Here is a 144,179-nt window from a genome sequence, read left to right as displayed (position 1 = left end):
AAAAAAAAACATTTATCATTTTCCTTCATCTTCACAATTATGTGCCACTTTGTGTTGGTCTATCACATGAAATCACAATAAAATACATTTACAATTTTGGTTGTAACATGACAAAATGTGGAAAAATTTCAAGGGGTGTGAATACTTTTTCAAAGCACTGTAAATATAGGTTCTACCACCAAACCGAGGTAATGAAACCACACAGAATATTCATAAGAACTAAAAAGAAAGAGTGGTCATTGGAACGAACCAGCAACTGGTTACGGTGCCTACCTATCATAAAGGTGGGTGTCACCACAGACTGAACTATTCAGAATTAGAAAGAATTTGTGGAAAAAGAAACCCACGTATATGCTACCGGATGACATATAAACAATTGCTTTATTATAGTTATACAAAATGTTAGCACCGAACACAAATTATACAAAATATAAGCACCATATGTCCCATCAAAATCCGCCCCTCACCTTCCTAAAATACCCAGCAAGTATTTCTAAAAACACCCCAACCTACAATGAAGCCAGAGACCCTAAAAGCAATAAATATACATATCAGGACAAGAAAAATAATATGCAATACAGCAATAATCATGAAAATATTGTCGTGACAATAAGAAGCCTGCAGCAAGCAAAGTCCATTACATACATGTGTTTGCATATAGCCATGTGTCACTCCAACAGCCCAATGTAGATAATGTCATGCAAAAAAATTGTGTTGATTATTGCTGTATTTGCAAACTATTTTTGCAAACTATTTTTGATATTGTGATATTTATATTTATTGCTCTTAAGGTGATCACTTGCTGGTTGGTTCCCAGAACCACTCTTTCTTTTTAGGTCTGCAGTATGTAACATACAATACAGCTAGTGATGTGGTATGGTAGTCCAGAATTTAGAATATGCAGTGCAGCATACAAACTGTAGTAGTCCTTTACATTACAGGGCATTGCATGGTGGAGCATATGCAATGTGTTGACCCAATGAATCCTACATACACTTTTGCATGAGTTTTGTGGCGTGCCTGTAATCCACAGAATGTAGTGTACAGCTCAGTGAATATAGCATGGCAGTTTTTCACAGTCAGTTAAACATAGCAGAGGAGGTCAGTGGTGTGATGATGAGGTAGAAGGGATGAAACTACAGCCCTTAGTATCAGGTGCCCATTGTTATTTTCTTATAGACTGATGCTATTAGAATCTTGAAGAAAAAGGCATCAAGGAGCTTCATCACCTTTTCTTCCACATGATGGCAGTGCAGGAGATGCAGTTTGAACATACTGTAAACAATGTTGCTGAAAAAAATATTCAAACTGTGTTCTCTGCTGCCATCTTGTGGGAGACAAAGAATTTGTCAGGCATGGTTGTTATCCTAAACACTTGTGTGAAGCAGCATTGAGAATGATGACGTTTACTGGAAGGGGGGATAGCATCTACTTTATATCTGTTACATGTTCCCATTCGCATAACATAACTTAAAAAAATATTTTAAAATTCCAGCTTACCTTTTTGAGATGCTCTTTACTAGAAACTTCAGCAAGTAAAAATCCTCCATAGTTCTTTTTGTTTGAGGAAACTAGGAAACTGTGTTTGCACTGTGCTGGCAGATCGCCATTTTCAGTTGTAAACTAAATTCAAACACTGTCTGTCCTAACAATGGTGTAAACATTTAGAATCTGGCCACCTGCATTGTATGTTAAAGCAGTATTAAACCCAAAAGAAAACATTTTATTTATTGAACCTTAACATATCTTAGATGGGGTGGCTGCATTACTTTTCTTTTTTAGTCTTTTTTTTTCTTCTATTTTCATCTAGTGATCTGGCCAGTAAGTCAGTTTTTCAAAAGAACAAGCTTTCTTGCAAATGTAGCAGTAACAGGGATGAGGCAAACCATTCAACACTGACAGGGGTGCTTACAATGTTGAGCTCTGTAGGTAAAACCTTTATTCCAAAAGGGAAAAAAACAGTTTGCTGTAACTCTTATACAGTGTGAGCTGGAGTCTGTCTTCAATTCGTTAATGTAAATAAATCTGTGAGTATTCTGCCCCTTTCACATAAATGGACCATCTATCTGTTTTTCTTCCATCCGTCAACGGACGACAATGCATTCCTATGGGCAAACAGATAACCATCCGTTACCATCCGTTAACCTCCGCTTCCATTTTTTTAAGGTACAAGGCTACGTCGAGATCCGTGAAAACGGATATTAACTGACGTTAACGAACAATGTCCGTCAACGTCCGATCAGTTAAGATCCGTTTTGAAGAAATCAGTTTTTTTTTGTTTATCTGTGAACTCAACCTATGACCCAGGCAGTAGTTGGACAATAGGAAGTACATTGGAAGGACATCCCCAAGAAGAAACATGGCCAGAGATGTCTCCCAGGAGGAACTAATAAACCTGGTGCACGAAAGGCCGGGCTTGTGGCACTCAACCTGTTGGGACCACAATGGCAGAGTAAGAATACAGCAACTATAGGATGAAATCTCTAAGATTGTGACACCAAATTGGTCCACCATGACTTCCAAACAGTGTAATCAACGTGGTAAGTGTTGCCCAACTGCAGCATGCTCTCTTGTCACTGTTTTTATGAGATTATGGAAACATGTGAGTTATGTACTGTTCAGTCTCTCGCTGCAGCAGAACCAAACCATGTGGCACTCTGCTTTGTATGTATTGTTATTTACCATTTGTAGTAATGCATGTGAATTTGAGGTCAGTGCACATCCTTTCTGGCCTCTCTGAAGTGTGCACACCTTGTCCCAGAAGGACCTAATTTTTGTATCTATTGCTGTCCTTGTTGCATGCTCAATTTGTGGTCACTTAAGCACAAAAATATTGCTGTTAATCTGAATATGTTGATAGCATTCTGTGCACATGAAGTTTAATATTGTGAATAGGTAAGGGCGTGATGACTCCTCCACAGACTATGGAGTCCTATTGGTTATAGGTTTTTTTTTTCTTAGCCACTTTACTCAAAATCTTTACTCAAATTCTTTCTCAATGTGTGTTTACAGGATTCAAAATTAACAGAAGGTGGCATTCTCTGAGAGACCGTTTTCAAAGAGATTTGAATGATGAGGCAGAGTGTGCAATCGGTTCCGGAGCTACCACAAAGAAAAAAAAGTCTTCTTTAAAATGTCGTCCTTCCTAAGGAAAGTCATGGACGTTAGACCGTAAGTGACGTTTGGATGTTCCATCTACAAAGTGAAAGAAGTAGGTCTCAATATAGTAAGGTTTTGTGACCAAATGTTCCTCCTTTTTATTGCAGTACATCATCAATCGTCTCAGAGTGTGAGGAGAACACTGAAAATAATGAGACAGAAGCAGTGCAGGGAGGTGAGCAAGCCACACAAGAGGGAGAAGGCCAGTCCCAGTCTGTGGATGAAACAGCACATCTGAGTGCGTGTCCAAGCCCTTCGCAAAGATCCGTATATGTAAGCATACTATTGATTACTAAGCTTTATCTGATGTATACCAAGGCATCATTGCATTTCTCCATTGGCATATTATTCTCTACAGGTTAGTCATGACAGGCCAACAACATCACGATCCTTGAGGCGTTGCAAAAAGCCTGAAAATCCAGAGATGGACAAAGCCATGAAGTTCTTCATGAAATAGATGGCCTCCTTTTAAAAGACAGGAGAGTAAGGATCCATTCTTTGATCCAAATAACTCAAATGCGTCCTTCCTGAGGACAATTTATCATACACTTCAAAAAGCACCAGCAGAGAGGCAGATGGAGACACATATGGGTATATTTAATTATGTGGGGGGATGTATTAGAGCTGCCGAGTCAGGAATGCCATTGCCCACTATTAGCCAGTATGAACCCCCTCAGAGGTCATACCATCAATATTCCTATGATTCCCCATGCCTTTCGGCCCAGCCATATCTACCACCCTATCCACAGACCCCTGTGTGTTCATACAGCTAAATGCACAATACCCAGAGGCCTTCTTATGTAAGTTCCTCTCCTGCTCATTACTCACAGGGACACATATCCTCTGAATATAAACACTAGCTCAAATTCTGCTGATGTTTCTAAAGCTAATAGCCAAACCAGCTCTGGTTCTTCTTTCCAAACTTCATATCTTTGATTTTCTTTTCGATTCCTTCACGTGCTGGGTTGTATGTGGTGACTAGAGGTACTCGGTTTTTTGTTTTTTTTTCTCTGTGTATTGGAGGAGATTTTCTCTTCGGGTTTTCAAGGCTGTATCAACAACAGCATAGACACAGCCTTGAAAACCCGAAGAGAAAATCTCCTCCAATACACAGAGAAAAAAACAGATAACCGAGTACCTCTAGTCACCACATACAACCCAGCACTTGAAGGGATCAAAAAGATAATAAAAGACTTACAACCCACTATTATGCCCCCTACACGCGGTCGGATTTTCCGATGGAAAATGTCCGATCGGAACGTGTTGTCGGACATTCCGACCGTGTGTGGGCTCCATCAGACATTTTCCATCTGATTTTCCGACACACAAAGTTTGAAAGCAGGCTATAAAATTTTCCGACAACAAAATCTGATCGCGTCAATTCTGACCGTGTGTGGCCAGTTCCGACGCACAATGTGCCACGCATGCTCAGAAGAAATTCGGAACAGCTCGGTCTGGTAAAATTAGCGTTCGGAATGGATACAGCACTTTCGTCACGCTGCAATGTAAAAAATGGTTTAATACAGTGCACTCTCTTCTTCTTTATAATGTGAGAAGAACAAAGTAGTTTTGCTGCTTATATTCACACAGACTTCTCACAAACTTCTTTCTTTATTATTTATTGTGATTCCCTCAATATATTTTGATTTGTCACATCTGACCAATTTTTTTTTTGTTTGTTTTTAATAGTAAAAAATTTTTTTCAAGGCTGTTTTTTTTTTTTTTTTATTTTGTTTGCTTTTTAATAAAGAATATTTTTGGGTGTGTTTTGTGTGTCAAGTTACCACAACACCATTGATATCTTGTATTATTTAATCTCAAGGAGATTGTTTGGTGTTGGTGTCTCTTGTTAATTTTACATTGTATATTTGAAATGTACCTGCCTCCTCACAAACAAACTGTCCTTTTTGAAGGAAAACACACATAGGTGAGTATAACTGAACCAAAAATGCCTTTATTAAGGGCTCATAACCAAACAAAGAGGGAGGCAACGCTGGAGAAACAGCAGAAGTTGGTAAAGCCTTTGGCCCCCAGGGCACACATCAATTATTTTACTGCAAAATTGGTGGCCTGAGGAGTCCTTATGTAAGGAAGTGCAGTCTGGTCCCGAAGTCACAGAGATCATGAAAGCAGCAGATGACATGTATGTCCCCAGGCTGTGGTCATACAAGAGCCTGCATCTTTGGCCAGACCAGACTGAACCCAGGTCATCACTCTCTGGTCTTCCTTCCACGCTTCCTTCCACGCTGTGGCTCTGGTGGTGGAGTTGTGGCAGCAGGAGGAGGAGGAGGATGGTCCAACTCAATCACGTCGGTCTTGGGTGTGATTTCGCCACTCACCCCCTTAGTTAGGACTTTATAAATAAGTTTCTCACACATGAGGCGTTGACCCTCCTGCATGCACTTCAGTTTGGTGGCAGCCATGCAGGCAAAGGCCTCTTCAGGAGTGGGTAAGGCTCTGAGGGACGCAGAAGCCTCCTGAATGAGCCTGAGCGCTGAATCCTGCATGTGAGTCGCCTTCCTCGCTCTTTTGTATGGAAAGCGGAGGGGAGGAACCTGCGATTCTGTCAGGCTGCGACTGGTCCCAGGATCCTCCTGGCTGCAACTTAGCCCCGCCTCCTCCTGGCTGCCACATTCCACAGCCTCCTCCTGGCTGAGGTCTTCCTGTGTATGAAAAAGGGACATAGTTTTAGTTTTTTATTCATCAATCACACACAATTGTCATCTCATGACTGTTGCAAATTGAATGTTAACAAATATAACTGATGATCATTCTGAGCCCACCATTTTTCATTCTTGTCCCAAATATTTTTGCCCACTACTGTCTATTGATATGTAAAACACTTTATTAAATCAGCAATTACTGATCAATAATGATCTAGTAAAGATCATTTATTTCTTGACTGGAGAACTGTAGAAGAATGCTATACCTGGCTCCATCTGGGCTCCTCCACTTCTTACTGGCTGGAAGTCCCAGGTTGGACATCGGAAGCCTCAGCTGGGGTGGAAGATAGGGTGGAAGGAAGAGTGGAAGGAAGGGTTGAGAGGGATTCCCTGACTTCAGTCTGGTCTGACAGAAATCGCAGTCTCTCATAGTACCACAGCCTGGGGACATAAACGTCATCTGTTGCAGCTCCGGATCTCTGGGAATCCGTGACCTTCTTGCGCTCCCTAAGATAAGTGCTCCTCAGGCCACCAATTTTGGCTTTTAAATAGGGGACGGTTACTGTGGGGACCACCGGCTTCACCAACTCTAGCGCTGCCTGCCTCTTTTGTTTATGATTATAATGCGGGTGTTTCACCTGTCACAGACAGGGCAGCTCCCTGTACTTGTCTATGAACAGGGGGAGGAAGTTGTGGTCATTGAAGCCATCCATTTTATCTGCAAGACACAACATAAGATAAACCCTAATGTCAGGCAAAACTCTCCTAATCTTGTTACAATATAGGCCTCAATCTAGAAGCAGTATAGGCCCAAGTTTAGATCTTACCTTCGATCGGAGCCTCCTATACTCCTTCCTCTGCTCACAGATCGTACATACTACGCACGCTTGTTACGCTTTATACACACTGCGCATGCATGTAACTCCGCCCGCCCCTGACATTCTTTCTGGTCTATTCCCCGCCCCTTTTCGTTCAGCGCAGCGGGGGAAGAGCACATGGTGGAGACACAGCAGGTGCGTGCTAATTATAGCAACGAGGAGGAGGGGGAGGAAAGCCCGGAGCCAGAAACGTCTGGATCCAGAAGGAGACGATTTAAGGCATCAAATATGTCCTTTGGGGAGATGTTGGAGATGGTCGACATCTTGAAGAGGGACGACTATGATGGAAAGTATGGACCTTACCCCAACCCCAATGTCCGAAAGGCCAAGATCATGGCGAAAGTGGTCAAAAGTCTGCACCGGAATTTCGGGGTACGACGATCGAAAGATCAGCTCAGGAAGCGGTGGTCGGACCTGAAATTAAGAGAGCATGAGCAGTACAGAAAGATCAGGAGAGTGCTGCAAAAAAGTAAGTAGTTGTGCTGTGTTCCTATTCTTTTTGTGTTTATTACGTTCGTGCTGCTCCATATGCTTTTCTTAATTGTTGTATAGTTTAAAATGGCAACTTTAATGTTCATGGGCCCATTATTCGTTCGTATCAAACATTTTTATTTCGGCCTATAAAACACCATTGTTTTGGCCATATGCATTTGACCACATTTTTTAGGGCCTACTTGTATGAAGATAATTTGGTTGTGTAGATGGGTTTGTTACTAGAATGAAATGCAAACTAGATTCTGTGTAAAGAGAGAACGCTCAGCAGGTGGTTACACATCTGGACGCTGGAGCACTAGAGTGGGACACAAGAACACCCTTTTTATTTGGGGGCCCCACACAGGTGCTCCAGTGTATACTATAGGGGGGTCTCCATCTGTGAAGCTTGTACAAGACAGGTAAATTATTGAAGTTTGACAAAGGACCCAAAAAATTCTACATCTTGGAACTCTGCCAAAATCGACAATTGTACCCCACTTCCAAGCAATGTTTCATATTTATAGTTCTGCCATCAAATATCTGTGTGCTAAGTATACCATTTTTTTTTACATAGGGGAGAAAAGACTCGGAGGACACCCCTCATCCGAGGAGACCAGTGACCCCCCACCTCTGGAAGAAGGGGAAATACCCCAAAGACAAGAAGAGCAGGAGGAGGAAGAAGACGTGGTGGAACTAGTCACCACAACAGGTGAATGTCTGCGACCACAGGCTCAGGTAAGAGATGGATGCCGGCATATTTATGATACATGTTTTTTTTTTTGGTTTCTATCTTTTTAGGTGATCGTGATGTTGTGGATCCAGGGCATTTCACCTCGGAAAGTGCACAGATCCTGATTGGGGAGATCATGGGGTGTAATGTTGCATTGGAAAACATCAAGAAAAACATCTATGATGTTATTCAAAAAAATAATAACATCATTGATGTTTTGGGGAGAGTTTAAAACCCCTCAAAATCCCTTTCTTTTATGGTGTGCTAAAATTTTAAAATTTTTTGTCGAATTGTCGATAAGCCAAATTTTGAAGAGACACACAGTGTGTCAACATGTGCTATCTGCCATCATGGTAGATTAATGTACGTGTTTTGGGGGTGCAACCCCTTCCTTTATAATAAAGTAGCTGAGAGGAAGGGGTTGCTCCCCCAAAACACGTCCCTTGATCCCCCGTGATGGCAGCTAGCACATGTTGACATTTGTAAATTGGTGTGTATCTTCAAAATTTGGCTTTTCCTGGGGTGACTTCACCGCATCTGAACGCAATATCAAACACAGTTCCTAAATACTCATGTCTGATATTGATATTACCAAATGTGTGAACTGTAAGTTCAAGATTTGTGTCTTTCTTGTTGGTTTGAAACATGCCTGTTTTATCTTAAATGGACATTTCTACTTTTTCAAATGCCACCCCAAAAATTGGTATACAACAAACATGTTGGTTTGTTTTAAAAACCTTGTCAAAATGCACATGTGATTGTGCTGGTATTAAAAAGATTGATAATAAAGATTGTGTGGATTATTGTCTCAACGCTCCAACACTTTTGTGGTGCTCTAATTGGTGTTTTCTGTGACAATGGAGTTTATTTCCTGAGGGCAAATCCACTTTGCACTACAAGTGCAGTTTCAACTGTGTCTTTGCCTTTAGTTAATTCTCTGTCTCTTTACAGGTATGTGTCAGCTCAACCACATCTTCCACCGTTAAATGAAATTGGGATTTGCTCGCTGTCTCTGTGTGTGTGTCTTGGTATGTGTCAGCTCAACCACATCTTCCAACGTTAAATGAAATTGGGATTTGCTTGCTGTCTCTGTGTGTGTGTCTTGGTATGTGTCAGCTCAACCACATCTTCCACCGTTAAATGAAATTGGGATTTGCTTGCTGTCTCTGTGTGTGTGTCTTGGTATGTGGCCTTCTCTATCTGTTGCCCTGTGTGCATAACCATGACGTTGTTATTTGTTGCTCTGGACTGTCTTACCTAAGTTTTATGTGTTGATCTTCTCTTGGCCTCTGGCCTCTTGCTATTCTGACTTCAGAAGCAAAAAGTCCACTTTGATTGTTAGGCATTCTTATAGTCACTCATGATTAATTAATGAACTTCAACCCCACCCTTATAACAGTATAAATTTGAGCATCCTTAAGGGGTAAGCACATTGCTCGGGGAGCACATTGCAATGGCTTCTATCCTTAATGCCGCGTACACACGGTCGGACTTTTCGTCTACAAAAGTCCAACGGACGCTGACGGACTAAAGCTGGCTGGTAATCCGATCGTGTGTGGGCTTCTCCGGACTTTCAACGGACTTTTTTAGCCTCAAATCCGACGGACTTTAGATTTGAAACATGCTTCAAATCTTTACGTCGTAACTACGACGGACCCCGAAATCCGCTCGTCTGTGTGCTAGTTCGACTGACAAAAACCCACGCTAGGGCAGCTATTGGCTACTGGCTATGAACTTCCTTATTTTAGTCCGGTGTACGTCATCACGTACGAATCCGTCGGACTTTTGTGTGGTCGTGTGTAGGCAAGTCCGTTCGTTAGAAAGTCTGCCGCAAGTCCGCCGAAAGTCCGCCGGAAGTCTGTCGGACAGGCTGTCGGACTTTTGTAGCTGAAAAGTCCGACCGTGTGTACGCGGCATTAAGGCTTCTATCTCTAAGTGATTCTTTCTACAAGTGATATGCACTTCAATCTCTGCACTTCATCGACTGCACAAAGCAAACAAATACAGCAATCTGCACTGGAAAGCACCTAACAGACTGCAGGTGACCCTGTCTCTCTAATAAGCTCTCCTTCCACTCTGTAACATGCACTCTCTACCACTGCTTCTGGCACTCCTGTCCTCTCTCCTCAAACTCTCTTACCTTCAGCCCCCCTCTCCACCCGCCTGCTTATACATATCACCCTGCCTCCTGTCTTCTCCCTACTACTGCTCCTACCAACTCTTGCTCATTCTACATCCATATACTGATAAAACCTCCAGTACTCTGAGCCATGCCCCTTCACATAAATCATATTCCCACATTACCTCCCTCACCCTCCTGCTTCTCCTAATCTCTGGTGACATATCCCCAAACCCTGGGCCACCATCATCTGTCTTTGCCCAACGCTCAAATCCCGCTACACCCTCTGGCAGGAGCCGCAACCCACAGAACTTGGTCTCTATTCCTCTTTCCAAAACCAGCCACCCCCTTTTCCTGTGCCCTGTGGAATGCACGTTCTGTCTGCAACAAACTCACCGCCCTTCACAACCTCTTTATCACAAATTCCTTTAACCTACTTGCCATTACTGAAACCTGGCTTCATGAATCAGATACTATTTCTCCTGCTTCCCTCTCCCATGGGGGCCTTCTCTGGACTCACTCCCCCAGACCAAGTGGACGGAAGGGAGGTGGAGTGGGAATCCTTCTAGCCCCATGCAGCACCTATCAGGTACTTCATCCACCTCCCTCTCTGACACTCTCCTCTTTTGAGGCACATTGTATTTGTCTATTCTCTCCCATTTCTCTAAGAATTGCTCTCATCTACCGGCCCCCTGGACCAGTATCAGCCTTTCTTGATGACTTCTCTGCCTGGCCACCCTACTTTCTTTCTTCTGAAATCCCCACAATTATTCTTGTGGGACTTCAACATCCCTGTTAACACTAACACTACTATTACTTCTAAACTTCTCAGTCTAACCTCATCGCTTGACCTGAAGCAATGGATACAGGCTCCTACCCACTCCAACGGCAACACCCTTGACCTTGTCTTCTCCTATCTGTGCACTCCGTGCAACCTTTCCAACAATCCACTCCCACTCTCTGATCACCACCTTATTAGTTTTGCTCTCTCCCTGTCTTCCACCTCTTCTCCCTCCAACCGCCTAACAGTTACACGTAGAAACCTTTGCCACCTCAACCCTTCTCTTCTCTACTCTGCTACTGATCACCTCTATGACAAAATCTCACCTCTGTCCTGCCCCAACCTAGCTACTTTCATCTACAACAGCTCACTGTCTTCCTCCCTAAACAAGCTTGCCCCCCTCACTACACGCAGAATTAGGCCCCGACTGCTACAACCCTGGCAAACAGATGACACCAGAAGTCTCAGAAAACGTAGCTGCGCTCTTGTGTGCCTGTAGCATAAGACTAAGACCCAGGAAGACTTCACACAATATAAATCTGCCCTCCTAAAATACTACTCCTGCCTTCACACTGCCAAACAGACCTACTTTATCACACTCATTAACACCTTCTCATCCAATCCACGTCAACTCTTCTCTACCTTCAACACTCTACTCTGTCCTCCACTGCCTCCACCCACCAACTCACTCACTGCCCAGGAGATTGCCAATCACTTCAAAACTAAGATTGATACAATTCATGAGGAGATCACCAATGCACAAAAACCTCCCCCATGCAACACCCCATGTCCACAGACACAATCATTACTTCCCTCATTCAACCCTGCTACTATTACTGAGGTTGCTAAACTTTTATCTAGCACTCATCTAACCACTTGCCCCCTGGATCCTGTTCCCTCGCAAATGCTACGCTCACCCTCTGACTCGATTCTACACTCTCTAACTCACATTTTCAACCTCTCCCTCTCTTGTGGCATCTTCCCAAACTCTCTAAAACATGCGCTAGTCACCCCCATACTAAAAAAGCCCTCACTGGATCCCACCAATCTCAACAACTTACGTCCCATCTCCTTACTCTCCTTCTCCTCCAAACTTCTTGAAAGACTGGTCTACAACCGACTAAGCGACCATCTGACCATGAATAAACTTCTTGATCCCCTTCAGTCCGGTTTTTGCCCTCAACATTTCACGGAAACTGCTCTCCTTAAACTCTCAAATGACCTACTAATGGCTAAAGCCAATGGACACTATTCTGTACTACTTCTCCTGGATCTCTCTGCTGCCTTTGACACAGTGGACCACCCCCTCCTCCTCAAAAAACTCCACTCCTTTGGTCTCCGTGACTGTACTCTTTGCTGGTTCTCATCCTACCTATCCCATCGCTCCTTCAGTGTCACTTACAACTCTACTTCCTCCTCTCCTCTTCCTTTTTCTGTTGGGGTCCCCCAAGGTTCTGTTCTTGGACCTCTCCTTTTCTCAATCTACACCACCTCCTTGGGTCAGTTGATTGCCTCCCACAGCTTTAAATATCATCTCTACGCTGATGACACCCAAATCTATCTCTCCACCCCCCAGCTCTCTCCATTTGTCTCCTCACGCATTACCAACTTACTAGCAGACATATCAGCCTGGATGTCACATCACTTCCTCAAACTCAACCTATCCAAAACCGAGCTCATGATATTTGCTCCCTCAGGTGCCACTTCCCCTGATTTCCCTGTCAATATCAACGGCTCAACTATCAACCCATCTCCCCACGCCAAGGTCCTAGGTGTAATCCTGGACTCTGAACTAACCTTTCGACCCCACATTCTATCACTATCCAAAGCTTGCCGCCTCAATCTCCGCAACATCTCCAAGATACGCCCCTTCCTAACCAATGTCACCACAAAGCTTCTAATCCACTCCCTGGTCTTCTCCCGCCTCGACTACTGCAACTCCCTCCTCATTGGTTTACCTCTAAATAGGCTATCCCCACTACAGTCCGTCATGAACGCTGCTGCCAGGCTCATCCACCTCACAAACCGCTCAGCGTCTGCCACACCCCTCTGCCAATCCCTCCATTGGCTGCCACTCAGTCACCGAATTAAATTCAAGATACTAACTATAACTTACAAAGCCATCCACAACCTGGCCCCCAGCTACATCTCTAACCTAGTCACAAAATACCAACCTAATCGTTCTCTTCGCTCCTCCCAAGACCTCCTGCTCTCAAACTCCCTTGTCACCTCATCCCATGCTCGCCTTCAGAACTTCTCCAGAGCCTCCCCCATCCTCTGCAATGCTCTACCCCAATCCGTCCGATTTTCTCCTACTTTATCCACTTTCAGACGATCCCTGAAAACTCCTCTCTTCAGAGAAGCCTATCTGGCCCCCACCTAACAACTGTACATTTATCTTCTCAATCAGCACATCACCCACAGTTATTACCTCTTGTATCTCTTGACCTTCCCTCTTAGATTGTAAGCTCTAAGGAGCAGGGCCCTCTGATTCCTACTGCATCAAAGTGTATTGTATTTGTACTGTCTACCCTCAAGTTGTAAAGCGCTACGTAAACTGTTGGTGCTATATAAATACTGTATAATAATAATAATAATAACACCCAACAGTGCTTTGTATAAGGTTACACAATCACGCCATTTTCAGGACTCACCACATTTCTGTCAGGGTCAGCTAAAACAAACACAAGCAGTAAATGTCAACAAAGATTTGCTTAATTTTTTTTATTTGATAAAGGTTTCACACATTGTCTGGCATATTGATAGCCCCCCTACCTGCAAAGAATTCAAGGTATCTTAGCCGGACATCACGGGCACTCAGGGAGGGTTGGTTCATTTTGAATTCCGGCTTCAGGCCCAACTGAGCCAGCATAGTTGGCAGAATGTTGCCGTAAAAAGTTGTGTAGAACACAGCATGCCAGGATAATATGATTTAGTTTGTACTCTGCCATGTGTATGGGTGTAAGAAATAGGCGGAACCGGCTGGCCATGATTCCAAACGTGTTCTCCACCACTCTTCTGGCTCTGGCCAGCCGGTAATTAAAAACCCTGAGTGAGGGTCCTCAGATGGTCCCCCAGCGCAAAAGCTTCATCCGCAATGAAGACAAATGGGAGTCCTTCCACATTGTCTTCTGGAGGTGGCAAGTCCAAGCTGCCATTCTGGAGACGCCTGTAGAACTCCGTCTGGACGATGACTCCACCATCGGACATCCGGCCATTCTTCCCCACATCCACATACAGGAACTCATAAGTAGCCGACACCACCGCCAACATCACAATACTATTGAACCCCTTATAATTATAATAGTACGACCCCGAGTTGGGTGATGTGGACGTGTTTCCCATCAATTGCCCCTCCGCAGTTAGGAAAGTCCCACCGATGGGCAAAGTGGGAGGCCACAGTCTGCCATTCCTGTGGCGTGGAAGGAAACTGTTGAGTAAAACAAAAAAAATGAGTCTTTTTGCACATAAACATGGAAAGCAGATTAGAATCAAACATTCTTGACCAACATCAAGATAATATTTATTAATGGGAATTTTTAAACACGTATAAGGTACACCTATCTAATTCCCCCTCCCCCCTCTCCTGGGCCATTTCTAACATTATGGGGGGGGGGGGGGGGGCTCTTGGACAGGTAACCCTCTCCACTTCATTGAGAGATGAATGCCTAAATAATGGGTATTACTTTGAACAGCCCCTCCTTAGTTACACTATTGGCAGCCCACTGGACAGGTAAGAAGTGTCATAATACAAAGATATAAACACACACTGTACACATTTGAGCACATTTGGACATTCTGCTATTACCTATCAAGATAAGAATAGTATAAAAAACTTTAAACAGTACCATGTGAAAGTATACAGACAGGCCCTTGCACTACATGCTTTGGGGAATTCATCCATACATCTGACCACAGAAGAGATGGGTATAGTGTGTATGGGTTTGGCAAAGTCAGCAGATAGATGATTGAGGATAGATAGAGAATTGGTATCAGCTGACTCAGCAGTTGGGGGGAGGGAGGGTTCCAAATGATTTGGGGAACCCTAAAAAAGCCTCTGGCACTCTGCCTGAATTTATATTACAAATCACATTTCAAAACATTTTAGGGGTGTTTGGAGTAAAGCACTACTATGGAGCTGATAAAATACATTGTTAAGTGAATACATGAGGTGAATATAGGGCCAGGAGAGCATGCTGAGGAGGTAAGTGAAGGCAAATATGTATGAAGGAAAAAAAAAATTACATAAAAATCCAGCATGAATGAGGACAAATGGGACATTCACAGCATATTACAATCATGGTAATTAGGGAATGAGGAAAGAAATACAATACATTAGCAAACATTGAATACAATAAAATGTGAGATTAAAGGATAAAAATCTTACCTTAATATACTCCTTCTGCAGGACCTGGATGATGGCAGAACAGGTCTCTGGGATAATGATCCCCAGAGCCTGGGGGGAGATGCCTGTCGAGAACTTGAGGTCCTGCAGGCTTCTCCCCGTCGCCAAGTACCGCAGGGTGGCGACGAGCCTCTGCTCCGGAGTGATGGCTTGCCTCATGCAGGTATCCTGCCTGCTGATATAGGGGGTCAGCAAAGCCAACAAACGGTGAAATACGGGGTCCGTCATCTGGAGAAAGTTCCTGAAATCATTAGGATTATTCTCACAGATCTCACGGAGCAAAGGCATATGACAAAACTGGTCACGCTGAAGCAACCAATTCTTGGTCCATGAACTCCTCCCCACCCTGTTCATGGACTGGACTTGTGTCAAGATCAGGACCCCAACACCAAGCCCCCGCACAGCACGAACTCTACGAGGAGTACGTATACGCAACATGGCTAGAAAACGGTCGGCTGCTCAGAAAGAAGTAACAGAACGCACTGAAGAACAGCAAGGCCTGTGAAGAGCGACCTGAAAAACAGTAACGAACGAACAAGAACACAATGCCTAAGTCACGCGGAGCTTGCTTGCACGCACTGAAGAGCAGATACAAACCCACAAGCACAAACTGAACAGCAGAAAACGATCTGAAAACCACGAGTCTGAAAAAAGCGCGAATCGTCTCTCACCAAACTTTTACTAACACGAGATTAGCAAAAGGAGCTCAAAGGGTGCCGCGCTTGGTTCTGAACTGGCCTTTTCTAGTCTCGTTGTACGTGGTTTACGTCACCGCATTCTTGGCGTTCTGAAATTCCGACAACTTTGTGCGACCGTGTGTGCGCAAAACAAGTTTGAGCCAACATCCGTCGGAAAAAATCCTAGGATTTTGTTGTCGGAATGTCCGATCAATGTCCGACTGTGTGTACGGGGCATTACAGAGGATGAAACTCTGAAAGGAATATGCCAACAAGCCCCATTATTGGCTTTCAGACAACCACCCAACCTCAGACACAAACTAATCAGCAGGAAACTTCACTCTGATTAGAACGTCACAAATAATGGAAGCAAACCCTGCAATAAAAAACGCTGCAAATTGTGCAACCAGATTAATCTATCCAAAAGTGTCACACACAGAAATGGGACCTTCAATATCATCGGATCTTACAACTGTAAAAAAGAAGAAAAAACTGCGCTATTCCAATATAACACTAGGGTGGACAAATCCCCAAGCTGCGATAAATGTGGGATAAACACAAACAAAATAGACAAGAAAAAAACACGCTTATTAACCACTTCCCTACCCGCATATTGTAATATGACGTCCACAGATGGAATCTCCCATCCTGGGTGGACGTCATATGATGGCCTGGGCTTCCCGGCCACCTAGGGGGCGCGCGCGCCCGCCGCGTTGCTCGGGACCCGGTGCGTGTGCCGGCGGCCGCAGTGTCCGCCGGGCACCTGCGATTGCCCGTTAACCGGGCCGGACCGTGGATCTGTGTGTGTAAACACACAGATCCACGTCCTGTCAGTTGAGAGGAGACCGATCTGTGTTCCCAGTGCAGCGGAACGCTGATCGGTCTCCTCCCCTTGTACGTCCCCGTCCCCTTCAGTTAGAATCATTCCCTAGGAAACATATTTAACCCCTTGTGTCCCCCTGGTGGTTAACCCCTTCACTGCCTGTCACATTTACACAGTAATCAATGCAAATTTATAGCATTGATCACTGTATAAATGTGAATGGCCCCAAAAATGTGTCAAAAGTGTCCAATGTGTCTGCCATAATGTCGCAGTCACGGAAAAAAATCGCGATTGCCGCTATTACTAGTAAAAAAATAAATACTTTTTTTTTTTTTTTAAATGCCATAAATCTATCCCGTATTTTGTAGACGCTATAACTTTTGCGCAAACCAATCAATATACGCTTATTGAGATTTTTTTTACCAAAAATATGTAGAAGAATACGTATCGGCCGAAACTGAGGAAAAAATTTGTTTTTTTTTTTTTTTAAATTGGGATATTTATTATAGCAAAAAGTAAAAAATATTGTGTTTTTTTAAAAATTGTCGCTCTTCTTTTGTTTATAGCGCAAAAAATAAAAACCGCAGAGGTGATCAAATACCACCAAAAGAAAGCTCTATATGTGGGGAAAAAAGGACATCAATTTTTTTTGGGTACAACATTGCACAACCGCGCAATTGTCGTTTAAAGTGCAACAGCGCTGAAAACTAAAAATTGGCCTGGGAAGGAAGGGGTGAAAATGCCCTGTATTGAACCGGTTAAAGTCCAAATTGGTAAAGACATATGTGGAAAATTACAGATGCTTCAGCAGTCGAGATGAACTAGATATTCCTCACAAAAAAATCATAAGGAATGCATGCTTACCAGAATGTAAGCCAAATAAGACAAGTGGCTAATACCCCAGCCTGGGTTAGTGGTTATACAGCATGAAGTGTAGACCTTGCGAACTCCTCAGCATGGGTTAGCATCAAATCCACAGGTATTTAATATGTGTAAAACAAAAAATTGTGTACATAGCGTGATACCGTCAAAGTTTAAAATGAAGTGTGTAAATAGATCTAGTGACACTCACATTATGAGCAACCAGATGTGAACAGAAAAAGTTAAACTAAAAGTCACCCAGTGAATAAAATGACAATAGATGTACCATCACCAGACAGAGGGCCTCCTTACCAGATTTAAATGGCAAAAGAGCATGGAGAATATAGCCAATAGAAAACAGTCATCCACCCAGTGGATAAATCGCATGGAATGGGACCGTCACCACATAGAGAGCCTCCTTACCAGACGTCCGATCAGACTGAGCAAATAACTGAACCAACAGGAAGCAGAACCATGGCTTAATCCAGGGAACGGCTTGTGTGATAGATGGATCAATCACTCAGCAGATAAGGGGAATGGTCTTACGAAGCCATAGTTGACAGTAGATGATAACCCTGCTCTCTTCTCACAGCCTGGCACAACCCTGCTCTCTTCTCACAGCCTGGCTGTGAGAAGAGAGCAGGGTTATCATCTACTGTCAACTATGGCTTCGTGAGACCATTCTCAATGTTTTAGTTCTTAAAGGGAATTTCAGAACTATCCAGGAAAGGAAAACGTTTGAACTAAGAATGATCATTCTTTTTGATATAAAAAATAATGGCCTAAATTTAGATATTGGTTTCCTTACCCGTTACACTAAAGTTTTACTACCCCCTCTGTGACTAGCAGTCCCCCCCCCCCCCTCCAGTCTATAGCTCTCCCTCTGTATGATCTCACTAACTCTGCTGCTATCTTTATTTTATTTTATGCTGATATTTTTATTTTATTTATCTTTATCCATTAATTTGTATGTGTTTGTTTTTCTTTTCTTTTTTTTAACATTCTGCTAAAAAATTTGTGAATCAGTACTGCTTGGACCTTGAAAAAGGGGACATACCCCGAAAGCTTGTCCTGAAAAATTGTATGTTAGTGCGAAAAATTTAAAAAATATCACGGACGGTACTCAATTTTCTCTGTCACAATTGCACTAATACGGCTACAATCACCTCCCATATGGCTAAGCAAGTATCATGCACTATCTCCAAAATAGTTGAAATGCCCAGTAAAAAATAATGGTTTAAAGAGGTATAGGACTGGCCAGCTGCAAGAAACCTAGAAAAAAAATGAACATCTTTAGCTTTTTAAGTAAAACAACATTCTACTGGCACATAAATTGATACAATATTTATTATCTATATATACTGTATACACACACAGTAGACCAGGGGTAGGCAACCTCGGCACTCCAGCTGTTTTGAAACTACAAATCCCATCATGCCTCTGCCTCTAGGAGTCAAGGCTGTGATTGTCAGGGTCTTGCAATGTTTCATGGGACTTGTAGTTTCACCACAGCTGGAGGGCCGAGGTTGCCAACCCCTGCAGTAGACCAACAAAAAAATGACACTTGATAAATGAATGACTTCTTACCTCAAGGTCACTAAGAGACGTTCATCTGCAGGTACACACCTTCTCATGTTGGTATGTATCCGCTGCAGCCGTGGGTGCAGCTGGTCCAGTAAGTAGTCGAATGTGGCTACAGTCATCCTGGGGAAGTTGAAAAACTTAGTGGGATACTGTCAGAGATGGGCATAGTGTAGAACCACAAAACCTTCAGAATTCCGCTTCAGTAGCATGGGGTGGGTCCAAATCGAAATCTCCTAGCCACAATATGCTTTTTCTTGCTCTCCATTCTCCTCAAATAGGCAAATATGACAAACAATGTCACTCTGTCCAAAAAATTGTTGGAATCCATCGCACAACACAGATAGCACACACAAGGGCAAGGACAAAGGAAGCACACAACAAGGACAAGTCACTCACTGAAAACTACAATGCAGTATGGGAAGAGCAATGCTTTCTGTATAATGTCATCAAAGCCACAGAAACTGCTGTAAATGGATCAAAACAGATGCAAAAACGGATGTTGGGCATTGGTAAAACTTTGACAGATAAAATCAAAAACTTCTGAAGAGCAGGTGAATATGTACTGTATTTTTGTAGAAGATATTAGACAGCCCTCAACTGTCATCCTGGGGAAATGAGGAACATAAAGCATGGATTGAGGGTAAGCCATGAAAATCCAAAATTGAGATTAAGGGTGAGATATAGGACAGAACAATGCTGGTATCACGTTACGTATATAACCTAGTAAAAGTGTAACAAGAGGCTGTAAATGTGCATCAACCCACTCCATCAATCTTTCCAATAAAGACCCTATGCCTGCCACAATCGGGGGACCCTGTATAACTGAATTGTGTATGTTAGAACCTGTTGTCCAGGCTTCTCCCTATTCATTTTCACCCTAATCCCTTATGAAGGGAGAGCATTCAACCCCTAAAACAGATTAGTTTCTTTTTTGTGACCATTGGGCAAAATAAAGATTTACTAGACTTACACAGTTTTCTACAGTGCTCTCAGTCTCTCTACATCTATTTGACTACTCTGGAGAACCCTTGGAATGCCCTGATTTACAGCAAGCTGCCTCCAGAACTCACAACTACCTTTCCAATTTCACCACGTGGGCAGGACAATCACTGCATGCAAACTATCTGTAGATGACCCTCCTTTCCTGTCAGTTAATACAGATGTAATTGCTAAATACAGAGGTGGTTTCTGTGAAGCCAAGATAAAGTCCACAAAAAGGCTAGTTAAAGTTAAGGTATCCCCGAGGGACCAACAGGATCCATCCGGGTGTTATAGTTGATGAGTGGAGACAAGCCAGAGGATTATTGGAATGCGCTTGTATTACCACCTATATTTTAGTGGTCCATATCTTGGGGTAAGAGGCCCGGTGTGCTTGTGTATTGGTGGAGGACTTTAGCTCACCTGCATTTGGCTATGCACCATGGGTGTACCCTAGGATTTATGGACTTTTACTTTTATGATTTTGCTATTGTGTGTTATGGTGTCTGTGAACACTTATGATTTTTAAGCGCTGCATTCTTCCTTTTTATATCTTGTTTATTGTTTCCAGCAATATATGCTAGCTGCTTTGTAGAGCCTAAGCACAGTGGTTTTTCTTCTTTTTATTTGTTACATTGGTTGTCAGAGTAAATTCTCTTGTTACATTGGTAGTCAGTGTTCATTTCCGTTACATTGCTAGTTAGTGCAAATTCCTCTGTTCTATTGCTAATCAGTGTAAACTCCCTTGTTTCATTGGTTGTTGGTAAAAACATTGGTTATTAGTAACACTTGTGGTCAGTGTAAATTCCCCTGTTACTTTTGTGGTCCGTGTAAATTCCCCTGTTATATTGGTGGTCAGTGAAACACTCCCAGTCAATGGATTCAGTGGGAGAAGGCCTACTGGTGATGGGTAAATATCTCCCATCCATTAGTGGTCAGGTCAGTGGTTACTTTTCCTTCAACGGTAGCTACTCTGGACATGTTGATTCCCACATCCTCCATGCAAAAACTATGAAGTACCATCAGATACTGTCCACAGATCTGGAATCCTAACAGAGTATTTTCATATACTAAAAAGCCTGGTCATCATCTGATCACTAAGATTCACGGTCCCATTATAGGCAGGGCGAACCCCAAAATGTAATGGACCCCAGGTCCTCAGAGGCCCCTACTGTGCACTACAGCTATGTCCACCACTGGGCCTAATCTATGGTTTTTGTTTTTTTTTTTACAAGAAAAGGCCTAATCTATGTTTAGTTAGGATCTGAGCAAAAACTTTGAAAATACGCAGGATATATAAACCAGAGACTAAGTAGGAGTCAGTAACAGCTAGGCTGTTGAATCTAAAAGAAATGACAGCAGGTCAGTCATTGTGTTTTATTTAGGGCCAGACTATACAGTATATCAAGAACTATCAATACATATCAGACATCAGTACATATACAGTATATGTAAAATCAGACCACTTCTACCAATATAATCATGTATAAATGATTACTTGTGTTCAGGGGAAAAGGTATCAATGTGTCTGGATGACTTTTGTGTCCTGAAGCTCTAGCTATTCCTTATTACTATCATGTGACAGCAATTACCTTTCTTACCGGTACTTGTTTTTTCCCAGCCTTCTTTAAGTTTCAAACGTAGGTTCAAGCAGTCATGGTTGACAAGAATTTTCTAAAATATTTATGATTGTGAAGATTTTTTAGTGCCTCTTTCCAAAATCTTTTTTTTTCAATGCATTTTTTTCCAATGCCTGCTATAATAATAAATGCCACAAGAGGGAAGCATAGCCCTTTGTATTTTGTATGGATACAATCTTGTAGCTCTTTTATTAAAAACTCTATAATAACAAGTAATTATATTTCATGTGTAGTCCAGATTGAAAAAAATGTGAATTCTTCTAAACAGTGTGGGAAATAAGCTTCCCGTTACTTTTGTATTCATGTAAATATAAACTTCACTCAGAAATGACAATTAAGTCCTGAAATGCAGAACCTCCCTCCCATCATCCCCTGCTGAGTGCATTTTGTTGCTTTGGTGACCTGAAACTTTGAAAAACACATTTTGTCTATTTAAACATCAAACACACTACTCAAGGTTGATCTTACCTCTCAATGCACGCCCATTCACTATGGCCGGTTTACAAGAAAAAGAACCGCTGCTCCAGGTGTATAAAGATAAGGCTGATTGGAGTATCTTGCAGAGTGCCAGGCCCGGCCCGCTTCCGTGGGAAACTTGGAAAGAAGAAAGAAATGGCTGCACATCCAGAACTTCCGATTGCCTTTTATTTTGTTTTTACAAAGATAACACCAAAGACCCCTAACTGTGGTCACGTAGACACGTTTCACACATAAATCTTGTGCTTAATCATTACCTTGATTACCTGATTAAGCACAAGATGTATGTGTGAAATGCGTCTACGTGACCACAGTTTGGTGTCTTTGGTGTTATCTTTGTGAAACAAAATAAAAGGCAATCGGAAGTTCTGGAAATGTGCAGCCATTTCTTTCTTCTTTCCACTATGGCTGGTTGCTGGTACGGTTTGTTTTACCAGCAAATAAATTCCAAAGCTATGAAGAATTGATCACACATTTAACACACTGCAATCACCTCTAACTTGCAGATCTACATATGATCTGATGAACAGCAGCACAAAATTACTAAGATATAACAGATTTATGCTATCACCCACCTACCTACCAGAAGTACTGTCACTGAGGAGATGGCAGTGGTCAGGAGTATGTAAATTCATTGTTTAATACATACTCCTGAATGCCATATTTTGTATTCAGTGCTTTATGTAACATACCCCTGACTGTAATGCCCCGTACACACGGTCGGACTTTGTTCGGACATTCCGACAACAAAATCCTAGGATTTTTTCCGACGGATGTTGGCTCAAACTTGTTTTGCCTACACACGGTCGCACAAAGTTGTCGGAATTTCCGATCGACAACCACGCGGTCACGTACACCACGTATGACGAGACTAGAAAAGGCCGGTTCAGAACCAAGCGCGGCACCCTTTGGGCTCCTTTTGCTAATCTCGTGTTAGTAAAAGTTTGGTGAGAGACGATTTGCGCTTTTTCAGACTCGTGGCTTTCAGATCGTTTTCTGCCGTTCAGTTTGTGCTTGTGGGTTTGTATCTGCTCTTCAGTGCGTGCAGTCAGTTCGTATCGGAGTTTTCTGTGTGATCTTGCCTGCTCGTTGCTGTTTTTCAGGTCGCTCTTCACAGGCCTTGCTGTTCTTCAGTGCGTTCTGTTACTTCGTTCTGAGCAGCCGACCGTTTTCTAGCCATGTTTCGTATGCGTACTCCTCGTACAGTTCGTGCTGTGCGGGGGCTTGGTGTTGGGGTCCTGACCTTGACACAAGTCCAGTCCATGAACAGGGTGGGGAGGAGTTCATGGACCAAGAATTGGTTGCTTCAGCGTGACCAGTTCTGTCATATGCCTTTGCTCCGTGAGATCCGTAAGAATAATCCTGATGATTTCAGGAACTTTCTCCGGATGACGGACCCCGTGTTTCACCGTTTGTTGGCTTTGCTGACCCCTTATATTAGCAGGCAGGATACCTGCATGAGGCAAGCCATCACTGCGGAGCAGAGGTTGGTCGCTACCCTGCGGTATTTGGCCACAGGGAGAAGCCTGCAGGACCTCAAGTTCTCGACAGGCATCTCCCCCCAGGCTCTTCTTTGTGGACATTTACTGCTTGTGTTTGTTTGAGCTGACCCTGACAGAAATGTGTGGAGTGCAGAAAATGTCGTGATTGTGTAACCTTATACAAAGCACTGTTGGCTGTTATTTACTAAATGCAAAGACACTTTTCACTACAAGTGCACTTGCAACTGCACTGAAACTGCACTTGTAGTGCAAAGTGGATTTGCCCTTAGGAAATTACCCCCATTTTCTCATAAAACAACAATTACATCACCCCAAAAGTGTTGTAGTGTTGAGACACTAATCCACACATTCTTCATGAACAATCTTTTTAATACCTGCACAATCACATGTGCATTTACCAAAGGTTTTTCTGACAAACCAACATGTTTGTTGTATAACAATTTTTGTGGTGTCATTATCCAAAATCAAAATGTGCATTTTATAGAAAACAGGCCTGTGTAAAACCCACAAGAAAGACACAAATCTTGATCTTACAAAGTTCGCATTTGGTAGAACTTGAAGGCAATATCAGACATGAGTATTTAGGAACTGTGTTTGATATTGCGTTCAGATGGGGGAAATCACCCCTGGAAAAGCCAAATTTGGAAGATGCACACAAATTTCACAATGTCAACATGTGCTATCTGCCATCAGGGGGGATCAAGGGACGTGTTTTGGGGGAGAAAGCCCTTCCTCACCGCTACTTTATTATTGAGGAAGGGGTTGCACCCCCAAAACGTGTCCATTGATCTCCTGTGATGGCAGATAGCACATGTTGGCACACTGTGTGCATCCTCCAAATTTGGCTTTGGGAAAAATCACAAAAACATTTCGCACATTGTAGCACACAAAAGAAGAAAGTGATTTGGAGGGGTTTTAAACTCGCCCCAAAACATCAATGATGTTTTTATATTTTGGAATAACATCATTGATGTTTTGCTTGATGTTTTCCAGTTGTAAATTACACCCCATGATCTCCCCGATCAGGATCTGGGCACTTTCGGATGTGAAAGGATCTTCATCCACAACCTCACGATCACCTAAAAAGAGAGGAACCCAAAAATAAATTAGGTCTAAAAAATATGCCGCCATCCATCTCTTATCTGAGCCTGTGGTTGCAGACACTCACCTGTTGTGGTGACTAGTTCCACCATGTCTTCTTCCTCCTGCTCTTCTTGTGTTGGGGGCATAGGCGTGCGCAGAGGGTGTGCCAGGTGTGCCTGGGCACACTCTAATCACCCCAAGCGCATTAGCATTATCACTCTGTGTGTCGGCGGGGAGATGGGAAATATCTCCCTCTCACAGTTCTGCCATTAATAAAGTGCTACCATACCTCTTTCACTGCATTGGCTCTGCCATAAGTGTGTGTGTGTGTGTGTGTGTGTGTAATATACATATACACATACATACATACACGCACATGTGTGTTTGAGCTTTGGTGTGCACACCCTAATGCAACAGGCTGCGCACACCTATGGTTGGGGGGATTTCCCCTTCTTCCAGAGGGGGGGGGGCTCTGGTCTCCTCGGATGAGGGGTGTCCTCCGAGTCTTTTCTCCCCTATGTAAAACAAAAATGGTATAATTAGCACACAGATATTTGATGGCAGAACTATAAAGATGAAACATTGCTTGGAAGTGGGGTACAATTGTCTATTTTAGCCGAGTTCCAAGATGTAGCTTTTTTAGTGTCCTTTGTCAAGCTGCAATACTTTACCTGTTTTGTACAAGCTTCACAGATGGAGACCCCCCTATAGTATACACTGGAGCACCTGTGTGGCCCCCTAATAAAAATGGTGTTCTGGGGTCCCACACTAGTGCTCCAGTGTCCAGATGTGAAAACAGCTGCTGAGTGTCCTCTCCTTGCACAGAATCTAGTTTGCATTTCATTCTAGTAACAAAGCCATCTACACAACCCAATTCTTTGAAGACAAGTATAGGGCCTCAAAATGGTGGCCAAATGCATATGGCCTAAACAATGGTATTTTATCGTCCGAAATAAAAATGTGTGATCCGAACGAATAATGTGCCCATGAATATGAAAGTTGCCATTTTAAACTGTACAACAGTTCCTAAAAGCACATGGAGCAGCACGAACGTAATAAACACAAGAACAATAGGAACACAGCACAACTACTTACTTTTTTGCAGCACTCTCCGGATCTTTCTGTACTGCTCATGTCCTCGTAATTTCAGGTCCGACCACCGCTTCCTGAGCTGATCTTTCGATCGTCGTACCCCGAATTTCCGGTGCAGACTCCTGACCACTTTCGCCATGATCTTGGCCTTTCGGACATTGGGGTTGGGGTAAGGCCCATACTTTCCATCATAGTCGGCCTTCTTCAGGATGTCCACCATCTCCAACATCTCCCCAAAGGACATATTTGAGTCCTTTAATCTCCTTCTGGATCGGGACATTTCAGGCTCCGGCCTTTCCTCCTCCTCCTCGTTGCTGTAATTAGCACGATCCTGCTGTCTATCCGCCATGTGCTCTTCCTCCACTGCGCCGAACGAAAAGGGGCGGGGAATAGAATAGAAAGAACGTCAGGGGCGGGCGGAGTTATACGCATGCGCAGTGTGTATAAATCGTAACGCGCGCGTCTTACGTACGATCTGTGAGCGGAGGAAGGAGCATCGGAGACGCCGATCGTGCTAACGAAGGTAGGATCTAAACTTGGGCCTATACTGCTTCGAAATGGAAATATATATTGTAACAAGATTAGGGGAGTTTGGCCTGAGATTAGGGTTTGTCTTGTGTTGTGTCTTGCAGAGAAAATGGATGGGTTCAACGACCACAATTTCCTGCCCCTGTTTATTGACAAGTACAGGGAGCTGCCCTGTCTGTGGCAAGTGAGAAACCTGCACTATAACCATAAACAGAAGAGGCAGGCAGCGCTGGAGAAACTGCTGGAGTTGGTGAAGCCGGTGGTCCCCACAGCAACCATCCCTTATTTAAAAGCTAAAATTGGTGGCCTGAGGAGCACTTATCTGAGGGAGCGCAAGAAGGTCACAGATTCCCAAAGATCAGGAGCTGCAGCAGATGACGTTTATGTCCCCAGGCTGTGGTACTATGAGAGACTGCGATTTCTGTCAGACCACACTGAAGTCAGGGAATCCCTCTCTACTCTTCCTTCCATCCCAGCTGAGGCTTCCGATGTCCAACCTGGGCCTTCCAGCCAGGAAGAAGTGGAGGAGCCCAGCTGGAGTCAGGTATAGCATTCTTCTACAGATTTCTGGGCAATAAATAAATGATGTTTACTAGATGTTATTATTGATCATTAATTGCTGATTAAAAAAAGTGTTTTACATATCAATAGACAGTAGTGGGCACCCAAATTTGGGACAAGAATGCAAAATGCTGGGCTCAGAAGGATAGTCTGTTATATTTGTTAACATTCAATTTGCAGCAGTCAGGAGGTGAAAATTGTGTGTGATTGATGTAAAAAATACTAAAACTATGTCCCTTTTTCATACACAGGAAGACCTAAGCCAGGAGGAGGCTGTTGGAATGTGGCAGTCAGGAGGAGGCGGGGATTAGTGTCAGCCAGGAGGAGGCGGGGATTAGTGGCAGCCAGGAGGAGGCGGGGCTAAGTGTCAGCCAAGAGAAGCCTGGGACAAGTCGCAGCCTGACTGAGTCTCAGGTTCCTCCCCTCCGCCTGCCACATAAACGAGCCAGGAAGATGACTCCCAGTCCTGTGCAGGATTCAGCATACAGGCTGATCCAGGAGGCTTCGGCGTCCCTGAGAGCCTTCCCCAGTCCTGAAGAGGCCTTTGCCTGCATGGCTGCCACCAAATTGCTGGGCATGCAGGAGGGCCAACGCAAGATCTCTGAGGACCTGATTTATAAAGTCCTACGTAAGGGGGAGAGTGGGGAACTGACACACAAGACGGATGTCATTGAGATCGACGATCCTCCTCCTCCTCCTCCTCCTGCTGTCACAACTCCACCACCACAGCCAAAGGCTGGAAGGAAGCGTGGAAGGAAGACCAAAGAGTGATGACCCTGGGTTCAGTCTGGTCTGACAGAAGATGCAGTCTCTCGTATGACCACAGCCTGGGGACATAGATGTCATCTGCTGCTTTCCGGATCTCTGGGACTTCTGGACCAGACTGCCCTCCCTTAGATAAGGACTCCTCAGGCCACCAATTTTGCTTTTAAATAATTGATGTCTGCCCTGGGGGTCCCAGGCTTCGCCCACTTCTGCAGTTTCTCCAGCGTTGCCTCCCTCTTTGTTTATAGTTGTGACCCCTTAATAAATTTTTTTAGGTAAATTCTACTCTCCTGTGTGTGTTTTCATCCAAAAAGGACCGTTTGTTGGTGACGATTCAGGTACATTTCTAACATAAAATGTGAAATTAACAAGGGACAACAACACCAAACAATCTCCTACAGATTAAATAGAACAACATATCAATGGTGTTGTGGGAACTTGTCACAAAAAACACACAAACATTTTCGGGAGTACAAATCAAAATCACCAAAAAAAAAAAAATTAAAAAAGAGAAACACAAAAAAAGATTCTACATTAAAATAAAAAAAAATAAAAAAAAATATGTTGTCAGATGTGAGAAATCAAAATATATTGAGGGAATCCCGATAAATAGTAACGAAAGAAGTTTGTGAGAAGTGTGTGTTAATATGAGCAGCAAAACTACTTAATTCTTGTCACATTATAAAGAAGAAGAGAGTGCGCTGTATTAAACCATTTTGAACATTGCAGCGTGACGAAAGTGCTGTATCCATTGCGAACGCTAAGTTTACCAGAACGAGCTGTCCCGTGTCGGAATTTCTTCTGAGCATGCGTGGCACTTTGTGCGTCGGAACAGGCCACACACGGTCGGAATTGACGCGATCGGATTTTGTTGTCAGAAAATTTTATCTCCTGCTGTCCAACTTTGTATGTCGGAAAATCCGATGGAAAATGTCCGATGGAGCCCACACACGGTCGGAATTTCCGACAACACGCTCCGATCGGACATTGTCCATCGGAAAATCCGACCGTGTGTACGGGGCATAATACTCCATACTAGGGATGAGCTTCGAGTTCGAGTCGAACTCATGTTCGACTCGAACATTGGCTGTTCACAAGTTCCCTGAACAGCGAACAATTTGGGGTGTTCGCGGCAAATTTGAATGGCGCAGAACACCCTTTAAAAGTCTATGGGAGAAATCAAAAGTGCTAATTTTAAAGGCTTATATGCAAGTTATTGTCATAAAAAGTGTTTGGGGACCTGGGTCCTGCCCCAGGGGACATGGATCAATGCAAAAAAAAATTTTAAAAACGGTCGTTTTTTCAGGAGCAGTGATTTTAATAATGCTTTAAAGTCAAACAATAAAAGTGTAATATCCCTTTAAACTTCGTAGCTGGGGGGTGTCTATAGTATGCCTGTAAAGGGGCGCATGTTTCCCATGTTTAGAACAGTCTGACAGCAAAATGACATTTCGAAGGAAAAAAGCCATCTAAAACTACTCGCTGCTATTCCATTGCCGGTCCGACAATACACATAAAAGTTCATTGATAAAAACGGCATTGGGAATTCCCCACAGGGGAACCCCGAACCAAAATTTAAAAAAAAAATGACGTGGGGGGTCCCCCTAAATCCTAAATTCCATACCAGGCCCTTCAGGTCTGGTATGGATATTAAGGGGAACCCCGAACCAAAATTTAAAAAAAAATGACGTGGGGGGTCCCCCTAAATCCTAAATTCCATACCAGGCCCTTCAGGTCTGGTACGGCTTTTAAGGGGAACCCCGCGCCAAAAAAAAAAACGGCATGGGGTCCCCCCAAAAATCCATACCAGACCCTTATCTGAGCACACAACCTGGCAGGCCGCAGGAAAAGAGGGGGGGACGAGAGAGCGCCCCCCCTCCTGAACCGTACCAGGCCACATGCCCTCAACATTAGGAGGGTGCTTTGGGGTAGCCCCCCAAAACACCTTGTCCCCATGTTGATGAGGACAAGGGCCTCATCCCCACAACCCTGGCCGGTGGTTGTGGGGGTCTGCGGGCGGGGGGCTTATCGGAATCTGGAAGCCCCCTTTAACAAGGGGACCCCCAGATCCCGCCCCCCCGTGTGAAATGGTAAGGGGGTACGAAAGTACCCCTACCATTTCACAAAAAAACTGTCAAAAATGTTAAAAATGACAAGAGACAGTCTTTATTTAAATGCTTCTTCTTTCTTCTATCTTCTATCTTCCTTCATCTTCTTCTTCTTCTTCTGGTTCTTCTGGCTCTTCTGGTTCTTCCTCCGGCGTTCTCGTCCAGCATCTTCTCTGCGGCGTCTTCTATCTTCTTGTCCTCGGCCCGCTCCGCACCCATGGCATGGGGGGAGGCTCCCGCTCTTCTCTTCATCTTCTTCTCTTCTTCATCTTCTTCTTCATCTTCTTCTTTTCTTCTCTTCTTCTCTTCTTCTCTTCTTCATTTTCTTCTCCGGGCCACTCCGCATCCATGCTGGCATGGAGGGAGGCTCCCGCTGTGTGACGGCGTCTCCTCGGCTGACGGTTCTTAAATAACGGGGGGCGGGGTCACCCCCCTCTGACGCACGGGACATGACGGGACTTCCCTGTGGCATTCCCGTGACGTCACAGGGAAGTCCCGTCAAGTAACCGTGCGTCAGAGGGGGCGGGGTCACCGGTTGGCCCCGCCCCCGTTATGTAAGAACCGTCAGCCGAGGAGACGCCGTCACACAGCGGGAGCCTCCCTCCATGCCAGCATGGATGCGGAGCGGCCCGGAGAAGAAAATGAAGAAGAGAAGAAAAGAAGAAGATGAAGAAGAAGAGCGGGAGCCTCCTCCAATGCCATGGGTGCGGAGCGGCCCCAGGAGAAGAAGATAGAAGACGCCACGGAGGAGATGCTGGACGAGAACCCCGGAGGAAGAACCAGAGGAGCCAGAAGAACCAGAAGAAGAAGATGAAGGAAGATAGAAGAAAGAAAAAAGAAGGAGCATTTAAATAAAGGAATTGTTTTAACATTTCTAACAGTTTTTTAGTGAAATGGTAGGGGTACTTTTGTACCCCCTTACCATTTCACACAGGGGGGGCCGGGATCTGGGGGTCCCCTTGTTAAAGGGGGCTTCCAGATTCCGATAAGCCCCCCACCCGCAGACCCCCACGACCACCGGCCAGGGTTGTGGGGATGAGGCCCTTGTCCTCATCAACATGGGGACAAGGTGTTTTGGGGGGCTACCCCAAAGCACCCTCCCAATGTTGAGGGCATGTGGCCTGGTACAGTTCAGGAGGGGGGGCGCTCTCTCGTCCCCCCCTCTTTTCCTGCGGCCTGCCAGGTTATGTGCTCGGATAAGGGTCTGGTATGGATTTTTGGGGGGACCCCACGCCGTTTTTTTTTTAAATTTTGGTTCGGGGTTCCCCTGTGGGGAATTCCCATGCCATTTTTATCAATGAACTTTTATGTGTATTGTCGGACCGGCAATGCAATAGTCGCGAGTAGTTTTAAATGGCTTTTTTCCTTCGAAATGTCATTTTGCTGTCAGACTGTTCTAAACACGGGAAACATGCGCCCCTTTACATGCATACTATAGACACCCCCCAGCTACGAAATTTAAAGGGATATTACACTTTTAGTGTTTGACTTTAAGCATTATTAAAATCACTGCTCCTGAAAAAACGGCCGTTTTTAAACTTTTTTTTTGCATTGATCCATGTCCTCTGGGGTAGGACCCAGGTCCCCAAACACTTTTTATGACAATAACTTGCATATAAGCCTTTAAAATTAGCACTTTTTGATTATTCATGTTCGTGTCCCATAGACTTTAACGGTGTTCGTGTGTTCGAACGAACTTTTTTCCTGTTCGCATGTTCTGGTGCGAACCGAACAGGGGGGTGTTCGGGTCATACCTACTCCGTACACTCTGCTGCATGATACACATTTCTGCTGCACTCTGCACATTACATACTCCTGACTCCTGCACAACTGTTCCTAACCCATGCACTCCTATATGGTACTTGACATACTCCTGATTATGTGTTTATTGTCTTACCAGGTACTAGTTGCTAAATTGTCACTAACTATTTAAAGCGGCTCTTCAGTAATTTTTTCAACTTTCCATCTATTAAATTTTCTGCCCTTGTTGTTTTAACTTTGGATAGTAAAACATTTTTTTTCTGCCAATAAATACCTTATACAGCCCACTTCCTGTTTCTTGTCTGGTAAAAAGCCTAGGCTTGTGACATCATGCACAGCTCTCCATCTCTCATTCTCCTAAGAGTTTGCCAGGAAGGGAGGGGGGATGAGTCATAAGAGGGCCAATGAGAGCTGCACAGCTGGAGGTGTGCCTCTGTGTGTCTGTGTAAATCCAGGAAGTGAACAGGCAGCAGCTTCAGCTGCCCACAGTTAAAATGGATGCAGCCAGACTTAGTGGAGGGAGATTTCTACAGCATATTGGGCAAGTACAGAATCACAGTATATATAAAATAATATGCAAAATGGTTGGAGGGAAGCTTCAGAATAGCAAATGTAGCAATAACTCACGGTGGAGCTGCTAATTTACTATCGGGCCTGTTCTCTGATCTCTTCACCCCTCTTATCTTGTTCAATCCCCTTGACACAGCTGTAGTGCAGTGTTGTAGTGACACTAATACCAATTATAGCTCACAATATATACATATATATATATATATCTCTGACACTTATATATATATATCTATCTCTACCTGGGTGCTTGTGACTCCACCTGCAGGAGAAAAACAACACTGCACACAAACTTCTGTAATAACCAAAATAATTTATTTTTTTACTTAAATGATGTGTATATATAAAAGTTATCACAGTGACTACACTATCACACCAACGTAGTGTGACAGTGCAGTAAATATTTACAACAGTCTTTGTACACAACACAGATATACATAGATTTATCCACACACACAGAACCTTCCTGAAAAATCCCCTGATTGGTGCGTCTCCAGGTGGGACCAGTGTTCAAAGTGAAATCGTATTAGCTCTAGACACCTTCCCACCTCCAGCACACTGTAGCAAGCGCAAAGGCACAGGAATGTGAATATACCACAATATAGATATCAGGGAGCTCCCCCTGCTTTAAACAGTAAAGTCACTATCCCTTTATGAATAGATGCAGGGCCCTGCAATAGGAGAGATAGTCCTGACGACTTCAATCTTCGCTAGCTATCAATCAGTATTTGTAATCCACAAGAGAGTTCTTCTGGAGTGTTGCACAGTGCAAGATGATACACAAAGGTAGTTATAATCAAGCGAATTGATTGATTGTTCTTACTTGAAGGAGACAGACACCTAGTATCAGTCCCTGGATATTGAAGTCTGTGTAAATGTAATGCTTCCCAACTAAATTGTTCCGTGGGACTATCAGTCTCAGCAACACTCTGTAACAGCTATAAATGTGTGTAATGTTGAACAAATTTCTGGGCGTTAGCCCTCTCACCGCACCGGACCCGGACAGATGGATGTCTCCATTTCAGCAGTTCTCAGTCCATATGGAGCCACAACCACGCTGTCACGCCGCTCCGTTCACTAACGACCCGTAGTCCTCGGTTATCTCCTCCATGGGTCTCCGGAACGATCACTCCTGCTGCTCCAGCACACTGTGATCAATAGCATAATCCTTGCTGCTGCTTCGCTCCTTCACAAAGTAGGACACACACACCCACAGAGTTCTGCTGGCAGGCCACGCGTCCCAGGAACAAGAGACTTAAGATGGCCGCTCCCAGCCCTTTTATATCCTCCCCACAATGCAGTTCAGTTCTCCTCTCGTCCATGATAACACTTTTGGGATTATCTCCAGACCCACATCTTCTTCTCGAGTGTCCATCTCCAAGACAATGAAAGGACCAGGTTGTCTCCAACTCAACTTGACAGAGGCCCTCAGGCATATCACTTCACCCGTTGTAGTAGTTCTTCACCTCGGTCTAAACGCCAAACTTTTCCCACCCCTTCTAGTGGGGCCTTCTGTTCATGTACTATATCCTTGTACACTTGGGTTAGCATGGGGTGTACCTTCATGGCCGGGGCACTTTCCTTCTGTACAAGTGGTGTCAGGAGTCTTCTGAGCAGATCAGTATTTGTCCCGATGATAAGGGAACTTCTATGAGCCCCAGGGGGCCGAGGACACACTACTGCCAAGGTGTCGAAAGTCTCCGCCTTTTCAGCCCCACTCGGGTCAAAGGTAAGTTTGATAGGGATATACCCCTCGTAAGGAAAGTTCTGGGTACCCAGGCCCCATATCTCTAATTCTTCCAACTTTTGCAGGGGCAGGTGTTTGAGATGCTTCACATAGAAATCTTTGTATAATAAAGTCACACCAGCAATGCTTTGGCGTAGATTCCTTCTACTTGGATTGGGATGATCGGAGAGGGTCCTACTAGCTTGGGAGGGAATCCACCATGATTGTTTGGCTTAATTTGCTTGTTAGTGCGCATCTTGACTCCTCGTTTCCATGGGCGCTTATTCAACTTCGTTCCCTCTCTTACCCTCAGAAATTTGTGAGCCTGGGTTTCGTTGGAGTTGGCAGCTGTTACAGGGCACCCAGTTGACTCCTTCACTGGGGCTGTCAGGGACTAACCCGTAGGAGAACTAACATCTATGGCCAGCAGGATCTTGTATCAATGAACACAAATTCTCCAGCGCTAATGCGCATGCGCACGCGTGCACGAGCGCGGGCAAGAGCTGTTAGGACAGTGTACTCTTCAGTGTGCACGTGCACGCCAAAGCGCGCGCTAATGCAAACACGTGCGCGCCAAAGCACACAAACCACGTGAGAGACTCCAGGCGCTAAAGCATACTATTTAACGCATGTTGCAGCAGTCACCAACTGCTGCATGATCTTCAGCTTCCTGTGTATTCCTGAGTTCCTGTTCCTGTTGTCTTGGATTACCTGTTAACGACCCAGCTTGTCTTGACCTATCTGTTCTGCACTTACCCCGGCTTGACCCTTGGCTCATTCCTGTTACTTCGCTCTGATCTGCTGCACTGTGTATGACCCCTGGCTTGTTTTATCAACTTTGCTACTGTTTGCTGTCCTGTGTATGAACCCCGGCCTGGCTCCTGACACTGCTTCTGGTACTTCCTGCTGTACGATCTCATCTGGTACTTCCGAGGTACCCCTGCCTAGCAGTCTACCCTGCTCGTCAGCTGCCCACCAGTGGACTTCTCTGCTTCATCTCAGCTTGCCGCAGCCAGCAACCCCTGCCGCTTTGAGTATAGCTCCCACTGTACCACCTCCAGGGGGCGCTCTGCACTTAGTCGCAAGGGAAGCCCTCCCAGCATTTCAGCCTCCGATCAGGTACGTGATAGTATCATGCAGCCAGTAATGTCAGAGGCTGACGGAGGTGCTTCCCCGCTCAAGACTCTGTGCCAGCAATCGCTACGCTGACCCAAGCAGTGACGAGTCTACAAGGACATTATTCCCAGTTGGAGATTCACCTTCAGAACCAAGCAATGTCTCCTATGATGGTTCCACCCCCTGAACCAAGGGTACCTACTCCTGAACGCTTCTCTGGTGACCGAGGGAAGTTCCGAGCATTCAAGGATACCTGTTTACTTTACCTGGCCCTCCAACTAAGAACTTTTTCCATAGAAACTGTTAAAGTGGGATTTGTTATTTCCCTGCTGTCCAATGAACCCCAGTCCTGGGCTCATCAGTTACTGGAGCAAAAGGATCCCGCTATTAATTCAGTGAACTTGTTCTTTGAAGCTATGTCCAGATCATATGATGATCCACAACGTATGGCTTCTGCTGAGGCCGCCCTTCATGTCTTGCGGCAAGGGCAGCGCCCTGCAGAGGATTATATCGTGGACTTTCGCACCTGGGCTGCCGACACGGGCCGCTGGGCTGCCGACACGGGCCGCTCTCAGATTTAAATTCCGGCTCAGCTTATCTGAACTTGTCAAAGACAAACTTGCACAAGTAGAGTCCCCAACTACTTTAGAAGGACTCATCCAACTTGATAGGCGCCTGCAGGAGCGACAGTCTGAACGACGTGCATGATCCTCCCGGCCTTCTTGGATGACGCCCCCAGTTCCGGCCGTTCCTGCACCCGCCACTCCGGTCACGTCCAACAAAGGGCCTATGCAAATTGGCGCAGTTCGCTCTGATCTGACCCCTAACGAGAAACTTCATCGCCTGCAAGCTAACCTATGTTTCTATTGCGGAGAACCCGGACATATCCATCTCAACTGCCCAATAAGGCCCAGTAGATTTCCTTTCCGCAACTCTACTAGCCTCCAAGTCCCGAAACCTTCTCCAGCTCATCTTGTTCTCCATATCGCATTACAGTTGGCAAGAGGAGAGGTCAGACTTCCAGCAATAATCGACTCCGGGGCTTGCAGTTGCTTTTTGGACATTTTCCTGGCTAAAGACTTTCAGATTCCGCTTTGGAAGAATGAACATAAACTTAAAATTCACCTGGCCGACGGTTCAACACCGCAGTTTGGGCCTGTTACTCAAGAGACTTTGCCTATTCTCACCATGATTGACCCAGGCCATCAAGAATTTCTTTGTTTTGATGTTCTTTGTTCTCCAATGTTCCCTGTAATTATGGGACTCCCTTGGCTACGGGCACACAACCCTCAGATAGACTGGAACACAGGGAATATCGCTTTCAAGTCAACTTATTGCCACCAGCATAGTATCATACCTGAACCTGTAGCACCTTCCAGTTGCCTTAGCGTCCAGCCAGTTTCCAATTCTAGCCAAGACGTCCCTCCAGTTTACCATGACTTCTTGCCTATAATAATTTGGTATACGCCTCCACCATTCTGGGCGAACTATGGATTCCACCCATCCTTCTTGCCTCATGTCACTCCAGAAGCAGCGGTACCTGCTGTACAGGACAGATTAACTTTCATTCAAGAAAATTTACAGGTTCTTCAAGAAAACTTGAAAAAAATCACAGGAAGACTATAAAAAGCATTATGACAGGAAGAGGAAAGGTAATCCAGTTCTGAAAGTAGGGGACAAAGTTTGGCTCTCCACATTGAATCTCAAATTCATTGGTCCCTTTGCGATTAAGAGAGAAATTAATCCTGTGGCTTTTGTATTGTCTCTGCCAAGCTCTTACAAGATTCACCCAGTCTTCCACGTCTCGCTGCTCAAGCCAATCAGTGCTGGCCCCTTCTCTGGAAGAGAAGAGCCTCCTCCACCTCCAATCACAGTGGGTGAAGAAACGGAGTTTGAGGTGGAAGTCATCCTGGATTGTCGAAAGAGAGGTAGACAAATTCAATATTTAGTGAAGTGGAAGGGTTACCCATCAGAGGAGAGCTCTTGGGAACCCGCAAGTAATGTTCATGCCCCTAGACTGCTACGTGAATTCTTCAGAAGATATCCGGAGAAGCAAGCCCGCCTGGGCATCAGAAGGCTGCCCCTTGGGGGGGGCACTGTCAGGGACTAATCCACAGGAGAACTAACATCTATGGCCAGCAGAATCTTGTATCAACGAATACAAATTCTCCAGCGCTAATGCGCATGGGCACGCGTGCACAAGCGCGGGCGAGAGCTGTTAGGACAGTGTACTCTTCAGTGTGCACGCGCGCGCCAAAGAGCGCGCTAATGCAAACACGTGCGCGCTAAAGCACACACACCACGTGAGAGACTCCAGGCGCCAAGCATACTATTTAAAGCATGTTACAGCAGTCACCAACTGCTACATGATCTTCAGCTTCCTGTGTATTCCTGAGTTCCTGTTCCTGTTGTCTTGGATTACCTGTTAAAGTGGTGTTGCGGCCGAAATTATACTTTTTAAATAAAAATACTCCTATAATACACAAGCTTAATGTATTCTAGTAAAGTTAGTTTGTAAACTAAGGTCTGTTTTGTTAGTTTATAGCAGTAGTTTGTTATTTTATAAACTTACAGCAGTCCATGGCCATCTTAAGTGTGGGCATCTGAAGCCAGACTGTATATCTTCCTGGATCTCATCCTTGCAGATCTCGCACATGTTCAGTGAAGCACAAGCAGTGTAATAGGTTTCAGGTCAGGTTTCCATAGCAACAGCCGTGTCAGAGGAAGTTGCCGCCCCTTCCCAGAAGGCATTGCAAACAGGAAATGATGCGATGGGCCACGGCCAGGGAGGTGGAAGTGAAAAATGAATACAGCAGATATACAGTAGGTGCTGAGAAAAAAAATAAAAAAATATCCAATTTGTTTACAGTGCACAGTTTAGTGAGGGATGCTGAAGAGTTGTAAAAGTGGGTGGAACTCCACTTTAAGATGGCCGCTCCCAGCCCTTTTATATCCTCCCCACAATGCAGTTCAGTTCTCCTCTGGTCCATGAGCATTGTGGGTAGGTCATAGTTAATGTCCAGAAGTAAACAATCACTTCCATGCAGGGGCGTAACTAGAAATCACAGGGCCCCATAGCAAAATGTTGTATGGGCCCCCCCCCACAAAAAAAAATGAACTATGCCATTGAACAACAGATTACCACACCCATGTGGCACAGTACCCAGGCAACAGCGTATATTAATTTCGAACAACAAAGTATGCAGTATACTGTATGCAGTAGAGCTGGGTGATTTTCTCCAAAAAAAAATGTGGGACCCAACCCTCCCAGCAGTACAGACATCCCCCAGTGCAGACCACCCCCCTCAGTACAGACCCCCCCTCAGTGCAGACCCCCCTCAGCAGTGCAGACACCCACCTTAGTACAGACACCCCCCCAGTTCAGACGCCCCCAGCATTACAGACCCCACTCAGTGCAGACCCCACATCAGTACAGACACCCCCCCAGTGCAGACCCCCCCTTAGAACAGACACCACCCTAGTGCAGAACCCCCCCAGCATTACAGACCCCCCCTCAGTGCAGACACCCCCCACCTCAGTGCAGACCCCCCTCCCCAGCAGAACAAACACCCCCCACCGCAGTGCAGACCCCCCCGAGCAGAACAGACACCCCCCACCTCAGTGCAGACCCCCCTCACTGCAGACCCCCCCAGCAGTACAGACACCCCCCCTCAGTGCAGACCCCCCCAGCAGTACAGACACCCCCCCTCAGTGCAGGATCCCCCTAGCAGTACAGACACCCCCCCAGTGCAGGGCCCCCCCAGCAGTACAGACACCCCCCCAGTGCAGACCACCCCCAGCATTGCAGACACCCCCCTCCTCAGTGCAGGAACCCCCCGCCAGTATAGACACACACCCCCTTACATACCTCAGAACAGCGCTGACAGTCTCCACTCCAGATACACACAGCGGTGTCCCTCAATGCTCGAGCGCAGGCATCTCCTCCTCTGTGGATGTAAACAGAGAGGAGGGGAGGCGGCTTCGGTCCGCGCCGCTGAGGGACAGTGAGCGGTGTTGGTGGTGCGGCTGCCGCTATGCTACCCAAGGGTGTCACCCCTCTGGCGGGTGTCACCCGGTGCGGCCCGCACCCGTCTGGCAACGCCACTCATGCAGGCCCCAACTCGGCTGCGGGCCCCATAGCGACCGCGTGTGTCGCTATGGCGGTAGTTCCACCACTGCTTCCATGTCACTTCTCAAAATGATGAAAATAAAAGTATTGTACCCTTATAATTGGCCACTAGATGGCACTATATCAACTTATTATCCTAACAACACATATGACTAGAAACGAAAGTTGTCAGCGCTACACAAAGATGTTTTTATTACAAATGATGTGAGCAGACTGCAGTTCCTCTTTAATGAAGTTCTGCTTCAACCACTTGGCCTCCGGAAGATTTACCCCCTTCATGGCCAGGCTTTCTTTTGGTTGTATTTGATCACCTCTGGGTTTTTTATTTTTTAAACTATAAACAAAAAAAGACTGAAAATTTTGAAAAAAAACAATCTTTTTTTACTTTCTGCTATAAAACATATGCAATAATTTTTTTTTTTTTTTTTTTTTTAATTTCTTCATAAATTTAGGTCAGTAAATATTCTGCTACATGTTTTTGGTAAAAAAAAAAAAAAAAATCCTAAAAAGCGTATATTGATCGGTTTGTGCAAAAGTTATAGCGTCTACAAACTCTGGTATATATACTGGAATTTTTTTTTATTTCATTTTTCATATTAGTAATGGCAACGATCAGTGACTTAAAGGGGGACTGCGATATTGTGTCAAACTAACACTGACACTTTCTGGGAACCAGCGACACTAATACAGTGATCAGTACTAAAAATATACACTGGTACTGTTCTAATGACTGGCTAGGAAGGGATTAAACATCTAGGATCAAAGGGTTAACTGTGTGCCTAACCAGTGTTTTGTGTTTACTTTCAAGTGCTTTTACTGAGGGATCTATTGCATTTAATTGGCTGCTTTGCAGGGAAACAAAATCCAGCACATCCCCGCTGACAGGACAGAGCTCTGCATTGTTTACATATGCAGAGCTCCATTCCGTGTGTCTCCTCCCCAATCAGCAGGTGCCAGCGCGGTCATCCATTGGCCAGCACCCGCTGATCGGTTACTGCTGTGACTAATCACAGCAGAAGAGGCGTGCCACGCGCACATCCTACCTGGAGCTGCAGAATCACATATATACATGATTCTGCACAGACCTGCTGCCTTGTAGCAGTAAAGCCATTATAGGGCGGTCGGCAACTGGTTAAGGTATGCTCTGACATGATGTTAGTGCTATATTTTTTTTTTTTTAAATGTGTGCTGAGGTTTGTGTGTCTGTGAGTCTTTCACTTGTGGCACTGTAAGTAAAGTTTATTTTAGGAGTTAAAGGACTGTGGCATATAAGTGCCATGTCCACATCGAGTAGGCTCTGATTTTATTAAATAATGCTCCTTTAAGCCCCACACACTGTTAGCACAATATAGCCACTTCCACTATTCACATCATTCACACCATTATGCTCAAATATTTCCAGCCTTTGTATGTGTCTAAATGCAGTCATGGACAAACAATACCTTACTCTGCATGCACTGAAGGTTAGTGATATATTAACCTAGCACATATTTGTTTAGGGTTTATACAAAAGTGTACTAGGAACATTGTTGCACTGAATCTGGTGAAAGATTTATCCTGGGCTTTCCACACATTTTCAGTAAAAAGGTGAAAGGAAAGTCTTGTATAATAGCTACATAAACATGTTATATTTCTGTAGGTCCTCGAATGCCATATCCTCAAGAATGATGCCAATTTAGCTATAATTTTATATTGTATTTATGACTAGCTAACCTTGCACAGGAGCATGGTAAAATAGTGTGGTTTCCAGTGAAATAAAGAAGCAGTCAGCATAACAGTGGCAGCTGGTGGGTTTTTGTTGGGGGGCGGAAACCAACCATGCCCCCCCCCCACTGTCTGGTGGTCCACTGGCATTTACCCCATCGGCAGCGGGGATCGGCAGGCACATCAGGCAGGGGGACAGGCTGCGGCGGCATCTGGCAGCATCTCCTGTGTCCTCTTCCCTTCTGAGATCATGGCGGCTTCCGCCGTGCGTCTCCTCCCCTCCTCCTAGGCGCTTCCTGATTGTCAGAGAGGCGAATCAGTGTTAGAAAAGCGAATATTCACTTGCTTTTCTAACACATCTGGGTGGGCTCCAAGCGCAATGCTCTGCGCTCCGAGTCCACCCTATTTTGAAGCCTATTAGAGCCTATGGCTCCAATCAGGTGCTTCAAAAAAACACCCCCGCCAATGTAATTCACGCGCCCGGCGTCCTGAAGGGGGCCGGACACATGAATAGAGGGTGGCCGCAGTGGCCATGGATAGATTCATGCTATGCATGAATCTATCTATTAACCATATAGGGGGGTGGCGTGATGGAGGGGGCGGCACCCATGCACCCTTAATGGACTGGTCAGCCGCTGCAGCATAACACTGTAATCCTAACAATACAAAGGGGAGGGATTTACTGAAACTGGAGCACTCAGAATCTGCTGCAGCTGTGCATGGTAAGCTTCTAACTTCAATTAAGCTTTGACAATAAAACCTGGAAGCTGATCGGTTTCTACGCAGAGCAGCACCAGATTTTGCACTCTCCAGTTTTAGTAAATCAACCCTAAATTGTTCTGCATTGTGCTATACTGTGCTTCAGAGCTAGGCCATTCACAAATCATGACTGGAACATTCCTTCTTCGCCGCATCATTTTTTGTACATTTAAAAGAATTTCCCACCTTTATACACACTGTGCCACAGATTTTAACACCTCTAATTGCTTTTCAGGTACAGATAAAAACTGAAGTGGTTATACACGAATAAAAATGTGGCTGGGAGGGGGGGCGTGACCGGAAGCCGCTCTGGATGGCAGCCTAATCCTCCTGCTCTCTCCCAGCCCGAGATATTACAGCGCATAAGGGACGCTTCGCTGATCGCACATGGGCAGATCCAGGACCACTAGATCCACAGCAGCCAGGGGATCATCTTTACCCCCGCCGGGAACTTCCACGGACCTCCGGTCCTACTTCTCGCCGACGGACATGCCTCCCACCGGACCAGCCAAGATGGCGCCGGACACATCCGCGGCCTACACGCGCGGCTCCGCTCAGATCCCCCCATCGCCTTACTCACCACACAGGCAGCTCACGGACCGTGATTCAGCCCAGACGGGCAGCGCAGCAGAGTCTCCTCAGTCAGGAACGGTGAGTCCTAACCCCGAACCCGCCATCCATGAGGCAGCGCCACAGGCCGCACAGGACGCCATGATGGCCCTCCCCCCGCAGCAGTATACACAATGTTCAGAGGCATATCCTCGCCTGCTGAGAACAGCATCGGACCCCTGCATGCAGAGCACAGAGCCATGCTCACCGACCCCATCAGACTTCTCTGCGGACTTTCCAGCTCTACCAAACCCCATGTACCCAGTCACCCGAATCCCACCAGAGCCTGCACTGAGCCCAGCACCCTCCAGTCACAGGGAATCTGACTCACCACCCTTAAAAGCGCAAAAATTAACCTCCTCATGGGCTAACAACTCACCCACAGCAAAGACAATACCACAGACCACCTATGCTAAAAAAGTGAGTACACCAGACCCCCACCCCCAGAGGTTGGATAAAGCACGGGCCCCCCCACACGCTCCAACTCCATTCTGGAACGAATCGTGGGAACCATGGGATCCCCCATCCAGATCTGCACAGCAGCTCACAGACCCCCTACCACCACGTACAACCTCAGAGCAGGTTCACCCGGTAACACCTCACAACCAATCGATACCCTCGCAATGGCAAACGTATTTACAGGCAATCCCCACTAAAGAGGACTTTAGACAGCTGATAGAAGACGTAAAGTCCACTTGTCGCTCAGAAATACAAGTACTTCAGTCAGGACTTAAACACTTAGCAGACAGAGTGGAGATGGCTGAAGAAGAGATCCAAGAAACTAAACTGGCAGTACACAGAACCCAACTCCAAGGAGCAGACCACCACACTATGTTAAGAGAAATGCAGCGGCATCTAGAGGACCTAGATAATAGGGGACGAAGAAACAACATACGAGTGAGGGGGATACCAGAAGTCGAAGGCCCAGAGGACATTCAACATACACTACAAGACGTGTTCAATAATCTTCTAGGTGAACCCATTACCAACTTTATAGAAATGGATAGGGCTCATAGAGCCCTGCGCCCCAAGGGCTCCACCTCACAACCGAGGGACATTATTTGCAGGATTAATTCATACCCCCTGAAGGAGGACATCATGAGGCAAGCCCGACTAGCCCGCAAAGTAACCTATAAAGATGCCCATGTACAACTATACCCAGATCTTTCATGGATCACATTGCAAAAACGAAGACTCCTCCAACCACTGCTACGTCTATTGCAGGACGAAAACATCAAGTATCGTTGGGGATTCCCCTTCAGCCTTACAGCTAAAACCCAAGGCAAATCTGCTGTCTTAAGATACCCGGAGGACATAGACACCTTTTGTGAAACCATCGGAATCTCCGTCCCTCGACTCCCAGACTGGGATCTGATCACCACCCCGCCTGCACCACCCACAATATGGCAGAAAGTGCCTTCTTCCAACCGATCCCGGAACAGAGAAGCACCACGCAAGAGTGCCAAGCAAAAGAATGGTTGACTCCAGTGAAAGTCTCCGCACTCTATATCATCTATTGATGAACAGTTTTTCTTTTTTCCCGCCTGGTCCTGCGGGAGATCTAGCCCTGGACAATGTAGCAAATTTAGTCCCCCCTTATGTGCGCCTTAGTTTTATACCCTAGTCTGCAAAATGGGCATGTCTCAGTAGAGACCCGAGAGATTAGGAACTCCCACTCCTAGTCACCCCTCTCCTGGTTAAATGTTAGCAATGTTAATTGTTTTACAGTTCATGTTCTACATAACCAATTTTGGGCCCCAGTGCATCCGACCGACGGGCCCCTCGGGACCTTTGTTGAGAGGATCCCTGGAATCCCACATCGACCTAGGCCCTTTAGCCTCTCAAGGTCGAGACATGTTAACTATACAAGTTTATAAATGTTTCGCATGTACTAATCACCTTTTCTTCTTTTCACCCTCTTTTCTTTCTTTTCCTCTCCCACCCACCCTTCCACTACCGTATGACATACTCCACAATCGGTGGAGCCTGAATGGTTCTCCTCTCGAAGAATGCGTATCATTGACCTACAACCTCCGAAACTTCTCCTCCACATCAGGTAAGGCATACCCCCTCACTCATTTAGTATCATGGCCAAGATCTTATCACTAAACGTACACGGCCTAAACTCCAATAAAAAAAGACACTTGGCATTGAGAGAATTTAAACAATCAGGGGCAGACATCGTTTTGGTCCAAGAGACACACTTTGATAAAGGGGGTTCATTTACATTCGCCTCTAAACAATATTCCCAAATATACCACTCCTCAGGTCTGCACAAAAGAGCGGGGGTTGCAATCCTCATTAAGAACGGGGCCCCCTTCACCTGTACAACTCAGTACAGTGATCCGCACGGCCATTTTGTTATCCTACAGGGACACTGGCAACAACAGGCAATCACCCTTTGCGCCCTATATGCTCCCAACGTTAAACAACACAACTTTCTGTCTAAAGTCCTCACTCGCCTTTTTAAACTCGAGCACGGGATGCTGGTGATAGGGGGTGACTTTAACCTACTCCACTCCACACTATTGGATCGCCAGGTGGTGAGCCCCAGGGCGACATCAGCTCGAGCCCACCGAGACTCGAGGCTTTTTCGTAAACTCACTAGAAGATATGCTCTCTTCGACGCCTGGAGGGCCCTCCACCCTGGCGATAGACAATACACGTTTTACTCGGCCCCCCACCAGACACATTCACGTATCGATTATTTTTTTGTAAATAACCACACGCTTAGAAACACACGAGAGGCACAGATACTTCCGATTTCGTGGTCTGACCACGCGCCTATTTTACTCAAGCTGGCAATAGGATCTCCCCACTGTAGACCTTATAATTGGAAATTAAATACATATCTTCTTCAGCATCCCCCTTCGCAAATGGAACTTGTCACCACCCTGAAACACTATTTCACAGAGAATAACACTCCTGATGTATCCACTCCCATACTCTGGGAAGCCCACAAGGCAGTACTTAGAGGCAGATGTATAGCACTGTCATCTGCCATGAAAAAAGATGCCCAAATCACTAAAATTCAAACTGAAAAAGAACTTAGAACGTTAGAAATTCAACTGCAAAAAGCTCCTACATTATCCCTTCTCAAGAAAATCATATACTTGAGATCTATTCTGAGTGATCTGGCAATGGGACGAGTGGAAAAGGCTATCATTAGGCTTAGACAAAAGTACTACGACAAGGGCAACAAAGCTCACTCCCTACTAGCGAGAAAATTACGAGATAATGCACACGTGAACACGCCACATCAGATTAAAAATAAACAAGGATCTCTGATGTCCCACCCCAAAGACATTGTCAATACTTTTGCGGATTACTATCAAGAACTCTACAATAATCCTCACATACCTAGTAAACCCCTACCTCCCGATCTACATCAACATATGCAGCAGTACCTTGCACAGAGTGGAGTCCCACAAATACAAACATCGGATCTAGCAACTTTAAACATGCCGATTACCGAAGAAGAAATAGAACAAACCATTAAAACCCTTCCATCACACAAGGCCCCAGGTCCGGATGGACTGCCTTATGAATATTATAAGGCCTTTCTCCCTATCCTTCTACCCCATATGTGCAAACTTTTTAACGCCTTCTATCGAGACTCTCCCATCCCCCCTGATATGCAGCGATCATTTATCACTGTGATCCCTAAACTAGATAAGGATCCCACCCTATGCGCCAACTACAGACCCATCGCCTTACTGAACTCGGACCTAAAAATCTTCACAAAGCTGTTATCAATCCGCTTGAACATGATCCTCCCATCCCTTATCCATAAGGATCAAGTGGGCTTTGTCCCCCTTAGACAAGCGGGAGATAACACCAGAAAGGTGATTGATCTGATAGACGTGGCAAATAGAGAGAAATCAGAATCCTTGCTGCTTAGTTTAGATGCCGAAAAGGCCTTTGACCGTCTGGGATGGCCTTTCTTATTTGCAACACTACAGCATGTGGGGTTCCAAGGACCCTTTATGAGAGCCATACAACACCTATATTTCAAGCCCTCTGCTCAGGTCAGAACACCCTTTGCCATCTCAACTACCTTCCCGATAACCAACGGAACTCGACAGGGATGCCCACTATCACCATTACTATTCGCACTATGCGTCGAACCACTGGCGGCTTCCATCCGAGGCAACCAAAATATACGGGGAATCTCAGTAAGGGGTCGGGAGTACAAGATCTCGCTGTTCGCTGACGATGTGATCCTCACTCTGACCCAACCCAGAATTTCTCTCCCAAACCTACATGCAGAACTTAGTCGTTACGGAGCCCTCTCAGGCTATAAAATTAACACTTCTAAGTCAGAAGCCCTCCCAATCAATATCTCGGACGAAGAAACAGCACATTTAAAAACCAATTTTAGCTATCACTGGAAAGACACCTCCCTGAAATATTTAGGAATACATATCACCCCAAAGTTTAACACCCTGTATCAGGAGAACTTCCCCCCCCTTTTCCGCTCCATCAGAATCCTGCTCACTAGCTGGAAAAAACACCATATCTCCCTGCTGGGCCGGATCGCATCTATTAAGATGACGATCCTCCCGAAGTTATTGTACCTCTTCCAAACATTACCAATTCCTATTCCCCCCAAGCACTTGAATAAACTCCAATCTGATCTCCTTAAATTCACCTGGAATTATAAGAGACACAGAATCCCTCAATCAGTTATGATGGCAGCACGCTCAGACGGTGGTCTTGCCTTTCCCAATCTTACCAAATATTATCAAGCAGCCCAACTCCGAGCGATAGCATCATGGTTCACGCAAAGATCTTATAACAGATGGACAGAGATAGAAAAAATATGGCTAGCCCCAACCCACCCTAACAGCTTGCTATGGAGTGCGGGGGCAGAGGTGCCCTCCGAAAGACTATTGGGACCTATGACTCAACTCCGACGCCTATGGCACAAACTATCCCGCTCACACACATTGGCCTCAGATAAATCAGTCCTAACATCGTTCGTCTGTAACCCCAAAATTCCAGACAGCCTCACCCACCAGATGTCATACCCGTGGACATCACGCAATCTCTTCCACTACGGAGCCCTTGTAGATCCCAGATCCCGCAAATTGCTATCCTACCCTGACCTACAGACTAAGTTTGACCTACCGCGACAAACGTTCTACAGCTACATGCAAATACGCCACTATGCCATGTCCATAGCGCCTGACCTACAGTTCTCCCCCCCATCACCCTTTGAGACTCTAATCCTGGCGGGCACGGCCCAGAAAGGGTTAATCTCTGATATCTACAAATTATTAAATGCCTATCCATTAGAAATCAAAGGTAAACATAACTATATGATTAAATGGGAAAAGGCTCTCGGTGAGGAACTTCCCATGGAGCAATGGCAGGCGGTATGGACACAAGCAGCAAAAAGTTCCCTCTGCACTCTATATAAAGAAAATACCTATAAAATTCTCCTCTACTGGTACATGACTCCGGATACCCTTCATGCCATATACCCGTCTAGCTCAGATCGCTGCTGGCGATGTCAAAAAGACAGAGGGACCCTCCTTCACATATATTGGGACTGTCCACTGATAACTCCATTTTGGGATAAGGTTTGACAACTTCTGGTTCGCTTATTGGAGACACAGATCCCTATGACCCCCAAATTCTTCCTGTTAGGAATCTCACAATTAAAGATCCCCAAGGTACAAAAAAAACTCATACGACACATCCTCACAGCAGCACGTTGTCTTATTGCTCTACACTTGAAAAAAACCCTCCCCCCCACACTGGAAGCCTTATACACTAGAATCAAAGATGTGGAGTTGATGGAGAAGATGACAGCCCGGATACAGGACAGGTTGGAGATACATAATAAAGTATGGGAGCTGTGGCATCTTCGAGAGGACCCACCATAAAAAAGTAAACGAACTATACAATCACCCCCCTTCCCTTCTCCTTTCATTTCTTCTTTTCCCCCTCTCTTTCACTATCCTTTTACTCTACTACGAGTGTTTCAGTTTCTTGCTTAGTTATAAGCAACCTAGAAGATGAAAATAAAATAGGAGCTGAAGGAAAGGAGGGAGGAGAGAGAGAACCTAGTATATTTGTACTCTTTGTTTCTCCTTCTTTTATTGTATGACAGACACATATCGCCTATTACCTCTGTTATGTTTTGTACTTCTGTACCGCAAAATATTATAATAAAAAAAAAGTTATTTGAAAAAAAAAAAAAATGTGGCTGGTTCAGCAAGGCCCGGCCGTATTTCCATCTGAGTGTAGCCCTCCCAGTTTGACAGAAGGCGATGGTTAGATTGGCTTCTTTTGAACGGGACTGCTGGTCCCCGTCTCTGTTGTTATATGGGTGGGTGCAGCGTGGTGCGGCAGCAATAGCACACACTCAGTCAAGATGCAATTGAGAGAACTTGTATTGAAATAAAGGCAAACAGTTCACAAGAAGCCCGGCGGAAGGGAGCCCAACCGGGAACACTCACAGATGACAACAGCATGTAGCGAAGCAGGCCTTAGCTGAGCTGACAGCGTCTGCCTGGAGGGGCGTAATATGGCCTGGCCGGTCCGAGCCCAAGTGAGGTTTCCAGGGATAGAAGCAGATCCACTTACTTTACCTAAAGGTCTGAAACCTTTCCCTGACGCTGATACTGTTCCTGACAGATGGGTGATCTGTCCCTACACTGTTCACACACTAAAAGCGCACCAAACCCAGATGCCAGGGTCTTAAAAAGACTCTGCCAGACCCAAGATGGCCACAAGAGTCACATGGGTTGCCAGCATCCAGCTGGATCGCTGCCCCAGTGAGCCAGGTTCCTCTTGAATTCCTGTCCCACTGCACTTCCACTGCAGTTGAGCACCACCTAGAGTGTAGAAAGCAGACCCCACCTGCCTATAGTCAGAATACAATGTTCCAGCAGGGGAGCGAGGGGTTTCCTGAATCCACATTGTTTGTGTGGACGCAGGAATCTGTCAGGTTTTTCTTCGTTCAGCCTGCTGGCAAACCAAAAAACAACTGACACTGTGTACCAAGCTTTACTGGTGTCATATACAGTACAGCACATTATAGATGTTATAATTATTTTTAATTAATCTTAACAAATAGAGGTACAAACCCAAAATTCATAAAAGAGTTATAGGGAAGATATCATTAGCGTTACTTACATATCATGGTCTGTGCAGCCGTAAATATTTTTTATTGCTACATATATTACATGTGAAATAGTGCGAAGCAGGGCACCGACATGCATAGAAAACAGCCACATGCTAATTTTTCTAGATCTTTTGAGCCATAACATATTTTGTTGCCTCACACACCCTCCTGCACAAAGAAAAGAGCCACACCTGTATCAGATCTTTGTGAACTGTGGAAATACCAGTCTGTCAATGATATTATGATCTAATCACAGCACTGATCTTAGGACTCATGTCCATAAATTATATTTTACTACATACTCAAAGGTCTGGTATTACGTATAAAAATGCTAACAGCACTTTTACTACAGATCTACTGATAAAGCAAAAACAACTTGCTATCATTTGTCAGGTCACCTGAGACCAGGTGACAGATGCACTCCATAGGAGTCGGAAGTGCACCACTAAGATAGTGGACCCTAGGACTGACTGCTGTGGATAGTACCCAGGGAGGTTCAGGAAGCAGGTCTACTGGATCACTAACACAGATCCCAGTGGGAGCTAGAGCATAGATTCCCCAGGGCGCGAGTCTAAGAGCCAGCAGGTGTTCACCAGACCCTCTAGTGGTGAGGATGGACTGCGCTGCAGTCTGGCTCCAGGTCGCGGCCCCTAGGGTCTCACAGCTCATGCTCACGGTAGACTACAGGAGAAGATAGCAGCAGGCTGGAACAACTAGGATAGTAAAGGGATAAGGCAGAGGGGAACAACAGAGTACACGCCAAAGGTTCAGGGTCACAGGTAAACAGGGATAGTCGGGGACACACTATACCCTTCTCAAACAGTCTGAGCCACAGGAATTTCGAACTGCATTTGTAACTGACTGCAACCACCAAGAACTATACTGATACAAGCCAATACAACTGCTTAATCACTGCCTGCAGGTTCTCAAAGGGGACTTTCTCCAAGTCCACCAACGTTCCTAAAGGACCCCAACAGTAGCCGAACGAAGAACCAAATTAGAGACTGACTTTCCTGTTACTATTGCTACTAGGTGAAGCGCTTACCCCTGAAGGAGCAGCTAATTAAAATTTATATCCGTAATCCACGTTTCCACTCAACCCTCGAAGCCCATAGATTTAAAACTCACAGTCCTTAATGCTTTTTCACTTGCTTTATTCATTAACATGAACTGGGATGGGAGAAGGGCTTCCTCTGAGATGCTCTTTGTTACATTATCATCTTTCATTGGTCCTTACCGGAAAACTATGATCAATTGCGGATAGTTAGGAAATCACTTTATGTGATTTCTTCAATCGGGGAAGATGGAAGTAGATTTGATAGAGAAAAATCGATAAAGAGTCACTCTGAATAACTCCTTCATCTGCATGACTTTAAAAGAACAGTCCATATCTCTATATGTGTGCTTGCCGCTACCTTGTTACCACTACTTCCCATCTGCATGGTACTTCCAAGTTGAGCTAAAGAAAAGTCACTCTGAATAACTTCTCCCGCTTGACTGATTGGAATTCCGGGACGCTTGCTGAACCCAAAGTCATAGAACACACTGTCCATTTCACTGACTTGCGTACCAACAACCCTCAGCCTCTGGCAGTACCCTTCCCCTGGGCTTTTCATTCACGTGATCAGTAGTCCATGTGCCACTCATAAACGATCACTCAGTTTCCTCCCGCTTTGTTGCTTTTTCTTCCGCAATGATTCCTATTTACTTTTTCTCCTTCATGGCCCGCTTCCCTCCGGCCAACGACACCAGCGACTACATGCTGTAAGGTGTCGTCTGTTCCTCCTTTAGAACCGGTTCTTTACCCTTGTTGCAGGGGGTAAAGCTCCATCGGTTCCCCGGAGGGGAAAAACTTCCATTCCCCCTCCGGGGACCAAGCTGGCTCCTCTCCCTCCTCAGAGCAGGACTCCAACTCACCCAAAAAGCAAGCAATCTAATGATTTGCCAAGACTAACTCACAAACTACCTGCCACTCAAAGGGAAATTAACAACAAACAGGCCTGCTGTAATAGCACAAGCCTGTCCAAATTTACCTGTCATAGAAATCAAATGAAAAAGGTCACCTACCCAAAAGTAGGTGCCCGCTACATAGGGATGAGCCCTATGTTTGAGGGTTTTATGGCGCTATACAGGCCTTCACCCAACCAGGTCAGTCAAAGAGGCTGAGGTTTCTGAGGAGGTCAAGGCCATAAACAAGAGGACCCATTCTATTCAGTGGTTCTTACAGGGATAGCTCTACATGACTAAAATTGATTATCTCATTACAATAGCATCTGAAGGTTTGTAGAATATATTGGGCAACAAGTGAACATGTTGCCCCTGAAGTTGATGTGTTGAAAGCAGAAAAAATGAATAAGCGTAAGTTTTTGAGCGGCTTTCAACTTGTAACGTTAGACAACTGAGTCAGACCATCTCCAAAACTGCAACTATTGTGGGATGTTCCAGGTCTGCAGTGGTCAGGATCTACCAAAAATGGTCCAAGGAAGGAAAATATGCGAACTGGCAACAGAGCTATTAGAGCTCAAATTGCTGAAAAAGTTAATGCTTGTTCCAATTGAAAGGTGCCAGAACACACAGTGCATTTCTAGTTTGTTGTGTATTGGCTGTGTAGCAGACCAGTTATAGGGCGTACACATGGTTGGACTTTGTTCGGACATTCCGACAACAAAATCCTAGGATTTTTTCCGACGGATGTTGGCTCAAACTTATTTTGTCTACACACGGTCGCACAAAGTTGTCGGAATTTCCGATCGCCAACCACGCGGTCACGTACATCACGTACGACGAGACTAGAAAAGGCCGGTTCAGAACCAAGCGCGGCACCCTTTGGGCTCCTTTTGCTAATCTCGTGTTAGTAAAAGTTTGGTGAGAGACGATTCGCGCTTTTTCAGACTCGTGGCTTTCAGATCGTTTTCTGCCGTTCAGTTTGTGCTTGTGGGTTTGTATCTGCTCTTCAGTGCGTGCAGTCAGTTCGTATTGGAGTTTTTTGTGCGATCTTGTCCGCTCGTTGCTGTTTTTCAGGTCGCTCTTCACAGGCCTTGCTGTTCTTCAGTGCGTTCTGTTACTTCGTTCTGAGCAGCCGACCGTTTTCTAGCCATGTTTCGTATGCGTACTCCTTGTAGAGTTCGTGCTGTGCGGGGGCTTGGTGTTGGGGTCCTGACCTTGACACAAGTCCAGTCCATGAACAGGGTGGGGAGGAGTTCATGGACCAAGAATTGGTTGCTTCAGCGTGACCAGTTCTCTCATATGCCTTTGCTCCGTGAGATCCGTGAGAATAATCCTGATGATTTCAGGAACTTTCTCAGGATGACAGACCCCGTGTTTCACCGTCTGTTGGCTTCGCTGACCCCCTATATTAGCAGGCAGGATACCTTCATGAGGCAAGCCATCACTCCGGAGCAGAGGTTGGTCGCTACCCTGCGGTATTTGGCGACAGGGAGAAGCCTGCAGGACTTGAAGTTCTCGACAGGCATCTCCCCCCAGGCTCTGGGGATCATTATCCCAGAGACCTGTTCTGCCATCATCCAGGTCCTCCAGAAGGAGTATATGAAGGTAAGATTTTTATCCTTTTATATCACATTTTATTGTATTGAATGTTTGCTAATATATTGTATTTCTTTCCTCATTCCCTAATTACCATGCTTGTAATATGCTGTGAATGTCCCCTTTGTTCTCATGCTGCTGGTTTTTTATGTAATTATTATTTTAGGTCCTTCATACATATTTGCCCTTCACTAACCTCCCCAGCATGGTGTCTCCTGCCCTATATTCACCTCATGTAGTCACTTAACAATGTATTTTATCAGCTCCATAGTAGTGCTTTACCCCAAACACCCCCTAAAATGTTTGGAAATGTTATTTTTGATTTAAGTTCAGGCAGAGTGCCTGAGTTTTTTTATTTTGTGGTGTCCCCCAAAATTTTTTAGTAACCCTCCCTCCCCCAACTGCTAAGTCAGCTGATCCCAATTCTCTATCCTCAATCATCTATCTGCTGACTTTGCCAAACCCATACACACTATACCCACCTCTTTACTGGTCAGATTTATGGATGAATTCCCCAAAGCATTTAGTGCAAGGGCCTGCCTGTATACTTTCCAATGGTACTGTTTAAAGTTTTTGTATCCTATTATTATCTTGATAGGTAATAGCAGAATGTCCAAATGTCCTCAAATGTGTACAATGTGTATTTATATCTTTGTATTATGACACTTCTTACCTGTCCAGTGGTCTGCCAATAGTGTAACTAAGGAGGGGCTGTTCCAAGTAATACCCATTATTTAGGCATTCATCTCTCAATGAAGTGAAGAGGGTTACCTGTCCAAGATTTACACACACCCCCTATAATGTTTGAAATGGCCCATGAGAGGGGGGGGAGGGGGAATATGATAGGTGTACCTTATACTTTGGCCTTGATAAATTCCCCTTAGTAAATGCTATCTGGAGGTTGCCCCATAATGTTTGTGTCTAATCTGCTTGCCATGTTTCTGAGTAAAAATAGTAATGTTTATTGTTTTTTCCTCAACAGTTTCCTTCCACGCCACAGGAATGGCAGACTGTGGCCTCCCACTTTGCTGAGCGGTGGGACTTTCCTAACTGCGGAGGGGCAATTGATGGGAAACACGTCCACATCGTCCCACCACCCAACTCGGGGTCCTACTATTATAATTACAAGGGGTTTAATAGTATAGTGATGTTGGCGGTGGTGTCGGCTAATTACGACTTCTTGTATGTGGACGTGGGGAAGAATGGCCGGATGTCCGATGGTGGAGTCATCGCCCAGACGGAGTTCTACAGGCGTCTCCAGAATGGCAGCTTGGACTTGCCAGCTCCAGAGGACAATGTGGAAGGACTCCCATTTGTGTTCGTTGCTGATGAAGCGTTTGTGCTGGGGGACCACCTGATGCGGCCATTCCCAATGAGGACCCTCACCCCGGAACAGAGGGTTTTTAATTACCGGCTGGCAAGAGCCCGAAGAGTGGTGGAGAACACATTTGGAATCCTGGCCAGCTGGTTCCGACTATTTCTGACACCCATCCATATGGCGGAGTATAAACTGAACCATATTATACTGGCGTGCTGTGTTCTCCATAACTTTTTAAGGAAACATTCGTCGTGATTGTGTAACCTTAAACAAAGCACTGTTGGCTGTTATTTCCTAAATGCAAAAACACATTTCACTACAAGTGCACTTGCAACTGCACTGAAACTGCACTTGTAGTGCAAAGAGGATTTGCCCTTAGGAAATAACACCCATTTTTGCAGAAAACAGCAATTACATCACCCCAAAAGTGTTGTATTGTAGTGTTGAGACAATAATCCACACATTCTTGAGTCAGCAACTTTTTTATACCTGCACAATCACATGTGCATTTACCAAAGGTTTTTAAAACAAACCAACATGTTTGTTGTATAACAATTTTTGCAGTAGCATTATCAAAAATCGAAATGTCCATTTCAGATAAAACAGGCCTGTGTAAAACCAACAAGAAAGCCAAAAAACTTGAACTTACAAAGTTCACATTAGGTAAAACCTGAAGGCTATATCAGACATCAGTATTTAGGAACTGGGTTTGATATAGCGTTCAGATGGGGGGAAATCACACCTGGAAAAGCCAAATTTGGAAGATGCACACCAATTTACGAATGTCAACATGTGCTATCTGCCATCAGGGGGGATCAAGGGACATGTTTTGGGGGAGCAAGCCCTTCCTCACCACTACTTTATAATTGAGGAAGGGGTTGCACCCCCAAAACGCGTCCATTGATCTCCCGTGATGGCAGATAGCACATGTTGGCACACTGTGTGCATCCTCCAAATTTGGCTTTTCAAAACATTGCAAAAATATTTAAAAGATTGGACCACAATCCAAAAAGTGATTTTGTGGGGTTTTAAATTCGCCCCAAAACATCAATGATGTTATTATTTTTTTTAATAACATCATTGATTTTTTGCTGTATGTTTTGCAGTTCTACATTACACCCCATGATCTCCCCGATCAGGATCTGGGTACTTTCTCATGTGAAACGTTCTGGATCCACAACCTCACGATCACCTAAAAAGAGAGAAAGAAAACAAAAACAGGTTTTAAAAATCTGCCACCATCCATCTCTTTTACCTGAGCCTGTGGTCACAGACACTCACCTGTTGTGGTGCCAATCTCCACCACATCTTCTTCTTCCTCCTGCTCTTCTTGTGTTGGTGTTAGTTCCCCTTCTTCCAGAGGTGGGGGGTCTGTGGTCTCCTGGGATGAGGGGTGTCCGAGTCTTTTCTCCCCTATGTAAAACAAAAATGGTATAATTAGCACACAGATATTTGATGGCAGAACTATAAATAGGAAACATTGCTTGGAAGTGGGGTACAATTGTCTATTTTAGCCGAGTTCCAAGATGTCTTTTTTTTAATGCCCTTTGTCAAGCTGCAATACTTTACCTGTTTAGTACAAGCTTGACAGATGGAGACCCCCCTATAGTATACACTGGAGCACCTGTGTGGCCCCCTAATAAAAATGGTGTTCTTGTGACCCACACTACTGCTCCAGTGTCAAGATGTGAAAACAGCTGCTCAGTGTCCTCTCCTTACACACAATCTAGTTGGCATTTCATTCTAGTAACAAACCCATCTACACAAACAACTATTTGGCATCCAAGTAGGCCCAAAAAAAATGTGGAAAAATGCATATGGCCTAAACAATGGTGTTTTAGAGGCCGAAAGAAAAATGTTTGATACGAACGAATAATTGGCCCATGAACATTAAAGTTGCCCTTTTAAACGTTACAAATAATAAAAGCATATGGAGCAGCACGAACGCAATAAAGACAGAAAGAATCGGAACACAGCACAACTACTTACTTTTTTGCAGCACTCTCCGGATCTTTCGGTACTGCTCTGGCTCTCTCAATTTCAGGTCCGACCACCGCTTCCTGAGCTGATCTTTCGATCGTCGTACCCCGAAATTCTTCTGCAGACTTTTGATCACTTTCGCCATGATCTTGGCCTTTCTGATATTGGGGTTGGGGTAAAGCCCATACTTTCCGTCATAGTCGGACTTCTTCATGATGTCGACCATCTCCAACATCTCCCCAAAGGACATATTTGTGGCCTTAAAACGTCTCCTTCTGGATCGGGACGTGTCTGGATCCGGGCTTTCCTCCTCCTCGTTCCTGCAATTAGCACACACCTGCTGTGACTCTGCCATGTGCTCTTCCCCCACTGCGCGGAACGAAAAGGGGCGGGGAATAGACTAGAAAGAACGTCAGGGGCGGGCGGAGTTACACGCATGCGCAGTGTGTATAAAGCGTAACACGCGTGCGTATTACGTACGATCTGTGAGCGGAGGAAGGAGCATTGGACGCGCCGATCATAAGAACGAAGGTAAGAGACAAACTTGTGCCTATACTGCTTCTACATTGAGGCCTATATTGTAACAAGATTAGGAGAGTTTTGTCTGACATTAGGCTTTGTCTTGTGTTGTGTCTTGCAGTGAACATGGATATGCTAATGAAAGATAATGACTTCATGCCAGTATTCCTAGATATGTTAAGGGAGCTGCCCTTAAACACCCCCATTTCAAGAACCAAGCAAAGAGGAAGGCAGCACTGGTGCAATTGTTGAAAATTGTGAAGCAGGTGATCCCCACGGCAGACATCACCTATTTAAAGATATTAATTGGTGGCCTGAGGAGTACATATCTAAGGGAGCGCAAGAAAGTCCTGGATTCACAGAGATCCGGAGCAGCAGATGACATCTATGTCCCCAGGATGTTGTAATACGACAGGCTGCATTTTCTGGCAGGCCAGACTGAACCCAGGCCATCCCTCTCCAGTCTTCCTTCCACGCTTCATTCCCCCCCGGCTGAGGCTTCTGACGTCCAACCTGGGCCTTCCAGGCAACATGTGGAGGAGCCCAGATTGAGCCAGGTATAGCATTCCTCTAAATATTTCTGCTTGTCCAATCAATGATGTTAACTAGATGTTAGTTGGGAGTAGTAATTTCTGATTGTGATTGATGATGCAAAACATTACAACCATGTCCTTTTTTCATACACAGGGAAGTCTCAGCCAGGAGGTGGCCCGGGCCGAGCCGGCTGGCTGATCTGCAGGTCCCTCCACCCCCCCTGAAAAGAGAAAGTGGCAGTAGGAGGAGTGCCCTAGAGGAGGCTGCCAGAGGACTCTTTTGGAGGGCTACAGAGGTCCTGGGAGCACGACAGACCGTGGAGGAGGACATTGCTGCCGTCATTGCATATAAAATGCAGAGGATGGAGGAGGGCCAACAAGTCATGTGTGAGGCGCTCATATTGGAGGCTCTTAACTAAGGTATGAGGGGCCAAATGACAGCTCAGACACACCTTTGCGATGGTCCTCCTCCTCCTCCTGCAGGTCCTCCTCCTCGTCCTCCCTCTCCTCCAGGTCCTCCCAGTCCTCCTCCAGGTCCTACTCCTCCTCCTGCCACATCTCCAACTGCACAGCCACAGCCGGGAAGGAAGCGTGAAAGGAAGACCAGAAAGTGAGGACCCTGGATCCAGTCTGGTCGGCCAAAAAATGCAGCCTCTTGTGGTACCACAGCCTGGGGACACAGATGTCATCTGCTGCTATCTGGATCTCTGCGAATTCTGGACCAGACTGCCCTCCCTTACATATGGACTCCTCAGGCTACCAATTTTGATGTTCAAGAATTGATGTCTGCCCTGGGGGTCAAAGGCTTCGCTAATTTCTCATGTTGATCCAGTGTTGCCTTCCTCTTTGTTTGGTTCTGATCCCTTAATAAAGGATTTTTGTTTTGAATTATACTCTCCTATGTGTTTTACTTCAAAAAAGGACAGTTGGTTTGTGAGGATTCAGGTACATTTCAAATATACAATGTGAAATGAACAAGGGACACCAACAACAAACAATCTCCTGGAGATTAAATAATAAAAGATATCAATGTTGTTGGGGTAACTTGACACACAAAACACACACAAAAATATTCTGGAGTAAAAATAAAAATAACATTGAGCAAAGATCAGCCTTTGAAAAAATTCAAACATTAAAAAAAGGCTTAAAATCCCCAAAAAAATTAAATAAAAAAAATTCTGTCAGATGTGACAACTAATAACAATATATTCAGGGAATCCCAATAAAAAGTGTGTGTGAATATGAGCAGCAAAACTACTTAATTCTTGTCACATTTTAACCACTTCAGCCCCGGAAGGATTTACCCCCTTCCTGACCAGAGCGTTACTTGCGATTCGGCACTGCGTCGCTTTAACTGACAATTGCGCGGTCATGCGACGTGGCTCCCAAACAAAATTGACGTCCTTTTTTTCCCACAAATAGAGCTTTCTTTTGGTGGTATTTGATCGCCTCTGCGATTTTTATTTTTTGCGCTATAAACAAAATAAGAGCGACAATTTTGAAAAAAACGCATTATTTTTTACATTTTGCTATAATAAATATCCCCCAAAAATATATAAAAAAAACATTTTTTTTCTTCAGTTTAGGCCGATCGTATTCTTCTACATATTTTTGGTAAAAAAAATCGCAATAAGCGTTTATTAATTGGTTTGGGCAAACGTTATAGTGTTTACTAAATAGGGCTCTGTGATTAGTATCCCCCCCCCTGCATTCCCCCCTAGCTCTCCCTCTGTCTTATCTCACTAACTCTGCTGCTATCTTTATTACCATTGATTTGTATGTGTTTGGTTTTCTCTTTTTTTTTTTTTTTTTTTTTTTTTTTCTTCTTCTTTAACATTCTGCTTAAAAATTTGTGAATCAGTACTGCTTGGACCTTGAAGAAGGGGACATACCCCGAAAGCTTGTCCTGAAAAATTGTATGTTAGTGCAAATAAAAAAAGTATCACGGACAGTACTCAATTTTCTCTGTCACAATTGCACTAATACGGCTACAATCAAATCAAGTACTAAATAGGGGATAGTTTTATGGCATTTTTATTAATAATTTTTTTTTACTAGTAATGGCGGCGATCAGCGATTTTTATTGTGACTGCGACGTTATAGCGGACATGTCGGACATTTTTGACACATTTTTGGGACCATTGTCATTTATACAGCGATCAGTGCAATTAAAAATGCACTGATTACTGTGTAAATGACACTGGCAGTGAAGGGGTTAACCACTAGGGGGCGGGGAGGGGTTAAGTGTGTCCTAGGGAGTGATTACTAACTGTAGGGGGATGGGCTGTGTGGCTGACGTCACTGATCTCTGCTCCGATGACAGGGAGCAGAGATCGAGTGACAATTGTCACTAGGCAGAACTGGGAGATGCTGTTTACAACGGCATCTCCCCGTTCATCCGCTCCGTGAGACGATCGCGGGTCTCCCCGCGGCGATCGAGTCCGCGGGACCCGCGACCGGACTCACGGAGCTCCCGGCCGGCGCGCGCGCCGCCGGCGGCACGCACGCGCGGGCACGGCGGGAAATTCAAATGGACGTACAGGTACGCCCATTTGCCCAGCCGTGCCGCTCTGCCGACGTACATCGGCGTGCGCCGGTTGGCAAGCGGATAAAGAAGAAGACAGTGCGCTGTATTAAACCATTTTTAACATTGCAGCGTGACGAAAGTGCTGTATCCATTGCGAACGCTAAGTTTACCAGAACGAGCTGTTCCGTCTTGGAATTTCTTCTGAGCATGCGTGGCACTTTGTGCGTCGGAACAGGCCACACACGGTCGGAATTGACGCGATCGGATTTTGTTGTCGGAAAATTTTATCTCCTGCTCTCCAACTTTGTGTGTCGGAAAATCCGATGGAAAATGTCCGATGGAGGCCACACACGGTCGGAATTTCCGACAACACGCTCCGAAAATCCGACCGTGTGTACGGGGCATTAGGGTGCTCATGCTGACCTGTGTCCACAGCCAAAAGCCCCTACAAAGGGCATGAATCATCAGACCACAGGAGCAATGGTAGAAGGTGGCCTGGTCTGATGAATTCAAGAATGGTTTGAGGAATACAACAACAGATTTGAGGTATTTACTTTGGCCTCAAAATTCCCCAGATACAAACAAGCATCTATGTGATGTACTAGAAAATCTAGTCTGTAGCCATGCTGGAGTGATCCCTCACCCTCTTTACTTTTTTCTTTTTGTGGTATTCTGCTTTCTTTTCACTAAATACCCTCCTTCCCTGCAGTTCCTTGTGAAGTTTGGTTCAATGAACTTGTTTTATATCTTAAGATACCGAGAGATCCCTACAGCAATCTATTCCTTTTGGATAAGTACTTGTTAGACCACTTTATATTATAACTCTTCTCATAGGAGTTAGACTTGAGGGAATTTGCTAATATGTTATTATTTACTTTTATGTGTGTTATGTTACTATAATATGTTTTATTATTACTCCCTCAGGAGAACTAAAAACACGAAGTTTCAGTTTGAATACTGCTTGTATATGTTTACTTCCATGCCATGTGTAAATGACATTTCTGTAGTATACTGTAATGTTGTGAATACTGTGGTGGAGTGGTACCCCACCAGTGTTTGGATACAGGATTCTCAACCAGGAAGGTTGAGGGGCTCCAGTTTATTTGCTTATTTGGGAGGAAACTGGCCTTTCAGTTTTCTCATTGTTTACTAAAGTCCATCCGTCTGTCCGTCCGTCTGTCCGTCCAGAGGGTCCAAGCCTGTGGGCTGGAAAAGAGTGCTGAGGTACTGGGTATACAGGAACTCTGTTATAGAGCCAAGAGGGCTGAAGCATAAGTCTGAGCAGCAGTGCTGCTAAAGAGAGCCAGGTGGCTTGGTATTTTTGAATTAACTTACACTGTTGCTGTGGAAAGCTGAAACCCTTGTGTGGACAACCCTTCTGTTATCGGACATTTTCTTTCTTTAATAAAAGTGGGCCTAAAAGCCCTGAAAAAAAATCATCTGTGTGGACTGTTTTCACTAGCGGGTGCGACACTTGAGCTAAATAACCCCCAAACCTCACAAGTGGTGTTCGAATGCAGGCAGAGCTGGAGATAATATTGCTGAGAAAAAGTCTTTATCTGCGGGCCCAGATTCCTGTGAAAATATGTTTGCAGTCACCCCTAGCAACAAGAAGGAGTTTCCTGTTGTGTCGGCAGGGGGTGCTAAACAGTGGGAGATGCCTGCTGTAGTTTCATACCGTGGCCACCAGGGGGAGTTGGCCAGTAAAAGTGCAGCAGAGGACTGGTTCATAAGACAACGTACTCAAATGAAGATGGTGACCCCAACTACTGCGGTGGGTAAGACTGTCTTTAATGAAATGATGGCTGGATCTGCTGATTTCATGTATAAAAGGACTGGTTATGAGACTGTCCATGATGTGAGAGTGACCCCAGTTAGTGGGGCCACTGAATGTGTTCTTGAGGGTGACTTGTCCCTGTGCAGTACCCTGTGCAGTGGGGGGGGCAGGGGTTAAAGTCAAACCTGCACCTGTGTGTGCTTCTCAAGAGGAAAATAGTGATGTGTCTAATGTCTGGCAGTCTCAAGTTGGCAGTGGGCTAGGACAGCCTGCAAGAGGTACAAATGCTGTCAATGTTGATGATTATGAAAAATGTATTGCTGTTGGGAAACTCCCAGGTTCTTGCAGAGCAAAATCTGTAATCAAAAATGGCCACTGCCCATAGCAACTGGTGGTACGACAGCACAGTTGTCCCTAGACATCTCCAGGGAACTTCATTTATTGGAGCCGGAGGTTGCCCTGGACAACTGCGATGTCACTCTGGTGAGATAGAGTGGAACTGCACCTTTTAATGGGAAGGTGTTAGTGCAATCTGCTAATATGGAAAGTCTGCAGGTAAATAGTGGGTTAATGCAACCTGTGGAAAGTGCAAAAGTGTGTGAGGTTTATGAAGCGCCACCCGAGCAAGGTGGTGAATATGGGGTATTGCAACCTGCTGTGTTAAAACACGTATTACCACAGTCTGACATGATTCACAATGATTTGTGTAATGAGTCTACAACTAAGCCCATCTGTTGTTATGTGTCCCCTTGGGTGGATGGATCGGTTCTGAGGAGTACTGGTGAACAGAGCGCACAAACAATGGATTGGAATAGTTGGGGTAAAAATCTTATCTCCATGATAGATAAGGCTTTTATGCACAAAAATAAGGTGGCCACTGTTTCTGCTGTGCCAGCAGGAGGGACTGCAGAACAGCTTGTACTTGAAGGCACGGTAGCTGCTGCAGGGGTTAACCCTCGTGAGAAAGATGGCCCAAATGAGGGCGCGCACACAGCAGAAACTTTGTCCATGATCCACAAAAGTGATGTAGGCATGGGGTGTCCAAGTGACATTGTCGCTGGTAATGATCTGGATTAGTTCATTGATGCTGAGCCTGAAAATTTGCATATGAGTCCAGCAGCGCTCTGGGTGAACACCAGGCTGTGGTTACCTCCAGCTGGGAGGATGTTTGTTTGAAAATTGCAACTTCTCAAGTTTCAGCAAATGAGTCTGTCTGCATTCCCAGTGTAATAACAGTCCACAGAAAGGACTTGGGTCTGGGATCAAGAGTCTGGTCTGTAGCCAAAGCACTAAAAGAGATGCTTGAACTTTGGGATGTACAGCCAATCTATACTAGTGTGTCTCCTCCACAGTCTGACGGTCTGGTACTGCGGAGTACCACTAGGTGGAGCACTAAACGGCAAGCTGTAAAGAAAAAAGGAGAACAAGACGGGAATGGTTTATTCTTGAATTTATTACTCTTGTTAAAAGTTGCTTCTGGGTATGCTGCTGGGTTATTTCCTAAAAAAATGGTATATGGGAGATGCTTTGGAGAAACTAAAAATGAGTCCAAAATGTCTGAGGTTTCACCTCCTAACAGCCCGATGGGAAGCATTTCTGCTGCTATTTTCCAGGGTGGTGCTGGTCAGTTGTCGGTGAAAGGCACATATACTGCACCAGTGGACAAACCACGTGAGATGGAAGGGCCGAGCATGGACCAGAAAACAGCAGAAATCCTGACCAGGGCTCAGACAGAGGTGGTTAAAGAGACTGGGGACACCAGTCCAATAATAGGTTTATGTGACAAACCTGATATGGTCCCTGAGACAGGGAAATGGGTAAAAAGTGCAATAAGGTTGGTACGCGGATCAGACGAGAGCTTACCTGTTCCGGTTTTGGATAGAAATCCAGGTGGTATTAAAGGTCAAGTGGTAGGACAGCTGCCAGCAGAGTGGCTGAGCCCAGGGGAGGTGACGTCCTGTGAGGTTCCCGTGGGTGATGGCGGCCCTCCGGTATGTGTGCCCTCTGCAGACTCTGCCCTAGCAAATGCTGGAAAAAAAGGCATTGGTGACATGTGCAACATTGAGAGGTCTAATGTTGGTTTGAATATGTCTGTCAGTGATGAACCAAGTAATGTGTTAATGGTACATGATGAAGTGGTATCCAAAGGTACAGGTAAACCTGGTAAACAATTAGTGACTGCTGAGTCAGGTAACAGAAATAAGAGGAGGGGTCCCGTTATAAACACCATAGAAATAGGCCCCCTAGAGTCTCAGAACAGTAGTGCTGAGAGAGGTTTTGGGAAACCAGTAAACTTGAAGCGTGGAGGCAGAAGGGTTGGTAGAAAGACCAGGGGTACCCTGTTAAAATTTCAGGAGAGGAAGTGCTTATGAAAATGCACTCGGAAGAAAAGTTGGGAAGGTCGCATCAAAGCTCATAGCAGAGTGACAGTGAGGCTTAGAGGGAGGCATTGGGTAGAGTTCCCCTTTAGGAGAACTGAGGTCGAACAGGATTGGACTCCTGTAAGTGGTAGCTGGCACAGAGGTGCCAAAAGGAACTTGTGTGTTCCACCTTCTCGGTCGAAGCGCGGGGGGGGGGATATGTGGTGGAGTGGTACCCCACCAGTGTTTGGATGCAGGATTCTCAACCAGGAAGGTTGAGGGGCTCCAGTTTATTTGCTTATTTGGGAGGAAACTGGCCTTTCAGTTTCCTCATTGTTTACTAGAGTCGACTTTAGGACCTGGAGCCGGGGATTTCGTAGCGATCCGGGTGGGATGAAATCCCCAGTCCTGGGTCTGGGTTTTGAGATCCACCAGCATACTGACTGGTCAGGTGTGTGCTGGGCTATTTGTAGGCGCCTGACCATGGTTCTGGGCTCCACCCTCCCGAGGAGTCCAGGCAAGCAAGGGAGAAGTGTGCATGTCTGCACAGGTCTGTCTGTCAGAGCAGACAGAGGGTCCAAGCCTGTGGGCTGAAAAAGGAAGCTAAGCTGGAAAAGAGCGCTGATGTACTAGGTGTACAGGAACTCTGTTATAGAGCCGAGAGGGCTGAAGCATAAGTCTGAGCAGCAGTGCTGCTAAAGAGAGCCAGGTGGCTTGGTATTTTTGATTTAACTTACATTGTTGCTGTGGAAAGCTGAAACCCCTGTGTGGGTAACTCTTCTCTTATCAGACATTTTCTTTCTTTAATAAAAGTGGGCCTAAAAGCCCTGAAAAGGAATCATCTGTGTGGACTGTTCTCGCTAGCGGGTGCGACACAAGCTTAATAACCCCCAAACCTCACAATACATTTGTTCTTCTCTCACCTTTCAATTAAATAAGATTGAAAGGAAAATCTAGTCAGATTGAGGAAGCCCTGCTCAGTGGGAGTGGTGAAACATGTAGGCGGTAGGGAAGTTGTTCTCTCTCAAATAGCCGATTGCCCTGCTGTCATGCCGGAGTGCACACTGGCATGACTGACCGGTATGGAGACAACACATACTGCTGTAACCAAATACATCGTGACATCAGTCAAGCTGCTCTACGGACATTGCATTACCTGGTCCCTATACAAGGAAAGAGCCAGTACCATCGATGCGGTGAGATCGTATACACCATTATAGCACTATTAGTGCCTGCACACTACTACTCCTTTTGTCACACTCTGCCCCACAGCGATGGAGGCAGGGGACAGCTGGATTACACACACACCGAAAACTTCCATTGAGCTTAACCTACCCTATGGAATATAGTGCAGACCAGTGCTTTTGGGATTTGCTACATCAGCCAGGTTGTGTGATCCTTGTATGGGCAGGCTGATTGTGCCTAAGTCGAACCATCGATTGATATGGGTATAACCAGCATGTTGGATTTCTAGAATGCAATTATTGCCAGCAACTGTAGCCGCTGGCAATTTAAGGAAGTAGGCAAACTGTCTCTTTCAGCCTCTCTGCCCTCAGCCCTTTTATTATTCAACCTCTTGTCGACCAGCCGCTGCACCTGTACTGCGGCAACATGGCTCGGCTGCGCAAATCGCCGTCATGTTACGTCGCTTCCAATCTCGGGCACTAGGGGCATGCGCCCCCTGCTCGCCCACGGAGCAGATTGCGAGTGCCTGGTGGTCGCGATCACCACCGGGCTCCTGCGATCGTTCGGGGCACACCGAGAACCGGGATCTGTGTGTGTAAACACACAGTTTCTGGTTCTCTGAGGGGAGAAGAGACAGATCGTCTGTTCATACAGAGTCATCTCCCCTACACAGTCCCATCCCCCCTTCAGTTAGAACACACACTAGGGAACACAGTTAACCCCTTGATCACCCCCTAGTGTTAACCCCTTCACTGCCAGTGACATTTTTACAGTAATCAATGCATTTTTAGAGCACTGATCACTGTATAAATGCCAATAGTCCAAAAAAATGTGTCAAAATTGTCCGACGTGTCCACCATAATGTCGCAGTCCCGATAAAAATCACAGATCGCCGCCATTACTAGTAAAAAAAAAAAAATTATAATAAAAATGCCATAAAACTATCCCCTATTTTGTAGACGCTATAACTTTTGTGCAAACCAATATATATACGCTTATTGCGATTTTTTTTTTTTTTTACCAAAAATATGTAGAAGAATACATATCGGCCTAAACTGAGGAAAAAAATAGATTTTTATATATTTTGGGGGGATATTTATTATAGCAAAAAGTAAAAAATATTGAGTTTTTTTCAAAATTGTCACTCTTTTTTTGTTTATAGCGCAAAAAAATAAAAACCACCAAAAGAAAGCTCTATTTGTGGGAAAAAAAGGACGTCAATTTGTTTGGGTGCGACCGCGAAATTGTCAGTTAAAGGGACGCAGTGCTGAATCGCAAAAAAGTGCTTTGGTCAGGAAGGGGGTAAAATCTTCTGGGGCTGAAGCGGTTAAACTAGTATTCCCAATATTGGAAAAAAACAGACATGTTTGAGGTTCAGCCTGGGTGATAACTGCCCCTCCCTCCTTAGATACAGCGGTGAGCGTAGATATTCAGAGACAGGAAGTGTGTAATTCCAATGATTACCAGGTAAAAATGAAGTGGGGAAGGTTGGAAAAAAAAAAGGAATGCAGCCACCACATCAAAGGACTGATAAGCTGCAATATGTTATATTTTGTTTTTGGGTTTAGATATTAAACTCAATGTCGGCCTTTTTTCTCCTCATTACTTATTTAGCAATCAATTGGACTCCTGTTTAAGTGCAGAAATTATTTTGAATGGCATGCCAATACACCTTGCAAGCATACCCCAACACACAGGCTTTGCTGTACATCACAATGTACAGATAAAAAGCATCTGTGCATTGTAGGGTGCCCACGTGTCCTGGATTGCCCAGGATTGTCCCTTATTTCTGATTTTTGTCTCGTGTCCCGGGCACCTTCATTCCGGGACAATACAGTGTCCCGGAATGAAAAAAAAAACACACCGCCAGGCGCCAGTCTGACTCCGTCACCCATATAAACATTTACACGCCGCCGCCACCCTTATAAACATTATACACTGTGTAACACACACATCATATGCCTAACTGGTTGCTAGGCTAGGGCCGCCCCGCGTCTAGTAACCAGTGCTGTCAGCTTACACCGTCACGTGGGCAATCAGTGTAGTGGGCACCCGCACCCTACAGGCTACGGCTGAGCAGCGCGCCTCCGAGAGAGAGCAGCCGCCAGCCAGGCAGCCACACACACCACACTGACACCAGAGAGAGCCACACATAATGCCTGTGCCCAGTCAGTGCCACCGTCCCGGGGCTGCCGCCGACTACTCAAGCAGCCGCTGCAGCAGCAGCAGCACATTCCCAGCAGCCAGCAGCGCAGCCCGACTCCAAGCTGCCCGACTTCTCCACAGTTCAACTTCTGTCCTGAGCTGAGCCTTCACCGAGTCCTCCCTCCCACCCACGAGGTCCGCGAGTTTGCTGCATGCCATTGACAAACTTTCAGGTTAGTGTTACACCTCCATGTCCCCCTCCGTCCTGCTGTCCCTCTCTGTTCTGCTGTCCCCCTCCGTCCTGCTGTCCCCCTCCGTTCTTCCTCCGTGTCCCCCTCCGTTCTGCTGTCCCCCTTCGTTCTGCTGTCCCCCTCTGTCATGCTGTCCCCCTCTGTTCTTCCTCTGTGTCCCCCTCCATTCTGCTGTCCCCCTCCATTCTTCCTACGTGTCCCCCTCCGTTCTGCTGTCCCCCTCCGTTCTGCTGCCCCCCTCCGTTCTGCTGTCCCCCTCCAGTTTTCCTCCGTGTCCACCTCCGTTCTGCTGCTGTCCCCCTCCGTTCTTCCTCTGTGTCCCCCTCCGTTCTTCCTACGTGTCCCCCTCCGTTCTGCTGTCCCCCTCCGTTCTGCTGTCCCCCTCCGTTCTGCTGTCCCCCTCCGTTCTGCTGTCCCCCTCTGTTCTGCTGTCCCCCTCTGTTCTGCTGTCCCCCTCTGTTCTGCTGTCCCCCTCCGTTCTGCTGTCCCCCTCCAGTTTTCCTCTGTGTCCACCTCCGTTCTGCTGCTGTCCCCCTCCGTTCTTCCTCTGTGTCCCCTTCCGTTCTTCCTACGTGTCCCCCTCCGTTCTGCTGTCCCCCTCCGTTCTGCTGTCCCCCTCCGTTCTGCTGTCCCCCTCCGTTCTGCTGTCCCCCTCCGTTCTGCTGTCCCCCTCCAGTTTTCCTCCGTGTCCACCTCCGTTCTGCTGCTGTCCCCCTCCGTTCTTCCTCTGTGTCCCCCTCCGTTCTGCTGTCCCCCTCCGTTCTTCCTCCGTGTCCCCCTCCGTTCTTCCTCCGTGTCCCCCTCCGTTCTGCTGTCCCCTTCCGTTCTGCTGCTGCCCCCCTCCGTTCTGCTGTCCCCCTCTGTTCTACCTCCATGTCCCCCTCCATTCTGCTGTCCCCCTCCGTTCTTCCTCCGTGTCCCCCTCCGTTCTGCTGCTGTCCCCCTCTGTTCCTCCACCATGTCCCCCTCTGTTCTGCTAGCCCATATCACCTGTCTAAACTGGTTACCACTGTTTGCTTTTTTTTCCCAAAAAATTTGCAAAAAAAGTATCAAAAAACATCTTTTTGGGGCGGGTGCGGGGGGGGGGGGGTGTCCCTGAATGGCAGCTTTGAAATGTGGTCACCCTAGTGCATTGTGGTGTGGTGTGTTTTAAAAGAAGGCACATGTCTGTTTTGTTTGTGCATAATAGTACATTGGCAGCCCATTCAATATTAATATGCTGCTAATGCAATGCACCTAAAGGCGGTATTAAACACAAATGCAAACATTTAGTAAATTGCAGATTACCAATTCTTAGATGTGACGACTGCATTAGTTTTCTTTTTTAGACTTTCTTTCATCTATTTTCATCTGGTGATCTGCTCAGTAAGACCCCCTTCACATTGGCCACCAGCAGATCTGCCTGCTCAGCAAGAGACCTCTCCGCTGATTCCCACTGAGCAGGCAGATACCGGTCTGCAGCCGCTGACATCTGACTCCGCTCCATAGAGAGCAATGGATGGTCCGATCAGGTCCACTTGAAAAACTGACAAGCGTACCCGATCAGGCCGTCAGTGCGAAAGGCGCCTAAAGCTGGATACACACTATACAACTTTTGTTGTTTGATTTCCTTTAGATTTACCTTCAACTATGTAGTTCAAGGGCCTGCCTAATTGAATACAAATTAAAAGTGTTTAGCTTTGACCTCCTATTATATAGTTTTGGTAAATCTAAAGAAAATTGTATAGTGTGTATGCAGCTTTAAGCCCCGTACACACGATCAGATTTTCGGACGACCGTTCGTCCGTTTTTCATGGCATGCTCGTCTCATGTCAAAAGTGAAGAGGTTACTCACCCTATACGAAAATTCTCTTACGACAGAATTCAGCTTCAGAAGTGATATAATGTGTTTAAATAGTTGTATTCTTTTGTTTCTGGGCATGCGTAGTCTTGCTTTTACGATTTTTTTGTTAGACAAAACCATACTAATTAAACGAAAATCGGACGTTGTGTTCACGTATGATTAAAATTTTATAGTCTGCACATCCAGCTTTTGTCGTACGAAAAATCGGAATCAGCTGTCAAAGGCACCATACTAACGATGCGAAAATCATCAGATCGTTCGTCGGACGAAATTTTACTTCCGGTTTTCGTATCGTGTGTGCTTTAGTATGTCGTTTGTCAAAAGAACAAGCTGTCCTGCAGATGTATCAATTACATGGATGAGATAAACCATTTACCACTAGCAAGGGTGCTTAAAACAATCAGCTTTTATTTATATATGTAAAACCTTTATCCCATAAGGAAAAAACTGTAACTGCTCAAAAGGATGAGCTGAAATTGGCTTCAATTTGTTTGTGTATCGCAATCGAAACAGGAAGTGTGTTACTGGCCAGATCACCAGATGAAAATGGATGGAGAAAAAGCCTAAAAAAAATAAAACAAATGCAGCCAGCACATCTAATAATTGATAAGCTGCAATATCTATTACATTGGTTTTGGGTTTAATAGTGCCTTAACTCCTGGAATACCTGGCATTAGGGATGGGCTGACTGTTCGAGTTGAACTCATGTTCGACTTGAACAGTCAGCCCATCCCTAATGCCAGGTATTCCAGGCTGTTTGGCTGTTCGATCGTTCGACAAAGATCGAACATTATGGCCCGTTCGCACCAAATTCAAGCGGCGCGGCGTGGCCCATAATGCACTGCATCATCGCAGTGCTTTGCTGGCTGATGATTGGCCAAGCATACACTATGACACGCATGCTTTGGCCAATCACAGCGCCGTAAGCAAACAGAGCCATAATTGGCCAAAGGCACCCTGCCTTTGGCCAATTGTGGCTGAGGAAGTTAAGTACACGCCCCACACTATATAAAGCCGCCTGCACGTCGGCCCTGTGTAGTGTGTTGCTGGCGTTATAGAGAGATAGATAGAGAGAGAGTGTGTCATTTCATTTACTTTGAGCAGGCAGTTTATTCAGTTAGCTAGATCTCACTGCAGACCATTCCTGCTGTACTATTTCTTATCTACTTCAGGCAGGCAGTTGATCCAGTTTAGCTAGATCTCACTGCAGACCGTTCCTGCTCTACTGTTTCTAATCTACTTCAGGCAGACAGTTAATTCAGTTAGCTGCAGTGTATTTCATATATATATATATATATACAGTCAGACTGATATATATATATATATATATATATATATATATATATATATATATATATATATATATATATATATATATATATATATATATATATATCCACTGTATCCAGTTTAGCTAGATCTTACTGCAGACCGTTCCTGCCTATACCTGACTGTAGGCCATTCCTGGAGTACGTGTTCAAAGACACTTTCAGGCAGGTGACTCAGTGAGGTGCAGTTCATAAAATATATATCCACTGCACTGTAGTGCAGCCAAGCCTATACCTGACAGTAGGCCATTCCTGGAGCACGTGTTCAAAGACACTTTCAGGTAGGTGACTCAGTGAGGTACAGTTCATAAAATATATATCCACTGCATTGTAGTGCAGCCAAGCCTATACCTGACAGTAGGCCATTCCTGGAGTACGTGTTCAAAGACACTTTCAGGCAGGTGACTCAGTGAGCTGCAGTTCATTTAATATATATATATATATATATATATATATATATATATATATATATATATATATATATATATATATATATATAGTCTAGCCAAGCCTTTACCTGACTGTAGGCCATTCCTGGTGTACTGTTTTTAGTAAACTTCAGGTGTTGTTTTGCTAATCTAATTGTACAGTGTGTCTGGAAGGCCACCAAGGAGAGGCAGACGCCCACAGGCCACTAAAAGAGGGCAAGCAAGGTCTGTGTCTACAGCCAACAGTGCTGGTGGTGGACATGGTGCATCCTCAGCACGTGGCCGTGGGGGCACGCGTGTCCTTTTTTTGGGCAGCTGGCCGTGTTGAGCCCCAACATGCAGAAGAGTTGGTAGAGTGGATGACCAAGACGTCCTCATCCTCCTCATCCTCTGTCACCCAGGCTCAGGGTACTTTGTCTGCCAATGCAGCTGCCAAAGCTGCCTCTTCCATCGGCTCAATGTCATCAGTCACTCCTTCCCTAGCCCCACCATCATGCCCTGCGAAGTCCCCCGAACTGTTCGACCACAGTGTTGGGTACATGCTGCAGGAGGATGCACAGCGTTTTGAAGGCTTTGATGATGGTACCCAGGTTGAGGATGAAGGCAGTAACGTGAGCCCAGAGAGAGGGGGTGCCCAAAAAGGACAAGAAACTGGCAGTCATGTTCCCCTAGCTGCAGCATACTGCCAGGTTTGCTCCAGTGGCAAGGAGGGAGGGGATCATGAGGTCACTGACTCTACGTGGGTGGCAGATAGAAGAGAGGAGGAGGCACATCTCCAATGAGGCAGGATTCCCTCCAGGGGCCAGCTTAAGGGCAGGCAACCGACTGCTTCACACAGCAGAGCTCCGCATGTGCAGGGCGCTGCTGACTCTGCACGTTTTTCCAAAAGTTCTTTGGTGTGGGCCTTTTTTGAGACGTATGCAGCAGAACGCACCGTCGCTGTTTGCAACATATGTCTGAAGCGTATCAAGCGTGGCCAAAACAGCAGCCGCTTGGGCACAACATGCTTGACCAGACATACAGTTGCAATAAAAAGTATGTGAACCCTTTTGGAATGATATGGATTTCTGCACAAATTGGTCATAAAATGTGATCTGCTCAAACTAATAACACACAAAGAATTAAATGTTACCATGTTTTTATTGAACACACCATGTAAAAATTCACAGTGCAGGTGGAAAAAGTATGTGAACCCCATAGACTAATGAGATCTACAAGAACTAATTGTCAGCCAACTGGAGTCCAATCAATGAGATGATATTGGAGGTGTTGGTTACAGCTGCCCTACCCTATAAAGAACACACACCAGTTCTGGGTTTGCTTTTCACAAGAAGCATTGCCCGATCTGAATGATGCCTCGCACAAAAGAGCTCTCAGAAGACCTACGATTAAGAATTGTTGACTTGCATAAAGCTGGAAAGGGTTATAAAAATATCTCCAAAAGCCTTGCTGTTCATCAGTCCACGGTAAGACAGATTGTCTATGAATGGAGAAAGTTCAGCACTGCTGCTACTCTCCCTAGGAGTGGGCGTCCTGTAAAGATGACTGCAAGAGCACAGCGCAGACTGCACAATGAGGTGAAGAAGAATCCTAGAGTGTCAGCTAAAGACTTACAAAAGTCTCTGGCATATTCTAACATCCCTGTTAGCGAATCTACGATATGTAAAAAACTAAACAAGAATGGATTTCATGGGAGGATACCACAGAGGAAGCCACTGCTGTCCAAAAAAAACATTGCTGCACGTTTACAGTTTGCACAAGAGCACCTGGATGTTCCACAGCAGTACTGGCAAAATATTCTATGGACAGATGAAACCAAAGTTGAGTTGTTTGGAAGAAACACACAACACTATGTGTGGAGAAAAAGAGGCACAGCACACCAACATCAAAACCTCATCCCAACTGTGAAGTATGGTTTGGGGCTGCCTTGCTGCGTCAGGGCCTGGACAGATTGCTATCATCAAAGGAAAAATGAATCCCCAAGTTTATCAAGACATTTTGCAGGAGAACTTAAGGCCATCTGTCCACCAGCTGAAGCTCAACAGAAGATGGGTGTTGCAACAGGACAACGACCCAAAGCATAGAAGTAAATCAACAACAGAATGGCTTAAATAGAAGAAAATACGCCTTCTGGATTGGCCCACTCAGAGTCGTGACCTCAAACCGATTGAGATGCTGTGGCATGACCTCAAGAAAACGATTCACACCAGACATCCCAAGAATATTGCTGAACTGAAACAGTTCTGTAAAGAGGAATAGTCAAGAATTACTCCTAAACGTTGTGCACGTCTGATCTGCAACTACAGGAAACGTTTGGTTGAAGTTATTGCTGCCAAAGGAGGTTCAACCAGTTATTAAATCCAAGGGTTCACATACTTTTTGCACCTGCACTGTGAATGTTTACATGGTGTGTTCAATAAAAACATGGTAACATGTAATTCTTTGTGTGTTATTAGTTTAAGCAGACTGTGATTGTCTATTGTTGTGACTTAGATGAAGATTAGATCACATTTTATGACCAATTTGTGCAGAAATCCATATCATTCCAAAAGGGTTCACATACTTTTTATTGCAACTGTATGTCGAGCTCCCATGCAGTCCGTTGGCAACAGTACTTAAAAGACCCACACCAAAGAACAAGGCGGACCTCTCCTTGCTCCTCATCAGCTGGGATCTCTAACCCCACTATAACTTCAGTCCTCTCAGAGACTTGCACTGAGAGGAATGAAGGTGTAGAATTATGTGTCCCAAGCACTTGCAGGCAATCTGCTAGCGATACACCAACATCCGATTGTAGCAGGCAAATTTCCCTACCCCAGTTGCTAAACCGGCGAAAGAAATTTGATCCACATGCTTAGTGGCTGAATGCTAGCTTGGCTAAATTGCTAGCACTCCAACTGCTGCTTTTTCAGCTGGTAGACTCTGCCCCCTGAGAGAATTTGTGGAATGTGCGGTACCTCAGTGGCAGGTTCCCAAACGCCAATTTTTTTTTTGTCGGAAGGCCATTCCGGCTCTCTACCGACATGTGGAAGGTAATGTCTTGGCCTCGTTGGACAGGGCGGTCAGGTATGTGACATATTACCGCTGACTCATGGTCCAGCAGGCATGGGTAACCCTGCTGGCAGCTGGGAAGGATGCAGGACAGGGTGCAGTATTGTTGGATCTTGTTTCGCCACCACTCCTCCAAAATGCTGGTAGTGGTGATTCTGCCACACCTCTCTCCTCCACCCCCTCCTCTTCTTCTTCCTTCCTGTGCAGATTTGTGCTTGGAACCAGAGGTGCTCCATAGGCATTCTAAGGGCTACGCAAGCACTCAGGCAAAAAGATGCCATGCGGTGCTTGAATTGGTCTGCTTAGGGGAAAGGAGCCACACTGGGGCAGAGATTCTGACAGCTCTGCAGGGGCAGGTTCAGAGGTGGTTGACGCCACGCCAGCTTCAGCCAGGAATGGTGGTTTGTGAAAATGGCACCAACCTCCTCTCCGCCCTCCAAGAGGGACACTTCACCCATGTTCCCTGTTTGGCTCACGTCCTTAATTTGGTGGTGCAGCGGTTCTTGTGCAGGTACCCAGGCTTACAGGATCTCCTGAGGCAGGTCAGGAAAGTCTGTGGGCATTTCCGCCGGTCATATAATGCCAGTGCTCAGCTGGCTGACCTCTAAAAGGAATGCAACCTGTCCAACTACCGCCTCATCTGTGACATGCCCACCAGGTGGAACTCAATGTTGGCTATGCTGCATTGGCTGCACACGCAGCAGAGGGCCATCAATGACTACCTGTGCGAGTATGGCACCAGGACAGGGTCAAGGGAGCTTGGCTTTTTTTCACCACGCCAGTGGCTCATGATCAAGGATGCATGCACTGTCCTGTCACCATTTGAGGAGGCCACGAGGATGGTGAGCAGTGACAGTGCATGCATCAGTGATACTGTCCCTCTTGTCTACCTGTTGGGGCACACGCTGCGTGGAATAATGGACAGGGCACATGAGGCAGAACAGAGGGAGGAAGAGGAGGACTTCCTTACCTCTCAAGGACCCCTTTATCCAGACAGTATTCCTGCAGGCCCGCCTATTACACAGGAAGAGGAGGAGGAGGATTATGTCAGCATGGAGGTGGAGCCTGGCACTCAGCATCAGCAGCAGTCTTAAAGGGATAATTTTCAGGCCCCAGAAACCCATAGACTTGTACGTGGCTGGCAGGAGGTGACTGCGGATCAGGTCGTCCTTAGTGACCCAGAGGACTCCAGCCAGAATGCCTAAGCAAACCTTCGCTGCATGGCCTCCCTGATCCTGCAAAGCCTGGGAAAGGACCCTCAGATTCGTGGTATCAAGGAGAGGGATCAGTACTGGCTGGCAACCCTTCTTGATCCACGTTACAAGGGTAAGGTGGCAGAACTTATCCAGCCGTCAAAGAGGGAGGCCTTGCAGAAAGGTTTGTGCAACATGTTTCCAGAGCCTGGGAGGTTACAATTTCCTGGTCCTCCTGGACAACGTGTTGCTGAGGCTTTGGTCAGTCACAGAAGGAGCGGTGGAGAAGGTGGCCGTCTGACCGATGCATTCAGACAATTTTTTAGTCCGCAGCCCCAAGGTCTGATCAGTTCCAGAAAGGGGCAGACTGACCATTTGGGCTCTCGGGCATTGCCCGAGGGCCCCCAGGCCACTAGGGGGCCCCATCAGGGTTGCTAGTCTCAGTAAAACTAGGGACAGTATGTAAAAATCAGTGTTTTTTTACATCTGCCCCTGAAATGTGCCTTACCGACATCATTTTGGTCTAAAAATCACGGGATTATAGCTGCCCCACCTCTCCAGTACCTCATCAGTCAATAAAAATACACTGCACACTCCCCCTTCTCCAGAGCGGCTTATTTGTCTGTAGCAGAGGAGATGCCGACTGCTGGAGGGGAGGAGGGGACACTGCTGCCTGATAGAAGGTAAGCTAACTGGCCCCAGCTAAATGCATTCTTGTCAGTGGCTTACCCTGTTGAGCAGGGGGAGGACGTGTTTCCCCTACCATGGCTCCTCCTGTTTCTGAGGCTATTAGATCGTTTTTCTGTGTAATAAGTGCACTGCTCCTGGAGGAAGGACTTTCTGAATATCTCACCCAATCTCTGCTACATCTTTCTACTGATTACCTGCCCACCAGTACACAGGAACAGTCTCCTCCTCTCCTGTATTACCACCTAATGTGTCTGTGAGCTGCTGGGGCACTACAAGTACCAGCATGCCAGGAGATGGGGGCAGCAGCAGTGTGTTCAATCAGAATGATTTCTAGATGAAAAGTGCTAGTGTGTGTGTGTATACTGTGTGTCTGTGTGTGTATATGTATGTGTATACTGTGTGTGTGTGTATATATACTGTGTGCATGTCTGTGTATACTGTGCGTGTGTATTGTGTGTTAATGTATGTGTATACTTAGGGTTGCCACCCATAGAGGATTGACCCGGACATTACGGTTTTGGCAACTTGTGCCCAGGTTTCTGTCCCCTGGAAACCCGGGCACGCACAACATATATCCAGCGCCTCGGTGTCCCGGTTTGTCCCGTCCTCCGCCCCGTAGCTCTGTGTTTTACTATGTGGCAGATGGCGCCGAGGGCTGTGCACCTATCTGCTCCTCTCCTACACTTGTCTGTGTAAGAGCGCCTCCTTACCTCATGGAGCCTTGCCTCTTCCTGCTCCACCACAGCTGGGGAGACAACATATTGAGGTGACCCGGGGAGCCCGAGACCTCCTCCACACGGCGGGAACCCAAAGGTATGATCACAGCGAGGTATGATCTGTCAGCCTCCCCTTCCTCTCTGTCAGCCCCCCCTTCCTCTCTGTCAGCCCCCCCTTCCTCTCTGTCAGCCCCCCTCCTCTCTGTCAGCCCCCCCCTCCTCTCTGTCAGCCCCTTCCTCTCTGTCAGTCCCCCTCCTCTCCCTTGTCCCCCCCCCATACTACACCAGGAGACCTCCCCCCACCCCCCAAAATTACACTGGGAGGCTCCCCACTAAACATTACACACTACATATAAACTATATTGTACATTACACACGCCTGCACTATATACACTATATTGTACATTACACACTAAATATACACTATATTGTACATGACACACGCCTGCACTATATTGTACATTAGACACACCTGCATTATATTGTACATTACACACGCCTGCACTATATACACTACATTGTACAATACATACTACATACACACTATATTGTACAATACACACTACATATACACTATATTGTACATTACACATGCCTGCACTATATACACTAAATTGTACAATATACACTACATATATACTGTATTGTACATTACACAAGCCTGCACTATATACACTATATTGTACATTACACACGCCTGTACTATATACAATATATTGTACAATATTACACTACATATACACTATATTGTACATTACACAAGCCTGCACTATATACACTATATTGTACAATACACACTACATATACACTATATTGTACATTACACAAGCCTGCACTATATACACTATATTGTACAATACACACTACATATACACTATATTGTACATTACACACGCCTGCACTATATACACTATATTGTACAATATACACTATATATATACTATATTGTACATTACACAAGCCTGCACTATATACACTATATTGTACATTACACACGCCTGCACTGTATACAATATATTGTACAATATACACTACATATACACTATATTGTACATTACACAAGCCTGCACTATATACACTATATTGTACATTACACACGCCTGCACTATATACACTATATTGTACATTACACACACCTGCACTATATGCAATTGGTTACACCCACTGTTCACCGCTGCTCGTGCCGCATTACTACTCCCCTAGGGCACACAGAGGCGTCCCAGGTATTTTACAATCTCATAGTGTATGCTACAAAAAAAATGCCAAGCCCGGCTGAAGTGTTTGGGTTTGGCTCGAAGAAAAGGTAGCAACCCTATGTATACTGTATGTGTATACTGTATGTATATGTTTACTGTGTCTATGTATATGTATACTGTGTGTGTGTACTGTGTGTATGTATGTGTATACTGTGTGTATATGTATGAGTATACTGTGTGTGTACTGTGTGTATATGTATGTGTATACTGTGTGTGTGTGTGTGTATGTATGTGTATACTGTGTGTACTGTGATTGTATACTGTGTATGTCTGTATACTGTGTATGTGTGTGTATACTGTGTGACCCCATAATCTCCTAATGCCTGGGGGACCCATAATCTCCTATTGCCCGGGGGCCCCATGAGTTGTCAGTCCGCCCTGGTTCCAGCAACCATCGCCAGCATCTGTTGTACATGGTGCAGGAATACCTAGGGGCAAGATCAGACTTGGGGACCTTTCCAACCGAAAATCCACTGGGTTACTGGGTCTTGAGGAAGAAACACTGGCCAGAGCTTGCACAGTATGCAATTGAGCTACTGGCCTGTCCTGCATCCAGCGTTCTTTCGAAACGCTTATTCAGTGCTGCTGGAGGCTTTGTAACTGATCACAGAGTGCGCCTGTCCACCGACTAGGTTGATCGGCTCACCTTCATAAAAATGAATCCGTCTTGGATCACCAGCTACCAAGCACCTGATGCTGATGTAACCGAATAATTTTTTTATGAATGTGAGATCCCTTGAAGACTGTCTTTGCTGATGCTGAGTGACTATCCTGTTATGCTGAGTGACTATACTATTCCTCTTCAATGTTCATGTTAATAGCTTCTAAGAACATTTTTGGTTCTGGGCACCACCACCACTGGCTAAGGCCCAATTTTTCTGCCCCTGTTTAACAGGGGCGTGTAATTACAATTTTTGTTGTAATATTTTGCAGCAGGGCTTGTTCCTGCGCTCAACAAGAGTATCTGTGTGGGGTTGCAGTGTTGTGGCACCACCACCACCAAAGGCCCAATTTTTCTGCCCTTGTTAAACAGGGGCATGTAATTACAATTCTTGATATAATATTTCACAGCAGGGCCCGTTCCTGCGCTCAACAAGAGTATCTGTGAGGCTTTACAGTCTTGTGCCACCACCACCACCACTGCCTAAGGCCCAATTTTTCTGCCCCTGTTTAACAGGGGCATGTAATTACTATTCTTGATATAATATTTCACAGCAGGGCCCGTTCCAGTGCCCAGCAAGAGTAGCTGTGAGGGCTTACAGTGTTATGGTACCACCAACACCTAAGGCCCAATTTTCCGCAGAGTGTATAGGGCAGGCCTTATAGTATATACAGGCGGTCCCCTATTTTCAAAAATCCCACTTACAAATGGAGGGAGACAACTGGAAGTGAGAGGAGATCTACCCCTAGGAAGGGAAATTCTCTCCTGTAAGAGTTAATATGGGAAAAAGGTGCCTCCTCCACTGATTTATCACCAATTCTTGTTTCCCTTAAAACCCCCAAATTTTCAAAATCCAATTGTCATTGGGACAGAAAGTGAGGTGAAATCTTCTGAACAGGGGCACAGACAGCAAAACAAATGTTACAGGGGTGATAACCCTTCCCTACCTTTTCCAAAAAGCTTTAAAATAGATTTTTTGGCTGGAGCTACACTTACAAAATGTACCTGTTCCAAATTACAAACAGATTCTACATAAGAACAAACCTACAGTCCCTCTCTTGTTTGGACCGCCTGTATACTGCTGTTCAGAGTATATAGGGCCTGGGGGCCCCACGCCTTTTCTTTTTTTAATTTGGGTGCGGGGTTCCCCTTAATATCCATACAAGACCCAAAGGGCCTGGAAATGGGCGGGGGGGTTACCCATGCCGTTTTTCTCAATAATTTTCATCTATATTGCCTGGACCCGACATTACATTAAAGCCGCAAGCAGTTTAAAAATACTTTTATTCCTTTAGAAATGTAATTTTATGCAGGGACTGTTCTAAACACGGGAAACATGCGCCACTTTACAGGCATGCTATAGACACCCCCCAGGTCCGATATTTAAAGGAATATTTCACTTTTTTTTTTTCACTTTAAGCATCATTAACCACTTGCCGACCGCCTAACGTAGATATACGTCGGCAGAATGGCACGGGCAGGCAGAATCACGTATATATACGTGATCTGCCTCCCGCGGGCGGGGGGTCCGATCGGACCCCCCCCCGGTGCCATCGGCGGTCGGCATCTGACTGGGAGCGTCGGGAGGCGAGGGGGAGACCATCCGATCGTGGCCCCCCCCTCGCGATCGCTCCCAGCCAATAGGAATCCTCCCCTGCCTGTGTGTAGTTTCACACAGGCAGAGGATGTGATGTCATCTCTCCTCGGCTCGGCAGTTTCCGTCCAGCGCCGAGGAGAGAAGACATGTAAGTGCACACAACACACACACACACACAGTAGAACATGCCAGGCATACCTTACACCCCCGATCCCCCCCCGATCACCCCCCGATCCCCCCCCAATCACCCCCCCCCCCCTGTCACAAACTGACATTAGCAGTATTTTTTTTTTTTTTTTTTTTTTTTTTTTTTCTGATTACTGCATAGTGTCAGTTTGTGACAGTTACAGTGTTAGGGCAGGTAGTATTACCCCCCTTTAGGTCTAGGATACCCCCCTAACCCCCCCTAATAAAGTTTTAACCCCTTGATCACCCCCTGTCACCAGTGTCACTAAGCGATCATTTTTCTGATCGCTGTATTAGTGTCGCTGGTGACGCTAGTTAGGAACGTAAATATTTAGGTTCGCCGTCAGCGTTTTATAGCGACAGGGACCCCCATATACTACCTAATAAATGTTTTAACCCCTTGATTGCCCCCTAGTTAACCCTTTCACCACTGATCACCGTATAACTGTTACGGTGACGCTGGTTAGTTTGTTTATTTTTTATAGTGTCAGGGCACCCGCCGTTTATTACCGAATAAAGGTTTAGCCCCCCGGTCGCCCGGCGGTGATATGCGTCGCCCCAGGCAGCGTCAGATTAGCGCCAGTACCGCTAACACCCACGCACGCAGCATACGCCTCCCTTAGTGGTATAGTATCTGTACGGATCAATATCTGATCCAATCAGATCTATACTAGCGTCCCCAGCAGTTTAGGGTTCCCGAAAACGCAGTGTTAGCGGGATCAGCCCAGATACCCGCTAGCACCTGCGTTTTGCCCCTCTGCCCGGCCCACCCAAGTGCAGTATCGATCGATCACTGTCACTTACAAAACACTAAACGCATAACTGCAGCGTTCGCATAGTCAGGCCTGATCCCTGCGATCGCTAACAGTTTTTTTGGTAGCGTTTTGGTGAACTGGCAAGCACCAGCCCCAGGCAGCGTCAGATTAGCGCCAGTACCGCTAACACCCACGCACGCAGCATACGCCTCCCTTAGTGGTATAGTATCTGATCGGATCAATATCTGATCTGATCAGATCTATACTAGCGTCCCCAGCAGTTTAGGGTTCCCACAAACGCAGTGTTAGCGGGATCAGCCCAGATACCTGCTAGCACCTGCGTTTTGCCCCTCCACCCGGCCCAGCCCAGCCCACCCAAGTGCAGTATCGATCGATCACTGACACTTACAAAACACTAAACGCATAACTGCAGCGTTCGCAGAGTCAGGCCTGATCCTTGCGATCGCTAACAGTTTTTTTGGTAGCGTTTTGGTGAACTGGCAAGCACCAGCGGCCTAGTACACCCCGGTCGTAGTCAAACCAGCACTGCAGTAACACTTGGTGACGTGGCGAGTCCCATAAGTGCAGTTCAAGCTGGTGAGGTGGCAAGCACAAGTAGTGTCCCGCTGCCACCAAAAAGACAAACACAGGCCTGTCGTGTCCATAGTGCCCTTCCTGCTGCATTCGCCAATCCTAATTGGGAACCCACCACTTCTGCAGCGCCCGTACTTCCCCCATTCACATCCCCAACCAAATGCAGTCGGCTGCATGAGAGGCATTTTCTTTATGTCCTCCCGAGTACCCCTACCCAACGAACCCCCCCAAAAAAGATGTCGTGTCTGCAGCAAGCGCAGATATAGGCGTGACACCCGCTATTATTGTCCCTCCTGTCCTGACAATCCTGGTCTTTGCATTGGTGAATGTTTTGAACACTACCATTCACTAGTTGAGTATTAGCGTAGGGTACAGCATTGCACAGACTAGGACACACTTTCACAGGGTCTCCCAAGATGCCATCGCATTTTGAGAGACCCGAACCTGGAACCGGTTACAGTTATAAAAGTTAGTTACAAAAAAAAGTGTAAAAAAAAAAAAAAAAAAAAAACACATACAAAAATATAAAATAAAAAAAAAAATAGTTGTCGTTTTATTGTTCTTTCTCTCTCTCTATTGTTCTGTTCTTTTTTACTGTATTCTATTCTGCAATGTTTTATTGTTGTTATGTTTTATCATGTTTGCTTTTCAGGTATGCAATTTTTTATACCTTACCGTTTACTGTGCTTTATTGTTAACCATTTTTTTGTCTTCAGGTACGCCATTCACGACTTTGAGTGGTTATACCAGAATGATGCCTGCAGGTTTAGGTATCATCTTGGTATCATTCTTTTCAGCCAGCGGTCGGCTTTCATGTAAAAGCAATCCTAGCGGCTAATTAGCCTCTAGACTGCTTTTACAAGCAGTGGGAGGGAATGCCCCTCCCCCCCCCAACGTCTTCCGTGTTTTTCTCTGGCTCTCCTGTCTCAACAGGGAACCTGAAAATGCAGCCGGTGATTCAGCCAGCTGACCATAGAGCTGATCAGAGACCAGAGTGGCTCCAAACATCTCTATGGCCTAAGAAACCGGAAGCTACGAGCATTTTATGACTTAGATTTCGCCGGATGTAAACAGCGCCATCGGGAAATTGGGAAAGCATTTTATCACACCGATCTTGGTGTGGTCAGATGCTTTGAGGGCAGAGGAGAAATCTAGGGTCTAATAGACCCCAATTTTTGCAAAAAAGAGTACCTGTCACTACCTATTGCTATGATAGGGGATATTTACATTCCCTGAGATAACAATAAAAATGATTAAAAAAAAAAAAATGAAAGGAACAGTTTAAAAATAAGATAAAAAAATAATAATAATAAAGGAAAAAAAAAAAAAAAAAAAAAAAAGCACCCCTGTCCCCCCTGCTCTCGCGCTAAGGCGAACGCAAGCGTCGGTCTGGCGTCAAATGTAAACAGCAATTGCACCATGCATGTGAGGTATCGCCGCGAAGGTCAGATCGAGGGCAGTATTTTTAGCAGTAGACCTCCTCTGTAAATCTAAAGTGGTAACCTGTAAAGGCTTTTAAAGGCTTTTAAAAATGTATTTAGTTTGTCGCCACTGCACGTTTGTGCGCAATTTTAAAGCATGTCATGTTTGGTATCCATGTACTCGGCCTAAGATCATCTTTTTTATTCCATCAAACATTTGGGCAATATAGTGTGTTTTAGTGCATTAAAATGTAAAAAAGTGTGTTTTTTCCCCAAAAAATGCGTTTGAAAAATTGCTGCGCAAATACTGTGTGAAAAAAAAAAATGAAACACCCACCATTTTAATCTGTAGGGCATTTGCTTTAAAAAAAATATATAATGTTTGGGGGTTCAAAGTAATTTTCTTGCAAAAAAAAATTATTTTTTTATGTAAACAATAAGTGTCAGAAAGGGCTTTGTCTTCAAGTGGTTAGAAGTGTGGGTGATGTGTGACATAAGCTTCTAGATGTTGTGCATAAAATGCCAGGACAGTTCAAAACCCCCCCAAATGACCCCATTTTGGAAAGTAGACACCCCAAGCTATTTGCTGAGAGTCATGTTGAGTCCATGGAATAATTTATATTGTGACACAAGTTGCGGGAAAGAGACAATTTTTTATTTTTTTAATTTTTTTTTGCGCAAAGTTGTCACTAAATGATATATTGCTCAAACATGCCATGGGAATATGTGAAATTACACCCCAAAATACATTCTGCTGCTTCTCCTGAGTACGGGGATACCACATGTGTGAGACTTTTTGGGAGCCTAGCCGCGTACGGGACCCCGAAAACCAATCACTGCCTTCAGGCTTTCTAAGGCCGTAAATTTTTGATTTCACTCTTCACTGCCTATCACAGTTTCGGAGGCCATGGAATGCCCAGGTGGCAAAAAAAACCCCCAAATGACCCCATTTTGGAAAGTAGACACCCCAAGCTATTTGATGAGAGGTATAGTGAGTATTTTGCAGACCTCACTTTTTGTCACAAAGTTTTGAAAATTGAAAAAAGAAAAAAAAAAAATGTTTTTTCTCGTCTTTCTTTATTTTCAAAAACAAATGAGAGCTGCAAAATACTCACCATGCCTCTCAGCAAATAGCTTGGGGTGTCTACTTTCCAAAATGGGGTCATTTGGGGGGGGTTTGTGCCACCTGGGCATTCCATGGCCTCCGAAACTGTGATAGGCAGTGAGGAGTAAAATTAAAAATGTACGCCCTTAGAAATCCTGAAGGCAGTGATTGGTTTTCGGGGCCCCGTACGCGGCTAGGCTCCCAAAAAGTCCCACACATGTGGTATCCCCGTACTCAGGAGAAGCAGCTAAATGTATTTTGGGGTGCAATTCCACATATGCCCATGGCCTGTGTGAGCAATATATCATTTAGTGACAACTTTGTGCAAAAAAAAAAAAAAAAAAAAAAAATTTGTCACTTTCCCGCAACTTGTGTCAAAATATAAAATATTCCATGGACTCAACATGCCTCAAAGCAAATAGCTTGGGGTGTCTACTTTCCAAAATGGGGTCATTTGGGGGGGTTTTATGTCATCTGGGCATTTTATGGCCTTCAAAACTGTGATAGGTAGTGAGGAGTAAAATCAAAAATGTACGCCCTTAGAAATCCTGAAGGCAGTGATTGGTTTTCGGGGCCCCGTACGCGGCTAGGCTCCCAAAAAGTCCCACACATGTGGTATCCCCATACTCAGGAGAAGCAGCTAAATGTATTTTGGGGTGCAATTCCACATATGCCCATGGCCTGTGTGAGCAATATATCATTTAGTGACAACTTTTTGTAATTTTTTTTTTTTTTTTTTTTTTTTGTCATTGTTCAATCACTTGGGACAAAAAAAATGAATATTCAATGGGCTCAACATGCCTCTCAGCAAATTCCTTGGGGTGTCTACTTTCCAAAATGGGGTCATTTGTGGGGGTTTTGTACTGCCCTGCCATTTTAGCACCTCAAGAAACGACATAGGCAGTCATAAATTAAAGGCTGTGTAAATTCCAGAAAATGTACCCTAGTTTGTAGACGCTATAACTTTTGCGCAAACCAATAAATATACACTTATTGACATTTTTTTTACCAAAGACATGTGGCCGAATACATTTTGGCCTAAATGTATGACTAAAATTGAGTTTATTGGATTTTTTTTAGAACAAAAAGTAGAAAATATCATTTTTTTTCAAAATTTTCGGTCTTTTTCCGTGTATAGCGCAAAAAATAAAAACGGCAGAGGTGATCAAATACTATCAAAAGAAAGCTCTATTTGTGGGAAGAAAAGGACGCAAATTTCGTTTGGGTACAGCATTGCATGACCGCGCAATTAGCAGTTAAAGCGACGCAGTGCCGAATTGTAAAAAGTGCTCTGGTCAGGAAGGGGGTAAATCCTTCCGGGGCTGAAGTGGTTAACACTTGACCACTGGGCACTTAAACCCCCTTAATAACCAGACCAATTTTCAGCTTTCGGTGCTCTCACACTTTAAATGACAATTACTCAGTCATGCAACACTGTACCCAAATGAAATTTTTGTCCTTTTTTTCACACAAATAGAGCTTTCTTTTGGTGGTATTTAATCACCGCTGGATTCTTTATTTTTTGCGCTATAAAAGAAAAAAGACAGAAAATTCTGTAAAAAATGCATTTTTCTTCGTTTCTGTTATACAATTTTGCAAATTAGTAATTTTTTCTTCATATATTTTGGCCAAAATTTATACCGCTACATATCTTTGGTAAAAATAACCCAAATCGGTGTATATTATTTGGTCTTTGTGAAAGTTATAGAGTCCACAAGCTATGGTGCCAATCTCTGAAAAATGATCACACCTGAATTACTGACGGCCTATATCATTTCTTGAGACCCTAACATGCCAGAAAAGTACAAATACCCCCCAAATGACCCATTTTTGGAAAGAAGACATTCCAAGGTATTTAGAAAGATGCATGATGAGTTTTTTGAAGTTGTCATTTTTTCCCACAATTCTTTGAAAAATCAAGATTTTTTTTTCTTTTTTTTTTTTAACAAAATTGTCATATTAGCAGGTTATTTCTCACACACAGCATATGCATACCACAAATTACACCCCAAAAACACATTCTGCTATTACTCCCGAATACGGTGATACCACATGTGTGAGACTTTTGCACAGTGTGGCCGCATACAGAGGCCCAACATGCAGAGAGCACCTTCAGGCATTCTGGAGCACCCAGGCCAATTCTGACATTTCTCTCCTACATGTAAAAATCATCATTTATTTGCTAGAAAATTACATAGAACCCCAAAACATTATATATATTTTTTTAGCAAAGACCCTAGAGAATACAATGGCGGTCGTTGCAACTTTTTATCTCACACGGTATTTGCGCAGCAATTTTTCGAACGCGTTTTTTTTTTTTAAAAAAACAGTTTTGTGCTTTAAAAAAAACAAAATAGTAAAGTTAGCCCAATATTTTTGCATAATGTGAAAGATGAAGTTATCCCGAGTAAATAGATACCTAACATGTCACCCTTCAATATTGCACACGCTCGTGGAATGGCGCCAAACTTCGCTACTTAAAAATCCCCATAGGAGACGCTTTAAAAAAATTTACTGGTTACATGTTGTGAGTTACAGAGGAGGTCTAGGGCCAAAATTATTGCTCTCGCTCTACTGATCACATCGATACCTCACATGTGTGGTTTGAACACCATTTTCATATGTGGGCGCAACTTACGTATGCGTTCGCTTCTGCATGCGAGCACACGGGGACACGGGGAAAAAAAATTTTATTTTTTTTTTATTGTTCATTTTACTTTATTTATTTTAGTTTGAGGCTTTTTTCCAAAAAATACATTTTTTGATCACTTTTATTTCTATTACAAGGAATGTAAACATCCCCTGTAATAGGAATATGGCATGACAGGTCCTCTTTACAGTGAGATATGGGGTCAATAAGACCCCACATCTCACCTCTAGGCTGGGAAGCCTGAAATAAAAAAAATAAAAAAATTATCCTGGCTTCGATCGTAGCAGTGAGTTGGTAGAAGCACCTGAGGGCGGCGAGAGGGGGGGTACATCCCCTCTCGCCTCCCGTAAGAATGATCAAGCAGTGGAACAGCCACTATGATCATTCTTATGGTGTAGGGAATCGCCGGCTGAAAAAGCTGATATCTGAATGATGCCTGTAGCTGCACCCATCATTCAGATATCCCCGCACAAAGTCAAGGACGTCGTATGACGGCCGGCGGGCGGGAAGTGGTTAAAACACATTTTTTTAACACAAAGTTGTCCATTTATACAATATTTCTAACACATAGCATGTACATACCAAAAATGACACCCCAAAATAGATTCTCCTACTCCTCCTGAGTACGGCAATACCACATGTGTGAGACTTCCACAGCCTGGCCGAGTACAGCCGAGTATGGCAGAGTATGGCTGAGTATAGCCGAGCATGGCTGGGTATGGCAGAGTATGGCTGGGTACGGCAGAGTATGGCTGGGTATGGCTGAGCATGGCAAAGTATGGCTGGGTATCACCGAGTATTGCAGAGTATGGCGGTGTTTTGCAGAGTATTGCAGAGTATTGCAGAGTATTGCGGGGTATTGCAGAGTATTGCAGGGTATTGCAGGGCATTGCACAGTATTACGGGGCATTGCAGAGTATTGCGGGGCATTGCAGAGTATTGCAGGGCATTGCAGAGTATTGCGGGGCATTGCGGGGCATTGCAGAGTATTGCGGGGCATTGCAGAGTATTGCGGGGCATTGCAGAGTATTGCGGGGCATTGCAGAGTATTGCAGGGCATTGCAGAGTATTGCGGGGCATTGCAGAGTATTGCAGAGTATTGCAGGGCATTGCATAATATTACGGGGCATTGCAGAGTATTGCAGGGCATTGCAGAGTATTGCGGGGCATTGCAGAGTATTGCGGGGCATTGCAGAGTATTGCAGAGTATTGCGGGGCATTGAAGAGTATTGCGGGGCATTGTAGATTATTGCGGGGTATTGCAGAGTATTGCACAGGGTATTGCAGAGTATTGCGGGTCATTGCAGAGTATTGCGGGTCATTGCAGAGTATTGAGGGTCATTGCAGAGTATTGCGGGGCATTGCAGAGTATTGTGGGGTATTGCAGAGTATTGCACAGGGTATTGCAGAGTATTGTGGGGTATTGCAGAGTATTGCACAGGGTATTGCAGAGTATTATGGGGTATTGCAGAGTATTGCACAGGGTATTGCGGGGTATTGCAGAGTATTGCACAGGGAATTGCAGAGCATGGGGGGATGGCTGAGCATGGAGGGATGGATGGATGTGACTGCACATGTCACTGAACAGCGCTGTGGGCACTACACATCCAGCCCACAGTGCGGCTCCCATCCGATCCCTCCCCCTCTGTACCGATCAGTACAGAGAGGGGAGGGAGGAACCGGTGTCATGACATGACGCCGGTTTGTTTACATGTGATCGCTCCGTCATCCGACGGAGCAATCACATGGTAAACGGCCGCGATCAGCGGCTGTTTACTGTGATCCGTGATGGTCACGGATGTTCCCATGTGCGCGCCCCAGGGGGCGCGCGGGAGCAGTTTTCTGGAATCACGTCACATGACGTGATCCCAGAGTTATCCAACCGCCCTGCAGCCGTCATTTGGCTTTAGCCGGTTGGCAACTGGTTAAAATCACTGCTCCTGAAAAAACGTCCGTTTTTAAAAGTTTCTTTTCCATTGATACATGTCCCCTGGGGCAGGACCCAGGTCCCCAAACCCTTTTTAGGACAATAACTTGCATATTAGCCCTTAAAATTCGCACGTTTGATTTCTCACGTTTCGAGTCCCATAGACTTTAACGGTGTTCGAATGTTCGCGCAAACTTTCGGTCCATTCTCATGTTCTGGATGCGAACCAGGGGGTGTTCGGCCCATCCCTACCTGGCATCAATAGGTATACAACAATACATGTACAGCACATATATGAAGGGGGCTTTAATGTCGTTTAACAAACGTATGGCTGTTCTGAAACCTAAAAGGTTGGATATTACAAACAATGCTAAGAAAGTGTTTAAAATACAGAAATGTAGAAAGTGATTCAACATTCTGTATTAATAAAAATGTTTTAGTGTAATATTATAGTGGCTAAATAAGAAGCAATTTTAAAGTGGTATTAAACCCAAAACCAAAAATGTAATATATTTCAGCTTACCAAACATTAGATGTGGTGGCTGCACTCGTTTTCTTTTTTTTACTTCATCCCCTCTGTTTTCACCTGATGATCTGTCCAGTAGCACACCTCCTGTATTAGACTGCCCCCACTCTGAATGAAGGAGCACAGAGGGCACCTTTGGACAGCAGCATTGTCAGTCTGGGGGGGAGGAGAGTGATAGCTGTAATAGCAGCTAACAAATTGAAGCCAAACTCCAGCTAACAGTTTATAAACATTTTCAGCAACACATGAATAAAAAAAGCTAATCGTTGTGAGCAACCATGTCTAAGGTAAATGGTTTGCCTCAAAACTTTAAATTGCTACATTTGCAGGAGAGTGTGTTCTTTTGAAAAACAACAGACTTACTGAATGGATCACCAAGTGAAAATATAAGAAAGAAAGCTGAAAAAAGAAAACAAATGCAGCCATAACATCTTAGAATTTGGTAAGCTGAAATATAATAAATGTTTGCTTTTGGGTTCAAAACCACTTTAAAGTGAGTAAGAAGCTTGTTTACAAGAAGATAACTTCACCATGGGAAACGCCAACTATATAGATCACCCATTTTCTTTTGAAAACATTGTTATTCTTTTCTTTTTTTATTGAAAAAGAGTTTTTATTACTATTGAAAGGGGCATAAAGTAAAAACATCAATATTGAAAAAGACATACACATATGTTGTACATATTCAAAGGAATAGATCAGACAAGGTCTCTGCAATTTAGCATACACAGAAGGGTTGTATTACATAAATAATTGGCAAGTAATCAAATTCCTGAAAACAAATCAAATAATAATCACAGACTGTTCGCTGGACTAAGCACAAAATAATACAGCAAAGCTCATATAATTAGAGTACAATAACTGAGAAACTAAAAAACAAAAAAAAAACAAAACCAAAAGTGTTGTGTGCCATCTCAAATATAGGGATGTTTGTAACGTAGTAGTACCCTTAAACATAACATATCACAAATGAGTACAGTTGTATTTGGCAATGCATCCCAAGTACATTGTGCCTAGGGGGGGGAAATCACACTTTTTAGCCGTGAAATCGCAGAGAAGCCGGAGTGATTCAGCGCTCCAGCCTCTCTGTGTTGCCGGCTACCTAGAGGGCAGTATGGTGCACGATTCAGTGCATTACACTGTCCTTTTTTTTTTTTTTTGCTTGTTTTGTACTAGGTTTATTTGAAGTGTACAAAACGTACAATTAACTACTTAAGGACCGAGCCTCTTTCTGAGATTTGTTGTTTACAAGTTAGAAACAGTTTTATTTGCTAGAAAATTACTTAGAACCCCCAAAAATTATATATTTCTTTTTCTAACATAAAAATAAAGAATAAAATAAAATATGGCAGTCGTTGCAATACTTTCTGTCACACCATACTTGCGCAGCAGTCTTATAAGCGCACTTTTTCTGGAAAAAATACACTTTTTTGAATTAAAAAATAAGACAACAGTAAAGTAAACCCACATTTTTTATAGTGTGAAAGATAATGTTACGCCCAGTAAACTGATACCCAACATGTCGCTCTTCAAAATTGCGCCCGCTCGTGTAATGGCAACAAACTTTTACCCTTAAAAATCTCCATAGGCGACGTTTAAAAAATTCTACAGGTTGCATGTTTTGAATTATAGAGGAGGTCTAGGGCTAGAATTATTGCTCTCGCTCTACCAATCGCGGTGATACTTCACATGTGTGGTTTGAACACCGTTTTCATATGCGGGCGCTGCTCATGTGTGCGTTCGCCTCTGAACGCGAGCTGAGCGGGACAGGGCGCGTTTAAAATTTAAATTTTTTTCTTATTTATTTTACCTTTTATTTTTTATTTTTACACTGTTCTTTAAAAAAAAGTGCCACTTTTATTCCTATTACAAGGAATGTAAACATTGAAATAGGAAAAAGCATGACAGGACCTCTTAAATATGAGATCTGGGGTCAAAAAGACCTCAGATCTCATATTTACACTTATATGCTAAAAAAAAACAAAATGAAATGTCATTTAAAAAAAAAATGTCCCTTTAAGAGCTATGGGCGGAAGTGACATGTTTACGTTGCTTCCGCCCTGCAATGGTATGGAGATGGGTGGGGGCCATCTTCCCCTCACTCGTCTCCATACCAAGCCAGGGAGCAGACCCAATCGCCTCCGCCGCTACCGACAGCTCCGTTAAGTGGCGAAGGGCACCGGAGAGCAGCGGGAGAGGGGCAGAGCTGCACCAGATTTTACACTCTGGTTTTAGTAAATCCCCCAAAATGTTTTTGGTGGGAATCTAACCAGGACCTTGGTGCTACAAACTTAGTCTTGGGGGAAAGGGGCAGAGTAGACCAGGGTGGGAGCAGTTTGGCTCAATTAACTCTTCCGCTTTAGTGCCTAAAAGGCAAGGTGCAAGGCAAGTATGCCTACTTGTACCATTCCGTAAAGTGGTTGTAAACCCTCACATATACCCAGTGAAGTGAATAGCCTCAGATGGCATAAGTTTTACTTGTTTAACTGGAGTCTTCTCTACAACCCTTCAAAGTGATAAAATCCTTGTTTAACTGCAGTCTTCTCTACAACCCTTCAAAGTGATAAAATCCTTATGCATCTGTGAGTAGTACAGAGAAGGAAGTGGAGACCTACAGTTGCAGCTCTGAGACTCTGTGTGAGAGCTGATTGGAGAAACCCCCACCCTCCACATAGGCAGAGGAACGAAGGAACATGCAGAGCTGTATTCTGAATAGACACGCTGTGTCTCCCTCCCCGTCACAAATTTTAGCTCATGTTATCTCATGTGTTGGGAAAACTTCTCAGAAGCTACTCATGCTGATAACAGAGGAAAGAAGCAGCAGAGAGAAACGACACTTAGAGCTTTGGAGAAAGACAAGTAAACACTACAGATATACAGTATGTGCTTAGTTCAGATTTCATGACGGGTTTACAACCACTTCAAAGAAGATCTCATGAAAAAGTAAATGCCAGCTTATACATTTATGATTAAATAACTTTCTATGCCCTACTGTGTTAATGGAAATGTATTTTAAACACACGTTTGGTGGATATATAGCCCTTAAAGCAGAGTTCCACCCAAAAGTGGAACTTCCACTCATTTGTCTCCTCTCCCCCTCCAGTGCCACAGTTGGCACCTTTCGGGGGGGAGGGGGGACAGGATACCTGTCTTTGACAAGTATACTGTTCCCACTTCCGGGAGTCCAGGCCGCGGCCTGTGACATCACCGCGGGGCTCCCTTCTCCTTCCTCCTCCTCTCCCTGTCGCTGGGCCGGTAGGAGAGAGGAGCGGGGCCTCGCATATGCGCAGTAGGGTTCCCAGGGTGAAGCCATAAGGCTACACTGCCAGGTACCCTTACCCGCAATGGCGAGGGGAAGCACCTGACAGCTGATGGAAACATCAGCTGCGGTGCCGACATCGCGAGACTCCAGGACAAGTAAGTGTCCTATTGTTAAAAGCCAGCAGCTGCAGTATGTGTAGCTGCTGGCTTTTCCTTTTTTTTTTTTTTATTGGGCGGAACACCACTTTAACAATGTAATAATGCAGAAATCATCAGCTAAGTACATTTTCACATTGTAGTTTACAATTAAATAGAAAAAGTTGCTGTATGAAGAAATAAATATTCAGTTCCCGATGAGACAAAAGTACATAAAGTACTTTGTCTGATCTTCCTAGATGCCTGGTAACACTAGCTGCGATGTTGGGCAGGGCGCTCCCCACCTTGGTGCACAACCGCCCCACACCTTACCTAGCAAGGAGGCTGATTCGCTGGCGTTGGCCTGTCGCTGACTCCCAACACTTGCTTGAGGGAAGTAATGGCAAGAGAAATGCAGAGGTAGGTGAAATGTGTCATCTTCTCACCCTTCTGCATTCCTCTTTTTAGTGCTTGCCTCAGGCCGTACACCAAAGGGGGGTGCCCTGTCTGACATTGCAATTAGTGTCACAGGGAACCTAGGAAAATGGAAAAAAGTACTACATGCACTTTGTTCCATCCGGAACTGAATATTGTGAAAAAATGTGTGATAATTCTTCTTTACGGGAAAAATCCCACTAAATATTATCTAAAACAGCCACAGAATATAGAAATATAATATTGTAATAAGCAAAACTTACTTCTAGCTGTGTCCCCTCTATCTGCTGAGTGCATTTGTACAAATTTGAATCTCTACTACTAAGCATGTGCACACCTTCTCCTAATTATGCGAAGGTTCAGTAGTAGTACAAAATGAAAAAAAAAAATTGTATAGCGAAAAAAAAGAAAAATTTTCACTACCATTATGGAATGGTGACTATACAGTTTTTCCGCTTTGTAAGCTGAGTCAGTAAGTAGCATGACAGTGGAATAGCTATATTTAACAGGAATACTCTTCAGGGTCATGTAGTTCTGAAATCCTTGCATACTTGCTCTTTTTCACACATTACCAGCCAAACCAAAGATTTCAAATGGCACACCCTAGTTTAGATTTGAGCTAAACATACATACTGAACACAGTTATAGCATTTCCCATTTTCCTTTTTAAATGAAAAAATGCATATGGCAAGAATTGAACTCTACCAGAAGTGTGTAATAGTTTCTGCACTTTCCACAGTGAAATGATTAAGGCAATCACCGTCAATTATTATATTACAACTTTCAGCTCTAAAATTTTAATATATTGACTTACTGTATATGCTCATTAATTATGTTCACACGTACAGTGTAGTATTACGTTGTACATAGCACAGTAAAGTATACACAAGTCCATTTTAGTTGCTGCATGCAAAAAATGTATTGACCTACAGACAGAGAATCAGTGATCTGTTAGCCATAATCTGTTTTTGTTTTTTGTTTTTTTTTTGTTAATCATAACTGCCATTCTTTTTAGCAATGGCAGCCAATGAGAGCTGAAGATTGCAACCGTAACAGCAAATAACATGTGAAGAAAAGAAGATGCCGCTCACAAAGCTCCCAAACCTGAAACTGCTACCCCCCTAGTGTGAACTGGCTCCAGGTGCTGGCTTTGCACAAATTGCAATGAAGTTATAGTTAGCTATGAGTAAGCATCTTATGATGTGAAACGGGTTAGCTTATTTTTGATCCTGTATCTCCTTCTTATGTGACTGTATTTTTGGATATTTTTATTCTTCAATAAAGATGTTTTTTCTTCAGAGTGCGGCTATCCAGGAACTTCCTTACTTCACAGCAAATAACATGTGTGCTTAATTAATTGAACCTAGTGTCTTTAATTGGTGTTTAATGCCAGATATATGTTTAACAGCATCCTTTTGTTGTTTTTTTCAGTTGTCCAATTGTCACAACATTATGACTGATAGTGGTCCTCTGGCGTAAGAGCTTCCCTCAGGTTGGTCCAGAAGACTTCTTGTTCCTCTTCCTCTGTTGGCCACTTGAGGTAGGTTTTTGTGTTCATGAGTTTGCGCAGTTTGGCAAATCTTTTTGGGACCGTTGACCTTTCAATAGGCTCCAGGATAACCAAAATGGCTGTATCGTTATTTTCATCAAAAAGACGAAAGTGTGAGAATTCCAGCTCATATTTGCACCATTCGCTTTGAACAAAGTGCTCAGACAAGATAAACAGGGTTTTGTAGCTTGTTTCCATGGCATCAATTATGTTATCGATGATCGTTTTTCCAGGAACAAAGTCTCGCTTATGAAAGCATATCCTGAACGGAGGATCACCATTTTCCAATAATGGCAACATCATATTTTCCACCCATTCCGAATCTCTTTCACTATATGATACATATGCGTCATAACAGATTTCTCTGTCCAGTACTTTCAATGGTCTTCTCTTTGCTTTCAGCCAGGCACAGGTCATCTTCACATACCATACAATGTGAAAATAATAGCAGAGCGCCAAAATAAAGGTTATGCCTAATATCAAGATGATGCATGTTATTGTCACAACTAATGTTTTGTGGCACATTAAGAGAGGAAGGTTTGCTTTGTCAATTTGATTGCCTCTGACAGATGTTGGAGAGTCACAAACGTAATCTTGTGGCCAACCAACGAGTAGATTATGATTTTTGCTAATGAAATCCACAAACTGACAGGAGCAGAAGTAACTATTGTTTCTTCCATCTAGTCCTGTTAAATCTGGAAAGAATTTCAAGTCAGACTGGAAAAACTCAATGAGCCGGTTTTCTCTAATTATAAGCAGATTTAAACTGGGCAGGTAGGCATCCGCTGGCAGTTTAGTTAATCTGTTTTCTGATATGTAAAGCTCTTTTAAATCTGGCAAAGAAAATCCAAATACTTCAAGATTATTGAAACTCACATCCAAATGCTCCAAAGTTAAAGGAATGCAGTCACTGATCTGTCTGATCTGGCAATTTGAGATATTTAAGGATTTGAGATTTACAGGCCATGTACATGAAGAGGAACTTGAACCACCAAAATAGTTTTGACTGAGATCAATGCTAGTTAATGAGGATACATGTGATAATGTTTCAGCAACTTTTGGTAATGAAAGCAATCGATTTCTGCTCACATTTAAAGTTTTTAGTGAAGGCCAAGCACCAAATCCATCATAAAAACAAGATGCACCTTGCAAAAGCAGGTCCGTCAGGAGATTGCCACTCAAGTCAAGGTACTCCATCATCATAAAGGATCTAGAAAAATTGCAAGGCATCAAAAACACTTTGCTATCAACACAGGTAACGCTTTTAATTTTCCGCACTACCTTATATATAAACCTTAAGTCTGAAAAAAGATAAAAATTTGGTATGTACAGATTCTTGATCACTACTGTGGTAAGAGATGAGTTTTCATTCTTCAGAAATGGAGCACCATGCCCTGTCCCTTCTAGTGTACAATCAAGCAGATCAAAGTCTGTAACATTTTTGTAGGTATGAATAATTTCTATAAGTCGTGCTGCACTGTTGTCAGTTAGCAGACACTCCCTATACATTAAAACCTTCACCGTAGTGTCAGTCAGAGCTATGAAGGATTCTACATCTTCATGCAGTGTGAAGGACATGTTTCTGATTTCTAATACAATAGCAGATAGTGAAAGATCTGTCATTATGTCTGGCAATAGGGGTATATTTGTAGTAATGGTAACATGCCTGATAGATTTTATGGTCTTTAGGGTACCATTGGCATATTGCCTGAGATTTGAAATATTTAAGTATAGGTTATCTAAGCTCAGCACTCCATCAAAGTCATGCCTATGAAAAGCTTCAAAGTTACCATTTCCAATCTTCAAATCCTTCAGTGAGGACAGAGCAGAAAAAAGGGAGCTTTCACCAAGTGATGTATATTGGTTACCAAGTAGGTTTAACCGTTTCAAGCTTTGAAGGTGTCTAAACCAAGCAGGCAATGTGCTGGTAAGTTTATTATAAGATATATCCAGCTCTTCAAGATTCGCCAGTGACTGAAAAGCATTTTGGCTAATGGAATGGATGTCATTGTTGTTCACGAGCAGTACTTCCAGCTCCTTGTATGGCTGTAGATCTGTGTCTGTAATCTCTTGAATTAAGTTATTAGATATGTCCAGCAGCTGCAGTTGTTTTGGCAGGTTGGGAGGGATAGCAGTCAAATGTCTAGAGGAGCAATTACAGAAATTCATGCCATCACAAAAACAGGCTTCAGCTTCATATAAAGAATGTGTTAAAGCCACCAATGAACAGATCAAGTAACGACTCCATATGTATGCAACCATTCTGATGTTGAGGGACCTAAAAAAAACAAAAATAAGTACAGATTAGATAGGTTAGTAGACAGATTCACAGTAGACTAAAGGCTGACATCAATCGATTTCCCAAACCATGCTAACAGCCTGGATGGAGGGATTTCCACTCCAGGCTAATGTATTCAGGTAGCTGCAGTACCCATAGGTGCCTGATTACAATGGTGGTGCTGCACAGTGACTGCATCTGATTTTGACCAATAATTTTCCTGCTGGCTCAGTTCGTTTTTAAATTGACTGTTGTCAAATTGGGTGGTGCTTGCAGGCCACTCATGGCTCCAAATTAAACAGGATACAGCCAAAGTTCAAGCTGTCTATGGATGCCTTAAGCCGGGTATTTTGGCTAGTGCTACATTAGACCTTAAAGTGATTGTAAACGATCACCTTGTAAAACAACCTATTCAGTTTAAAAAACAATGAAAGCAAAAACATTTTTGGAAAGGAAAAACATTATAAATACCTTTTTTTTTTTTTTTTTTATAAATGATCATGCTCCCTCTGTTCTCAGCTGCAAAAGGGCTGGGGGGGGGAGCAGCAGCATACTGAGCTTTCCAGTGATAGGCTGTGCAATGGGGGGGGCATGTCAGGACAAGTATGATCATCGGAGGAGAGTAGATTGAGTTCCCAGCATAGCTGGAGAACTGACCATGGTGTGTTCTCTTGCTTAGTGTGGTCAGTTTTTAATAGAAAAGCAAGGGGACTAGCAGGAATACCAGGGATTTCACATTAAGGAAGCAGTGCAAAGAGAACAGGATACTTTTTATACAAGTACATGCTACAGCAGGCACATATCAGGAATATGAAGTGTTGGGGTAACAAACACTTTAAATTCCTATCTAGGGCACACTCTGACTGCAATCATTCATTGGCATCTTGCAGCTGTTTACCTATTATTAAAAGGATGGATATATGCAGCGCCAAAAGCATGAAATTATAAAGTAAGAGTCCATTGTGTTGAAACAAAGTCCTTGAGGGAGATGGGCGGAGCCTAGCGGAGCAGACATGCATTGTTAGAGCTCCGCACCGCTGAGGAGAGAAGAGAAGGACAAAGAGGAGCCTGCAGGCTCAAAAGGTATCCATTTGAACCTTTTTGCCCCAGGGAACAAACTGTGAAAGTTTGGGCAGGAAATATGGTACTGGGAGGAAACCGTGGCAGAAATAAAAATCACCTCACAAAGAGCTTACAGGCACTCACTGCAACTAAAGCAGCTCCAGTCACCTCACAAGATACAGCATCAGGGCGCTCTCACAGACAGAAAATGTCACAGCAAGACTCTCCATTTGAGTCAGATACAGAACAAATCCTCTCACAAACTTCTCCACAAGCCTCCTCAGCATCCCCAGTAATATTATTACAATTTGAAAAGATGCTTCATAAGGCTTTAAAACAAACCTCAGACCAAATAACAAAAAGCCTAACCAAAGAAATAAGAGAGCTGGGAAACCGCACCACAGCCCTAGAAATAAAAATGGATGAAATTGAAATTACAACCCAAGTAAATATAACAGAATTGGAACAATTAAAAGAAGAGAATTTAATACTTCAAACTAAGCTCGAAGACTACGAAAATAGAGCCAGACGTTCAAACTTGCGCATAAGGGGAATACCTGAAACTGTGACAGACCTGCAATCTACTATTACTGCTCTATTACAAGAACTAAAGCCAGATATCCCTATTGAACGATTAGAACTGGACAGAGTACACAGAGCCCTCGCAGCCAAAAAGAAAGATGGACCCCCACGTGATATAATCACAAAATTTCATTATTACAGAACGAAAGAACAAATACTAATTGCTGCAAGAGAAAAAAAGGAACTTAATTTTCAAGGACACAATTATCAAATTTTTGCTGACCTATCCCAACTTACTATTACTAAAAGACGATCCATGAAACCCCAACTAATGGAACTGCAACGCCACAACATTATCTATCAATGGGGCTTCCCCTTTTCAGTCAGATTTAACTACCAAGGTACAATTTACAGAAGCAGATCAGCAGATGAACTACAACAAACCCTTTTAAAATTAAATCTGACAGAACCCACAAGCAGCAACTCTCCCACACGCAGAAGAATGGCATCATCTTCACCTTCAGGCAGCACTCAGAAAATTTCAGAACAAAATGGGAATCATCATTCTCACAAAAGAGGCCGTTATGCCACATCATCCATGGACCAAGAAGATTCAATGGACTGACATCCTATTTCCTGATATCTCTTCATTTATTATACTAAGAGATGGTTCTCTATAAAAAACCTGTATTTATAACTGAATGTAACTGCATTCTGATAGTCACACACTGTGTGGGATCATGTTACATTCCAGTTATATTTCTTATTACTTCTGATTCATATAGCCTTAGAATATATAAGTGAAATAAGGAAATTCTTGTTCAGTTATATATTATCAGGTAATAACAATAGATTTATTACTTTTTAGGACAAATATGTTCAATAATCCAGAAGTAATGGAAAAAAGGAGGGGTGTGGAGGCGCCAACTGTGGTAGCTTGTTTATGCAAAAATAAAAGTTAGTGTAACAATTACACTTACTGGTTCGCAGGGTGGAGGTGTTTCTTTGAGATGGAAAAGTGTCCTGGGATGTGCTGTTATTTTGTTTCCGGCTCAGATTTCATTCCTTCAGGCGTCTGGGTGTGGAGTCTGTACACAGGCTGAACTGCTGCATCCAGTGCATGGAAAGCTCCACGCTGACCACTCTGGAGTGCAGAAGAGGAAATGACGTCACTGATGCACGGCAAACGTCCAGGCTGGTGTTGGGGATAATGCAGGGAATGAAATCTGAGCCGGAAACAAGATAACAGCACATCCCAGGACACTTTTCCATCTCAAAGAAACACCTCCACCCTGCGAACCAGTAAGTGTAATTGTTACACTAACTTTTATTTTTGCATAAACAAGCTACCACAGTTGGCGCCTCCACACCCCTCCTTTTTTCAACATTGATTATCAACAGAGGTAATGGACACCCTCTGAGGATGGCTGCCTCCTCATTCTAGAATTTACCTGCCTTATTTTAATGTGCTATTATAGCTACCATTGTACTATTTACCTTAGACATCACAAGTTGCGGAGCGCCGGAAAACCCCCCCTTTTGTTTTCTCTGCAGAAGTAATGGAAGCTTTTTCTTTCTTTTCTTAAAACAAATATATTATTACCTAACTAGTTCCTAGAATTATGTTTTTGTTTATTCTAATCTGAAGCAATATAACATCAATTTTATGAGTTAACATATCTAAACAGTTACAGAATAAAATATGTAATTGTTTACTCTAAAAGGGTTAAAATCCCAAAATAATTCAAACTATCTTCATCAATACCAAAGTTATTAACAGTACCTTTCTAACTGAATTATTTAGCCTAGGGCAAGACTAACCATATACAACCACCCTGGAATAAATAATTTCAACAAAAACTATATTCTGCACTCCAATTAATGAAACATCATTTTGATGTCTTTTGACATAGCACTTCTCTCCTGTAAGCGGAAGATCCGTGTACCCCCATTAGCCCTCCTCATTCTCCCAACCATATTATGTGGGAGTGTGACGAAGGCACTTATTCCCCTGAGAGAGATATTTATTCTCTTTCACAGGTAAATTGTGATTACTTGCAAAAAATAATTTATACAATGTATCATCTAATCTCATATGTTTTTTGTTTACTCTTTACTCCAGAATTCACTGGTTTCTTTTCTATCTTTTCATCTCTTCAGTCCACACAGGTTGATCTGCGCAGTCAGCTCTGCATAACAAAAAGTAAGTCAAAACTATTTGATCTGTTGCCATGGCACCACTGAATATACTTTCCCTGAATGTTCAGGGAATAAATGTCCCTCAAAAAAGGACCAAAGCCTTCCGTACTTTCCATAACAAGAAGGCTCACATAGTATGCCTCCAAGAAACACACTTCACCAAAGATTCTACTCCAAAATATATTTCTCCTTTTTATCAACAAATTTACACGGCTTCTGCCTGTACCAAGCAAAGGGGAACTCTAATTGCATTTCACCGATCCACACCATTCACCTTATCATCAGAAATTAAAGACCCAGAAGTCCATACTCATGGGTTATATAATGGATACAGCAATCACGGTGATTTCCTACTACGCTCCTAACAAACAACCTACACCATTCCTCTCACATATATTACAAGTGATTAATACACACAAAATAGGAACAGTGATAATGTGTGGGGATTCGAACCAGGTCCTCCTCCCATTTCTAGATAAATCACCTTTTACACCATCCAAAATAACCTCTAGATTACCTTTTTCTCAACTTCTTTCCAAATACAATCTGGTAGATTCGTGGAGAGAAAGTAACCCAATGAAAAAGAAATTCACTTATTTCTCGCACCCTCATCAAACCTTCACCAGAATAGATCATTTTTTTCTAACAATAGGAATGATACCAGAAATTATTGCATCAGATATAATTCCGATTCCGTGGTCTGACCATAATGCAGTATACACTACTATAGCCTCAGCCATACCAAAAGCGCATGACCCAACGTGGTACTTACCGGACATAATGCTCAAACACCCACTACATCAGATGGCCATTGAACAAGCTTTAAAGGAATACATATCAATTAATAATACAACAGACATCTCCCCAATAACACTGTGGGAAGCTCATAAGCCTGTCTTGCGTGGTACAATACAAAGACAAATGGCACTATTTAAACGGGAACGCAAAAATCTAGCAAAAAACTAGAACTCAATTTTAATGCAGCCTACATATCATTTCAAGATAATCCATCTCAGAGTACAAAATCTCATCTGGAAAAATCTAGATTGGAATACGATCTATTTCTCACTGAGTCAGTTGATAAATCCCTCAAACGCTCCAAACACAATTTCTACATGAATACAAACAAACCAGGTACATATTTGGCTCGGGCATTAAATTCAACTAACAAATCTTTCAAACCAGTACGTTTGAAATTATCAAAAAATGTTTACACTTGTAATCCAGTTAAAATAGTCCATAAATTTCACTCACATCTCGCAACTTTATACAAGACAAACAATGAATTTAATCCTACAGAGGCTGAATCCTTCTTCTCAAAAATAACCTTACCTGAGTTCTCTCAGAATCAAAAAAGCAGTTTGGATGAGCCTATAACTATAGATGAAGTTGCTAACGCCATAAATACCTAAAACTTAACAAAAGACCAGGCCCAGACGGCTACTCGGCTTTATACTATAAAACATTCTCAGATATACTCTCTCCCATTCTCACTGAAACTTTTAACAAACTTCTAGATGGACATTCTTTTCGGCAAGAAACACTAATGGCAATTGTTTGTATGATCCCAAAACCCCTTTCTGATGATACTTCCTGTGTGAATTATCGGCCTATCTCTCTGTTAAACCTCGATATTAAATTATTAGCAAAAATAATAGCAAAACGCCTCAATAGCATTATAGGAAAATTAATACATAGAGATCAAGTAGGCTTCATGCCAAATAGACAGGCAGGCGATAATATACGCAGGGCAGTGTTATTGGCACATATTGCTAAAAAACGGAAAATCCCTTTATGTTTTCTATCTCTCGATATTAAGAGGGCATTTGACACAGTATCCTGGCAATATATGCAATATTCATTACAAAAATGGGGTTTTGGACCCCACTTTTTAACATGGATCAAAGCATTATATAATAAACCCAAAGCCTATATAAAATATGCTGGATACAAATCTGAAGCCTTTAATATCGAAAGAGGTACCCGACAGGGTTGCCCATTATCTCCCTTATTATTTGCCCTTATACTCGAACCCATGGCCCAATACATCAGAACAAACCAAACTATAACTGGCAATGAAGTAGGAGGTAATACACACGAATTATGTATATTTGCAGACGATATATTACTTTTTCTATCATCACCACAGGTCTCTGGTCCTAACTTAATACCAGCTCTTGATGGATTTGCAGCCCTATCCGGCCTTATGATTAATCCTAAGAAATGCCTAGTGCTTAATATTTCACTCACAAACATGGAATTGATCCCGGCTAGGGCTGCACTCCCATTCACATGGGCAGAAAAATCAATCCCAATCTTGGAATTCATTTAACAGCATCTCATTCTGACTTATTCTCAACCAATTATCCTCCTGTATTAAGACAGATCACAAATCTAAAAAAACAATGGTCGCAACTTCCTTTATCCTGGATAGGGAAGATTAATGCAATCAAAATGACTATTCTACCCAAATTGCTTTATCTATTCAGAGTCCTCCCTATTCCAATTCCTTCCTATTTTTTGAGAATAGTACAAAAAAGAGCAACTTCGTTTATATGGGGCTCTTCTAAACCACGTGTACCTATACACACACTACATCTTCCCAAAAATAAAGGAGGCCTGAGATACCCTAATTTTACTAACTACTACAGAGCAGCACATTTGGCCAGTCTGTCCAAATACCATGCAAAACAGGAAATCCCATTATGGGTATTTATAGAGGCTTCAGAAAATGACCCTCTATTAATATCAAATTTATTATGGCTTGATCCTAAAGACCGCTTTAAAATTCATAATCCCATAACTAAACACTTCTTATCTCTCTGGGATAAACTAAAAACCAAATATCAGTAACAATCTCCACACAATCCTCTCCTTTCTTTTATCAGAAATCCGGCCTTTTATCCGGCATGGATCTACCCAAATTCTTTTAAAGCTTGGACATCAGGCATTCAGACACTAAATGACTTCATAGCATCTAAATCATTCCTTTTATTCCCATCGCTTAGAGAAAAATATGATCTACCAAACTCTGAGATATTTAGATATCTCCAAATCAAAAATTTCTATACACCATTCCTAAAGGGGGATACACCATTATCCCAATTATCCATTTTTGAATCAATCTGTACAAAAGATCCATTTGCTAAAGGTACAATTTCATCACTTTATAATCAATTATTTGGAGTAGCAAATCTTAATAGACCCTCTTACGTTCAGAGGTGGGAGGAGGACCTGGGACGAACTTTAGAAGACACGGACTGGTCTAACATATGGCTCACATCTAAGTCATCTTCACCCAACATCTTAGCACTGGAGACAAATTATAAAGTCCTAACTCGCTGGTACCTTGTACCCGCTAGAGTGGCAAAATATTCACCTAATACCTCAGCTCTTTGTTTTCGAGGATGCCCAGAAATAAGCACATATTTACACATTTGGTGGACGTGCCCAGTAATCCAAACCTTCTGGAAGGAAGTCTTCGTGATTGCATCTAAAATATTTTTAAAAATAATACAACCAGATCCATATTTAATTTTACTTAATCTAAAACCGGAATGGTTAACACTCTCTCAATTCAAACTTATGATCCAACTAATAACGGCTGCAAAACAAACAGTGGCCAAGGCATAGAAATCTCATACATTGGTACTAGCAGAAACAATTCACAGAATTAATAATACAATGTCCCATGCTAAGATGGTAGCCATCGAAATCAAATTCCAAAATTTGAAAAACTTTGGCATCCTTGGATAAAACAACAGTTCCTGTCAAACTTCAATGACTCTGTCCTGTTGCCATGGTAACAGATTAAATGACTTACAGAGACACCCATTCTAAGGCTTCAAAGAGAACTAAAAAGAATAATAAACTGACGAGCGGGACAACCTTGTGGACCATACCTCTACCTTTCAACCCTTTTTCTTCTTTCTCTTTCCTTTTCTCCACCTTACGATTAAAGCTCATTATCAGAATTTATTTGATCTATATACACTCTACTTGTAAACAATATGTATAGTAGGTATAAATCATTTAAATACCTACAAAAGTAACTAAGGAAATGATATATATCTTTAATTTAGGTTTACGTGAACCCAATGTTTAATATTTGAAATTTCATGATATTTACCTATATAAACCCTACTGTAAAACAATGAGCTTACTTTATAGATCCTTGTAAACTTATTTTATGTATCTTTATAACATTGTATACTCAATAAACTTCTTTTGACAAGGAAACAAAGTCCTTCTTCAGGGAAAAAAATTGGAACTACCCACGGTGTAAACAGGGACACAATAAGGTGAATATGAGATATATATCTTCCACCGAACACCAACACACCGGGCCTCTTACCAAAGAGAATGGACCACTGAATTACAGGTGGTCAGACAGGCATAATACATCCATAACACCACGGCACCACTTCACTTGGATAGTAGATGGCTGGATCTTGTCGTCTCAACACATGGTAAATCCAAAGGTACATGCATAGAATACAAGAAGGCAACTTCTCATGGTGTAGCATGGATTTACCATGTGTTGAGACTACAAGATCCAGCCATCTACTATCCAAGTGAAGTGGTGTCGTGGTGTTATGGATGTATTATGCATGTCTGACCACCTGTAATTCAGTGGTCCATTTCATGCTTTTAGCACTGCATATATCCATCCTTTTGTTATTTATTGTTACCATACAATTTATGTCAGCTGCTTTATTAGTATTAGCGCAGTGATTAATTTTTAGACTATTGTTTACCTATTATTACCACTGCTATGGTAGTTGCCAGAAAGTTAATGGATTTAAAGTGATACTAAATACACACTAATAAATAAATCAAATAGTGCGGTGCTAAATTAATACAACATGATAGAAAATATACCGTACTTAATGTGCATAAAACGCTAATATAAGTTAATGATAATCAGGAGCTGGGAGGGAGGAGTGAGCTGGGAGGGAGGAGTCTGGTAATGGCGCTGGAAAGCTGCACGCTGTGAGGAGTCCATGGTCTCTCGCCCTGCCTCTTGGATGAACGATAGCTAGCAGTCTTGAACCCCCGCCAACCCCCCCACCGTCCCCGCCATCCTGGCTTCCTTGCACCCCTCATACGGACATCCCCCACCTCTCTGCTGAGAGCAGCGAAGATGAGGATTTCTTTCCCTACCGGCACGGAAGAAGGAAGCGTTTGAGATCCTAGCCATCCCTCCTTAGGCTATCGGCTGCTGTGCTGTGGTGCTGTGGTGGGCTCTGGTGCTGCTCGTGATGAACCTCGCTCGGTGTTCGGCTGTCGGGGGAGCCGACGGGAAGTGAAGGGGGACAACGAGTAGCCCCTGGAGGAGCATAAAAGACCCGAACGAGCGCACGGACGGAGGCAGCGAGATCGAGGACAGCAGGTGCTGGTGGATGCGCTCTCCTAAACCTCTCCTAAACCTCCCCTCCACAGATAAGTGTATATTTTTTTCTTTTTGATAAAAAAAAAACTAATGGTGGAAAAGGAAAAGGAAGAGAGGAAGAATGGAGGAAAAAATAATCAAATAATAAATGAGTTAAAAAGCGCCTGTAGTAGAAGGAAGGAAAGAAAGGAAGAGAGAAAGTAGAAGAGAAAACTGGGAGAGAGGAGGAAAAGGAGAGGGAAGGAAGAGAGAAGAAAAGAGAAATTTTAAAATAGAAGAGTCTGGGATATTGCGATACTAAAGGAAAGAGTCCATAGATGAAATATTGAGAAAAAAGGAGGAGGAGAAAGAAGGAAAAAAGTGGAAAAAAAAAAAAAGCTTGTGTATCAATGTAATACATCAAAAGAAAATCAGATGGTATAAAAGAATAGAATACAGATGTACACATATTAACACACATGTTTGTATGCTAAGGAAATGCCGTGGTATGCTGTGGTATGCTGTGATATGCTGTGATATTTTTGCTTAAATAATTGTTACCAGCAACAGAGTAATCCAATGAAAATGATCAGAGACTGTCTGATAAATAATAAATGATTAACGATCGATTTAGATTGGAAGGGTTTAGATACGATTAACTGGAAAAGTTTTTTTTTGTTTTTTTTATTGTTTTCTGCATCTATTGGTGGTCTCTTGTAGTTGTGTGTACAAGGAAAAGAGAAAATAGATCCTGGGGATATAATTCTAGACATATTTTGAGAGGTGGTTGGGGTTTTTTTTTTTTTTGATGAGGGGTAAAATGGCAAAAAGTGCCGGAGCGGTAGCTAAATCACCCCGGACTAGCTTAGGCCCTAGCCCTGGCCCCATGAACAGATATTTATCACAAGGAAATGGGGAGGGAGAAAGAAAACTGGGTATAAAGGGCCGACAGACAGACGCAAAGGAGAAGGAGAAAAAGAGAAAAAGGGTCAGAATAAGACAACAGTTGAAACCAGCCTACTTTCAGAAATCAGAATGGAGGAATGGAGGAAAGGAAATCAGATTGGAAGGAGAAGGAGGAAGGGGGGAAGACCAACATGCAGCTCAATTACCAACAAAATCTGATATGGAAAAAATGTTTGCGGCCCTAGAAAACTCTTTGAAGACAGAGATGACAACAATACATAAGGATTTGGGACATATCCTCTCAAGAGTGGAGGAAGTGGAGATTAAAGTAGATTCCCACTTAAAAATGATAAAAGAGTTGAGAGGTGAAATAAACATATTAAAAAAGGAACCTATAAAACAGAAGATCAAGAAAATAGAGAACGAAGGAAAAATCTGAGAATCCGAGGCCTCCCTGAGCCTACACAAGCAGAACATTTTATAGAAATAATGAATAAGATTTTTAACCCTATCTTAGGAAAAGAAGAAACCAACATAATAAAAATAGAAAGAGTACACAGAATAAGAAGACCCCAAGGGCTCTCAGTGGAGAAACCAAGAGATATAATTGTTCCATTTAAAAATTGGGAAGAAAAAAATCAAATCTGGATGAACCTGAAGAGAAAACCACCAATTGAATATGCAGAAGATAAGATACAAATTTTTCAAGATTTATCTCAAGAAACGTTAAGAAGAAGAAGGACGTTAAGACCTTTATTGAAAATCCTCCAAGAGCAAGAAATACAATACAACTGGGGTTTTCCTGCATGCCTGATCGCAAGGAAAAATGGAAGAAGTGCTAGACTAATATTTACAGAAGAGATCCCGGACTTTTGTAACAAATTAGAAATTCCACTACCAGAAAACTTTAGAGATGTAAGCAATAGGCAAGAACAACTAATGACACAAGATGAAACACAATGGCAACTCAAGAAACAGAGTACATGAAATAGCGTCATAAATAGAAGCTAAATGGAACTTGAGCTTTATAAAACAGTGCTATAGATCTACAATTATAAGAGTTATTATTATTTAAAGAGGGGGGGAGAGGGATGGGGGGGAGTGGGATGGGGGGGAGAGGGATGGGGGGAGTGGGATGGGGGGGGGAGTGGGATGGGGGGGAACGGGAACAAAAAGAGAAAAGAAAAAGAGAAAAAAGAAGAAAAGGAAAATATGTTAGAGGCAGGGAGGAGAGGCCGAGGCCTACGGTGCGTTCAGGGGGCCACTCTTTCTTAATATAGGTGAGAAGGGCCCAGTGCACCTTATAGATTTCCACCTCGGCCATAGGAGAGTAGAGGGGGCAAGGGTGCGCCCCACAAAATAAAAGTGCTCTCTGCTCTAGAGACCATGAGGTCAAATTACCAACACCAGGGTGGGGGTGGGGGGAGGAAAGGGGAGGAGGTATGGAGGGGATGAGGAAGGGTGAGGGAGGGAGGAGGTTTGTTTGTATAAGTCGATACAGTGCCCAAGTACCCTGGAATAAAGTTAAGGTTCCCACGCGTATCGACCCGGGGGGCTCCCCTCCCGGTCCTCTGGTCGGACCGGTTTGGGGGACCCTGGGAAGACATGCGGGGATTAAAAAGGAATGAAAAATACGAACAGTGTAAAAATTTTGTCATATAATGTCCGAGGATTAAACTCCCCAGGGAAGAGAAGCATAATGCTTCGAGAACTGGAAAGAAGTAAGGCTGAAATAATATTTCTACAGGAGACACATATTACCCAAAACTCAAATATCAAAATTTACTCAAGAAATATCCCAACATGGTTCTACGGAGATTCACCAATAAGAAGAGCTAAAGGAGTGGCAATTGGAATGGGGAAAAACCTTTGTTTTACAATAGAACAAAGAAAAGTTGACCCAGAAGGACGCTTCCTCTTTCTTATAGGTTCCATACAGGGTGTAAAATACACACTTGCTAGTGTATACTGCCCCAATACAAACCCTAAAAATATTTGATGGAAATATTAAAAGATTTAAAGGAATTTAAACAAGGTAAATTAATACTGGTAGGAGACTTCAATTTCCCCATGGACCACAGATTAGATAGTACCTCCAATGCAATAGACAGAGAATAAAGACAACGAAGGAAATTAAAAAAAAAATATATATGAATACCAATTAGTAGACCCATGGCAAATACAACAATATCTATTGGTGCAGGAAAAAAGAAGGAAAGAAGAAAAAATATGATGAGAATTATAAAGGAAATACATGAACTGGAGCAAAGGCATAAAAAGCAATTAGAAAAGGAAACATATCGGACTCTAATCCTAAAAAGAGATCAATTAAAGGAATGGATGGAACAAGAAGAGAGGAGGGAATATAACAGAGTACTACAGGAGAGATTTAAATGGGGTAACAAGCCAGGAAAATATCTTGCAAAAATGATAAGAAAAAAGAAGTCTCAAAATTACATCGAAAAGATTAAAAGCGAGATGTGGTAAACAAGACAACGGATATTGCATTAGCCTTTCAAAAATATTTCAGCTCATTATACGCGATAAAAAAACAGGAGACACATCTCGAGGAAGAAATAAGAAAAAAGAAGATACAAGATTATCTAAGAAAAGCAAATTTACCAAAAATACAACTTGAGCAATTAAAAGAACTGGGAAAAAATTAACGCAAGAGGAGATCAAATTGGCCCTAAAAGAAACTCCAGTAGGAAAAAGCCCAGGACCAGATGGGTTCACGATTAAAGATTATAAAAGATTTCAAGAATAACTGATCCCTAAGATGCAAGAATATCTGAATAATATAGGAGATGAAGAAGAAGTAAGACGAGAATCACTATTAGCCTACATTACAATTATACCCAAAGAAGGGAAAGACGGAACCAATTGTTCAAGCTATAGACCTATCGCTCTATTAAATGCTGATACAAAACTCTACGCTAAAATTTTAGCTACTAGACTAAAAAAATTAATACCACTTTGGATAAATCCCGACCAGACTGGATTTGTACTGGGGAGAGAAGGAAGGGATAACAGTCTAAAAACAATCTTGATGTTACGTAGGGGTAAACCAAGCGAATCCCCAGCTCTATTCCTGTTAATAGATGCAGAGAAAGCATTTGACAGGGTAGAATGGGGATTCATGATGGACACGTTGCGGCATTTGGCATTGGGACCAAAAATGATGAAGTGTATAACAAACTTATATAATGGTCCAATAGCAATGGTAAAGGTCAATGGTAGACTCTCAGCTTTGTTTGAGATGCAGAATGGAACACAGCAAGGATGTCCGCTTTCCCCATTATTATATGTATTGGCATTGGAACCATTTTTGGTGGCACTCCGAAAAATTTATGACGTCAGAGGAGTGAGAGTTGGAGAAAAAGAGCACAAAATTGCGACATATGCGGATGACATCCTAACTAACCCAAGAGTGACTCTGCCAAATATAATGAAAGAAGTAAAAGAATATGGGGAACTATCAAATTTTAAAATAAATCCGATAAAAACAGAAATATTAAATATTGGATTAGGGAAAAGGGAAGTCTTGACCCTCCAAAAAGAATTCCCATTTACATGGGTAAAAGAAGAACTAAAATACCTTGGAATTAAACTAACATCAACGGTTAAAAAAATCTACCCGGCAAATTACATTCCATTAATTAATGAGGTTAAGGAAGAAATAAAAAAATTAAGTACACAACCAATATTGTGGATTGGAAGAATAAATATGTTTAAAATGATGATACTACCAAAAGTAATATACAATTTTCAGATGTTGCCAATAAGGATTCCACAGAGTGTTTTCAAGATAATAAAAACAATATTGATAAAATACATCTGGCATAATAAAAAAACGAGAATTAAATTTGTACAAATCACAAGGAAAAGGGAGCACGGAGGATTAGCAACTCCAGACATAAATCGATATTATAAAGCAATAGTTCTGTCACAAATGATTGAGTGGACAAATGGAAATAGTGAAAAAAAGTGGGTGGAGATGGAAAACACAATAAGTAAGACCACATTGCACAAAAATATATGGATACCATGAAAGTTTAGATTAATGGATCCAGAAACTCATGAAATAACTAAAAACATTTTCAAAACTTGGGACACAGTACACGCGAAGAATGATTGGACATACAACTTACCGTTACTGGCACTCACGGGAACAAATTTCTTTACACCAGGGAAGGAGATATTCGCCGGACAAGAAATAAGAAATCCACAATTGAAAGATATTATCACAAAAGGTAGGATAAAAACACGATTAGAACTAGAAGAAATCAATGGGTGGAAGATAAGTGAATGGAATTTTTATCAATTAAGACACTTAGTAAATACTTTACCACATCCACTAAGAGAAGAAGAGAAATTAAGCCCCTTGGAAAAACTCTGTTTTACCCGAACGCCACTGAAAAATGGAATATCAAAAATCTACGGAATATTGACAGACTTAGATGGACAAGGAAGACCCGATTACATCAAACAATGGGAAAGAGAATTGGATTTAAAACTAGAAGATCAAAAAGTGGAAAAGATGATAGAAATGGGATATAATAATGCTTGGGATATAAATACCATTGAAATTAATTATAAATTCTTAGCAAGGTGGTACTTGACACCAGTGAGAACCCATAGATATCAACAAGAGAAAACATCTTTGTTTTGGAGAAACTGCAATCAAAGAGCAAAAAATGGTTAAAAAGTGAAAAACCAGATATAAGAGAGTGGTATGAAAAAATAGATTATTATTGTAAAATGGATTTGTTGAGAATTAGGGAGAGAGGACATTATAATAAGTGTATCAGCCTCTGGGAGGGTTGGATAAGATTTAAAACCTTGGACATAGATTTAGACAAGATGAAGGAAGGAGTAGGGTATTGAGTCAGAATGTTAAGGGACTTGAGGGAAAACAAACCAGTTAGAAGAGGGGGGAGGGGGGGGGAAGAAGGGGATGACAGAAAGAGAGACAAGGAATGGATAGAGCAACAGGGGTAGTTTTATATATTTAAGTCTTTTTTTTGTAATTAAAATAAATTAAATATTTTGAAGAATTAATAAAGATAATTTTGAATAAAACCACGATGATGTGAAAAACGAGATTGGACAAAATTGAACTGCGAAGTTAAAATAATGTCTCTCAGAAAACTTTCGCTGAAGTGGAAAAAAAAAGAAAAAATAAGTTAATGATAAAAATCTCAATTCATAAAGTGTAAAACTGTTAAATAAATTAAAATTTACATATAATAAGAAGTACACCAATATAATAAAATTAGTGTGTTGAAAAAACAATATTCAAATCCTATAAACAAATAATACATCCCGATTCATGAATTAAAAAAATCTAAAAAAATGTATTAATGTGTAACTTCCAAAAAAATCTAAGGTGTATGGCCCCATATCCAAGTGCAAATGAATGCTGCTCCCATCCAATAGGTATAAGCCATCCAAGAAATAAATAGTTGTTACATACATTGCTGATCACCACAATGATATCACCCGTGATATAAGATGAGGTTGGCTCCTTACCAGATAGTGTGAACCATTTTATATGGTGAACAGCCCATTTAAAAAAAACAGGATGTCTTCCTGTCACTCCTCATTCACTAGCTGCGGACTCGGCAATGTAATGCAAAGCAAGAAAACGACATCTCATAGCTCAATATGTTTTAAAAAAATCTGTATCTTTCATATAGAAGTGCACTTACATATTTTCCACAGTAAAATCGCAATAAAAGATGCACAGAGTGTCCCGGCAGTCAGATAAAAAAGTCATGTATAGACCCTGCCTGATGCACGTTTTGTCAAGGAATGACGTCTTTAGGGGAATTGTCCAAAAGGAGTCAGCTACCCTATCACTCTTATATATACAACAACAGAGACATCTTGTGGATAATTAGAAGATGGCACTCACAATAATGTTAATAATGATTCGAACACCATAAAATTGAAAAATATATATAAAAAATACACACACACACATATATATATATATATACAATACAGTTACTATTAAAACTAAATACAATTACAATAGTTTACCTTGAATAGATAATATCTGGCTTTGCACTTGCATGCAAAAAAAGATTTATTTTTTTTTTTACAATAAATCATTATAAAAATAAAAAACAACTGAGTATAAAAGAGAAGAGAGGTGCCTCTAAGTGTAGCAATACAGCTACATTTAATGAAGGTACAAAATTTACAACAAATTCACATGGTTGATGAATAAAACAGGCACATCCAAATATGCAGGCATCCGGGGTAAAGCTGTCCACATAGACCGTCCTCCTCACCACCATTGACGTTGTCCCTTCCACGCTGCGCTCCACGAGCGCTTCAAGTCTTGCTTTCAGATCACTCTATTGCAGAGTAGTCCCGGTCACGATTGCAGTCTGACAGCAGTGAGAGCCGGCGGTGCGGGGATGGTCTATGTTGACAGCTTTACCCCAGATGCCTGCATACTTAGATGTGCCTCTTTTAATCATCAACTATGTGAGTTGCTAAATGTACCTTCATTAAATTTGTGAATTGACATCTGAGTTTCCATTATTTCCTATGGGGATATTCACTTTGATATACAAGTGCTTTGGATCACAAGCATGTTTCTGGAATGAATTATGCTCGCAATCCAAGGTTTTACTGTATTAATAAAACAATTGATGTCCCAATCGATGTTTAAGCTGAATGGGACATATGTTTTGAACTGATAAATCCTTCTCATTTCAAGTCAAGAGATCTCCCTCTAACGTTACTACCCTTCCAGTGGGGGAAATATTTATCAATGGCCATGAAAAGTGTGCCTGCAGGGTTCTTACGGTGGCTCCTGGTAAAATGTTTAGGTAAACTGCGATTAGAAAACTCAGACCTAATATAGGTGATGTGCTCCTCTGGTCTCCAACATCCTCACTGTGTGCCCTACATATTGATATCCACAAGAACATAGTATCAAATACACCACATTCTTAGTCGTGCATGTGAAAAATGAATTAATGTTGTATGTTAAACCCGTTTCATAGGACTGAAAGCTAGTAAGTTTTCTCTCCTGAAAAGAATCAATTTGGCAAACAACACACATACTACAAGGGAAAAAACCCTTCAAGTCATGAAAGAACTGAGTTCTTATGACAGGATCTGTGACATTGGGGGCAATAACATTTCTCAAGAACGCTACTCCTTTATATACCACCATGGGACATTGAGGTAAACAAGTGTCCAATATGACATCATTCTCTTAATAAAACGCTTAATTGCCCAATGTTGTTCCGAGTATGAGGTAATGAAGGACAATTAAAGAGATCAGGTTCCTATTCCTAGATAGCAATAGTTTTCTATTCTTACCCGACACTTCCACAATAGTGTCATCCACAGCTCTGTTTCAAGACTTGTGCCTGTAAGTAGTAATCATCCACCATTGTACAGTTCGGTCTAAACCTCAAAAATTGGCTTTTAGGCCTTTTAGGAACCCCTTTTAGCCATGATGGGTGATGACAACTGGTGTTTTCTATATATATATATATATACATATATATATATATACATATATACATTTTTATTAGTCTCACTGAAATAGGTGATGGTAGAAAGAGAGCCATTGGTTACCCTAATGTCCAAATCCAGAAAGTGCACCCCATGGGTGTTAGCATCAGACTGTAATTTGATACCCCTGTCATTATTATTGAGATGGGTGATAAATTTTAGTAGCGTATCCATACTACCTTTTTATAGGAGGAGGATGTCATCAATGAACCTGCACCAGCTGTCATGGATGACATCCTCTTCCCACTTGGCCGAATAAACATGCCATACTCGGTGCAAATTTGGCACCCATTGTTACGCCACAATCTTGTAGGTAATATTTGCCCCCAAACCAGAAATAATTATGCCAAAATTAAAGTGATTGTAAGGGTTGTTTTTTTTGTTTTTGTTTTTTTAAATAACAAACATATCATACTTACCTTCACTGTGCAGCTCGTTTTGCACAGAGTGGTCCCGGACCTCATCTTCTGGGGTCCCCTGGCGGCTCTCGCGGCTCCTCCCCACATCAGATAACTTCCTAGGAGAAGCACTCTCCAGAGGGGGTTACCTTGCGGGCGTGCTCCCAAGTCCAGCATTCGGCGTCCATAGCCGCCGAATGTATGACTCGGCCCCGCCCCCCAGCGCCCGCGTCACTGGATTTGATTGACAGCAGCGGGAGCCAATGGCTGCGCTGCTATCAATCTATCCAATCAAGAGCCGAGAACCCTGGGCAGAGAGACAGCGTGTCCCCACCGGGTCAAGTTCCAGGGTTCAGGTAAGTAAAACGGGGGCTCTGGGGGGCCGGTCACTGGCAGGTGTTTTTTCACCTTAATGCATAGGATGCATTAAGGCATAGTTGCCAACATTGAAAAAAAAAATGTGGGACACTTTTTTGGCTGTAGGCGGAGCCGTACAATAATTAGGGGGGGCATTCGTTTGTAGGCGTGGCTTAGCAAAAAATCCATAAGTGCGAAGCGCGCCGCGCCGAAAAATGGGTGTGGCTTACATGAAAAGTGGGCGTGGTTTATGTGAAAAGTGGGTGTGGCTTGCGTGAAAGTGGACGTGGCTTAAATGGGTGTGGCTCAAGAGGGTGTGGTTAGAGTCTGAGATGAATGAGGGATGGAGAGGGAAAGGGGGAGAAGGAAAGGGGGAGAGGGAAATGACGGGACAGCAGCCCCAGATCCTACACAATATAAATATGTGTATTCTAGAAAGTTTAACAATCAGCAGATAAAGATACTCCAAACGCCTGGTGTTAACGCTTCAATCATCCCGGCACCATGGTTGTTATGGTGTCAGGATGATTGAAGCGCATTATTTCTATTATTACATTGTAATATAAAAATTAAATCATTCAACTCACCATAATGCCGAATCAGTGGGATCCCTGAGCGTGTCACTAGCCACGTCGCCTGCCACCAGCAGAGTCTGTCCTTGCATCAGGTGCCCCCGCCAGAGTCTGTCCTTGCATCAGGTGCCCCGCCAGAGTCTGTCCTTGCATCAGGTGCCCCCGCCAGAGTCTGTCCTTGTATCAGATGCCCCCGCCAGAGTCTGTCCTTGCATCAGGTGCCCCCACCAGAGTCTGTATAGACCCCCTCAGTGCAGACCCCCTCCATCAGTGCAGACCCCCTCCATCAGTGCAGATCCCCTCCATCAGTGCAGACCCCCCCTCAGTGCAGCCCCCCCTCTATTATTGCAGCCCCCCTCAGTGCAGCCCCCCCTCAGTGCAGCCCCCCCTCTATTATTGCAGCCCCCCCTCTATTAGTGCAGCCCCCCTCAGTGCAGCCCCCCCCCTCTATTAGTGCAGCCCCCCTCAGTGCAGCCCCCCTCTTTTAGTGCAGACCCCCTCTATTCGTGCAGACCCCCCCTCAGTGCAGCCCCCCTCAGTTAGTGCAGCCCCCCTCAGTTAGTGCAGCCCCCCCCTCAGTGCAGCCCCCCTCAGTTAGTGCAGCCCCCCCTCGTTAGTGCAGCCCCCCTCAATGCAGCCCGGCCCCCGCTCAGTGCAGGAGCGGCCGGTGTTCTGCCGAGAAAGTTCCACTCGGCAATGGAGGACCCCCTGTACTGCGCAGGCGCAGCGCTTGCGCAATACGGGGCTGGGAGCTTTCAGCAAGACACGGCGACGACGCCGTGTCTTCTGCTCGCTTCAGTGGAGAGGGGAGGGGCCGTGCAGCTAAAGAAGGCGCTTCATTGGCTGCACGGATCGAGCCCCCTTCCCCTCTCCACTGAACACTAGAGGAAGAGAGAGCAGCAGCGCCGGCCGCCATTTTGCTGGAGCCCGCTGCTCCAAAAAAAAAAAAAAAAAAAAAAAACAACATTCCCGATTTTCCTTATGGAAAATCCCGATTCGGGACACTCTCCAATAGGGACGAGGGTCCCAAAATCGGGATTGTCCTGGGAAAATCGGGACTGTTGGCAACTATGTTAAGGTAAAAAACACGAAGGTTTACAACCCCGTTAAGCAAGTCCAGAATGAACTGAGTTTGGGTCAACACTAGATCATTAGCCCTTTCCAGAAAGTGTCTCATCGCTTCCAATCCATGCCTATGTGAGATGATAGTTTACAAAGATGTGACATCAGCTGTTGCCAAAATGTACCCACTCAATTGTAAGTAAATTGATAACATAAATAAAATCCCTCAAGTAAGAAGGGTCTAAATGTACAGCATTATATATTCAGGGACACTGGGGGTCTGGTATGTACTGGGGGGGACCCCACGCCAATTTTTTCCTTGATTTTTCATCTATATTGCTGGAAGCCGGCAATACATTACAGCCGCAAGCAAGTTTAAATGACATTTTTTCCTTTAGAAATGGCATTTTGCTGCAGCACAGTTCTACACATCACACAGATGCACCACTTTACAGTCAGACTAAGGGGACCCCCAGGCACGATAGTTAAAGGAATATTTAATTTTTATTGTTTCACTTTAAGCATTATTAAAATCACTGCTCCTGAAAAAACGGTTGTTTTAAAAACTTTTGTTTGCATTGATACTTGCCCCTAGGGCAGTACCCGGGTCCCCATACACTTTTTATGGCAATAACTTGCATATAAGCCTTTAAAATGAGCACTTTTGAGTTTTCATGTTCGTGTCCCATAGACTTTAATAGGGTCTGCATGTTCACTCAAACTTTTTGCCTGTTCGCATGTTGCAAACCGAACCGGGGGGTTTGGGCTCATCCCTAGAACTGAGATACAATATCCTCATACATCATTAACACCCACTGCAATCCTTGCATTTGCCACACACACACCTGGACAGATAAGGTAAAACTCACAATACTGTGAACAATTTCTTTCTTCACTCAGCATCAAACGAACTTGACATTCAACATTGAATGTACTCGACTTTTCCCATTTAACATCGAATGTACCAAACATTGAATGTACTTGACTAACCCACTCTCTATTCAGCATCGAATGTACTTGACAATCAACATTGAATGTACTGAACATTTTCCATTCAACACCGAATGTACTTAACATTGGCCATTCAATATTGAATATACTTAACATTTTACATCGAATGTACTTGACTTCCTCTATCACCATACACATTATGGCCCAAGGAAGCACCTTTGGTTGTAATCTCATGTATGGACAGGTACTCATATGTACCTGCTTTTTTTCCTTCTCAACATTGAATGTACCAAACTCTTCCCATCCAACATTGAATATACTTGACAATTTCACTCTCCATTCAGCATCAAACATACTTGTTATTGAACATCAAATGTACTTACCATTTGCCATTCAACATCGAATGTACTCAATTTTTAAATTTTTTTTAGTTGACATCAAATGTACTTGACTTCCTTCATCACCCAACATAGTAACTTTGGTTGTAATCTATCCCCCCTATATGTATGTACCGACAGGTTTTTATATATATATATATATATATATATATATATATATATATATATATATATACACACACGCCTCCATCTCATTATGCTGTTACATTGTGCTAATCCTGCTCTAACCCTGTCTGTTTCTTCCGGGACCATTAGGACCAGACTCACACTAAATTTAATGTGCTGAATATGTCACATGCCCAGTCACATGACTCTGGCCCTTTATGAAACCAACATCCATCAACAGGTCTACACTCCGCCCCTCTTTTCGCCCAGCCTATCAGCAGACATCAACCCCTCCCCCTTATCTCCCATAAGCTCCTCCAGCAAGCATAGGTGTAGGTCTGACGAAGGAGCTGTGCATGCTCCGAAATGCATTACCGCCCACCACCTTCACCTGATGTCTCATCGGCCACGTGCATTTCAGCTGGTTCCAGAACCTGGGCCGCCTCATCGCATCTTCCCCTCCTCATCAATCCACGTCACCAGGGACTCTGACAGCTGCAGGACGGCTCTCTCTCTCCCCCAGACAGACGAGGATTACAGCGATCCGCATGAGGACAAATCATTATATACCTATGACCTCTTACTATCTTGTAATTGTTTTTAATCCCATTGTGCCTGTAATAAATCTTATAACCACTGCACTTAGAGGCGCCTTTCTCTTTCCTGAAAAAGTTACAGTGTTGCTAACTTGGCTGGGATTTTCCAGGCTGAAAAAGTAAGAGCTCAAAAGCCTGTAGGAGCAGCTTCTTTGAGCTCCTTTGAGCTGCAGTTTGGATGAGACCTAAAAGAACCAAATGATACAATGTTTCTTTTTATATCTCAGCGCTTAGTAATGTTGTGATAAACTTTGCAGGCTGCAGTTTTTTTTTTTTTTGACAGCTGTGAGCAGAGAACGACTCTGCACTTGTTACATGAGTCGTGGAAATTCTGGATTAGGATCGTGAGGGGGGTTGAATCGAGGTCACGATTTTTTAACGATTGATCATGCAGCTCTACCGCTAATGATAGGGCCACTTCTCTATTCAAAATACCCTTCTTGTATCCTTTGTTTACCAAATCTTGAAGTGCCTTTTTATATTCATGCATGGGGTTACAGGGACATAAGTGTTAACATCTGATAAAATATTAGCATTCTCTTTTTTGTATGCTTCCTTACTAAGGAGAACTATGCTTCCTCTTTCCCTGTCCCTGTCATGCCCCTCCACCCTGTGTCTCAGAGCAACAGGGAAGTGAAGCCTCCATCAATCAAGATGTATTATCCCACCCCCATTGTGTTTAGATTGGCATCATGGACTTTAACTGGCTCCTGTCTAAATTGGCCCTAGTATGTGTACAGTATGTATGAACATATGTTAATGACCTTAGATTGTAAGCTCTTGCTGTGCCCTGAATTGCAGCCCTGTGGCCCTAGACTTATCCCTTTGATATCCCATCTTTCTGTCCTGTGTCCTGGCTGCTTGTCTCTGCCGTGCCCTGTGAGTCGCAGCCTTGTTATGCTATTCTTGCTCCTCTGATGTCTCACATTGCTGCTCGGTGTCCTAGCTGCTTGCCTAGCAGAGCCAGGATAAAGGGGAGGCAGGGTGCAATGTTTTAATATGGAGGGGTGCACTGGGAGTTTGATGGCGCTTCATTCTCAAGCTGCCTGAATGACAGAAGTAATCCTTCCATCACTCCTGTCATTTATTAGTTAGAGCGAGAGCAATAATTCTAGCACTAGACCTCCTCTGTAACTCAAAATTGGTAACCTGTAGAAATGTTTAAACGTTGCCTATGGAGATTTTTTTTGGTAAAAGTCTGTCGTCATTCCATGAGCAGGCGCAATTTTGAATGGTGACATGTTGGGTATCAATTTACTCGGTGTAACATTATCTTTCACAATATAAAAAAAAATTGGGCTAACTTTACTGTTGTCTTATTTTTTAATTTAAAAAAGTGTATTTTTTCCCAAAAAAATACGGTGTGATAAAAAATTGCAACGACTGCCATTTTATTCTCTAGGGTGTCTGAAAAAAAAAAATATATATATATTTATATATAATTGTAGCGCTGGTAGATTTACAATCTACCGCAGATTAGGTAAATTTAGTAAATTGTGTGTTAGGAAGGTTAAAAGTTTGCCTCTGTTCCAGCTTGGCTGACGTTGTGTGTGCTTCCGTGCTGACCGGTGAGTGTCGCTGTTACCATTAGTCAGTGTTGGAAGGGCAACGTGTCGAAGTGTATAGATGCTCCTCTGTCTTGGAGACAAGCTCGGTGGAGTTGGTCCTCCGAGTTGCATTCTGGGCGAGGGTATTTATGGGACAGACGCCATGTTCTAGGGTCGTCGTTTTACAGCCACCTGTTGGCCCTCCTGGTCGACGGGTATGCGTTAAGGAGCTACCTCGTGGTCCTCCGATTGGGAGGCCCACGATGCTGCGGCGCAGGGGTGGGTCCAGAGGCTTGTCTGGGGCCTACCACCGTGGCCGAGGAATGGTCCTGAGCTGTCGGTCCTGTGTGACAAAGCTGGACAGCCGAGGAGATCCCAGGGGAGGACCCGTCTTGGAGAGATCACGCAGCGTGCTGGTCTATAGAGTGGGCCTGGTGACTCGGTTGCAGGACATATCCAAAGGAAGTAATTATACAGCATAGTGTCGCCGGTTCGGCTTAAAGGTTCAGGCGCTGTGACTGATTGTTCACTGCAGAAGATCTGATACATCCTGTGGCAGAGCATCGTGCAGATTTACCCCCCAAACAAGTCTGTGGCAGAGACTTTAGATTCGTGCTGCGTACTGGCTGCTAGACCGGTGAGAGAGGCCTATCCAGACCAGCAAAGAGTGTATCCCATGAGGGGAATGCATTCCACATAATTATCTGAATTCTACCGGGACATTTGTTGCTAAGATCTTGTAAGAAGATATTTGAGTTTCTCCTGAAGGTTTCCTTTTCCGTCTCTTTCCTGCTACTTCCTAAAGTTTGATTGTTTAATAAAGCATTGAAAACGTACTCCAGTGTTGGTGCGTGTGTCGTCCAGCAGTAAACTCAACGGAACCCCTAGACCCAGTGCCAGTGAAACAGAGGGAAGCAAAGTGAAGGTAACAGACCCGCTTAAACCAGCAGCTCCACCGTGAGTTATTGCTACATAATGTTTGGGGGTTCTAAGTAATTTTCTAGCAAAAAAATAAAATGATTTTAACTTGTAAACACAAAGTTTGAAAAATAGGCTTGGTCATTAAGTAGTTAATAGAAGATGACAAGCAAGCAGGTAAGTGTGAGTTAAGTTGCCTGGTCACAGTCTTTTACAAATTAGGTTTAGTTCCCCTTTAATCTGCCCATAGATGAGTCTTTTTTTGTTCAGTCAGGTACGGATTCCTCCATCAACACAATAAAGAGGAGAGAGGAACCCCCCCGCAGGGACATTGTATGGGACAGCAGGCAGCAGAATTTAACACAGAAAGGAAAACACCACACACCTTTATTGTTGGATAAGTATGGCCGCTGCCTTTATCATTATTGGCTTTAACAATAAATTAATAAATAAATAGCTGCAAAATGTATTTTAAAACACCAGCCATCAGCTCAGCCACTACAGCTCGAGCTGGAACACATACCAATGGGGGTAAAATCACCCAAAACATCAAAACATTCTTCAACTGGAAATCACTCACATAATATAAACTTTAAGAGACCTAGTCAGCAAAAAACCTAGGCTCAAAAAACTGTCCCCCTTAACAAAGGTGACACTGCCACAATAATTAGCTGCAATGGATAGGGAGGGGGGGGGACACCACAGCTTGTGCTTACTGGGGCCACTGAACCTCAAGGGCTCGGAACCCCTTCTTATTTCAAATTCTTCCCGCTCTTTTTCCAAACTGCCTGGATACTAGATCACTTGACCTACCTAGGAAAAGGTGACCAATAGAGCACCTTCCCTCTCTTTTCTCAAACTGCCTGGATACTAGGTGACCCGACCTATATAAGGGGAGGTGACCAATAGCACACCTTCCCACAATTTCTAAGTTAAGGGGATACCTGAAACTCCGCTGCCGCAATCCCATGAGGGAAGGGGGGGTTAGAAACTGTTTTCCCTCCTTTTCCCTTCATTGGCAGACAGCAGAATTTAACACAGAAAGGAAAACACCACACACCTTTATTGTTGGATAAGTATTGCCGCAGCCTTTATTATTATTGGCTTTAACAATAAATGAATAAATAAATAGCTGTAAAACTTCTTTTAAACACCTGCTATCAGCTCAGCCACTACAACTTGAGCTGGAATACATACCAATGGGGGTAAAATCACCCAGAAGACAGGCAAAAACGCCTGTCACCCATACCCCCACATTGCGTCCATTTCAACACATGTACGGAAACCTGCATTGAGAATATTCAATCCAATATCAGATAAGCGGACCCCATTAGGCCTATATAGCCCAGGGAGACCACCCTCCCATTCGGTGTGGCTGTATGAAAACCCTGCAAATGGACCTAAAAAAATTTCCACTGCTCTATTTAACCTCCTTCTAACCTTTTCGAGTGGGCGTAGAGAAGCATAGTTCAACCACTTCAGTCTAGTGCCCTGTACACACGGTCGGATTTTCCGATGGAAAATGTGTGATAGGACCGTGTTGTCGGAAATTCCGACCGTGTGTAGGCTCCATCACACATTTTCCATCTGATTTTCCGACACACAAAGTTTGAGAGCAGGCTATAAAATTTTCCGACAACAAAATCCGTTGTCGGAATTTCCGATCGTGTGTACACAAATCCGACGCACAAAGTGCCATGCATGCTCAGAATAAAAAAAGAGATGAAAGCTATTGGCTACTGCCCCGTCACCACGTTCAGAATGATCGGATTTTCCGACAACTTTGTGTGACCGTGTGTATGCAAGACAAGTTTGAGCCAATATCCGTCGGAAAAAATCCTAGGATTTTGTTGTCGGAATGTCTGATCAATGTCCGATCGTGTGTACGGGGCATTAGAATTATTACTGAGAAGACTAAAATTGTATTAGGGGAGGACAAATGAAACCTCACAATATCATTACGCATGAAAAAAATTAACTCAAGTGATTTGACCATGCCCAAATCATTACCACCTAAGTGTAAAAGCAAAATGTCTGGTGGAGTCCGACTGGTATAATTTACCCAAAACTACAAATAGATCTGCCCAAATTATACCCCGCTTCCCATGCCAAAATACTCTAAACTTATCATGCTCTAAACCCAGGTTCTCAGTGTGGACTCGGTGACCTGCTCTCTGGTTGGCCCAATGGATGAAGGAGTGTCGGACAATCCACACTATTTTCTGTAAACCTGCAATAATTTAAATAAGTGTGTTAGGACGAACATATAAGCGGAAACTGTCTGACTTCCATATACCTATATTTTTTATTAAACCTTCGGAAAGACCTAATCTAGCTGCTTCTGTGGCAGCCCCTATTCTGAATGAGTGTGACGTAATGTGTGAATTACTTAAATTTAACCTCCCTGTGCATTTGTTAAGAACACTAATGAATTGAAATTTACTCAGAGGTGTTCAATCAGAATGCAGAAAAAGATGTCCTGTACTATCTGGCCTCAATATAAGATTGTAACAATGCCGCTGGGTATATTGACTTCTGTTTACAAGCTTTTAAGACAATCCAAGCTCCTTCCCCCTCTGATCCGTTTCAATAAAATCTTTACTTCCCCATCACTTACTAGTATATCCGACATCTGAATGCCATCGAGTTGCTTTTTTGTGAGCTTTGTGAACTAGTTCAGAGATTCTGAGGGCAGCAAAAAAAGCCACTGAAAATGTTGCCTTGAACAACCTTGCCTCAAAATCTGACCAGCAGACAGATTCTGTAACCTTGCAAAGATTTTTTTTTTTTCCAGAATTTCTGGAGTGATCGGAGTCCTGCTGTCTTTAACCTTTTTTCCTTTTCCTTTACCCTTTTAATGCTTGTTTTACAGTGAAAAAACTCAATAGAGATGGGAGGTTGTTTCATTTCGTGAAGAATGAAATGCCCGAAACGATTTTATTAATGTGTGCCCATGAATAACTTTTGCTAAACAATGGGTCTAGAAATCAACACCACCAAGCCTTCATAAACCATACGTATTTAGAAAAGAAGTCCATAACCGCCAGGATGACTGATATCCCGCCATGGTGGAGGGGGCAAATGAAGTTTTACATTTATCAACACCTGTGTCAAATGAGCTTCCATAAACTTTCCGGGCAGGCTAAACCCACTGAATCCGCTTTTGGCAAAAGGCAGTTGAAACGCGCCATCTGAAAATGAGTGTATCTGCCAATTATTTGCTTTGCCAGGGATATACCTAGCCTTAACCCAAATGTTCAGACTCAGGCATCTGAAAAACAAGTATCTTAGCAAAGCAATAACTGGCGGAGACCTTGAAGTTAGACACTTTAAAGCGTACATTACACCTTTATTATCCGTGATGAACAGAATTAATTTGTTCTTAAAATTATCCGCCCAAATTTTAACCACTTGCCGACCGCCTCACGCATATATACGTGAGCAGAATGGCACGGGCAGGCAAAATCACGTACCCATACGTGATTGCCTTCCCGCGGGCGGGGGGTCCGATCGGACCCCCCCCCCCTGGTGCCAGCGGCGGTCGGCATTTGGCTAGGAGCGATGAGAGACGAGGGGGAGACCATCCGATCGTGGCCCCCCCCTCGCGATCGCTCCCAGCCAATGAGGAACATCCCCTGCCTGTGTGTACTATACACTATGTGATGTCATCTCTCCTCGGCTCGGCAGTTTCCGTTCTAGCGTCGAGGAGAGAAGACATGTAAGTGCACCAACACACACACAGTAGAACATGCCAGGCACACAAAACACCCCCGATCACCCCCCGATCCCCCCCCAATCACCCCTCCCCCCTCCCTGTAACACTGACACCAAGCAGTATTTTTTTTTTTTTTTCTGATTACTGCAGGGTGTCAGTTAGTGACAGTTACTGTGGTAGGACAGTGAGTGTTACCCCCCTTTAGGTCTAGGGTACCCCCCTAACCCCCCCTAATAAAGTTTTAACCCCTTGATCACCCCCTGTCACCAGTGTCACTAAGCGATCATTTTTCTGATCGCTGTATTAGTGTCGCTGGTGACGCTAGTTAGGAACGTAAATATTTAGGTTCGACGTCAGCATTTTATAGCGACAGGGACCCCCATATACTATCTAATAAATGTTTTAACCCCTTGATTGCCCCCTAGTTAACCCTTTCACCACTGATCACCGTATAACCGTTACGGGTGACGCTGGTTAGTTTGTTTATTTTTTATAGTGTCAGGGCACCCGCCATTTATTACCGAATAAAGGTTTAGCCCCCTGATCGCCCGGTGGTGATATGCGTCGCCCCAGGCAGCGTCAGATTAGCGCCAGTACCGCTAACACCCACGCACGCAGCATACGCCTCCCTTAGTGGTATAGTATCTGAACGGATCAATATCTGATCCGATCAGATCTATACTAGCGTCCCCAGCAGTTTAGGGTTCCCAAAAACGCAGTGTTAGTGGGATCAGCCCAGATACCCGCTAGCATCTGCGTTTTGCCCCTCCGCCCGGCCCAGCCCAGCCCACCCAAGTGCAGTATCGATCGATCACTGTCACTTACAAAACGCTAAACGCATAACTGCAGCGTTCGCAGAGTCAGGCCTGATCCCTGCGATCGCTAACAGTTTTTTTGGTAGCGTTTTGGTGAACTGGCAAGCACCAGCCCCAGGCAGCGTCAGGTTAGCGCCAGTCGCGCTAACACCCACGCACGCACCGTACACCTTCCTTAGTGGTATAGTATCTGAACGCATCAATATCTGATCCGATCAGATCTATACTAGCGTCCCCAGCAGTTTAGGGTTCCCAAAAACGCAGTGTTAGCGGGATCAGCCCAGATACCTGCTAGCACCTGCGTTTTGCCCCTCCGCCCGGCCCAGCCCACCCAAGTGCAGTATCGATCGATCACTGTCACTTACAAAACACTAAACACATAACTGCAGCGTTCGCAGAGTCAGGCCTGATCGCTCCGATCGCTAATAGTTTTTTTGGTAGCGTTTTGGTGAACTGGCAAGCACCAGCCCCAGGCAGCGTCAGGTTAGCGCCAGTCGCGCTAACACCCACGCACGCACCGTACACCTCCCTTAGTGGTATAGTATCTGATCAGATCAATACCTGATCCGATCAGATCTTTACTAGCGTCCCCAGCAGTTTAGGGTTCCCAAAAATGCAGTGTTAGTGGGATCAGCCCAGATACCTGCTAGCACCTGCGTTTTGCCCCTCCGCCCAGCCCGGCCCAGCCCACCCAAGTGCAGTATCGATCGATCACTGTCACTTACAAAACACTAAACGCATAACTGCAGCGTTCGCAGAGTCAGGCCTGATCCCTGCGATCGCTAACAGTTTTTTTGGTAGCGTTTTGGTGAACTGGCAAGCACCAGCGGCCTAGTACACCCCGGTCGTAGTCAAACCAGCACTGCAGTAACACTTGGTGACGTGGCGAGTCCCATAAATGCAGTTCAAGCCGGTGAGGTGGCAAGCACATGTAGTGTCCCGCTGCCACCAAAAAGACAAACACAGGCCCGTCGTGCCCATAATGCCCTTCCTGCTGCATTCGCCAATCCTAATTGGGAACCCACCACTTCTGCAGCGCCCGTACTTCCCCCATTCACATCCCCAACCAAATGCAGTCGGCTGCATGAGATTCATTTTCTTTATGTCCTCCCGAGTACCCCTACCCAACGAACCCCCCCAAAAAAGATGTTGTGTCTGCAGCAAGTGCGGATATAGGCGTGACACCCGCTATTATTGTCCCTCCTGTCCTGACAATCCTGGTCTTTGCATTGGTGAATGTTTTGAATGCTACCATTCACTAGTTGAGTATTAGCGTAGGGTACAGCATTGCACAGGCTAGGCACACTTTCACAGGGTCTCCCAAGATGCCATCGCATTTTGAGAGACCCGAACCTGGAACCGGTTACAGTTATAAAAGTTAGTTACAAAAGTGTAAAAAAAAAAAAACAAAAAAAAAAAAAAACACATACAAAAATATAAAATAAAAAAAAATAGTTGTCGTTTTATTGTTCTCTCTCTCTCTCTCTCTCTATTCTCTCTCTATTGTTCTGCTCTTTTTTACTGTATTCTATTCTGCAATGTTTTATTGTTATTATGTTTTATCATGTTTGTTTTTCAGGTCTGCAATTTTTTATACTTTACCGTTTACTGTGCTTTATTGTTAACCATTTTTTTGTCTTCAGGTACGCCATTCACGACTTTGAGTGGTTATACCAGAATGATGCCTGCAGGTTTAGGTATCATCTTGGTATCATTCTTTTCAGCCAGCGGTCGGTTTTCATGTAAAAGCAATCCTAGCGGCTAATTAGCCTCTAGACTGCTTTTACAAGCAATGGGAGGGAATGCCCCCCCCCACCGTCTTCCGTGTTTTTCTCTGGCTCTCCTGTCTCAACAGGGAACCTGAGAATGCAGCCGGTTATTCAGCCAGCTGACCATAGAGCTGATCAGAGACCAGAGTGGCTCCAAACATCTCTATGGCCTAAGAAACCGGAAGCTACAAGCATTTTATGACTTAGATTTTGCCGGATGTAAACAGCGCCATTGGGAAATTGGGAAAGCATTTTATCACACCGATCTTGGTGTGGTCAGATGCTTTGAGGGCAGAGGAGAAATCTAGGGTCTAATAGACCCCAATTTTTTCAAAAAAGAGTACCTGTCACCACCTATTGCTATGATAGAGGATATTTACATTCCCTGAGATAACAATAAAAATGATTTTAAAAAAAAAATATGAAAGGAACAGTTTAAAAATAAGATAAAAAAGCAAAAAAATAATAAAGAAAAAAAAAAAAAAAAAGCACCCCTGTCCCCCCTGCTATCGCGCTAAGGCGAACGCAAGCGTCGGTCTGGCGTCAAATGTAAACAGCAATTGCACCATGCATGTGAGGTATCACCGCGAAGGTCAGATCGAGGGCAGTAATTTTAGCAGTAGACCTCCTCTGTAAATCTAAAGTGGTAACCTGTAAAGGCTTTTAAAGGCTTTTAAAAATGTATTTAGTTTGTCGCCACTGCACGTTTGTGCGCAATTTTAAAGCATGTCATGTTTGGTATCCATGTACTCGGCCTAAGATCATCTTTTTTATTTCATCAAACATTTGGGCAATATAGTGTGTTTTAGTGCATTAAAATTTAAAAAAGTGTGTTTTTTCCCCAAAAAATGCGTTTGAAAAATCGCTGCGCAAATACTGTGTGAAAAAAAAATGAAACACCCACCATTTTAATCTGTAGGGCATTTGCTTTAAAAAAATATATAATGTGTGGGGGTTCAAAGTAATTTTCTTGCAAAAAAAAAAAAATTTTTTCATGTAATCAAAAAGTGTCAGAAAGGGCTTTGTCTTCAAGTGGTTAGAAGAGTGGGTGATGTGTGACATAAGCTTCTAAATGTTGTGCATAAAATGCCAGGACAGTTCAAAACCCCCCCAAATGACCCCATTTTGGAAAGTAGACACCCCAAGCTATTTGCTGAGAGGCATGTCGAGTCCATGGAATATTTTATATTGTGACACAAGTTGCGGGAAAGAGACCATTTTTTTTTTGCACAAAGTTGTCACTAAATGATATATTGCTCAAACATGCCATGGGAATATGTAAAATTACACCCCAAAATACATTCTGCTGCTTCTCCTGAGTATGGGGATACCACATGTGTGGGCGTAAATTTTTGATTTCACTCTTCACTGCCTATCACAGTTTCGGAGGCCATGGAATGCCCAGGTGGCAAAAAAAAAAACCCAAATGACCCCATTTTGGAAAGTAGACATCCCAAGCTATTTGCTGAGAGGTATAGTGAGTATTTTGCAGACCTCACTTTTTGTCACAAAGTTTTGAAAATTGAAAAAAGAAAAAAAAAAATTTTTTTTCTTGTCTTTCTTTATTTTCAAAAACAAATGAGAGCTGCAAAATACTCACCATGCCTCTCAGCAAATAGCTTGGGGTGTCTACTTTCCAAAATGGGGTCATTTGGGGGGGTTTGTGCCACCTGGGCATTCCATGGCCTCCGAAACTGTGATAGGCAGTGAAGCGTGAAATCAAAAATTCACGCCCTTAGAAATCCTGAAGGCGGTGATTGGTTTTCGGGGCCCCGTACGTGGCTAGGCTCCTAAAAAGTCCCACACATGTGGGGTGCAATTCCACATATGCCCATGGCCTGTGTGAGCAATATATCATTAAGTGACAACTTTGTGCAAAAAAAAAAAAAAAAAATTTGTCACTTTCCCGCAACTTGTGTCAAAATATAAAACATTCCATGGACTCAACATGCCTCAAAGCAAATAGCTTGGGGTGTCTACTTTCCAAAATGGGGTCATTTGGGGGGGGTTTATGCCATCTGGGCATTTTATGGTATTCAAAACTGTGATAGGTAGTGAGGAGTAAAATCAAAAATGTACGCCCTTAGAAATCCTGAAGGCAGTGATTGGTTTTCGGGGCCCCGTACGCGGCTAGGCTCCCAAAAAGTCCCACACATGTGGTATCCCCATACTCAGGAGAAGCAGCTAAATGTATTTTGGGGTGCAATTCCACATATGCCCATGGCCTGTGTGAGCAATATATCATTTAGTGACAACTTATTGTAATTTTTTGTTGTTGTCATTATTCAATCACTTGGGACAAAAAATATGAATATTCAATGGGCTCAACATGCTTCTCAGCAATTTCCTTGGGGTGTCTACTTTCCAAAATGGGGTCATTTGGGGGGGTTTTGTACTGCCCTGCCATTTTAGCACCTCAAGAAACAACATAGGTAGTCATGAATTAAAGGCTGTGTAAATTCCAGAAAATGTACCCTAGTTTGTAGGCGCTATAACTTTTGCGCAAACCAATAAATATACACTTATTGACATTTTTTTTACCAAAGACATGTGGCCGAATACATTTTGGCCTAAATGTATGACTAAAATTGAGTTTATTGGATTTTTTTTAGAACAAAAAGTAGAAAATATCAATTTTTTTCAAAATTTTCGGTCTTTTTCCGTGTATAGCGCAAAAAATAAAAACAGCAGAGGTGATCAAATACCATCAAAAGAAAGCTCTATTTGTGGGAAGAAAAGGACGCAAATTTCGTTTGGGTACAGCATTGCATGACCGCACAATTAGCAGTTAAAGCGACGCAGTGCCAAATTGTAAAAAGTGCTCTGGTCAGGAAGGGGGTAAATCCTTCCGGGGCTGAAGTGGTTAATAGCAACCACTATTGGGAACAATTCTAAAAGAACACTATTCTTTAAATAACCTTTATATTTCCATACCAGATCCCAGCGTTCCGCACACTAATGTGTTTTCCATATGGCAGCGAAACCCAAGGATCCCGCCGCATCTGTCTGAAGGCAAAAATTCTGATCAGATATGAAGTCTTGCTGCCAAACCGTCCTCCCATTAAAATATTCTAGAAATCTCAGCCAAACCAATAAACCAGACAGGGACTGGGGTACTTTACACTTGGTCCATCTGGCCGAAACAAGACGGACCCCTTTCTCTGGAGGGTCTGCTGAAACAGACCCACCCAAGTACTTGGTGGGGCTCCCCCAAAGGGAGACCCCATGAGAGAGGACGTGCTAAGCCCGAAGACCACCCCCTCCCAAGATTTTCAGGGCAGGCCCGAGGACCTACACCCTGCCAGTCACACGTGCAAAAACGTGTACAAACATAAAAATACAAAATGACAAACAAAGGGCTTAAAGTGGATGTAAACCTGAATTTTTTTTTTTATATATATATATCATACTGTAGAGTATAAGATTTCCTATCATTTGAGCCCAGTCTTGCCACACAGAGTTAATCCATCTCTGAGCAATCCTCTCTTATTGTTCAGTGAGATAAATCTTGACAAACTGAGAAAAACTTTGTCAAATCCTCCCCCTTGCTGTGAGTGACAGGTGATTTACATCTCGTGCACTAGCCTAAGACACAGGCATTATTTTTTAATTCCCTCCCACTCCTTTCTTCAGCAGCTCTGCAAGGATTGGCTGTTCCACACCTCACCATGATTTGGCATGCTGAAGTCATGTGGTTACTTTCCTGTCTTTTCACTGGATGTTAGAGATCATAGCAGAAGTTCAGCAGAAGTTCAGTGTTAGAAATACACAGGAGAACATGCATATTGACAAGGAGTGTAGAGGTGGGCGGGAAGTCTACTGACATCACGACTCCACCCACCGAGCTCCAGACAACAGACCCACCCACAGAATCTGCAGTTTTTCGGGTCTAATAACAGACAGAGGGGAGACATTTGACAGGTAAAGATACATGCAGGAGGCATGTATATCCTTATAGATAACCCCTATGGCAGTAGTTTAGAAAGGATGACATTGGGTTTACATCCACTTTTGGGAAAAGAAAGTGGGGGAGAAGGAAATGGAGAGTGAAAAGTGGTCATTGTGTAAAACAATGACCAGGCCCTCTGGCCAGGAATCAAACATTTCTTCGGTCCCAGCCAAAAGGCCCCGGCCCAGGAGGCAGGTGTCTTTCCGTTCTTTTTCCAAACTGCCTGGATACTAGATCACCTGACCTACCTAGGAAAAGGTGACCAATAGAGTACCTTCCCTCTCTTTTCTCAAACTGCCTGGATACTAGGTGACCTGACCTATACATAGGGAGGGGACCAATAGCACACCTTCCCTAAGTTTCTAAGTTAAGGGGATACTTGAAACTCCGCTGCCGCAATCCCATGAAGGAAGGGGGATTAGAAACTGTTTTCCCCACCTTTTCCCTTCATTCTGACAGCAGGACTCAGTGCTTCCAGAATACACTTTTGTCGAGCTGCAGCTGCTGATCGACAAAAGTTTTCTAATTTGTCTGACGATCGACTTCTATTGAGTAAACGGCCACACACGGATCCAAATTCATCTGCTCCCTGCCGACCTGGCCAAATTTCAATCCATCTATGGCCGGTAATACCAGTCCTCAGCAATAGAAGCAAGGTTTACATTGTTAATTTAATTATTAATCTGTTTATCAGTCTACAACCCTGCGATCTTGGCTCACATGTGACTGGTTGATGTGGACTATATACATATTTTTTCTTTGATCTGGATTTCTCAGATCAGCACCAAACTTAATAAGATCCTGGTGTCAAAATGAAAGTGATAGTATCAGAACTAGGATCTCCCAGAGAGGGCGGCATTACTCCCTTCCATCGAATAAGTTAATGTATATAGAACAGACATTCTTTGTAACAGCTGAGCCTGGATAGCGCAGACACTTCTGTTTCAGGTACAAAAGAGTACAAAACATAGAAAACCAACCTGCAGACTTGTGTTTTCTTTATACGTGTACTCCCTTGGCGACTGTGCATCGAAGTAAGATGACGGAAAGAAGTGGCAGAGACACAAGTTGTCGGTAACATACAGGATCTGGCTGCACGCCTGAGCAGCAATTCTCAGTTGTGGGCGGAGAGACAGTCAGTGAGGATTTGTTTTGATGAGGAAATGCCAGCCTTGTACAAAAGCCTCAGTCTTCTAGAAGAGTATGTTAAGTTAGTTCTGTGTACGGTATTGCATAGTTTCACTGCTAGGCATGTGAACGAGCAATCATGATAACAGCTAGGAAATCTTTTACTGTTTATGGTATGAGCTGATTGACTTTCTCCTGCTAAGTTCAGAAACAGAACAATTTGCTTGCTGGTAATGCTTGTAGCTGTGTGAGTTGGCCAGCAAAGTATGTATTGTAATCATTGGAACTGAGACTGCCTGTCAGAACAATCTCCTACCTCTCAAATTTCTGAGATGAGAAAGATATAAAAGATTAGGTCAAAGGTGGCATCCCTTTCACAGACCATGAAAGGCAAAAAAAAAAAGAAAAAATGATCAGTTAAACACACTTATATTTTCACGCTGCATTTCCTTAAAATAACACTAAACTCTATATTTATATTTTTTTTAAGTGTTAGTTCACCTTTAACCACTTCAGCCCTGGAAGCATTTACCCCCTTCCTGATCAAAGCACTTTTTGCGATTCCTGACCAGAGCACTTTTTGCGATTCGGCACTTTAACTGACAATTGCGCGGTCGTGCGGCGCTGCATCCAAACAAATTTTTTTTATATCAAATCTTTTTTTATTTTTATAATGCTTGTTCAATACAAATAGGAAAAAGATATTTTTTATACAAATTAACAACTTAAAAAAGAATTTACCATTGTTTCATTTCATAATATACACATATTCACACTAAGAAACAAACAAATACAAAAAGACATCGAAAACTCATATATAACTAACCACACACACACCAACAATAAACATACACCTCACATTGATTTTCAATTGGTTTTACTTTGTTCAACTCCCATCATCTTAATATGTTATAAATCAAGATCAATCTCCTCGTCCCCAACCTCTCCTGCCCCCCACCAACCCCTCCACATAAGCCATCATACAGCAAATTACTCAAATCAATCCAGTAATGCCAGATTTTACTAAATTTCTGGGGGACTCCTCTATGTTTATATGTTAATCTTTCTTTTTTAATATATAGTTTATTTTATTACACCACTGTTTATAGGTTGGTGGATCCTTAACTGTCCATTTTTGTAGGATACGTTTACGGGCTAGGTAGAGAGATCTAGTCCACATTATGTGCATATCAACAAGTAAAATTCCATCTGGAATTATTCCCAGTAGTGATAATTTAGGAGTATTTATTATTTCTGTTCGTGAAATTGTATTCAGAGTGATAAAAACTTTTTCCCAATATCTGTAAAGTTTGGGACATCGCCAAAGCATGTGAACAAGGGAGCCATTCTAAACTAAACATCGTGGACACAAAGGCGATATATTTTTTCCCCACAGAAATAATTTTTGTGGGTTATAGTGGGTTCTGGGTAAAATAAAGAGCTGAGTCAATTGCTGAGATGGTGAAATAGATACCTCAGGGAGGATCTCCATAGCACGAGTCCATTCATCTTCATTAAGATCTATCAGATCCTTTTGTCAACTAATAAGACTCTTAGCCTGTCCATCTGCCTTCGCTGTATTTAAAAAAAAGGGGTATAGATCCCCTATTAATCCTCGTTTAATAGGCCTAACTGAAGTTGCTTTCAATAGGATTTCTGATGGATTATATTGAAGTTGAAATGTTAAAGCTTGACTTTGTAAAGCATGACGAATCTGAAGGTACTGGTAGAAGTTACCTTTGATAGTTGGAAGCGATCTTTCAATTTACTAAAAGGCAGTAAAGTATCCCCTTCAAATAGCTGGTAAAGAAAATTTATCCCAACCCTTTTCCATTCTAAAAATTCTGATATTTTATTCAACTCAGGTAAGCAAAAATTCTCCCATATTGGCATATGTCTTGTATATCCCTTATGCTGCGTGATAATGCATATTGTCTCCCACAGTTTATGGATTAAATGGAAAGTTGGAAATTTTCTCTTCTCATAAAATCTGTGGGAGACTATTCGCTGAACTAATGGTAAAGGTTTAAACTGAGTCATTATTATATTCTGTATAGGGTCTTGGTCATGTACTTGGAAGTACAGTCTAGAGTTAGGAACTGCTATTCCACCTCTATCTTGTGCCTGTTGGAGGGTTTCAAGTTTAATTCTTGGTTTACCATGTTTCCAAATAAGGTCTCTAAATGTAGCGTCTAATGTCCTAAATAATTTTGATGTCTACCAAACTGGAGAATTATGTAGTAGAAATAGCAATTGGGGGAGCCACACCATCTTCACCAGGTTTGCTCTCCCTATCATAGTTAATGGAAATTTACTCCAGGTTTTACTTTGTTGCCTAAATTTACCTATAAGAGGTAATAAGTTTTTATCTATATAGTCATTAACATTTGAAGTAATTATCACCCCCAAGTATTTAAATGGCATAACATACTTCATCTGGTGATTCTGGTGTGGAGACCCCAATTGCATCGGGTCTATAGGATCAATCGGCATTATTACGGATTTGTCCCAGTTAATATTGAATCCAGAGAATGTACCAAAATAATCAATAAGTGAGATAACATTAAACAAAGATTTATGTGTATCCCCTAGAAAGACTAGAGTATCACCGGCGAAGAGTGCTATTTTTTCTTCGCCCGCATATCTCTGGAATCCCACAATATCTGGGTTTTCCCAGATAGCCTCCGCCAGGGGTTCCACGGCCAGTGCAAAAAGGAGAGGAGACAGGGGGCAACCCTGTCTTGTTCCTCTCTTCAAAAAAAAGGTAATGAAATTGATCCATTAATCTGTATTCTTGCACTCGGGGAATTATATAACAGTTGTATCCACCTAGTGAATTTTGGTCCTATTCCAAAATGATTTAGGGAATGCCCATATATAATTCCACTCAATACTATCAAATGCCTTGGAAGCATCCAACGACATGATAGCTCTATTTACAGTATTATTTATGGGTACCTGTAAATTTAGAAATAAACGTCTAATATTATTGGCTACTGATCTATTTGGAATAAAACCTGATTGGTCATGGTGTATTAATTTATCGATATACTTTGAGAGTCTAGTTGCCATTATCTTTGCCAAAAGTTTAACATCTGATGTCAACAGGGAGATAGGGCGGTATGCATCAGGCTTTGTTTGGTCTTTGCCTAGTTTCAGAATAGAGATGATTACAGCCTCTTTCATCGAGGGGGGAGGGACCCCACCTCGTAGACATGATTAAGAACCATTAGGAGATCAGGTAGTAATAATCTCCATATGTTTTGTAAATTTCTCCTAGTAGGCCATCTGACCCAGGAGATTTGTTATTGGCTAAATCGGTCGCTGCATCCCTCAATTCATCTAGTGTTAATGGTTTCTCCAATATCTCCCTGTCATCATCTGTCAACCTTGGCAATTTAATGGACTCAAAGAACTTTTTCATGTCCTCCTCGTGATCTCTTGTCCTACTTTTGTACAACTTCTGGTAGAAAGCCCGAAACACTTCTAGGATCTCTAGGGTATTGTTAGTCTTCCCGTCTTCAGAAGTATGAATTTCCTTAACAAGAGATGTTGATCGCTGTGCCTTTACTATAGAGGCCAATAAACATCCTGTTCTTTCTCCCTCCTCAAAATAAGGTTGCAGGAAAAACCTTTTATTCCCTGCTTTCTTTATGGCTACTTGTGCATATTTTTCCTGACTATTTATCCATTGTGTGTGAGTGATTTTACTAGGATTAGTTATATATAATGCTTCAGCTTGCAACATATTATCAGCAAGAGTGTTTTTCCCAAGCTCTAAATTGTTTCTTTTTTTTTTTAAATTTGTGATATAAGAAGGCCTCTAAGGTAAGCTTTCTGTGCGTCCCAATATATTAAGGGCGATACAGTGGGTTTATTCATCTGCTGAAATGTAGTGAGCTCTAATTTGATTTCATCTGGAGGAAAGAGTGAAATCCAGTAAGGATTCACCTTCCACAATCTCTCCCCCACATTAGTCCTGAATAAAAAGGATAATATCAAGGGTGAATGGTCGGATATACCTCTGGCCTCATATTTGATTTCACTAAGATATGGCAATAGGGAATGAGACCCCAGTGCCAAATCTATTCTAGATAAGGTATTATATGTACTTGAAAAACATGAAAATTGGCTACTGGTTTGGTTTCGCAATCTCCACAAGTCAAGTAGCCCCATTTCCGCTATGTATTTGGCAAAAGCCGTGTCCCCTGTGGGTATCGCTTATACAATAAGGAAAATGTATCCATTGATGGATCCATATAATTGTTAAAATCACCAGTTATCATACATAGTCTATCTGGTTTATCGGATACAAACATAATAAATTCCTTCAGAATTTCAGGAGAATATGGTGGTGGAATATAAATATTTGCCAATACACATCTTTGTCCAGCCAATACGCAATCAAAAAAATTATATCCTATCCTTCCTAACCTGTCTGCATTGAAAATCAATTGTGTTGGCTATAAGAATGGATACACCTCTAGAGTATGATGTATATGTTGAGTGAAATTGGGTTCTAAACTGATTTTTCTTTAAGTAATGTAAGGTATGAGGAAATAAGTGGGTTTCTTGGAGGCAAATTATAGAAGGTGAAAATCTCGTCAGTGAAGTAAAAATAGCCTGCCGTTTTGATGCAGTGCCCAAGCCTCTAACATTCCATGAGATTATTACATCTTTCTGAGGGGTCATAAAACAATTACATCATACATTTTAGCTTCAGTTATAACCACATTGCAAACTATATTTATACTTCAATAGCCACTTGGCCATAGAGTAGAAGAATAAAAGCATAGGCAGATAAGAGGGGAGAAGCTAGAGGAGAGAAGGGATATCAAAAATTTGCAAACTATCTCCACATTTTTTATATTATTTTCCATCATTTGATTCCCAGGAGATCAAAGTTAGGGAGGAGAAGAGAGAAGGGGAGGGAAGAGAGAAGGGGAGGGAAGAGAGGATATCCGAGACAGGAGCATAACGGTAGAGTTGATATACAAAGATTTAGTAAGAGGTGTCACCAGACTAACATATAGGACAAATAAGGCAAAGACAAACAAACAACCACGACCAAGACACATGCGAAACAAAGAAATAAAACAAAGACAAGCATACATCAAAACACTTAAAAAAAAAATAACAAACGCCAAAAAACTGAAAAACAATCATATGGGTTATATGATCCAAAAGGCCCCCAAAAGTGAAGCCCATCCTGAAAAAAAAAAAAAAAAAAAAAAAGATTATATGGAGGGGGGAAGGACCAAAGAAAGAAAAAAAAAAAAAAATAAAATAATAAATAAAATTCAAACAAAATTGACGTCCTTTTTTTCCTACAAATAGAGCTTTCTTTTGGGGGTATTTGATTGCCTCTGCGGTTTTTATTTTTTGCGCTATAAACAAAAAAAGAGCGACAATTTTGAAAAAAACACAATATTTTGTACTTTTTGCTGTAATAAATATCCCCATTTTTTTTTTAAAAAAAGCAAGTTTTTTTCTCAGTTTAGGTCGATATGTATTCTTCTACATATTTTTGGTAAAAATAATCACAATAATAATATTGATTGGTTTGCGCAAAAGTTATAGCGTCTACAAAACAGGGGATATACCTGTATTTATAGCATTTTTATTATTATTTTTTATTTTTTACTCGTAATGGCGGCGATCTGCGATTTTTATCATGACTGCAACATTATGGCGGACACATCGGACAATTTTGACACATTTTTGGGACCATTGGCATTAATACAGCAATCAGTGCTATAAAAATGCATTGATTACTGTAAAAATGTCACTGACAGTGACATAAAGGGGTTAACACTAGGGTGCAATCTAGGGTGTTAACTGTGTTCCCTGGCAGGTGATTCTAACTGAAGAGGGAGTGGACTGACTAGAAGAAGTGACGGATCGTGGTTCCTAGCTAATAGGGAGTGACATTATCACAGCTCCGGCCACTCACAGTGCTGGAGCCAGCAATCCCGGAAGAAACGCTGAGGGAAAATGTCAGCCCCCTCAGTGGTGATTCCTTCTAAGGTAAGTAGTTCATAATGTGCTAGTATGAGATGCATACTAGCACATTATGCTATTGTCTTGCAGGTTTGTTTTTTTTCTGCGGTTTACTTCCGCTTTAACCGCTTAACAACCGGCCCATAGCCAAATGACGGCTACAGGGCGGTTGTTTAACTCTGGGAGGACGTCCAGGGACGTCCTCCCAGAATTCTGCTCTCGCGCGCCCTCTAGGGCGCGCACTCGAGAGCATCCGTGACCGCCGGGTCCAGAGGACCCGGCGCATCACAGATCCCGGTAAATGGCCGCTGATCGCGGCCGTTTACCATGTGATCGCTCCGTCAAATGACGGAGCGATCACATGTAAACAGACCGGCGTCATCTGATGACGCCGGTTCCTCTCCTCCCCGCCTGTGTACCGATCGGTACGCTGTGAGCGGGGAGGGGGATGGATGGATGGCTGCAGCGTTGTGGGCTGCATGTGTAGTGCCCACAGCGCTGCACAGAGACATCCATCCATCCATGCTCAGCCATCCCCACTACTATGCATGCCCTGCAATGCCCCACAGTACTCTGGTATGCCCCACAATACCCCTGCAATACTCTGCCATACCCTGCAATACCCCTGCAATACTCTGCCATACCCTGCAATACCCCTGCAATACTCTGCCATACCCTGCAATACCCCGCCATACTCCGCAATACTCTGCTATACCCTGCAATACCCCGCCATACTCCGCAATACTCTGCCATACCCTGCAATATCCCGCCATACTCCGCAATACCCCGCCATACTCCGCAATACTCTGCCATACCCTGCAATATCCCGCCATACTCCGCAATACCCCGCCATACTCCGCAATACTCTGTCATACCCTGCAATATCCCGCCATACTCCGCAATACCCCGCCATACTCCGCAATACTCTGTCATACCCTGGAATACCCCGCAATACTCTGCCATACCCTGGAATACCCCGCAATACTCTGCCATACCCTGGAATACCCCGCAATACTCTGCCATACCCTGGAATACCCCGCAATACTCTGCCATACCCTGGAATACCCCGCAATACTCTGCCATACCCCGCAATACTCTGCCATACCCTGCAATACCCTGAAATACCCCGCAATACACTGCCATACCCTGCAATACCCCGCAATATCCCGCAATACTCTGCCATACCCCGCGATACCCAGCCATACTCAGTGATACCCAGCCATACTCTGCAATACTCTGTGATACCCAGCCATACTCTGCAATACTCAGTGATACCCAGCCATACTCTGCAAAACTCAGTGATACCCAGCCATACTCTGCAATACTCAGTGATACCCAGCCATACTCTGCCATACCCAGCCATGCTCTGCAATACCCCGCAAAAATCTGCAATACTCTGCCATAACCTGCAATACTCTGCAATACCCCGCAATACCCAGCCATACTCTGCAATACTCGGTGATACCCAGTCATACTCTGCCATACCCAGTCATACTCGGCGATACCCAGTCATACTCGGCGATACACTGCAATACCCAGCCATGCTCAGCCATACCCGGCCATGCTCAGCCATGCTCAGCCATACTCTGCCATACCCAGTCATACTCGGCGATACTCTGCAATACCCAGCCATGCTCAGCCATACTCGGCCATGCTCAGCCATACCCAGCCATGCTCAGCCATACCCAGCCATGCTCAGCCATACCCAGCCATGCTCAGCCATACCCAGCCATGCTCAGCCATACTCTGCCTCTGTATGTGGCCAGGCTGTGGAAGTCTCACACATGGGGTATCGCCGTACTCAGGAGGAGTAGGAGAATCTATTTTGGGGTATCATTTTTGATATGTACATGCTATGTGTTAGAAATATTGTATAAATGGACAACTTTGTGTTAAAAAAAAAAAGCGTTTTAACCACTTCTGGCCTTCCGTCATACGACGTCCTTGACTTTGTGCGGAGATATCTGAATGATGGGTGCAGCTACAGGCATCATTCAGATATCATCTTTTTCAGCCGGCGATTCCCTACACCATAAGAACAATCATAGCGGCTGTTACACTGCTTGATCGTTCTTACGGGAGGCGAGAGGGGACGTCCCCCCCTCCCGCCGCCCTCCGGTGCTTCTACCGACTCACCGCTACGATCGATGCCAGGATCTTTTTTTTTTTTTTTTTTTAATTTCAGGCACAGCCTAGAGGTGAGATGTGGGGTCTTATTGACCCCATATCTCACTGTAAAGAGGACCTGTCATGCCATATTCCTATTACAAGGGATGTTTACATTCCTTGTAATAGGAATAAAAGTGATCAAAAAATTTTTTTTTGGGAAAAAAGTGTCAAACTAAAATAAATAAAGTAAAATGAACAATAAAAAAAAAAAAAAAATTTTTTAAAGCGCCCCTGTCCGTGTGCTCGCATGCAGAAGCGAACGCATACGTAAGTCCCGCCCACATATGAAAACGGTGTTCAAACCACACATGTGAGGTATCGCTGCGATCGGTAGAGTGAGAGCAATAATTTTGGCCCTAGACCTCCTCTGTAACTCAAAATTTGTAACCAGTAAAAAATTTTAAAGCGTCGCCTATGGGGATTTTTAAGTGGCGAAGTTTGGCGTCATTCCACAAGCGTGTGCAATTTTGAAAGGTGACATGTTAGGTATCTATTTACTCGGCGTAACTTCATCTTTCATATTATGCAAAAACATTGGGCTAACCTTACTGTTTTGTTTTTTTTTAAAGCAAAAAACATTTTTTTTTCCAAAAAAAACGCGTTCGAAAAATTGCTGCGCAAATATCGTGCGAGATAAAAAGTTGCAATGACCGCTATTGTATTCTCTAGGGTCTTTGCTAAAAAAACATATATAATGTTTTGGGGTTCTATGTAATTTTCTAGCAAATAAATGATGATTTTTACATGTAGGAGAGAAATGTCAGAATTGGCATGGGTGCTCCAGAATGCCTGAAGGTGCTCCCCTGCATGTTGGGCCTCTGTATGTGGCCACGCTGTGTAAAAGTCTCACACATGTGGTATCGCCATACTCAGGAGTAATAGCAGAATGTGTTTTGGGGTGTAATTTGTGGTATGCATATGCTGTGTGTGAGAAATAACCTGCTAATATGACAATTTTGTGAAAAAAAAAAAAAAGAAAAAAAAAAAACTCGATTTTGCAAAGAATTGTGGGAAAAAATGACAACTTCAAAAAACTCACCATGCATCTTTCTAAATACCTTGGAATGTCTTCTTTCCAAAAAGGGGTAATTTGGGGGGTATTTGTACTTTTCTGGCATGTTAGGGTCTCAAGAAATGAGATAGGCCGTCAGTACTTCAGGTGTGATCAATTTTCAGATATTGGCACCATAGCTTGTGGACGCTATAACTTTCACAAAGACCAAATAATATACACTAATTTGGGTTATTTTTACCAAAGATATGTAGCGGTATAAATTTTGGCCAAAATATATGAAGAAAAATTACTAATTTTCAAAATTTTATAACAGAAACGAAGAAAAATTAATTTTTTTACAGATTTTTCGGTCTTTTTTCTTTTATAGCGCAAAAAATAAAGAACCCAGCGGTGATTAAATACCACCAAAAGAAAGCTCTATTTGTGTGAAAAAAAGGACAAAAAATTCATATAGATACAGTGTTGCATGACTGAGTAATTGTCATTCAAAATGTGAGAGCACCAAAAGCTGAAAATTGGTCTGGTTATTAAGGGGGTTTAAGTGCCCAGTGGTCAAGTGGTTAATACAGCAGCATTTGGCACTAATAGCACTGGAGAGCCCTAAAACCACTGTCATTAGGACTGCAAGTACATGGAAACCTTCCCACTGTGGACACCCAGAGGAATAAAAAATATGACACTCCATCCAAACTTAGGAAGAAAAACTTTTCGTGAAAATGTTACTTATATGTAGGAGACTAAGTCATCAATGTGTGTTTATCAGGGACATGCGGTGAGGTCAGTGGCTGGTAAGGCACTGGCTAGTATCAGAGCCAGATACACACAGGTTACATACGCCGCGAACGTTAGAGCGAGAACAATAATTCTAGCACTAGACCTCCTCTGTAACTCTAAACATGCAACCTGTAAACATTTTTAAAGCATTGCCTATGGAGATTTTTAAGTACTGAAGTTTGAAGCCATTTCAAGTGTGCGCAATTTTAAAGCATGACATGTTAGGTATCTATTTACTCAGCGTAACATCATCTTTCATAGGATGAAAAAAAAATCAGGCTAACTTTAGTGGTTTTTTTTATTCATGAAAAAAATTCATGATTCATGCAAAAAAAAATGCGTTTGAAAAATTGCTGCACAAATACCGTGTAACATAAAAACATAAACATAAAAAGTTGCAATGACCACCATATAAAATGTTTTGGGGTTCTGAGTAATTTTCTAGCAAAAAAATGATGATTTTTGCTATAATAAATGTCCCCAATTTTTAAAGAAAAAGTGTAGTGTCAGCATTTTTGCCTACTAATGTAATACAATGTTAACCTATGAACAGTATTATAATTTAGTATGTGGCACCATCTAGTGGTCAAATTGGTGAATGGACTGTATTTTATTTTCCTTATTCAAGGATGTGAGAAAATATGACAGGAAGTGACTGTTGTTTACTTTTCACATTAACTTACCTACCCAGAATGCTGAGTGATGTTTACCCAGCAACACTTAGTACTGAAATGCATGCTGGGTACGTTATAAAAGGACTCCGCGCAGCCATCTTAGGGCTCTTCTGAACGCATGGCCTGCCTGTGAGGACCTGTGCAGAGGTGTTCCGGAGAGCGCGGCCTGCACCTACTGCGGAGCGACACAATCAACGACCCTGCTGTGCGTCAGTGAGCTGCAGAGATGCTGGGACAGAGCTGAGAAAGATTCAGAGACGATTGTCAGAGCCATCAGAGGGTATCGGTCCATCTTGCGAAGCAGAGCGGTGTAACGGCGCCGGCAGTAAGCAAGACCAAGTGCACCGGAGTGGAGCTGTCCTACTACACAGACCTGGTTGGGTGAGAGGGCTGCTGCCCAAAGTTTCCCTAACGCACTTTTGCACACCTGAATCTGTGACACAGTGTGCTGGGACCTATAGTCCCACACAGGAGGATTGAAGGAACTAGAGACTGAGTTCAAATAGGCCCCAAGCCTACCCTTCAATACACTAATAGCACTGTGTTAC

The 144,179-nt window shown here is 43.5% G+C and overlaps 1 protein-coding gene across 3 annotated transcripts; it reads right to left on the bottom strand.

Moving 5' to 3' along the window:
• Positions 1-89,928: 89,928 nt before the first annotated feature.
• Positions 89,929-133,091, bottom strand: TLR2 (toll like receptor 2). Of its 3 annotated transcripts, XM_073605356.1 has the most exons (3): positions 132,852-133,091; positions 130,857-130,928; positions 89,929-97,117 (listed from the first exon to the last, which is right to left on the bottom strand). In XM_073605356.1, exons 1-3 carry the CDS (start codon positions 132,950-132,952, stop codon positions 94,741-94,743), a joined length of 2,550 nt encoding a protein of 849 aa, XP_073461457.1. In that variant the 5' UTR covers positions 132,953-133,091; the 3' UTR covers positions 89,929-94,740. The 3 variants fall into 3 exon arrangements, with proteins under 3 accessions (XP_073461457.1, XP_073461475.1, XP_073461465.1); XM_073605374.1 differs by lacking the exons at positions 130,857-130,928; positions 132,852-133,091 and adding an exon at positions 111,329-111,467 and having other exon boundaries at positions 89,930-97,117; XM_073605364.1 differs by lacking the exon at positions 130,857-130,928 and having other exon boundaries at positions 89,931-97,117; positions 132,852-133,031.
• Positions 133,092-144,179: the final 11,088 nt, after the last annotated feature.

Source organism: Aquarana catesbeiana, linkage group LG01, assembly GCF_042186555.1.
Source record: "Aquarana catesbeiana isolate 2022-GZ linkage group LG01, ASM4218655v1, whole genome shotgun sequence".
Lineage (NCBI taxonomy): Eukaryota > Metazoa > Chordata > Amphibia > Anura > Ranidae > Aquarana > Aquarana catesbeiana.
The sequence above is the reverse complement of the archived record's forward strand: the minus strand, read 5'-3'. Positions and strand labels throughout refer to the sequence as shown.

Excerpts from the sequence above, each read along its gene's own strand:
- TLR2 (XM_073605356.1), bottom strand. The coding sequence starts at position 132,952 with ATGTTACCGACAACTTGTGTCTCTGCCACTTCTTTCCGTCATCTTACT. Across the intron at positions 130,929-132,851 it reads AAGAAAACACAAGTCTGCAG|ACAGATGCGGCGGGATCCTT; the intron begins GTTGGTTTTCTA and ends TTTTGCCTTCAG. Across the intron at positions 97,118-130,856 it reads GTGCGGAACGCTGGGATCTG|GTCCCTCAACATCAGAATGG; the intron begins GTATGGAAATAT and ends TGTTTTTTTTAG.